General features: G+C 42.3%; 2 protein-coding genes and 1 non-coding gene across 4 annotated transcripts; 1 reads left to right on the top strand and 2 right to left on the bottom strand.

Moving 5' to 3' along the window:
- Nucleotides 1-7,267: 7,267 nt before the first annotated feature.
- On the bottom strand, nt 7,268-16,541 carry MIS18A (MIS18 kinetochore protein A). Of its 2 annotated transcripts, XM_077807265.1 has the most exons (6): nt 16,295-16,541; nt 16,125-16,191; nt 15,270-15,392; nt 9,028-9,121; nt 8,195-8,284; nt 7,268-7,730 (listed from the first exon to the last, which is right to left on the bottom strand). In XM_077807265.1, exons 1-5 carry the CDS (start codon nt 16,509-16,511, stop codon nt 8,207-8,209), a joined length of 579 nt encoding a protein of 192 aa, XP_077663391.1. In that variant the 5' UTR covers nt 16,512-16,541; the 3' UTR covers nt 7,268-7,730; nt 8,195-8,206. The 2 variants fall into 2 exon arrangements, with proteins under 2 accessions (XP_077663391.1, XP_077663390.1); XM_077807264.1 differs by having other exon boundaries at nt 7,268-8,284.
- Nucleotides 16,542-34,306: 17,765 nt separating this feature from the next.
- Nucleotides 34,307-34,379, top strand: TRNAF-GAA (transfer RNA phenylalanine (anticodon GAA)). Its single transcript has one exon. It is a non-coding gene; the product is annotated as a tRNA-Phe (tRNA).
- An 11,614-nt stretch (nt 34,380-45,993) lies between these two features.
- URB1 (URB1 ribosome biogenesis factor) lies at nt 45,994-116,282 on the bottom strand. The gene is made up of 39 exons (XM_077819347.1): nt 116,121-116,282; nt 114,353-114,492; nt 112,436-112,587; nt 109,080-109,212; nt 106,823-106,919; nt 105,562-105,647; nt 103,498-103,623; nt 101,478-101,608; nt 99,833-100,028; nt 98,265-98,402; nt 97,671-97,844; nt 96,841-96,985; nt 94,873-94,995; nt 91,214-91,326; nt 89,937-90,056; nt 87,089-87,205; nt 86,453-86,591; nt 85,013-85,183; nt 82,921-83,117; nt 81,288-81,512; nt 80,548-80,727; nt 77,508-78,363; nt 73,807-74,011; nt 72,699-72,882; nt 69,719-69,777; nt 68,785-68,978; nt 67,071-67,181; nt 66,925-66,988; nt 65,029-65,200; nt 64,302-64,404; nt 60,177-60,337; nt 59,519-59,630; nt 57,369-57,475; nt 56,644-56,787; nt 54,767-54,876; nt 52,159-52,356; nt 50,223-50,464; nt 47,950-48,555; nt 45,994-47,296 (listed from the first exon to the last, which is right to left on the bottom strand). Exons 1-39 carry the CDS (start codon nt 116,248-116,250, stop codon nt 47,091-47,093), a joined length of 6,867 nt encoding a protein of 2,288 aa, XP_077675473.1. The 5' UTR covers nt 116,251-116,282; the 3' UTR covers nt 45,994-47,090.
- Between the last annotated feature and the right edge of the window lie 27,897 nt (nt 116,283-144,179).

Genomic DNA, 144,179 nt, shown 5'->3' with positions numbered 1-144,179 from the left:
AGGCTTTAGGGCAGAGGTCCCCAAACTGTGGAGTGCGCCCCCCAAGGGGGAGCATGGAGGAACATTCGGGGGGCGGGCGGGAGAAAGACAGCAGGGCCCAGGCCAGCGGGGGCAAAGAGGGTGTGCCACTCAGACCTGCTCCGTTCCCAGGCCTGCTCCGGCCCTGCTTCCAGCCACAGCCCCAGCTCCATTCCTGGTCCCAGGCCCAAACCTGCCCCTGCCTTGGCCCTCTTACCACTATCTGTGTCTCCCACCCACGCCCTGGAGCTCTGGGCCCACTCCTGGCCTGGCTTTGAGGGGGGGTGCGGACAGAGGTAAGGGGGGCACACACAACCCTGAAAAGTTTGGGGACCACTACTGTAGGGCGTTACTTGCTCAACTCTTATTGGAATTCAAAAGGATTTAGGTGCCTACCTCCTTTACACGTCTTTCAGAATTCCAGCCTGTATTTTCTCCTATTGTTCCCACAGTGTTTTTCCCCTCTTGTTCTTCTCTTTTCGTATACCGTTTACTAATTTCCTTTCCTTTCCTTTATGCTGCTTTGTCCCCTCTGTTCTGGCAAACTTCTTGCAGTGCAGGCCTTTCCCTTTCACGACAGGCTATATAAGTCTTGTTAGAAAAACAATGCCCACCCCTTGGGACCCTCTAGGCTAATGTCACCAAGGGTTCAGTGAAACTGCTGGGCATCAGTGGGAATTTTTTCTCCAAACTTCCTTAGTGTAAATGCAGCCTTAGAGGTGCCCCTTTTTTCATCCCAATTTTCACCTCGCCCCTCTTTTTTCCTACTCTCTCTGGGTGTAGCCCTAGCCCCACAGAAGTCAGTGGGAGTTGTGCCATTGACTTCAAGGGGGCCAGGATTCACCCTGCCTCTTTTCTTATTTTATTCCTCTCCTGTCCCCTCAATTTATTTCCTTGAACCCAGGATTCCTGCCCTCCCCTTAATCTTGGCATCAACAGTTACACTGGTAGGGCCACTACTATTGCTGGCTCCTGGAGGTCTATTCTGGGGCATCTCCACTACCTGCTAATTCTAGAGCTCTTATTGCACAACCAGCTGTGACTGTGTTCTTTCTGATCCTATTCACATCAGAACACATATCCACGAATGCTTGTTACTTGCTTGTATCCAGCTCAATCTCTTTCTTGCTGTTAATATGCTGAAAAAGGTCTATTCCAGACAGGAGAGTTTACATCTAATGTTGAGAAGGTCAACTTTTAAATCTTTCATGCCTGAAGCCAAGAGCTAAAACTATTTCAATTATTAGCCAAGAACCACTTTTTTGGGTACTGCCTATTTTGGACAGACCTTCAAAGGGTAGGTTATGAGGCTGTAGCAAAAATAACTTTGGCAGTTTAAAAAACAATGAGTTTGACAGTGAGGTCAATGTGAAGGAGCCCCATTAGGGTGACCCTGAAATTTTTATGCGAACAAAAAGATTCAGCCCTAATTGTGTGTTCCATGACAATTAATTATGACCCCAGCTACATCACAGTCAAAGCTACCAGCTGTTGCTACTATTCTTCAGGATATTTAGCTATACTTGGCAGATAGTTTGAATTTGTCCTAATGCCTTTTGAAGCGAGATTCATACAGGCACTTAGGTCAAAGTACAACATGGGCTACAGGAAGGTTAATCATTCATTTTAAAAACACTGCTCCAATGGTTACCTTGACTTTGTCTACACTAGTGTTTTTCTAAAAATTTCTTCATGGTGGTAGGCCAATTAGACAGCTTAGCCAGAGCCATCCTCCAGACCTTCTCTGCACAGAAGTAAATACCATGGTGGTTAATATGCCAGCAGGCACTCCATACTAATTCTCCTATTGGCACACCACCATTGGAGTCGTAATGGGGGCAGGGTAATAGTGAGAATTAAAAAAACCAACCAACCAACCAGAGCTTTAAAGATACCAACACTGCAGTCAACACTTGGGGAATAGTGGCAGCTAATCGAATAAGGAACAAATCAGGAAGGCAATGATAGGACAAACCTGAGAACCTCAGAGTAAAATAGCATTTGCTATGGATCTGAGCAAATCAGTATTTCTTTACCACAAAACTGCTGCTCCAAAATTTGTTAAAGTATGGTGATAAGAAAATGTTCAAGATCTGCTTCAGGAATCATCTGCTTGGTAATTGCACTTTTTATTGAAATACAAATTCGCCATTCTATTCCCCACCCTCCTCCAAGGTGTTTAGACTAGAGCATCAACCTCATCTAAGTTAATGTATGCTTCTCTTTCTTGTGTAAGCGCATTAAGGACTTTTAAGCAGGTGATATCATGCTACGCATCTGTCACTATTTCCTAGTGAATATTCAAAGCTCTATTTATTCAAAAACAATGAAGATGTATAATCTACCCTTACTTATCTTCTTTATGCAGTTAACATCATTGGTATAGTTTGGGGAGAAAGTGTGTGGGAGGTGTTCCCCCCTGTCCCCCGACAGGGCTAACCTTATGGGTGGGTGCTGTGGTCAGGGAGGCGAGGCTCAGTGCACTTATCTTAATGCACCAGGACAGGCTCCTGCCAGGAGCCCACCTGACCCCCAACTTCCTCCTCTTTTCCCCCCAGCAGCTTGGGGTGCTGCCTGTTGGGTGGCACTTAGAGCTTTCCAGGAGGGAGGCAGGAGGAGTGGGGAAGCCACGTGCTTAGGGGAGGAGGCAGGGATTTGGGGAAGGGAGGGGGGCAGAGTTGAGGTGGGAACTTTGGGGAAGGGGCGGGAAAGGGCCAGGGCCAGGGCCAGAGTCAGAGGGGGGGTGGCTTTTGTATCTTTGTATGAAAAGGTATCAGCGATGTGGCCCTCAGGCCAATGTACCAGTCCTCATGTGGCCCTCGTGGTGATTTGAGTTTGAGATCACTGGTTTAAAGACTTCAAGTTACAGAGAACTCACCATTTACGGTAGTTTAAACTTGCAAGTGACCTGTACCCCATGCTGCAAAGGAAGGGAAAAGACTCCCGTGGTCTCAGCTAATCTGACCGGGGGAAAACTCCTACCCAACTCCACATATGGCAATCAGTTAGACCAGGGGTTCTCAAACTGGGGGTTGGAACTCCTCAGGGACTCATGAGATTATTACATGGTGGGGGGTCGTGAGCTGTCAGCCTCAAACCCAAACCCCACTTTGCCTCCAGCCTTTATAATAGTGTTGAATATATTAAAATATGTTTTTAATTTATAAGGGGGAGTCGCACTCAGAGGCTTGCTATGTGAAAGGGGTCACCAATACAAAAGTTTGAGAACCACTGAGTTAGATGCTGAACACATGGGCAAGAAATGAGGCTAGGGGAAGCTCTTGACCAGAGGTATAGTGTGACTTCTATATTTGGGAGGGCAGCTCCAGCCAGGCCAATGGGGCCATGTGTGGGGTTCAAATTTGGTGCCTGTCTGAGGCTTGCAGTGCTGGGCCTGCTGTGGAGTCATCGCTGGCCTACAGAGCCAGGCGCCTGTCCCAAAGTTTGTTGGGATCTTGCACAGGGACCCTGAGGGCTCAGCCTCTGTTCCCTTTTGGTCATGTGGGTGCAACTTGCTAGGCCAAGACAGGCGGGAATGGAATTGTGTGTGTGTGTCTAATGCATGTGCATGTATTTGTGTGTCCCTGTGGGAACAAGAAATGCAAAAGGTGATCGAGGGGCTGACCCAGCGACATGTGTCTAAGTATCTGTACACACAGACACGACACATCTTGGACATGCTGAAGCCAGTTCCTGGGGCTTGCTGGCTTTCTCCTCCGTGGCTGGAGTGGCAGGTGCTCCCATGTCTGTGATGGGCTGTGCATTACTTGGGGCTGCCGGGGGACAGGCTGGTTTAGCCGGGGAGCCCCTGCTGTTGCTGTCCACTGTGGCTATAAACCTCAAGTTTAGGCTTGCAATTAGACAAAGGTTTCTAACCATCAGAGGAGTGAAGTTCTGGAACAGCCTTCCAAGGGGGGGGGGCAAAAAAAATCTAACTGGCTTCAAAACTGAGCTTGAAGTTTTTGAAGGGGATGGTATGATGGCAAGTGGCCTATCTGCGACTGCCTCTAGCAAGAATCCCCTACTGCTGGAGATGGGACACTAGATGGGGAGTGCTCTCAGTTACTACAGAGAACTCTTTCCCAGGTAACTGCCCGGTGGGTCTTGCCCATGTGTTTGGCATCTAACTCAGTGGTTCTCAAACTTTCATACTGATGACCCCTTTCACATAGCAAGCCTCTGAGTGCGACCGCTCCTTATAAATTAAAAACATATTTTAATATATTCAACACTATTATAAAGCTTGGAGGCAAAGTGGGGTTTGGGTTTGAGGCTGACAGCTCATGATGCCCCCATGTAATAATCTCATGAGTCCCTGAGGAGTTCCAACCCCCAGTTTGAGAACCCCTGGTCTAACTGATTGCCATATGTGGAGTTGGGTAGGAATTTTCCCCCTGCTCAGATTAGCTGAGACCACGGGAGTCTTTTCCCTTCCTTTGCAGCATGGGGTACAGGTCACTTGCAGGTTTGAACTACTGTAAATGGTGAGTTCTCTGTAACTTGAAGTCTTTAAACCAGTGATCTCAAACTCAAATCACCACGAGGGCCACATGAGGACTAGTACATTGGCCTGAGGGCCACATCACTGATACCTTAAGTGTCTATTATTGATTACTACTTTTATCACTTTTCCTCCCCAGAATATATCATTCACTACCTGTATTCCAGACCAGATCACTTTCTGAGACTGAGATCTCAATATGTAATCCTTAGATCCTGTAAAGAAGTTTTTCTATTGACATATCTGTTTAGATGCATATACTCAAGATGAACTACAAAATAAAACATGCCTAAGCTGAATCACGGCTCTGTCAACTGTACACTATTTTCTGGGCTGATCAAGGATAAATGACAATCATAGAAATGTAAGTCTGGAAGGACCTCAGGAGATCATCAAGTCCAGCCCACTGGAGAGACAGGACCAAGTATACCTAGGCCATCCCTGACATGTTCTCATGAGCACATAGGACAAGTGCAAGAAATTTAGAGTAGTAAATTTTGAATATGACCCACTTCATAAAGCTGAGCTTACTGTTTATCCTGAGTTCAGGGAGAGAAACTGAGGAGGCAGGAGAGAACTAAAACAATGCAGGAACAATTGCCCAACACACATACTGCCTATCAAGCAATGAGCAATACCATAACTTCAGAGAGACAACATAGCATGGTTCACAGTATACTGAAAGTGATAGCTGTAAGTTTTAAATAGAGACATACGTGGATCTTAACTCACAACTACAATGTTTAAGATTTTGAGTGTTCATATGTACTAAAACAGTTGTTTTACACCTAAACAGAAAAATGTCTTTAGTCATTACCTTTAACCTGGCTGTTGCATTGACTACTAATTAACTGAAGATGGAGTTACTAGTTGATCACCGATAAAATATGTAATTTCAACTACAGGGGATAGTATACATACACATCCATATGCAAGTCTGAATCTAGGCTGTTAGTTGTACACTTCAGCAGAACAGCAGCTGGCAACACTGACTGACTGGAAAACGCTACCTCAATAAAGTCTGATTAAGTTAGTGGGTCTAGATCTCTTGCTTTTTGAGTCTGTGCTCATTCTTCTGACCTTAGTATCTATGAATCTAGGTGAAATTCTCTAGCCTTTTGGGTTCCTTTTGAGGACACTTTACAGAAGTGTCCCTCACCAAAACAAAAACTGGCTAAACTTCTGAAGGCCTTACATTCAACTTGTGGCATTTCTTCTGTCTGTATATAATGTGATAAACCTTGAATGGCCAAATCTGGTTAATTCCAACATTTTAGGGAATGTACTAGTCTAAGCATCAATGGCTGGAATCTTGATGATTTGGGGGGGGGTCAGAAAACCTGTAGAAAAATGGGGGACACCTGAAGCTCCTGCTATCTATTTAGCACACCTATAGCTTCAAGCACCTCTGCAACTGTCTATAGATCAAACTGACTGATGGCACCCATTAATGCCTTCCAGCATAACAATACTCCATCTCACCTCTGCTCATCCTCTCAATAATTAAGTTTGTGAGGGTGTCACCATACTAATCTCCCACATAAATAATTGTGGGGAGGGCATAGGGAGAAAATGCTGGTCCCCGTTATATGGGGAATAAGTACACAGAACCCTTGGCAGGAGGACAACCGGAGGGTGGTACACAGGGCATTTGTGGGGTGGAATTGAGGAATGCAAGGAGCCCCTGGTGTATAATAAACTCAGCCTACAGAAGCTAAAAAGTGTGTAGCCCCCTCACAAGCAGCTGGTATGTCCATCATTAAGAGGCATTGCTGCCTTGCATGAAGGGCAATTTTTGAAGTCTAGAGATTTGTGAAGTCTCACAGGCAAAGAGAAAAAGTCTTCTTAAAAGTAGAAAGCAAACACTTGAAATATCAAAAGCTAGCAGTTAGTTAATCATTAACATTAGGTATTTAGGTTTAAAACTATTTAGAATACAATGAATAGACCAGAGAGAGAGAGAAACACTCATACACTGCAAGTTCTGACTCATAACCACTGGCAGTGAGAAGGAACTGAGGGGCAGTTGGGGTGGCCCAGCTTTTTATGCCATTAGGTAGGAGGGAAAAAGACACTCAGGCCACGCTGGCCTGAAGAATCCAGAGTGCATTGGGCACATGCCCTCCAACAGTGTAACAAACAGAAAAGCAGTTGAAGCAGCATCTAAAAGATTATCTGATCACAAGACACAAAGTTCAACTTCAGTAAAATAACACTGAGGAGGGACAAAAATAATCACTATGGGGCCATGACAGTTAATAACTCAAGAAGAGTATTTAAAAGGGTAAGGGAAAAATAAAACTGTTGTGATCAGAAGAAAAAAATCTTACATGGCTAATGCTGAAGGAAAATAAATTTCACTCGAGTCTGGAGAAGTTGTACAGCAATTCCTACTAGGAAATAATTTCAGTGAAGCAGTTAATTTGAGTTGTACATTACACAATGCAGCCACAAATTAGTTATAGCCTAATTATAATCTATATACTCAATTTATCAGAGAGCCTTTTGCAGATAAAATGGTGTTCGTTTATTTGAAAGAGAAACAGAAAAATAGAGATAAACAGCATGATTTGCTTTCACTGATTGGTTATGAATAGAGTGTGTCGCTGCCTGCTGACAAATCTGTGTTAACTACCACAGCTTAGGTTATACTTGAAACAAAAATGTTGTAGTTTGACAATTTGCACAAAGTTTCAAGGGACAGAAAGTGCATCTAGTCTTGAAGTAAGAAAGCCAGCAAATCATTGATCTAGTTTCTTTATTTTTATTAGAAATGTATTTACAAGACTTTAAACATTTTACATTGATTGTCCAAGTATCTGTTTCATAAACAAATTTATAAACTAATTCTAAGTTTTGCAAGATATTAGAACACAACCCTTTAAATAAAAATCAAACAATTACAAAACTGATATCAGAACCAGTTAACACTCAGACTAGAGCACTTAACTATATGTACTGAGTTTAGCTTATATTTAAGCATACATTTTAAACTTGTTCTTCATCTCAAACAAGGTTGAAGGGCTATTCACAATATTTTTTTAAGCTCCACAATAACTGCATTTTTCCCCCAAGATGTTCTATGCAAAGTTGTTTTGTTTTTAAAGTCTCCAGTAAAGAAAGTTAATAAATTCTGGCCAGCCCAAGGCTAGAATGCAGAACCTGCTACATTTAAATCCTACTGCTCAATGCCTCAATGGTCAAGGGAAGGCTGTAAAAATAAAACAAAATGATGAACAATTCAATCATCATTTAAGAAAGTTCAGGGTTAGCTTGTTACTTTAGTTTTAGAAAATTTAATAGATGTCAGTTCAGCAGACAATTCTGGATGACTCTCTCAGATACTGGCAAAAGTCCTACCCAAATTATACCATGATACGAGTCATGCCAGCTGAAATCCAAACAGCACTAGTCTGCTTCAGGAGAATCTATTTAACTACCCTTTTAGGTAGAAGTTGCCCAGAGCATGGGCCGGGAGACAGGAAAAAAAACCCATACATAAAGGTAGCATGGATGTCAGCAGAAGGGAATATTTCAATTTCACATACATCATCCCACAAGTCAGTGATGCAGTTTTTGCGCTATTCACTGGAAGGCTTTTGCAGCACTCCAACAGATTCTGGAGATTATAAAAGCAAGCTTTCCATGAAGTGTTCCCACTAATAAGCTACATACATGAAGTTTCTTTCAGCTGTTATGACGTAATGCAAAACTTGATTCAACTACAGACAGTCTTGCCTCCAGTGCTTTCAGTATAGTTTCTGCCTGTTAAATAAATTGGAAAAAATAGTTTCCCAGAAATATGAATTTACAAGACAAAACAAATCAACACCATAATGCTAGCTCAATGATAGCTACATAACTAGTATTGACCACAGGAGATCCATTACATTTCTGTTTTCAATCTTTACTCACCATCCTCTCTAAAAGTAAGAGGATACATAATGTTTGGAGCTTCAGTTACTTCTGACAACTACTATAGCAACGTAGCCACCACAACTATCCTAGAGTTATCTGACACTTGGCTGAAAGTTTCACTGTGTTCATCTTTTGTAACACAAGTTTAGCTTCTCTCAGAAGTTTTGTTCATGTGTTCTCTTCAGTACTGTCCTGGCTGCAAGATTATGGAATGATAGGAGCCCAGACTACAGGCTCAAAAGAAGGCATTTCCATAGTTAAAAATATTTTGTATTTCTGTTGTGTAACACTGGAAAAATATTTCAAGTACAATTATTTTACGCTATGGCTTCAAACCAAGCTGGTCAGAAATCCAAAAATGCATCAGTGAAAAGTTTTTTGTTTGTAAAAACTGTATCTAGAGGGAAATTCTCAACTACATACACACAATAGGCTATAGTTAACTGTCTAAAAATGAAACATGATAATATGCATAAAAATTAAGATCACTCTGGCTGAACTCATAGGTGATTAAGTGGGATTATTATTGATTTGGCTGTAAATCTTTCTCAACTGTAGTTAACCCTGAATTACTTAAAATGAAATCTTACCCTTTCTATTGCCTCTTCTAAGCCAGCTCGACTTTCAAGAGTTAAAGGTTCATCATCAGTTACAGCTTGTTTTTCTGACGATCCTAGGATGTAACTAATATAGTAGAGTTACAGTTCACATGATTGTCAGTCATAATGCAAAACAAGGAAGCCAACTTAAAGGACCATTTAGCAATAAAAGTAGCTCTCTATGACAGTGACAGAGTGAAGTGCTGCACTGATCAAAAAAACTCATGCTATTAATCACAGAGTAAAATATTGATTTTTTTAAAATAAAAACAGAATTAAGTCATATACTGGTTTATTTTAACTAAAAAATGTAAAATGTTTAATTATGACTACTTAAAATCATAGAATATCAGGGTTGGAAGAGTCATCTAGTCCAACCCCCTGCTCAAAGCAGGGCCAATCCCCAATTTTTGCCCCAGATCCCTAAATGGCCCCTTCAAGGATTGAACTCACAAACCTGGGTTTAGCAGGGCAATGCTCAAACCACTGAGCTATCTCTCCCTCCCTCCCTGCCTTAACTTATGTTAAGGCCTCAACTTACTATGATCTATTAAAGTAATAGTAAGCTGTGAAGTTCTAAAGAATTTCAAACCACTGAACTAGTGGAAGTCACTGGATAAGTATATTGGAACAGGTTTCAGAGTAGCAGCCGTATTAGTCTGTAGCCGCAAAAAGAACAGGAGTTCTTGTGGCACCTTAGAGAGACTAACAAATTGGTGCCACAAGTACTCCTGTTCTTTATATTGGAACAGTCTGCTGAAGTGCTAAACCACCTTTAACAGCTGTAGCCTCTTCTGCAGGTGCAGAGAACATTTTCTTCATTTCAGTTTATCAATCTAATTCAGTTCAATGACTGACTCGTTCAAAGTTAAGAAACTAGTTGGGAGTTGGAAAAAAAACCCAAAAAACACAAGGACACTGTTTCCTCTTCCAACCTATGAATAAAAAACTAGGTATAAGAGAATGAGAAAATGGCTACTAACCTTTCTGTAACTGCTGTTCTTCGAGATGCATTGCACGTGTCATTCCCATGTAGGTACATGCGCACCCTGAGTACAATTGCTTGAAATTTCTCCCCTACTGGTATCAGGTCAGCTCTAGTGCCCTCTGGTACTGCATGCACAGGGCACTGGTATAAAGGGCACTGCCTACCTCGCTCCCTTTCAGGTTCTTCTTGATGACCGCCTCCAAAGAGGGGACAGAGGATGGGTCTTGCAATGGGCATGTGCAACATCTTGAAAAACAACTTACGGAAAGTTAAGTAACTGTTTTTTCTTCTTTGCATGCTTGCACATGTCCATTCCCACATAGGTGACTCAAAAGCAGTTATACAGGAGGCGGATTTGGTGTTTAAGGACAGGCTGACTGCAGAACTGCCTGGCCAAAGCCAGCATCCTCTGTAGCCTGTTGAATAATGGCATAGTGCATCATTACTGCATGACTGGACGACCAGGTCGCTGCCGTGCAGATGACCTAAATCAGAACTTGCACTAGGAAAGCCACGGAGGCAGCTTGGGATCTTGTAGAGTGAGCTATAAGGATAGCCGGGGGCGGGATGTCTGTGAGCTTGTAAAATTCCTGGATACACAAGGTAATCCACGAAGAAAGTCTCTGTGCAGGGATGGAGAGACCTTTCTTTCTTTCTGCTATCATTATGAATAGTTGAGAAGACATGCGGAACGGCTTGCTCCTTTACACATAGAAAGCTAAGACCCTCCAGGCGTCCAGCGAGTAGAGACGCTGTTCTTCTCTATTTGCATGCAGTTTAGGGTAGAATACCAGCGATTGTCTCACAGTTCCACTGTAGTCAAGCAACTTTTGGAAGGAACAACTGGTGTGGCCACAGCTGTACCTTGTCCTTAACAATGAATGTGTATGGGGACTCCAGTATGAGGGCCCAGATCTCCACAACTCTTCTGGCCAAAGTGATGGCCACCAGGAAGGCCAGTTTCCAGGAAAGGTGTAACAATGAGCATGATGCTAATAGTTCAAACAGGGGCCCAGTGAGCTTTGATAGGATGAGGCTCAAGCCCCAGGCAGGATGGGATCTCTGGAGCAGGCCTTGATTAACCGGTTGTAGAGATATAGAAAGACGTTGACTCCCCCCCCCCACCCCACCCCATTTTTTTTAAAAAGCTGCTACCACTGCCACACATTTGGTGAAGACTCATTAGCCAACAGGCCTCATGGGAGCACGGGAACTGGTAATAGGCTTGATTCGCTACAAAACTTAGGAAGCATCTGTGGCAGTGGAAGATTGAAATGTGGAAGTAAGTGTTCTTTAGATCGAGGACGGCATATCAGTCCCCTGGATCCAGCGAGGGGATGATGGAGGCCAAGGAGACCATGCAGAACATTAAGTTCTTGAGGTACTAGTCTAAAATGTGTCTGAGCCCACCTGTGGCTCTGGGATTAGGAAGTAATGGAGTAAGACCCCTTCCTTCTCATGTGAGCCTGAACCTCTGCTAGGGCTCCCATGCAAAGGAGGGACTGGACTTCCTGTTGCAACAGATGCTCATGAGAAGAGTCCCTGAAGAGGGACGGAATGGAGGGGAAGATAGAAATTGGATGGTGTAACCCAGTTCTATTGTTAAGGACCCAGCGGTCCAACGTGAGCTCAGTCCAGGCATCCGAGAAGTAGGAAAGGCGGTTGGAAAATAAGGGGGGGGTAGCTGGATCCGATGCAGGGGGGATAGCAGTGCCAACCTGGAACATCTCCTCAAAAGAGATCCCGAGTGCCTGGGTCCAGGTTGAATGAGGCCTGCTGACAAAGACAGGGGAGGAGGTCTGAGTCTAAACACCATATTTTTCCTCCTACGTTGGCCCTGCGTAGGAGGCTGACAGAAGTAGCAGCCTGTCTTGTAGCCTGTACTGCTTTCTCGACCCTGCTGGCATGTAAAGTCCCAAGGACGTCAAGGTTGCTTTTGAGTCCTTGAGGCTGTGCAGCCTGTGATCCATTTGCTCCAAAAAGACTGATGTTCCCTCAAATGGGAGGTCCTGAATCGTTTCTTTCACCTTTTTAGGTAGCCCTGAGGACTGCAACCACGAACTGCTCTGCATTGTCACCACAGTAGCCATTGATCTGGCTGCAGAATCAGCAGCATGCAGAAAGGTACGAGCCAGTTTTCCCTTCCTTGACAAGGGAGGAAAACGCCTGCATGGAGTCCTGTGGGAAAAGGTCCTTGAGTTTAATCATGGACTCCCACATATTAAAATCGTAGCAACCCAGCAAGGCTTGCTGGTTCGCTATGCAAAGCTGAAGACACCCTGTGGAATATGCTTTCCATTCAAACAAGTCCAGTTTCTTTGGTTCCCTTGCTTTAGGCATAGGAGCAGTCTTTCCCTGGTGGTCCTTCTTATTGGCAGTCACAACCACCAGGGATCCCATTGAGGGTGAGAAAAAAGGGAATTCAGACCTCTTGTCCAGTGCAAAATACTTGTGCTCTGTGCACTTCGCTGTCAGAGGCAGAGAGGCAGGGGTTTGCCACAGTGCCTTGATCAGTTTCATGATGGCATCATGTAGAGGTAGGGCCATCCTAGAGGGTCCCACTGGTGATAAGATGTCCAGCAGTCTATGGGCAACCTCCTCGACCACCTCTACTTGGACACTAAAGTTGGAGGCTACCCGCTTTCACAAGGAGTACGAGGATTTGTTGTTGTCTTGTGAATGGGAGGCCCCTGGTGTCACTAATGCCTTGTCTGGAGAGGTGCAGGACGACTGCATAGCCTCCGTAGTTTCCTCAGTGTCCGCCAAGGCCCAGTGGGCTTCCTCCCAAGGCTCGGTACCGGAGTCTCCCTGAACGATGCCGGGGGTGCTCTCACCTCCGAAACAATGGAGTATGAGTGCCTTGAGGGGGTGCCATGAGGAAGGAAAATCCTCAAGGGTTCCAAAAGGGCTACTGTATCGTCATGGCCCTATGGCCATGCTCCTGGTGGTACTGTGGAACATGGGACCGTGGTATAGTACTAAAAGCCCAGAGAGCCGCAATGTCAACTATGTCACAGAGGGGAATAGGATCTGACCTTCAAGCCTGACCAAGGCTCTGAGCTGTAGTATGGAGACCAGAGCAATGTCGTGCTGCTTGAAGCCAGAGACAGTCGAGGAGGCAATCTTGTGGCTGATAACAGGGGCTTCCGCCTAGACAGTGGTCACAGCACCAGGTGAGATTCAGGGGGTGGCTCCCTGCCTCTTTGTGGAACTGGTGGTACAGAGTCTTGATCCTCCGGGGATCCCAGTACCAGAAGGGTGAGATGGTCCCTGGCTGCTGTGAACGCCTCAGGAGTTGACGGCACCGCAAACTGGCTAGTATGTTGTCTGCTCCTTTGTAGGTGTCAGAGCAGCATCGGACTTGCCAACACCTGATGCTGTGGTGCCAGGGGAGACAAGCAGTCCAGAGCGGATCTTGCTCTCTCCCTGCCTCCCTTCGATTTTGACACCGGAGACCTGGTCTTCTCTTGGTGCTTGCGGTATTTCTTCTTAGGCACAGGGGGAGGGCAATAGGTGCCAAGAGTCCCAGGTCAATGGAGAAATGTTCCACGCTGAAGCTGAGGTGCTTGGTGCTGGGTCCAAGCGCAGCCCCGAAGCCAGTCTTTAAGGCTGCATCTATGAGGACCTTCAGTTGGGCCACTTGGTCCTTCTTGGCCTGCGGACTGAAGCGTTTGCAGATTTGGCAGCGGTCTTTCCTATGAACTGCCCAAAGGCACTTGAGACAGCTCTAAGTGCAGGGCTTGAAACCTGGGATGCCCCGACACTAGCAAGGCAGACAATCCTGCAAGTTAAGTCCGGACGCATCCGAGCTATCTAAAACTGTAACAACTATTTACACTAAAAGCGGCACGAAAGGCAATTTTCTCCTATTGGTTTAAGAGCAATGAAGAATTCCAGCCAACCGTCACAGGCAGTAAGAAGGAACAGAAGGGAAATGGGGTTGGCAGGGCCCTTTATACCAACATCATGTGCGCGCAGCACCAGAGTGGTCTACACCCAACTCGATCGATACTGCTAGGGGGAAAATTTCCAGCAACAGTACTCGGGGAAAACTCACACACCTATGTGGGAATGGACACGTATAAGCACTCAAAGAAGAACTGCTGGTTCTAAACTCATGAAGAACATGGTGACCAGAACAAATCAGTTCAATTCACTAACTAAAGCTAGTACTTTCTTTGTTTACTAGGTTAGTTGTAAATGCAAAACTCTTAATAAAAATTTCTTATGTATCCAGCACATTTAAGGTAGTTTTATTTAACTAAAAGAATTCAAAAAATCTATTTTGTGCATCTTAACTGAATTTCCACAGAAATAATGCTTAAATCACAAGTAAAAAATGAACTCTCAATAAATTTATATTCAGCTATAACTGGTTAAACATATAGATAGCGTATTCTCCTAGTTAGCAAAATGCACAAAATTTAGCATAAAGGCTATATTTAGTTGCAAATCAACCTGTTTTAATGGTTAGCAACCAATGAGAATGAACCGTGCCTTAGGAAAAGAATTAAAAGTACAAATGCAAAACAAGATTAAGAGAGATTTAAAATCAGTCCACACTGTTAAACAACAACTTAATCCAGGATTTAGATACTGAAGAATGTTTTAAATCAACTATTTACCACAATGAAAAACGTGTTTCAAATATTGTAACTATGTCAGCACCTGAACTTCTGGCTTTAAGCATAAGGCCAATGCATCAGCACACCTACATTTCACCACCACATTGTCATCCTGCTCACTTTGTCCTTGAGGTTAAATGGAACAAATTTTACTTAAGATCGATCTGAATCCATTCGCACTTAGTGACCAGTCACTGTGGTATCTATGTGCAGTGTCTCTGGAATGAGATTGGAAGTAGAGGTACCTTCTGGCTTTTGTGTTGGGTACCTAGTGTAATTTTATGCACTTGTGAGTTGTATTATATAAAAGAACATCCAAGATATGTAAATATCAGGTCTTAGGCAATATTATACTGTACATGGAATGTTTTCACAACTTAAGTGCTGTGATATAGGAGACATTAACAGAAAACACTGCACTTGAACAAAAGGAATTTAGAGAAGTAATCCATAACCTTCTCCAAATACCCACCCCCATCCTCACCCTAACACAAGTTTTGCACAGTTATCTGATTGCTAAAAGTGTTAGTAATGATCCCAAACTATTTGTCTCAATCTAAAAGGCAAAAACCAATTAGCATATTTATCTGATAACTTGGACCTTTAGGTCTCATCCTTACCTTTCAATAGAGTCAACATTGAAGCAAAATAAGTCTCGCTTGTAGTCAAGATGTTTTGGGGTGCATCTGTAGATGTTCCCAAGGGTCATTGAACAGCCAGAGCAGAACAAAGTTTCAATCATACTGTAAGCAAATATGTAACCACTTCTTTAGAAAACATTTAAATTGATTCTAATTCATTCACTCCCAGTCTTAGACTAGATTCATATATATCTTTGTTTCATTTGTATTCCAAATATACAACCTTTGAACCCTAACCATGATTTTAGCAAGGAACATTCCTCATCTCTATAGCAGAGCACATTAGACTACCCTAGATAAGACTGACTTCTAAACGGGTGGTCTGGTTTAGGTTATTCCTAACTCCCTGCCTCCCTCCCAAGCAGTATCTAGGTTTCATGCCATATTCGGCAAGATCCTTTGCACTTACCCTATGTGGGTTTTTACAGGCGAGTTTGCCTGTTAATCAGCTGAGATTTGTTGGGCCTTTTTGATTATGAACTAACTGAACAAAATTTTTTCCACTTTTGTTCCCGGGTTAAGATGCTTTGCAGCGGGCAATTTTGAAGTCACCGAGCCATAAACCCTTCGGATTGGGAGAGTCTCTTCAGCAGCGAGGCCAACGCCGCACCTTTACCGGCGGTTTCGAAACCAGCCCTCAGCGGACCCCGGGGCGGGTCGGGGCGGGGGGTTCCGCTTGGCGCCGGCTTAAGCGGCGCCCGTGCAGGCTGACCCGCCCGAGGGATCAGGCGGGGGCCGGGGCGGGGCTGCTCTGGGCGTACCCCAGCCCTGACTCGGGGGTGCCCGTCTCCCTGGGCGCCCCCGGCTGCCGGAGCCCGCCCCGCGGTCACTCACCATCCGCACTCGCCGGGCCGGCTGGAGAGTTTCTGCTCCTTCTCCACCGAGACGTTGGGGGAGGCGCCTGCAACAGACAGACGGGGACCAACCGTCACTAACGGCCACCGGAACAGGCTCGGGCAGCGGCGGGGCAGGGGTTGGAGCCGGGCACGCTCCGGGGGACTCACTGCGCAGCAGGACGCAGCCGGTCTCCTCGTCGTTGGCCACCCAGCCCAGCGTGTCCCCCACAGGCCGCTTGCAGCCGGCGCACAGGAACACCATGGGCAGCTCCTCCGGCTCCTCCAGGCCCCCCGCCGCCGCCGGCCCCTGGCTGCTCTCCGCCTCCAGCAACGACAGGGACGCGTTCAGCCCCGCGCCCGGCGGCACGTACTGCGCGCCCGCCATCCCCCGCCTTCAAACCGCCCGCTCGCTCCCAGCGCCGGAACCGGAAGCGACGCGCACGCGCGGAGCCCTGCCCCGGGCAAAGCCCCACCCTCCCGCGAAGGGAGGGGACAAAGAGGAAGCCCCGCCCCCTTTTCCTGTCTCCGAAGGGCGGGGACGGAGAAGAGCCCCGCCCTTTCCCGGCTCCAGCGCGTGGTGTGGGGGCGGGGCTGCCGCGGCGCGTGTCTGCTCCGCCGCCGCTGTGCCCCGGGCGGGAGTAACAGCGCGCCCCCTGGCAGCGGCCAGTCTCTGCAGTGCGGGGCGCGGGGAGGCTGCAGGGGGTGCCCAGCACGGATTGCCCGGCCAGGGCTGCTGCTCGCCTCCCGCACGTGCTTCCAGTCTGGTCGGGGCGCTGGCGGTGGCTCTCCCGAGTCCCACCCCGTGTGGGCGCAGCGCCGGGGGCTGGCTGGGGCGGCAGGCCTTACCTTTCCCACCCTCACGTCTGCCACCGGGGGAGGGGGTCTGCATCTTCTCTGTGGGACTTGGCAATTGAAACCCCGAGCGCAGCCAGTGGGAAAGCTGTGGGCGCGGTAGCCGGCCTGCCTCCCTCTGGGCCGGTTTCTGCAGGCCTGCGGGCTGAAGAGTTGCTACTGGGATAGAGCACGGGCCTCCTTCCTCCTCAGCCAGCCTAAGGAGACTATGCCCCACCTGAACTAGGGGAGCGCTGCCCACTTCAAGAGCCGAAAGGGCCCTATCACCCAGCTAAATAGCCAGAGCATGGCCAGAGGGACTTGACCCCCATCCGGCCAGATTAGCCAGCAAGACATTCCCGCATGTAATATACTGCTGCTAGCAGAGGCTGCAGCCCACCCCACCTTCTGCCACTATCAACTGGCAGCTATGGGAGCTATTGTGAAGAGGCTTCATGTAGTGCTGGAGAAGGGGAAGGCATTGCTGAAGGAGAGCTAGTGTAGGCTGGAATGATTGATGGATTTGGGAAGGAGCAGTGTGTGGGATTGTGATGAAGTTTTTTAGGAGGGATGTTGTTTCACCCAGGTAATTTGTCTCTTGTCAAATATTAACAGCACTGGACAGACAGCAGTAATCCTGTTAACAGCAGCATCTTTCCCAACCCTGCCACCTTCAGATACAAGGCTCCTAGCTCTTTCCACTACATTTGCTTCTCAGCTGTGCTCAGCAGCAGCCTTCAGGGAGGAAGTCAGTCTCCCAGGGTGGAAGGTGAATTTTGTGTGAAAAAGGTAGGAAGAATCTAAGGGCTTCTCTACACTGGTAAGTTTTGTCGATGGAACTAATGTCGACACGAAAAAAACTACAAAAGCAAAGTTGCGAAAGTGAGTCTACATTTGCTCTCTCTGTTGACAGATCGTGTCCACGTTCGGGGCACCATTGTCGACAACGTGAGCAATGCACTGTGGGTATGTATGCCACAGTATCTGGTGACACCATCTGTTGCTAAGTGTTGTGGGAAGGCAGAAACGGAGTGCAGCGCATCCTGGGATGTGCAAAATGTCCCGCCCTGTACCACTTTGTGTCCCAGCCCTCCAATGGTTTCTGGCTTCTTTTCGCACCGTTCTGGCTTTCCTTTCGTGCTGTTTTTCCATCAGTCAGTACTGCACACCAGCATCTGCAGTGAGAGAGGATGGATCCCACACTTCTCTCCTATGCCTTGTTAACTGTCATGTGGACATCGTGCATGGCAGCAGAGTTACTCACAAAGTTACTGGCAGAGGATGAATCACAGGCACCCAAATATGATAAGAACAGGAGCAACTTATTAGTGCTTTTGGCATTCACAGAGCAGCTGCATACGATAGACCGGGTTGTTTTTGGGCTAGGGAAACAAGCACTGATTGGTGGGATAGCATTGTCATACAGGTGTGGGATGACGACCAGTGGGTACAGAACTTTAGGATGCGTAAAGTAACCTTCATGGAGCTATGTGCTGAACTGGCCCCCAACCTGCAGCGCAAGGACACTAGAATGAGAGCTGCCCTTTCGGTAGAGAAGCATGTTGCAGTCACCAGAGGATGAGGTGGGCAAGGCTTTCTTCCAGCAACTAATGGAAGTTACTAGATTGCAGGCCCTGGTTCTCATGGGAGACTTCAATCACCCTGATATCTGCTGGGAGAGCAATACAGCAGTGCACAGACAATCCAGGAAGTTTTTGGAAAGTGTAGGGGTCAATTTCTTGGTGCAAGTCTGGAGGAACCAACTAGGGGCAGAGCTCTTCTTGATCTGCTGCTCACAAACCGGGAAGAATAAATAGGGGAAACAAAAGTGGATGGGAACCTGGGAGGCAGTGACCCTGAGATGGTTGAGTTCAGGATCCTAACACAAGGAATGAAGGAGAGCAGCAGAATACCAGAATACCCTGGACTTCAGAAAAGCAGACTTTGATTCCATCAGGGAACTGATGGGCAGGATCCCCTGGGAGAATAACATGAGGGGGAAAGGAGTCCAGGAGAGCTGGCTGTTTTTTAAAGAATCCTTATTGAGGTTACAGGGACAAACCATCCCGATGTGTAGAAAGAACAGTAAATATGGCAGGCGACCAGCTTGGCTTCACAGGGAAATCCTTGCTGATCTTAAACACAAAAAAGAAGCTTACAAGAAGTGGAAGATTGGACATGACCAGGGAAGAGTATAAAAATATTGGTCAGGCATGCAGGAGTGAAATCAGGAAGGCCAAATCACACTTGGAGTTGCAGCTAGCAAGAGATGTTAAGAGTAACAAGAAGGGTTTCTTCAGGTATGTTAGTAACAAGAAGAAAGTCAAGAAAAGTGTGAGCCCTTACTGAATGAGGAAGGCAGCCTAGTGACAGAGGATGTGGAAAAAGCTAATGTACTCAATGCTTTTTTGCCTCTGTCTTCAAGAACAAGATCAGCTCCCAGACTACTGCACTGGGCAGCACAGCATGAGGAGGAGGTGACCAGCCCTCTGTGGAGAAAGAAGTGGTTCGGGACTATTTAGAAAAGCTGGACAAGCACAAGTCCATGGGGTCGGTGCACTGCATCCGAGAGTGCAAAAGGAGTTGGCAGATGTGATTGCAGAGCCATTGGCCATTATCTTTGAAAACTCATGGTGATCGGGAGTCCCGGACGACTGAAAAAAGGCTAATGTAGTGCCCATCTTTAAAAAAGGGAAGAAGAAGGATCCTGGGAACTATAGGCCAGTCAGCCTCACCTCAGTCCCTGGAAAAACCATGGAGTAGATCCTCAAGGAATCAATTCTGAAGCACTTAGAGGAGAGGAAAGTGATCAGGAACAGTCAGCATGGATTCATCAAGGGCAAGTCATGCCTAACTAATCTAATTGCCTTCAATGACGAGATAACTGGCTCTGTTGATGAGGGGAAAGCAGTGGACTTGTTATTCCTTGACTTTAGCAAAGCAAAGGTCTCCCACAGTATTCTTGCCAGCAAGTTGAAGAAGTATGGGCTGGATTAATGGACTATAAGGTGGATAGAAAGTTGGCTAGATTGTCAGGCTCAACAGGTAGTGATCAATGGCTCCATGTCTAGTTGGCAGCCGGTATCAAGTGGAGTGCCTCAAGTGTCGGTCCTGGGGCCGGTTTTGTTCAATATCTTCATTAATGATCTGGAGGATGGTGTGGATTGCACCCTCAGCAAGTTTGCAGATGACACTAAACTGGGAGGAGTGGTAGATGCGCTGGAGGGTAGGGATAGGATACAGAGGGCCCTAGACAAATTGGAGGATTGGGCTGAAAGAAATCTGATGAGGTTCAGCAAGGAGAAGTGTAGAGTCCTGCACTTAGGACGGAAGAATCCCATGCACCGCTACAGACTAGGGACCGAATGGCTCGGCAGCAGTTCTGCAGAAAAGGACCTAGGGGTTACAGTGGACAAGAAGCTGGATATGAGTCAACAGTGTGCCCTTGTTGCCAAGGAGGCCAATGGCATTTTGGGATGTATAAGTAGGGGCATTGCCAGCAGATCGAGGGATGTGATCATTCCCCTCTATTTGACATTGGTGAGGCCTCATCTGGAGTACTGTGTCCAGTTTTGGGCCCCACACTACAAGAAGGATGTGAAAAAATTGGAAAACATCCAGCGCAGGGCAACAAAAATGAATCGGGCACTGGAACACATGACTTATGAGGCAAGGCTGAGGGAACTGGGATTGTTTAGTCTGCGGAAGAGAAGAATGAGGGGGGATTTGATAGCTGCTTTCAACTACCTGAAAGGGGGTTCAAAAGAGGATGGATCTAGACTGTTCTCAGTGGCAGCAGATGACAGAACAAGGAGTAATGGTCTCAAGTTGTAGTGGGGGAGGTTTAGGTTGGATGTTAGGAAAAACTTTTTCACTAGGAGGCTGGTGAAGCACTGGAATGCGTTACCTAGGGAGGTGGTGGAATCTCCTTCCTTGGAAGTTTTTAAGGTCAGGTTTGACAAAGCCCTGGCTGGGATGATTTAGTTGGGGATTGGTCCTGCTTTGAGCAGGGGGTTGGACTAGATGACCTCCTGAGGTCCCTTCCAACCCTGATATTCTATGATTCATTGTATGGAAGCTGGCAAATCCAGAGTTCTACCGGTCAGTTGCAAATAAATTTGGAGTGGGGAAGTCCACTGTTGGAACTGTATTATACCAAGTGTGCAGGGCAATAAATCACATCCTGCTGTGGAGGACTGTGACTCTGGGAAATGTTCATGATGAAATAGTGGATGGCTTTGCAGAGATGGGTTTCCCTAATTGTCGGGGTGACTGATAGCACACACATTCCAATTTTAACGCCAGACCACCTTGCCTCAGAATACATCAGTAGGAAAACATATTTCTCCATGGTGTTGCAGGTGCTTGTGGATCACCTGGGGCATTTCATGGACATCAGTGCAGGCTGGTCTGGAATGGTGCATGACACATGCATCTTCAGGAACAGTGGCCTGTACAGAAAGCTGCAGGCGGGGACTTTCTTTCCAGACCACAAGATCACAGTGGGGGATGTGGAAATGCCCATAGTAATCCTGGGAGACCCCAGCTTACCCCTTAAAGCCCTGGCTCATGAAACGTTACACAGGGCACCTGGACAGCAGCAAGGAGGGTTTTAACAACAGGCTGAGCAGGTGCCGCATGGAAGTCGAATGTGCCTTTGGCCATTTAAAAGGTCGCTGGAGGTGTCTCAATGGCAGGCTAGACCTCACAGCGGGTAATATTTCCATGGTGCCACATGCTGCACTTTGCATAATCTGTGTGAATCTAAGGGTGAAGTGTTTGCACAGGTGTGGAGCACTGAGACAGAGTGCTTGGCTGCGCAGTTTGAACAGCTAGGGCTGTCAAAGGAGCCCAGAGGGCTGCTATTAACATCAGAGAGGCTTTGAGGAACCACTTTGACAATGAGGGGCAGTAACACATGTCTGCTTTGGAGTTGCTTCCCGGGTGCATCCATGTAGAATTTTAGGGCCCTAGATCCATGCAACAAAATGCTTTAGAAGCCTGTTCCCGAGAGTGAATTAATTGCTATACGCTTTTGTAGAACACAGAATAAAAACGCTGTACCATTAAATACCTTAGCCTTTACTTATTGTTAAAAAGGGTAAAACCTCACAACGGTGTGTACCTCCAGCTATCGTTGTCCAAGCTGTGAGAGGGGGTGGAGTGATGGGGAAACTCAGGAGGGCTGTGAAGTGAAAAGGAACATGTGGGCATGGGGGGGCGGGTTGACAAAGAATTGTACATGTGCATGTGCTGCAGTGGAGGTCAACCGCTGATCTGCTCAGTCTGCAGCTGTATCAAAGACTTGAGCAGCTCTGTCTGATCCTCCATCACTTTTCTCATCTGCTCTGTCGCTTGCCTAGCAAATGCTGCATTGGCTTCCCAGCAGTCTGCGTTCCCTGGTGCGTCTGTCATCGCACTGCAGCACCTCCCTGAACAGGTCTTCTTTGCTGCATCTCGGCTTCTTCCTTATCTGCCAAAGCCAGTCGGCAGGGGTGCATGGTGTGTTCTTTAAGGTCTCAGCTGCTGAGGGCAATGCACAGAAGTTGGAATGTAACAATCCCTCAAATGATTGAAACATTTCAGTAACAAGGGCCTTTTGGAACTTAGCAATCACTTTCTCACTGACTCTAGGCACATAGCTCCGCGAGCACCCCAATCATAGTGAGTATCGGGAGTGGGGGGAAGGCGGTTGTGCATATGGACAAAACGGTCATGGCTTGCAGGGCAGCTTTGCAGGGAACTCATTCTAAAATTATCGCACACTTTTTCCACAGGCGGCCAACCTGCTTGCTGACATTTCACTGCTGCGGGTGAGCAGGGAAACCAGGGCACAACTACGGCATGCTTTCACCCCCGTCTGTATGCAGCTCAGCTGTGTGCTGCTTTGGTCCCAGCTCCAGTGATTGCTGAATGGCGTGGTACCGTTTCCTACAATGGGGGAAACTAACAAGGCTGCAATTCCTTGGAATCTGCGGCGGAGGATTAACAAGTATCTCTTGGAAACTTTCCAGAGTCTCTCTCTGGAGGATTCCCTGCAGGTCTCGATGTCCATCGACACCCTGCTTGGCCATGCAGATTAGCTACACAGGGCAATGTCCAGCTCACATAAAACACTACCTACGTTCCACTTTTCGATTCCCTACACAAGCCACAGCAACTTACCCAACATCTCATCTGCTTCTTGCTCCCCGTTGAGCACTTCTGGAGTGGAGAAAAGTTCCTGGCTGCCTGCCCCACCGAGCGACCCCACTGGGAGCTCCACATCCTCTTCTACCTCCACTTCTTCATCCAGAATTTCAGCTTCTGGGTTACCCCCTTTCAGCTGCCTCCGAAGTATCCACAGGGCTATCGGTGTTGGAGGTGGGGTCACCACCGAGGATAGCATTCAGCTCCTTATAGAAGCAGCAGGTCTTAGGTGCACCACCGGAGTGATGGTTTGCCTCCTTTGCCTTATGGTACGCCTGCCTCAGCTCCTGTATCTTCGCTCTGCACAGGAGTGGAAGTTTTTTGTTGCCAAAACTGGGCTTTTTTTTTTTTTTACAAACATCCCATTGCAGTGTGTATGCTATCGCTGTTTTGTCGCCAAAAGACAGTTTTTGGCGACAAAACTTGCCAGTGAAGACAAGCCATAAGGTTGTAGCCATTCCTTAAGTGGGTCCAGGAGCAGAATGGGAGCCACTGGAGGAAAGCAGGGAGCCGTGAAAGAGCTGTGAGCAAGCCATTGGGGGGTTGGGGGAGGGAAACATTTTTCAAGTTTTTCCTCCAAATAAGCTGGCATTTGGGGGCTGATGATGCAATGTAAATTTTAGGTTATTTTCTCTGTTTTCCCTTCTAAGCGGAGTGTAAGCTAACATGCACTAAAATGCACATAGAAATAGTGACCTCTGACTTATTTGAAGAATGGTCTGTGCACACTTTCGCATGGTCGTAACTGCTTAGTGGGGCAAGAGCCTTACTATTGGGTGGGGAAAAACAGGCCTGCCAGAAGAAAACCAAGTTAAAAGGAACACACAACTTCAGAATCAAACTTTTGAATTTTGATTTTGCCTTCTCTTGTATGAACTACTTTACTGTAACTAAAGATGTTAGCGGGAAAATAATTCTGTTTTACTTTTTTGCATACTTCAAGCATTTGATACAGCTTTGTTGAAAGTCACTTTCACTACTTCTCCTCAGTCAGTTCCCCCTGTTTATGTGGGTCTTTCACAAAGCAGCAGGAGAGAGAAAACATCTTAAAGATAGGACAGTTATGACTGTAAACTCACAAAAACTGGTAGGGAGAATCTCAGGGAGGAAGAATGGATCAGTGGTTAGAGTTCTAGCCTGGGCTGTGGGAGGTGTGCATTCAATTCTTGCTCTGCCACAGACTTCCTGTGTGACTCTGGGCAAGACACACACGGAATGCCTATGCTACAGCACACAGCTGAGGCACTGTGGTTGTGACGCTGTAGTGTCGACTCTTCCTACATCAAGAGAAGGAGGTTTTCCATCAATGTAATTAATCCAACTCTCCAAGATGTGGTAGTAAGATCAATGGAAGAATTTCTCCCTCGACCTACTCCTGTCATCAGGGTTTATGCTGACCAAACTAGGAGTGCTCAAGGCATGAAATTTTTCACAGCCCCAAGTAACTTAGCGAGGTTGATCTAAGTATAGACCAGGCCTTAGTCTTTCTAGCCCAGATCCTCAAAGGTATTTAGGCATCTAACTCCCATTGATTTCAATTGAAGTTAGGAACCTAAATATCTTTATGAATCTGGGCTTCAGTTATCCATCTGCAATATGCAGATAATGTTATTTGTCTACCTCTCAGGGTGTGTTGTGAAGATGAATGCATTAAAGATTGTGAGGTGCTCAACTACTGTGGTGATGGGGACTATATAAGTACATAAGATAAACAAGTAGCTGTAATACTTTTGAAACTGACAGATTTAATTTGAACTAATCTGCCTCCTACTGCTGTATTTGTGATTCCTGCTTCAGGCTGACAACAAATGCTCCTCTGCAGTCAGTCTGTTTTAGAGATAATGGTAGAGACCCTATGCTACACAGATATCAAAAGGAGAAATCTGGCACTATTCAGAAATCACATTTAGTCTCTATCAAACTCCTATCACCAAATATTGTGTCTTTTGAGATGAAGTTTTCTGGGACCTTAGCCTGAATAAACAGCCATCTCTGATTAGGATAACCATGATGTACGGTGTAGTTCTCAGGAATACATTTAAAAACTGATGGAGGATCTGTCTTCCTGTTAATGTTGGTAATTTCTCTTCTGATAAAATGTTTTGCATATGCATATATGTGTTTGTGTAGGCATTTCAAAGATTACTGTTTTGAATCTCTTCTACTTACATCCTGCCAGGGGCCTATTTTTACATCATTTGTTGGGGGTGGCTGGTGTTAAGGCAAATCATTTAAAATATTTGATACACGATGTCCAGCTGTTCCAATACTGGCTTTTTTTTAAGGAGTAATTTATCGGGCCCTCTAGGGTATATGTGTCATAGAGTCATGATTAATTTTTAGGAAAGCTCTTTTCAGGGGTCAAGAATCTGTTTCATGCTGAGGGCTTCACCGATGCTAGTTACTCATTGGGAATAGTTTATAAGTCATTTTGGCTTTTGTCCATTCTGTTACTGTTTATTGGACATCCATGTCAATACAAAGCAGGGTGCAAAATAGCTAGTACATAATTGCCCACCAGCCCCAGATGTTGCTATTAGGTGTCTGTCATAGTCTGACATTCATTTCTACTAAATGGTATCTAAGCAGTCCTTGAGTTGCAGGATCTGAGGACTTCCAGAATGATTTACACAGGCATCAGTTATGCAATCTCTATATGAGGAAACTGAAGTGTGGTGGAAAATAAAAGAGTATTAGATTGGAGTTCTGAGCTGATTGAAATGCGCTACTGAAATGGCTATCAGAACAAACTCATCTGAGTATTATTGGTCTTATGAATATTACTGGGACTATTTGGATCCAGTTCCTGTAGATGAAAGGAAGTTGAAGGCTAATAAATGTAAGTATTGCATAGTAACAGCTGCTGATCTAGTACGTTAAGAGTTAGATAAGAACAAAATATGTTGAATAAGCTCCCTTTATATCTTCACTATCATGTTTCTCTTTGTAACATAGACTATAGTGGGTTATATATATGCATAATTTGTATAGATGACCCTCTGTATTTCCGAATGCTCACAACACTTATTAGGTTCTAATGGTAGTTGATACTAATACTGCAATATTATTTCATTTACTGTACAGTATATATATTTGAGAAAGATTTTGATATTAACCCATCTAATTGGAAAGAAATTTTTTTTAAAACAATTTACTAAGTGGAAGCCTATTCTGAGATGTTAATCAGTAGTTTGTTGTACTCCTAACTGTTTGCATAATAGAGTAACAAAATAATCTTTTGTTACTCCATATAGATTTTTTTTTTTTGTCAGTAGTAGTGGTTTTCTTCATGGAATGCCAGGCTTGCATTAAAATTTATATAAGTTTTTAGATCTTAATGGAGAAACAAGTTAAATTTTGGTTAATCAGTAACAAGAAGCTGAACACACACAGTTTATCTGACATTCATCTCTAACTAATCATATTGATGTTTATTACCATAACAAAAATAATGCATTATAATGGGCATCATTGGGTGCTGTGCAAACCTAAGACCAAGTGCTTGTATGAATCATATATACAGTATGGCCATGGAAGTAGATTCCTTTAGCCTTTGATATTTATTTTCAATTGATGAAGAAATAAGATGTCACTCATTTCATCCAATTATAATAACTCCACTTACAGAAAATTAGAATTTCCATTTTGAGTGTAATAAATATTAATGAAATCTTAAATTATTACTTAACATGATAGGTCAAATTCATTCCTAGTGTAACTCCATGTCTTCATCCTATGGAAGCCAAAAGGATAAATTCACCAGAGATGAATTAAAAACCGATATGTATCAGACAGGTGGAATTTATGGTTGAGTGACAAAAGACAAATATATTATTGCATTATTGGTTCCTGTTTAACTTACTGTTACCAAAGAAATGTTAGAATATATACAAGTACAATATTAAAGGTTCAAAAAACTTCATATTGTCATCAATGATCTAGTCTACAAAGAATAAATTATAGTCTTGAAAGACTTCTGCTTATTTGTATAACAGCCATACAAGAAACATTCTCTGTAGTGCAAAGGTTTCAGAGTAACAGCCGTGTTAGTCTGTATTCGCAAAAAGAAAAGGAGTACTTGTGGCACCTTAGAGACTAACCAATTTATTTGAGCATGAGCAAAGTAATTGATAATATTGAAACTGTAACATCTGAAAAATCCTGGGGTTAACCTCCAGGTGGAGCAGAGCAATGTTTGGTGCACCTGGGAAGGGCTGGGGAATAGGTGGCTTTACATCTGTTTTCAGCCTCTTCTGAAGACTTTAGGGACTGCTGGAGGCTGAACCACCCTTGCACAGGATAGAGAACTGCTGTGACAGACTGCCAGTATCTTGCTATATCCTAAGTAAACTGTATTGAATTAATTTAAACCTTAATGAATTAGGTTTAATACCTTTGTGTACATTGTATTAAAAATGCAATAGTGTAAGATTCTTGTGGAATTATATGGTACCTTCTCTAGTAGGAAGGGGGATGCCAATGTATTTCCTCTGTTATCAGCCCTTTGAAACCACCCCTCTGGAGAGGTTTGCATAGACCTTGAGGGGCTAACAGACAAAGAAAGGCTATTTGGATAAATAGCCTAGTTTTAAACTGGCTCAGGCCTTTCATCCTGCTCTAGCAAATGGACAAGACCCCTGGTCCTCAAAGGACCCCAATCCTTAGGGTAGGGTTGGATGGTCTGGGTGCTTGTTCTGAGCTGGAGCTGTGATGAACTTGTAACCACAAGGAATCTCCTTGGGTGAGGAAACTAAAGGAGTGCTCCTGCCAGAATCCCTGTTAGAGTGAACTGTGGTAAACATATTAGCATGTATGTAGGGTCTTTTATGGTTTTTAATATTTTCTCTGAAATGCTTTTTACCTTAAGAATAAAGTAGGCTTGCATAGGAAGTGCTGTGGGGTAACTTATAAGTGTAGCAATTACACCTGTTAACAATCTATAAAGAGAAAGAAAACAAGTGTGTGAGCAACTCTGTGCTGGGAATAACACAGTGAAGGCAGGGATGCATGTATCCACTCAAGAGAGGCAAGAGCTTGGGAGCTGAAAGCCTGAGAGTGGATGCCCTTGCTGGACCACTGGGGCAGTTGCCCTGGTCTGACACAGCTACTAACTTGTTGGCAGATAATGGTCCTCAAGGCCCCATTGTGCTCTGGCCCTGCCTTGGAAAGGTCACTCTGCTCGTGCTGGAGGGATGGGCAAAGTTGAGGATTACCTTAGACTAAAGGAACCCTCAACTGCTGCCATAAACCAGCTGTAAGTCCTCTTTGCACAGCTGGATCAGCAAAAATGGGACAGTAGAGCACCCAATTTGAAGCCAATGGGCCTCGTATGCAGGATTATATTAAGCACAGGCTTAAGTGCATTGCTGCATCTGAGCTTCAGTCTCTTGTGAGATGTCATAATATCACTAGTTTTCTATTCGCCAATGTTCTAGAGTGGACTAAACCTGAATTTTCAACTTCAAACAAAGCAAAAAAGGAAATAAGCAATTTTTTTCTCCTGTGCGGGTCAATTTTAATGCCAGCTTTTGTTCCTTTGGTCCAATATGAACATTACAGGGCTGAGTTTCTCTTGCTGATGAATCTGAAGCCAGCCATGAGGACAAGAGGAATGATGCATCACTTCAGAGAATTACTCAAAGATTTTTCTTTCTATTAATAGCATTGGGCAGTTTTACCCATTTTTTACTAAAATAATAATAAATTAAGTGGACCCTGTAATGGAGTTGTAAAAAGGCAGGTGAAAAATATAGTCATGTAAAAATCTTTTATCAACTGTTAGAATAAAATCTGTTAAAGAAAAGAAGAAAATGCCAATTGGTGAAAGGCTGAAAACAGGAAACGTCTACTGTTTATCTCCCAAGTTCAAATACCACCCTGAGATCCAGAGTGATGTTATCCTCCATTACATATGTAAATAGTTGTACCTTGATTGGTTCCAGTGAGCTCCATGAATAACACTATTTCTTATTAAAGCTGGACAATCCCCTCTAGTTCTGGTTTGTGTTGAGTTTTATGACTCCAAACCACCAGATGCAGTTCACACTGTTTTTCATCATTTCAAGCCCTTGAGGTTTGCTTGGAGTATGAACACTCTGTCTCCTCCCAATACAAGAGCCTCCCTCCTTACTTTAAAGACTTACTGGGGAGACAGGTCAGGCCAGTGCTCTATAATCCCCGCTTTGCAGTCTAATATTTCTGGGGCACTGTCTGGCTTGTTTATCACATGTCTGGCATCTTCAGGTGCTGTAGATGGCTGCTTCCCCAGCTTTAGTCTTCAGGGGGCTGCATTATAGGTGTTCTATACCTCCTCAGAGCCTGGCAAGGGTCTTTTGAAGGAGCAGTACAGCATCCTGAATCTGAGTCAAAACTCTGAGCCTTGACTCCACTTGGCAATTCCTTCTTTAAACCTGGGTTGAATTTTGCTTTCAAAATTCAAACCAAAATGAGTTGAAACTCTAGTAGGCTTGGAATTTTCTTGCCATCATTTTGCACCATCCTGTTAGTCAGTGATGCAAATCTAGTTAGTGTGGCCAAATCTCAACTGCCTGATAAGAATCCTAAATAGGTGAGCTCTAACTTTAGATAGATAGTTTAATAGGGAATAAAATGAGTACCCCATGTAAAATTAATTTATGGCTCTAATTGCTGATACATTCCAGGTGTTTTCAGTAGAAGCACGTAATCCTACATATTGAGTTTATTTCAATGAACGTCAGTTTTTTGTTCTTTGAGATAAACATTTATTTTATCTTAGTAAACATTTGCCTGTTGAGTCAATGACCCTTGTTTTTCACCTCAACAGAAGTTAACGTCTGCTTATAAATTCATTACGCTTCACAGATGTTCTGCCCCTGGCACCTCACGATATTAAGGCTGGGTAGCACAGTTCCACACTGACCCCAGAAGAGAGCAGCCAGTCCTAGAAATGCCATCTAAATATTAAAAACACACTTCTGACAGTCAAGCACGTGCTAAAGCTCAAGCTACGGTACAGAATTTTCCATTGGACTGACACATTGATGTCGCTTGTGAGCCTAGCACTTTTCAACAAGCTGTTCCCTCCATCCTTAGGCTCTGAAAGGTCAATTTTAAAATTCCTGGCTGGCAAGAGTTTCTTAAGGATCACATTCCATCCAAAGCTCATGCTCAAATAAATTGGTTAGTCTCTAAGGTGCCACAAGTACTCCTTTTCTTATTCCATCCTTTGAATGCATTCACAGAGCTCCTATTGAGTTCAATAGGAACTCATGCATCTAAGGGCAGAATTTGCTTCATAGACTGTTAGGCTGAGCAATATGGGTGCAGTTTTCCTTTAAAATAACAGGTGCATACACTGGAGTTCCAAGATTCTGTGATAGGAACTGAGTTGTGTAATCTGCAAATGGATAAAATTCTCAAAACCTTCTTATGTGTAATATATTGCTTTTCCAAAGATATATGTAGTGCTGTCACATTAGTGATTAGGATTGCTTTATTTCAGGGATCAGCAACCTTTGGCCCGCGGCCCACCAGGGTAAGCCCCCTAGCTGGCTGGGCCGGTTTGTTTACCTGCCACATCCACAGGTTCGGCCAATCACAGCTCCCACGGGCCACGGTTCGCCGCTTCAGGCCAATGGGGGCTGCGGGAAGCAGCGACCAGCACATGCCTCAGCCCGCGCCGCTTCCCGCAGCCCCCATTGGCCTGGAGCGGCGAACTGCGGCCAGTGGGAGCTGCGAATGGCCGAACCCGCGGACGTGGCAGGTAAACAAACCGGCCCAGCCCACTAGGGGGCTTACCCTGGCGAGCTGTGTGCCAAAGGTTGCCGATCCCTGCTTTATTTCATTCCCAGATACACTATATAGTGGCTTGCAATATGACTTTGGGCAGTCACTTAATCAAGGTGTGCCTCAATTTCCCCATCATGAATAGCAAGAATAATACCATTCAGTGGTAATGTAAAATTTAATTAATTAAATGGTATAAAATGCTTTGAGATCAGTTTTCTCTGCACATTTTTTATTTGATACTCTATTGTTTATGCTGCATGCTTCTTTTTCTTTTTTAACAGATTCAATTGTCATAGCCTTTTGGGTTGGGCTTGCTGCATTTGTGGGGTTTCTGTTCCTTATATTGCTCTACATGTCCCGATCTGGGTCAACACCAGTCAAGTAAGTAAGGCTGTTATACTGCAGATGATATGTTTAATTCACGTTATAATCAGAATGTAACACTTGTTCAGTTTCAGAGTAATTGCACTTGTATCCCACCTCTGTCGCACTTCAGGGGTGCCCAATGAGGTCTCAGGTTTCCAGCTGTCACTAGTCTCTGAGCAGGGACCCTTGTCCCACTTCCTTCAGACTGGGATGTAAAGACTGTACAGCCCCCTGACATACTCTGTGGTATCCTCAGCAAGTCAGTCTACCTAAATGCCAGCACCTGGTCTGTGCTCTCTCTTGGAGAACAATGCCCAGTGTGTACCAGCAGTTACAAGTAGCATGCAGATCTTCCAAAGCAAAATACATTTATTCACACGGCAAAACCATTACAGAGACAACACAACAAATATAAAAAAACCACAAGTTCTACATGCTTACTAAACATACCAGAAATCACCCACCTTCCACATGGTGAGTCTGGTAGGCCAACATCCCTTCCAACCCTTCAGCCAGGTTTGGGGTCTGCTTAGGACCAAAGGTCCTGTCCATTTGCTGAATCAGAAGGAAGACAGTGATTCCATTTAACCTCAGCCTTTATATATTCTTAGTCTCTGAAAACCCACTTTGAGCAAGTATATGCAAGAACCACCCCTAGGGGATGGTACATCGGGGGCTGTTTACAGTTTAAGTGGCTCACCTTAATCACTCCCCACTGGAGACCTGTGGTAACCCTCCACCATAGAGCAGAACACTATCATACTAAACCATTCATAAATTTAATCAAATGGTCCCCAGAGATACTGCATGGGTTGCAATATCTGTCACAACCCTGACTCACCTTGAAATGACAGAATGACTACATTCTTAATTTTATATATATCAGTGCATAAAGCATGACATGTTTTTCTATTAGCTGGCCTATGGAAGGGATCAGTTCTCAGCCCAATGTTATTCAATATTTTTATCAATGGTCTGGAAGAAAATATAAAAGCACAACTGATAGTTTGCAGACAAGACAAAGATTTGGAAATAATGAAGAGAATAGGCCACTTGTTCTGAGCCATCTGGATTGCTTGATGAGCTGGTGCAATCGTATAATTTGCATTTTAATAAAACCAAATGCAAAGTCATATATCATGCAAACAAAGAATGTAGGTCATATGTACAGGGTGGAGGACTATATCTTGAAAAGCAGCATCTGAGAAGGAGTTAGGAGTCATGGTGAACAAGCAACTAAACAAGGGTTCCCAGTGTGATGCTGTGGTTAAGAGTTTGTGATAACGGAGTGGATAAACAGGGAAATATTGAGTAGGACTATGAGGGTGATATTACCTCTGCATACAGCATTTCTTAGACCATGTTGCAGGTTGAGCCCACGGTCACACCTGCGCACCCCCAGCCATGGCTGCGCAGTCTAGTGGTTGGAATCAATCACTGCCCCCAGGCTCAGGGCTATGCGACCTACCAGCCAGAGTCAGTCACCGTCAGGATGGACCTCATGGTGGGCGACAGCCAGGATAGCAGGACCCAGACCCTCCCTCTTCTCCGAGTCCCAATCTAGGGCCCCGTCAGTGGCAGGGTTGCCTGCCACCAGCTCAGCAGGGATTTGGCTGAAACACACCATGCAAGCCTCCAGTTGTCCAACCAACTCCACACAAAGACTCCCTGGGTTACTTCCTACCCGCTTCTCTGCATCTTGTGGCTTCATAGTTCCCCCTCCCTCAGTCATGTCCAGACCCTGGGGGGTTGAGGTTTGCTGTCAGCTAGCTGGTCTCTGCGTCATGAAGTGCCCGCAGCCCTTCAGCAGGAGCCAGCAACACACCTCCTTCCCCTCCAGTCCACCCAGACTGAGCCAGGCTGCTCCCTCTTATCCTGGTGTTGCACTTTGAGCATGCCCAGTAGGGCCATGGGACATGGCTTCCTCAGCCCACAGTGAGGGGTTAACCCCCGCAGTCCCAGTGCAGGGTATGCACACCCCATCACACACACCCCTTTTAAGAGGGTGTCTGGTGGTGGCCCCTCCTCCTCATCTGCCCCTCCTACGCGGGAAAAGAAGTCTGCATTTGCGTGGGCCTTTCAGGGTTGGTGAATGACCTGAAAGTCATATGGCTGGAGTGAAAGGTACCACCTCATGACTCTGGCATTGGTGTCCTTCATACCATTAAGCCATCGAAGTGGCATGTGGTCGGTGACCCGCTGGATGGTCCGTAATAAGTTGGACAGGTTGCTGTGAAATTACTTGAATCACTTGCCCACCATAATCTTTGTTTTCCAGAAGCTGGGAATGGGTGACAGGGAATGGATCACTTGATGGTTACCTGTTCTGTTCATTCCCTCTGGGGCACCTGGCACTGGCCACTGTTGGAAGACAGGATACTGGGCTAGATGGACCTTTGGTCTGACCCAGTACGGCCATTCTTATGTTCTTATAACTGGAGCTGAGTATGTTGCCTCTGTAGTATTCACAGTCCTGGTCAGCCTGGAAGTGAAAGGCTGCATCTTAAATTGGGTTTACTCATTCGTAGCCTCTGATGCTCAAAGGCCTGATTTTGTCACCCTTACTCACTTTGGGTAATTCCTTATGTATGAGATGTCCCATTTCAAAGGGACTGCTTGCAGAACAAGGTACTACTTGGTGTTAGAGTCAGGCTCTGAGTTAGTGACACAGCAGAGCATAATAGCTTTCTCCGTCTCATGGGCCTGTGTGACATACCAGGATACACTGAGAGAGATCACAAATGGACTCATGTTAGCATTATGCAGTTCATCATTTGAGTAATTTAAAGCTAGACTTGACAAAGTAGGGGACAATTGCCTCCCTGGTGGGCTAGTGGTCAGGATTTGGCGCTGCCGCAGCCTGGGTTCAGTTCCCAGTCAGTGAAAAGTGACTTTACATCAAAAAAACATAAGTTTTAGTGGACAGGGTACTGGACTCAGATTCAGAAAACCTGGTTTGTATTCCCAGCTGTGTCACTAACCTGTTGTGTGACCAGGGGCAAGTCACCTTACCTTTCTGTAGTTGCTAAGGTAGCTCAGTTGGGAGAGCATTAGACTGAAGATCTAAAGGTCCCTGGTTCAATCCTAGGCTTTTGCATGCCCTTTCATCCCTCTTCGTGCAGTGGTGGCTTGTTTTCCAGGAGTGTAGTGGTTCCTTTAGTGGGGGAAGTTTAGGTTGGATATTAGGGAAAAAAATTCACTAGGAGGGTGGTGAAGCACTGGAATGGGTTACCTAGGGATGTGGTGGAATCTCCTTCCTTCGAGGTTTTTAAGGTCAGGCTTGACAAAGCCCTGGCTGGGATGATTTAGTTGGGGATTGGTCCTGCTTTGAGCAGGGGGTTGGACTAGATGACCTCCTGAGGTCCCTTCCAACCCTGATATTCTATGATTCTATGAACTCTCCAGGAAAAGTAGGAGAACTAGGTGATCTAGCCATTCATTTCCATCTCTAACCTCTGTGACTGTGACACAGACCAAACGAAAGCGATGCCCATTGACACATAGCACTGATTTGTTTAGTGGGGTTGTAGACCTAACATTACTGGAGATTTTGAACTTTGCTTAAGTAAGGTTTTTATTTGATGCAGTCCATGTTTAGTTTACTTTGCTTGCTGCTGGTTTCTTTGAGCAAACAACTTTGTGTAAACATGGATGAATCTGGAAGGCTGTGCCCACTGCTTTTCATAAGCTGATCAGGAGGCAAAAAATTCAGCTCAGCCGTTAGGCAGAGAGAAGTTCCAGATTAGATCACAAACAAGCAGACACAAACAATAGTGTAATATAATAGTACAAGGGAGTAATAATACAGTCTAACATATCAGCATGCTAAGGCCTTTGGGACGTTAACAAAAGGTAACAACAATACAAAAAGGCAGCTTTCCCAAAGAAACTGCAAAGCAGGAGGCAAACTAATTTCCAAATAAGATATACTGAATACAAGAAACACATCCAACATAAAATTACATGGTTACAGAGGCAAATTCCCTTTAATTTACTGTCCCTAAAGAACTGGCGGGAGAAATTGTACACAAGTAATATTCTCCCAGGAAAGAGAGAGTCCTCGTTGTAAACAGAGTACTTGCAAGACTGACACAGAAAAGACTAAACATTAGGTGAGCTTTTATACTGTGCCATTGAGAGAGAACACGTAGGACATGTATTGTGCAGTATTACAATATTGCCATATTAATCTCTAGTGTAACTAGTATTTCCGATGTAACCCATTGAAAAGTGCTATGGTAACCAATTAAACCCTAGGGGCATTTTATACAAACTATAGGTGTCAATAACTGAAAGGAACACTGGATGATGGATTGTTTATTTAGAGTTTGAAGTTCATCTTGTGTATTGTTTTTCTAGATGTTAAAACATACTGTAAGAAATTTTAGGAACAGGAGAGGCTATCCAGCCCAACACACCTGCCCTTTTTTGATTTACTTTCTACCTGTTTTCATTCTGTTTCACCATATACTCCAGTTCTTTCCAACTATCGCAAGAGTTGGTAACGCTAAGGACAAAGATCTTCCTGCTGCCACTGCTAGATCGTTAGGGTAAGGTTAAAAAAATAGCCACTAGGTAGGAGAAAAGGTAGCAGAAAACATTCTTTAGGGCCCAAGTCCAGCAATTGGATGGGTGTGACATACCCCTTTGCCTGAGTGGGGCTCTGTTGAAGTCAGCAGATATCTCCACATAGGTGTAGGGTTTGCCTGCATGCTGTCAGTTGCAAGATCAGGGCCTAAAGCTTCTAATTAATACAGAAATGTTCTCTCTCTGTGAGCAAAAGCAGATATCCAGGGCCTTGCAGGCTGGTTTCCCAGTGGAGATGAAATCAGTGATATGGCACCTCGGTATGCATTAAGAGTAACTTGTTTTATTTGCACATATACATCAATCCTGGAACAGAGGTGGTCAGACAGTTTTCAGGGCAATCTCTTCTTTCAGGAATCTCAGCCAACACCAAAGCCAAGTTCTCGGGGCAACCCTGCCTCAAGAATTTACTGTAATCGGAGATGACTTGCACAGCTCCCTCTACCCAAAACAAAAGTTAACAGCAGCACAGCATGTCTTCCCGAGACCAAAGGTTTACTTGCACACTAAGGAAAACAGTCTTATAAGACAGCGCTACCTGCAATAACAATGTTTTTAAAGAGGGGTAAAGTCCTGAAAGGGAATTGTGTAGGAGGAAAGTGATACTGGGGAACATCAAAAGGTGACATAATGTTCCATTAATGTTAACCACAAAACACCATTGATTTTATTACTAAAGTGTCGTGAACAATTTCACTGTTTTTAAATATTAAGAGCCTGATGCTGCAATTGCCAGCCCGTGTGCAGTCTGACTTCAGTTGGATTCAGCAGGTGCGGCAGCACACCCTTGGTTGTCAGTTTCGGGATCGCAGCCTGCAAAGACTTTTGAAAACTCTTGCCAGGATTCATATAAAGGTTCCCCTAAAATCTACGAAAATAAAAATACAGCTCTCACTATAATACTTCCCCTTCTTCCTCTAAACCAATGCATTTTCCTTCCCTGGTATTTCAAGATATTGTTGAAACTTATTAGTGTGTAATCGGTGCTTCAGACTTTGCAACAAGGTATAGAGGGTAGAAAGGAAGGGTTTGGATTTCCTAGGGAAGTGCACTAAGTTTCAAGGCCTAATAAGGATATAATACTTGGTTTCTAATATTTTCAGTCCTTTCCTCACCATCTTTCAGAACAAGACAGCAATGGTAACTAAAATATGAATATACTTCTGGGTAGAAACATACTTTGAATCCGGATCCCTTTCTTTAATTTTTTCTGTTTTATTTTTTTCACAGGGAAGGCAGGCTAAGAAAAATGTTTCTGTAGAATTATGCATAATATATCCAGTAACACTGAAATCCCATAGCCAGCCATACCAGCCCAGGGTTTCATAGAATTTGTGGCCAGAAGGGACTATTAGATAATCTAGTCTGACCTCCTGTATATTACAGGCCATTACTAAGGCTATGTTTTAGTCACAGGTATTTTTAGTAAAAGTCATGAACAGGTCACAGGCAGTAAACAAACATTCATGGCCCATGACTAGTCGATGACTTGTATTATATACCCCTGACCGAATCTTGGGGTGGCCTGGGAGACGCCGCTGGTGCTCTGTGGGAAACAGCCCATGGAGCACTGCAGGTTCTCTGGGGAGGGTGCAGTGTGCGGCCCAGGACCCCTGCTATTGCTGGAGGGGGCAGTTGGTAGGGCTGGCAGGCTCCCTACCTGGCTCCTCGCGGCTCCCCCCAGGTGAAGGTGCGGCCAGAGGGCTCCGTGCACTGCCTCCACCCCGAGCACCGGCTCCACAGCTCCCATTGGCTGCGAACTGCAGTCAGTGGGAGCTGCAGGGGAGGCAAGGCGCGGAGCCATCTGCTAGGAGCTGAGGGAGGGACATGTTGCCACTTCCAGGGAGCCCCCCGACGTAAGCACCACTCAGCACGCTCACCCCCCTCCCACTGCTGGGAGGGAAAAAGGGGGTCGCCCAAGCCTTCCCTACCAGTGGCTGGTGTGGCTGGCCTGGGGGCTGCCTGAGCTGCTCAGGCTGCCCCCGGGCCAGCCGTAGTGGCCACTGCAGAAGTCATGGAAAGTCACAGAATCCATGACCTCCGTGACAAACTCACAGCCATAGCCATTACATCTCATCCAGCTAGCCCTGTTTTGAGTACAATAAGATTTGTTTGACTAAAGCATAATTAGTATTTGGCCCAAATATATCTTCCGGAAAGGCATTAGTCTTGATCTGAAGACATCAAAAGAAGGACAATGTATCACTTCCCTTGGTAGTTTGTTCCAATGGGTGATCACCCTCACCATTAAGAATTTATTTAAATTTAAAAATTGCTAATTTGAATGTGTCTGGCTTCAGCTTTCAGCCAGCTTCTTGTTATGCCTTTCTCTGCTAGATTAAAACGTCCTTTAGTAGTAGTGGTATTTTCTCCTTGTAAAGATATTTATACACTGTAATTAAGTCACCTCTCAATCTTCTTGTTGATAAGCAGATGGAGCTGATAGTCTTTAAGTCTCTCACTGTAAAGCATTTTTTCCAGCATTTGAATAATGTTTTGTCTCTCTTTTTTGCACCCTTTCCAATTTTTCAACATTTTTTTGTATGTGGATACCGGAACTGTATGCACTATTTCAGTATCAGACTTATCAATGCCATATACAGAGGTAAAATCATCTACACTCTCTCTCCCCTATTCACTACCCCCGTTTATACACCTAAGGATCACATTAGCCCTTTTTGCCACAGCATCACAGTGGGAGCTCCTGTTGAGTTACTTTCCCACTATGCCCCCTAAACCTGTTTCACAGGCATTGCTATAGTCTCCCATTCTGTAAGTGTAGTCTGCAGTCTTTGTTCCTAAACTGTATAGCTTTGCATTTACTTGTATTAAAAAAGCATTTTGTTTGAATGGACCCAGTTTACTAAGTAACCAGATTCCACTGTATGACTGCCTTGTCCTCATGATTTACCATTCATCCACTCTTTGTGTCATCCACAGATTCTACCAGTAATGGTTTTATATTTACTTCCAGATCATTGATGAAAATGTTTAATAGAAGGCCCACTACCTTTCTCTGTGGAACCCCAGTAGAAACACTGCCATTCCATGAGGATTCCCCATTGACAACTACTTTTTGAGATCTAGCAATTAGCTAGGTTTTAATCCATTTAATGTATGCTTTATTGTCTAATGCTAATTTTTTAATCAAAATGTTGTGTGGTAAAAATCAAAGTATATTACATCTGCACAGTTACCTTTTTCGGCCACATTCATAATCTCATGAAATAATGAAATCAAGTTTGTTCCTTTTTGAATACTGGCAGATCAGCACTCTGCCAGTCTTCTGGAATTTCCCCAATATTCCAAGATTTATTTAACATCAGCAAGCCGTAGTTCTCTTTAGCCAACTCTTTTAGGACTCTTGGGTGCAAGTTATCTACACTACTGATTTAAAAATGTTTATCCCAACTAGATGTTGTTTAACATCATCCTTAGTCACTAATAGATTGGAAAATACTTAATCAACCTCATGTGATATGAATACATCATCCTGCTTCTTTCCAAATATAGAACTGAAATATTTATTGAAAACTTCTGCCTTTTCTGCATCATCATTAACAATCACACTGTATTTACCTAGTAATGGGCCTATGCCATTGCTCGAATTTCTTTTGTTCCTAACTAATTTACTTAGCTCTGACTGCCATGGACTTTTCGCTGCTGTCTTTAACTTCTTATTGTTTTTTTTACATGTCATAACTTCTAGCTTATATAGATTGATATTAATTTTCCCTTTTTACATTTGTTATATGTTCTTTTTTTATTTCTTATTGCTGCCTTTGCTTTGCCACTGAAGTCAGAGGATCTTTTAGCCAAAGTCGTCCTCTTGATTGTGGAATCATGGCTTTTGGGCATCTAAAACTCTTCTTAAAGAGCTCCCAGTTTTCAAACACATTTGTCTAAAATTTTCCTCTCAATCAATTTTTCTCATAATTTCCCTCAGTTTGGGGGAAATTAGCCCTTTTGAAGCACCAAGAGTATATAGATTAGTGGTTGGGACTGTCCTCTGTGCACCCATATTGAATGTAATCAGGTCATGATCGCGAGTGCCTAGACAACCAACTAGCTTCCAGTCCAGTAATTAACTCATCTTTATCCATCATCATGAGGTCCAAAACAGTTATCTCATGTTGGATGCAATACCTTTTGTGTTAGAATATAATAATCTATAATGTTTATAAACTCTAATTATATTTACATGAGATCTGGAGCATGTCTCCAAAACTGAAGTCCTCTCTAACAACACTTTTTTTTCCCTTTCCACACATTACAGACAAGTGCTTGTAGGGAACCGGATAGAACATCTGGAAGAAAGTAGCTCCAATGTTGAGCGGCTGCATTGTGATCATCTCAGCAGCCCGAACTCAGACTTGATCGCTACTGAACTACGTAATTCTTTTTCAGATGAAATTGGAAGTATCATGGAAATTCACGGAAGTCTCTCGGCTTGAGTGACAGCTGGAAATGGATTCCTTAAAAAACCAATCAGAGTGGGAAGACACAAGAATGCTCTTGATACCTATTAGTAGCTGTGTAAAATTAAACTAAATTAGCCCTGAAAAAGAGAACAAAAATAATTTTAAAAACTAAGGCTAAAATTCAAAATATTCAAACCTCGATGCCTAATGAGTTAGGCTTCTCAAGCCGTTTAGGCACCTAGCTAGACTTGCTGATTATTAGAGGTGCTGAATAATCCCAGATCTTGCAAATGTTGACCATTGTCAAGTTACTAATGTACTGGATGTAAGAAAAACTTAAAAAAATAATCAGGGACAGATTCTGCTCTCAGTTACATGGTTGTAAATCTGAAGCAACTCTTGTGTTGTCAAGTATATTACTCTGATTTACTCCAGTGTGGCTGTGAGCAGGGGCTGTTCCGGCAAGCAGAGGTATATAAAAGTGGTTCTCAACCTTTCCAGCCTACTGGAACTTGACAGCCTTTCAGGAGTCTGATTTGTCTTGTGTACCCCAAGTCTCACCTCACTTAAAAACTATTTGCTTACAAAAATCAGACATAGAAATACAAAAGTGTCACAACACTCCATTACTGAAAAATTGCTTACTTTCTCAATTTTTACCAAATAAAATAAATTGATTGGACTATAAATATTGTACTTCACTGTATAGTATATAGAGCAGTGTAAACAAGTCATTGTTCGTATGAAATTTCAGTTTGTACTGACTACACTAGTGCTTTTCATGTAGCCTGTTGTAAAATGAGGCAAATGTTTAGATGAGTTGATGTACCCCCTGGAAGACCTCTGCCTACCCCCTGGGGGTCACATACCCTGGTTGAGAACCACTGGTGTAGAATACCAAAGTAGATTCCAATCCTGCAAACTGTTATGTATTGGGCTTGCCTTTATGCACTAGATATCATCTTCAGCTAAGCTGTTCACGTACATGGAGATAAGTGTAAATTTTTGCAGGATTAAAGGTTTTATTAATTTGAAGAGAACCCTTTGATGGTATTGGACAGCTTAGATTTAAATATTTTTCCTGCAATACTTATTCCTTATGAACTGCATCATGACCATAGTCATCAATCTTATTTCCTCAGGCGCCTGTCCTCAGCTCATCTTCTCATTGCCAACCTCATCTTAGCACATTGCATTATCTGGCCACTTTTAGAGCAATATCAAATTTAAAAGCCTTGTGACTGTAGAGCAGAGAATTGCACCTGGCTCCACCAGCTTCAAATTCAGCTATTCTTTTAAGTATAACAGAATGTGTTTTATTTACTTTGTTTTATATTTAAAAATATCTGGTTACTTTAAAAAAAGTTTACCTGCTCTGTTTAGAATAAATGGTCAAAAGCAGCATTTCTTACCATAAACAAACTGAAGTGTATTTGTAAATAAAGCTGGCAAGTGATGCTAATCATGACCCGGTAGCTCTCTGTAAGACTGTATAAACCAATTTCTAGTCTGCTTTAATACCAAAGTAATGACCAGAAGGAAAATGTTAACACAAACTCTGCCATTATTTGATTGCGACCTTGGTGTCAGATGAAAACTTTGTAGTCTTTTACTTCTGACTGTTTTATTATTAGCGCAACAACTTGCAGTGTTACCAACTCTTGGGATTTCTTCACAATCAAAGTGATTTTGGCCAGGGCTGGAGCCAGTCTGGTGATGATATGAGAAACTCCAACCCTCTGTCTGGAGGAAAAGTAAAACCCCCTCCAACTTTCCTGCTTCCTGGGGAAGAGCAGCCAATCAGATCTGATGCAGAAGATAGGCATAACTTTCACTCCTCCTGCTCTCAGGAGCCAGATAGGTTTTTGGGTCAGGTAGGAGTGAGAGGGAGCAGCCGACACCATTCTTACAGGACAGGATTAAGAAGGAGGGAATTTCCTCTTTCCTCCTGTGAACAATGGGTCAGTTTAGTCTTCGCCCCTCCTCCTCCCATTCCAACAACAGCAGGCCTGGGAAGGAAAAGGTGGGTGAAGACCACTGGAGCTTCCCCACCCCCAGGCCTGGGAAGGGCCTAGGGGAGAGGGGTGAAGAACTCTTAAGGCTGTAGGATGAGCAGAGGCGAGGTTGGCAAGAACAAGATGATGTGGGGGCTAGGGAGCAGTACTGATATAAGGGTTGCATAAATAATTGCTGGGCTGAGTGGGACACAGAATTAATTAATTAGAAAAGGAGTACTTGTGGCACCTTAGAGACTAACCAATTTATTTGAGCTGTAGCTCACGAAAGCTTATGCTCAAATAAATTGGTTAGTCTCTAAGGTGCCACAAGTACTCCTTTTCTTTTTGCGAATACAGACTAACACAGCTGTTACTCTGAAACCTGTCAATTAATTAATTAGAACTGTGGGGTTTGGAGAGAAGCTGGAAGCTCCGTACCATCAAGCAGGCCATGGAATCACCATATGCTACAAATCTGGGAATTGGCAATTCTAATTGTCTCACACACACTGGGGACGGACAAGGGCAGTTCAAAAATCAGAGAGACCAGACAACATAACCTTTAAAAAAAAAATCTCGTCATGATTTAATGTTGGGGGTTGGTGATACTGCAAATAGTACTGTAGAATATTTTTAAAGCAAGTCTATCTATCAGCAATAGACTCAGAAACACCAGGGGTTAAAGTGGCTTGAGTCACACTGAGTCATGGACCAGGTGGGTGAATGTGGAAATGATTGCAGGAATTGAAGGCAGGTTATTAGCAAGGAAATGTCAAAGCACCTCACTTTCTAATAGGCAAATAGATATGGCCACTCCAGCCTTCCCCCTTTTTTCCTCAAACGTGCTCCTCTTTTATTACATTGGAGAGTACTGCATGAGATACTTGGCAGGGTTCATGGCTGACATAAATAAATATTTGGGATGAAATCCTGGCAAAATTCCATTGTCTTCAATAGGGCCAAGATTTCACCCTGGATGTTTTTCTGCTTAAGTGGTGCTAACAGATCATTGCACCAATTGACCTGCTCAGGCCTTCAGTCTGAACTGGTGGATATCCTCCTCACTGACTAATGATAGCCTGTGACAGAGATCTACTTGGTATCAAGAACTATTCGCAATGGATGGATTCTAAGGGGATTGCTGAAGTATGTTAATCACTCAATCAACTGGTGTTCTCTTTTTTAGTTACAAATGTGGCATGATTCAAGCACAGACCCACTGAAGTTACTTATACTCTATTATTTCTTTGACATTATATGTAACAGTTCAGCGTGATATGGAAACCTAAGATGGATTATTATTTTTTATACAAAGTCCAAAGAACAAGGAAATAAAATATGTTTTTAAATTATTTTAAGAAAACAATAGCATTATATACAGAATAAACCTAACCTGGAAAACAAACTAATATTAAATATACTAAAATGCAATCCACCCCTTAAAAAATGCTAAATACTTCTGGGGAAGAATAGCTTCCCTTCTGGTGACATTCCTACCTACACCAATTTCTGGGCATCTCAAGTTTACCAATCCTCTCAGTGTGGACTTTTCTTCACATACTTTTCTGAAGGTGAATGCTCCTCCTCGTGGTTTGCCAGGTTTCATGGTTTGCTAGAGTTCTACCCCCTTCTGTAGGCTACAAACTCCACAGCAGTGGGACTCAAGTCCAGTCCCTTTATATGCTTCAAAATCAAGCTGAGCTCCTTAAAAAAAAAAATCTTAATGCCAAATGACTCTCAAAGGATCCTAATTTCTACTGAATCAGCCTATTAAGAAACCTCCACTCTAAAGGCCTAAAATTCTTTTCTCTTGTTACTTCAGCAACCCCTTGCTGAACCAGTCAGAATGCCCCAGGGCTGAAGTACTACCATTGAGCCACATCTTTCCTGGTCTACTTTAAATCCTGAGAAATACCAACTGCTGCTAAAAACTAGAAATCCATTTCACACACGGTACACAAAGGGAAGTACTTTTAGACCCAATTCAAAGTCCACAGAATCCATCAATGGACAATGGGATCACATCTTTACTGAACTTTAAAGGCTTTGACCCCTACAATGAGAACTAAGGGTGACCCTCTCATGAAAAGCCCCATTGACCGTCGACACAGTTCTCATTGTAGGACCAGGGCCAAAATTGGCGACTTACTTTATTTAAAGTAGTGCAGCTCCTTGGTTCAAAATGTAGATTAGTTTTCTTGGGTATATTCATTGCATTTGGTTTTTATTGACATTGCTGTTATATCTTTTTAATATCAGAGGGGTAGCCATGTTAGTCTGCATCCACAAAAACAACGAGGAGTCCGATGACACCTTAAAGACTAACAGATTTATTTAGGTTTCAGAGTAGCAGCCGCGTTAGTCTGTATTCGCAAAAAGAAAAGGAGTACTTATGGCATAAATTGGTTAGTCTCTAAGGTGCCACAAGTACTCCTTTAGATTTATTTAGGCATAAGCTTTTGTGGGTAAAAACTCCACATCTGAAGAAGTGGGGGTTTTTACCCATGAAAGTTTATGCCCAAATAAATTTGTTAGTCTTTAAGGTGCCACCGGACTCCTCATTGTTTTTATCTTTTTAATATATTTTTAAATGTTAAATTAAGTGCCCACATAAACCGTTTACTCAGAAAGCATTTATAGTGGGGCAGTAAAACAAATCATTCAACAGATCATATGAACTTTTAAAGATGTTTGGCCACTTACCCAGTATTTTTAAAAGTACCTAATTACCACATTTGTAGAACAGATTGCAGCTCACCAGTTGGAAATCAACCCTTATTTTTAAAAGTGCCCAAATGAAGATTTGGATAAGCCCCACTGATAAAAGTCTATGTGAACTGTATGTCCTTCACAGGCCAAACTGTAATAATTTTAACTTGTCAGCTCATTTACATGATAAGGAGTTTCCTTCTGGTTAATGTTTTTGACAGTACCATTTAAAAAAGAAATGTGTCTCTGTACCAGCATAAGCAACAGAAATGTGTTAGCACAGGGATTGGCAACCTTTGGCACACGGCCCGTCAGGGAAATCTGCTGGCGGGCCAGGACGGTTTGTTTACCGGTCGCATCCGCAGGTTCCGCTGATTTCACCTCCCACTGGCCACGGTTCGCCGTTCCAGGCCAATGGAGGCTGCGGGAAGCAGCGGCCAGCACATACCTCAGCCCTTGCCGATTCCCGCAGCCCCCATCGGCCTGGAACGGCAAACTGCGGCCAGTGGGAGCTGCCATCGGCCGAACCTGTGGGTGTGGCAGGTAAACAAACCATCCCGGCCTGCCAGCAGATTTCCCTGACGGGCCACATACCAAAGGTTGCTGATCCCTGTGTTAGCACTACATAAAGGTCTGAGAATAAAGTTTTCTCTTGGTTGCTGGGTGCAGCTCACACGTTATTTTTGGTATGTCACACCAAAATGGCAGCTATGGCTTTAATATCCTACTTCTTGGCAACAGTGAACTTTCTTTTTCAAAAAAAAAAAAAAAAATGCTTTTTTTTTTTAAATTGAAAAGAACATTCCCATCATTTTAAATGGTTGTCAAATTTTAGGCCTAAGTTATATGACTGCACAACCCCTGATGGGCCCTTTGGAATAAAATATATTTTCACTGAACAAGCAAAGAGAATGGTTTTATATTTTTTAAAAATCATCTTCAAATAGACTGATACTATGAATAAAAACTACAAGAAAATAAATTATATTTCAGAATATATTAACATATAAAATATAATGCCATACTATGATGTGAACATGAAATGTTACACTTGTATTAAAAACAGATTCTATAAACATTAAATGGAGTGTGTATATCTGATTTCACTTTGAGTTAGAAATCTGTACAAATCTATACCTATGCATAGCACATATGAGGCATTATAAAAAAACCTGTTTTACATTTCAAAGCTTGAAATGCAGTACCTCCATGTTTGCATATCTGAAATGGTACATTAAATTGCCCCTTCCAGGTCTTGTTCAAGAAATCTTTAATTAGATTTCATGAACAATGTGCAGCAGAATACAATTTGAATTGATGAGGAACAATTCATTTAGGTCTTGTTTTGGTCAATTATACTATTTTTTTTTGTCTTAATTTGAAGAAAGCAACACTTGGATTTAACATAAGTGAAGCAGTACCAAAGCCTTATGCTTTTACTGAGAAAACAGGCAGAAGGACCAATCATTATCCGATTGAAATCTGAGTCTTTAGACTGTCCTAGTCAGGAGTAACCTAGTGCATGTCACTGTTACACAGGAGACTCAGGTTCACATTTTTCTCTCTCTATGATGCAGAAGTTGGCTCTGCTTCAGAAACACTCATCACCACTCTCTGGAAAAGCAGCGGTTAGGACACAGATAAGCACATAGAAGACCACCCCTCATCTCTTCAGAAGTGTGAGAACATAGGTCTTTGCCATAGTAATGTCTCCTACTTGGTTCTGATGGCTAGGACTTGTGTTCTCTGGCCAGTGGGGAAATGAAAATGAGTTTGGAGGCACTGCAGTAATCAGCAATTTTTCTTTTTAGTATTTTAGAAAGTAAAAAATGTTTGCAGTATACGTTACATCATAGCTCCAGCATCCCACCTTGCCCTTGTCTGCGAAAGAAAGAGCAAACACTGCTTGAATATTCTACTGCTAGATTCTCCATGTACAGAATTCTTTTAAGTCTTGCTCTCTTTTTCTGGGCTTGTAGAAGTGTATGGAAAAAACAAGTTAGATTTGTACACAGTACAATTCAAAGAGGATTACATGGTTACCAGCAGTGATGACATAGGTTTGACATTTTGAGTACGAGTCAGTATAGAGAATTAATGCCCCAAAATAGCTAAATAAATGTCTTTGCAAAGAGATACCATGGCTTCTTCCGCTTGTCTGTGCATTTTCTTGTCATCACCATTTAATTTACCATCTGTACCACCACAGATCAATTTGACATGGCTTATAAACATATCTGGTTCCTGTGCTCCAAGCCAAATGTCCCCAATGTAAACAGAAGCCAGGAATACACAAGAAGCTGTGAAACAAAAGTGAGGAAAAAAGGAATCAGAATAGATACTCTTCAGTTTCAAAACAGTAACATGGAAAATCTATTTTACCAAACTTTCCCTTTCAAAACAGTTTTTAAAGCTAGAGTTCGCTAATCCTTTCCTTTAAGGTGATATTAATTTTTTGTGCTCATCTTGGACCATCCGCTTCCCACCTCTAATAGAAAATACCCTCTTTTTAGTGGAAACCTCGGACATCTTTGAATATAGCTAATTATACCCTTAGCAACCACTTTTGTCAACAAATGGACAGAACTGGTGTCATGCAAATCAGAACCTCTAATGTGACTTTTGGTGCAAGAATATTTTCCCAATACAACTTCAGATATTCATGTATATAATTCAGCAAGGCAAATTTAATCCAAGACAACAGCTTCTTTTGGGGACTGGGACTAATGTTATATCAAATATTCTTGTGAGGTGAAGACCATATTCTATATTAATTAATGACCAATAAGCCAAATCTTTCCCAAAAAGATAGCCTTCTGAAGTGATGATCCTCCATCTTAGCGAAGACAGATTTCAAAAACATTTGATGAATGAAAAAGACTTAAGTTCACAACTACTGTTATCTACTCCTCTGCCTCGTTACTGAGTGTAAACAAAAAAAAGGACAAATTACCTTTCTTGATCTCGTCCTTCTCTTTCATTGCTGACAGGCAGAACGTTTTCACCACCTTATGACAACTGGCGTTAGTCAAGCCCTGAGTATCCAGAAAGTGAAGCATGATTGTACTAAACAAACAGAGCTCTTCAATGTTTGATGACTTCTCTTTGTTGGCTTCACAGATTCTGTTGTAAAGCTTAAAGATACTACTTTTCAATGTGGCATCCCTAAGAATCTCCCGCACTACCGGAGAGTGTGGCAAAATGCTACTGTTTAGCCACTTGAGAGTGAAAAATACATTTTGTATATTGAGGCTATGATCCACCATGGACTTCACTAGCCATTTGGTTACTATGTAAGCAATTGCACATGTAAGACTGATAGTTTCATTCTCTGGATCAGTAGATTCAAGCCGTTCCTCTGGAAGTTTAGCAAACGGGGCTGGATAAACAGGCTCCCAATGAACCAATATGGACTCCAGATGGTCTCTGCATTTCTCTAAGTTTGAGACCTTCAGGTCTGAGTCAGTTTCTTCCTCTATTTCTACCACATCCATTTTTCGAACATGGCGAGATGAAGGGCGAAATGGGACTTGACCTTTGTTCTTTTCTTTAATATTTTCTGTAAATGGGAAAAATAAAAACAAGTCTCAAGCCCTCCAAAAACCTCTCTTGTCACTATAATGCAGGGAGGATGGCCTTGTGTCATTACAGCTGCTGGGAGGTTGCAAAGAACATGCTTCTGGCCTGATTCAACAACCCAACCTAAGTGAATGGAAGTATTTGTATACCTAAAAAGTTAAGTTACATGCTTAGGTACCTTGCTGAATTAAAGCCTCTAATTGCAAAGGGTGAAATTATTTCACTAGGGCCCTGATTCAAAGCTCAGTGAAGCCAATGGGTGTCTTTCCATTGACTTCACTGGGCCCCACATCCACAGGATGTAGTTTGGCCCTGATCTCGCGAAAGCTTAGACTTTCATGTAAGGTTATGTGAAACTTTCAGTTCAATTCATTGCTAGTTATATTATCAAAGCAGTAAAGCTTGTAAACAGCAGCAATGCATTTATTCTACTGCATCAGTATTGAATGGGGTATTGTCAGAGATCCTAATTCTGAAAAAGCTGGAAAGTCATCAGAAATCGCTATTTTGCAATAAATGAAATGGTTTTAAACCAATTTTGATTACTAAAAAAAAAATTAGTATCAACCCCAGCAGGTGATTTTAACAGCAACATTTCATGTCAAAGGGAATTTTTGTGACTGTCTTATAAACTGCTGAGGGCTGGAGAATGAAACTGGACACAATAATTGATCTTTAACTATAGAAATGGTAACAAATGCAAACATAATTCACTAAACTAAAATTTTATATATGTGTGTGTGTACGTTAATAATATGGCACAGGCAAATATACAGAATCCCTAGAAATACCTAAAAAAAAATATTTTGACATCTTTTTAAATTTGATGGGCTTTTAATATATTGTACACACTTTGTTAAGTGACAACACATTCTGTAAAAACTACAGTATCGCTGATCCTGCTGTACTGGATTAAAAAAAAAATATACACCTCTTCCCGCTCTCGCCCCAATATCTTTATATATTACTGAAATAGCGGTAAAAAGTTTAATTTGCCTTTCATTCATTGTGCTGTTCCTTTACTTTTTGTATTTCTCTCAGCAGGGACAATGAAAATTGACTAGTCTATTTCCCTATACCCAGTTTCAAATCAATTTTGTTTTTAGGTTCTCATGCACTCTCAGAACACTGCAAGGCTTTGGCTGCAAATGCTGCAACTTTATTAAATGGAGGAGACCACCCAGCAAAACTGTTTGGGTCAGAATTTCATCATTCCAGCTGATTAACCAGTTGGCTTCTTGATCAGATATTTCTGTTGCAAGGCTTATACTCACTAACAGAACAGGCAACAGATACAAACAGGCTGCCAAAACTCCAGAAAATATTGTCCACACAATCTGCCACAGTCATTATGTCATTTTGTCAGACAGAATATTTTGAACACTTTGAGTTTATTATGGCAAGCTGATGACTAAGCCTCCACACGATTTTTTAAAAACGGCATTTACTTTCATGTGAAAATATAATACAATATATTTTTACAAACCACAATACTTGATTTATTACTGATTTTTTTCTTACTTTAAAAGTGGTTTCCTTTGGAAATCTGGGTTCCTAAAAGCTCTCAGAATCCACTTTTATTTGTTTAAACAATGTTAAAAATCACTGCAACCGATGTGCTTTTAAACCAACATTTTTAATACTTACTAAGCAGCTCTTTGACTTGATATTTTTGAGCAATTGTTTGCACATCTTCTTGGAGCTGCAGATTTCTTTCAATGATGCTCCACTTATGCAAGAGCATGAGGACATCTTTGTTTGAAAAGACACTCTCATTTACAGTAAATCTGCCCATTTGTCTGAAGGCCTCAACAACGGTAGCTCGGTATCCTAGCACAGAACTGAACGTACTGAAAAACTGAGTGACCGTGGCAAAATCCAAGTTGGTCCTATTTCAAAAAGGAAACGGAGATTTTAAAAAAATTCACAAAATATATTTTTCTACATGTTAACCAAAAGAAAAAAGCTAAATACACGGCTATTTAAAGTCCTCTGATTTTTTAAATTTAGTTTCTTAGAATGCAAGAGACATTTAATCTCACTCTGACTGAATGTCTGCTGCTTCTCTCCATTCGTGTCTGATGGGACAGACAGACAAAAAACCCCACATACACCAAAAATCTGATCTGCAGATTACCTGCAGCCTGGAAAAGGTAACAGTAGAAGCCAAAGAGCACACAGTAGTGTGGGAAATGCTCTGGTGCTTCATCTAAAAGTATTTATTTTACATTAGTTTTCAAACTTCAAGAGGGAAGAACAAAAAATTTATTTTTCATGATGTGACAAACACCCATCTGAATGAATGGTTATGGTGAAATTACACCACTGCTTATTGTTCCAAACATCACCAGTTTCCTTGTCATCTCTCCTTGCTCACCGTGACCTGGTTTGTCTGTTCTCTCAGCATAAATGTCAAAGGACATCGGGGAAGACTGTAAATCCTTTGAGAAAGGGACTGTCTTTTTATTACATCTGTATTCTATATCTCGCACAACTACTATTATTGGCTAGGATTTTTCAAAGCCAACTATGTGAGTCAGCCACATACTCACGAGTATGGAGCTAACTCCCTAGTGTCAGCTTTAAAAAGCTTAACAATGTCTATAACTATTTATTATTTGTATGGTAGCAACTAGAGGCTGAGCTCAGTGACCCACTGTGTTAGATGCTGTACAAACAGACACACTCCCTGCCCCTAAGGGCTTATGATCTAAACAGAGAAGACAAGTGATAAATAATAGTAATAAATCCTCTTTCTCTGTCAGTCGGGCAGCTGGTAGTCAGTCCAGATCCAAGGAAATTTGCACCCAACCCCCTTCCAGCTGCCAGCACACAGACAGGCTTCCCCAGGGGAAGAACTGCCAGAGCTGGAGAAAAATTTTTCTGGGTAACATTTTCAAAAGTGACTCAGGCACCTGAAACACTTTGTCATTTTTGAAAATTTTGCATTGTTAGCCTATACCTCCCTATACCACTTTGCCCAAGCCTGATTCTCCCACACAGACCACTCGCTAACCAAGGCTGCATCAGGTAATGCATGCAAACCCAGTCAGTGGGGTCTTCAGAAGGTATGGACCAACCCTCAGTTCCTCAGGGGTATTTAGGCACCTAGCTCTCATTGATTTCAGTGGGAGTTTGGAGTCTAAATATCTTTGAGGATGTCGCCCAAACATCAAGTAGGGGCCCAGCAGAACCCATCCATGGAGACTGCGCCACTCGCTGTCCAGACTGTGGCCACTGCTCAGGCAGAGTGAGCTTGAAGCTTTTCAGGGAGTTGAAGTGCTGGATTTAGGCTCTGATCTAGCAGGAAAAGGACAAATTACATAATGCTGCCCTTTTAAAAACTACATATCCAGTACTTAGAACATGAGTCACCTTACAGTCACCACTTCATTGTTAATATTTTTAAAAGCAAAATCTTTCTGCAGAAGTTTCTCCCCCCGGATTCATTTATCACCATTTAAAATTAAGGGGAAAGGGCTAATTTATCAGAGATTAAGTGAATTCATGTTGGCCTAATATATTTCAAACTGAATAACAACGTGATCACATAAGCCTGGAAACCTGATTGGAAAAGACTTACCGAATGTGTTTAACAAGCATGATCAAAACATACAGAAACTCATTTATAAACTGAAGAGGAAGGAACTTCTGGTTCTCCTGCGGCTTTTTTTTGCAAGGAGTTTGAAGTGGCATCGCCCTTCCTTTGTTTCCTAAATTTGTTATCCACAGAGTGTGGACTAAGGAAATTACACTGGTTAGCACCTTGTTTTCTAGAAACCTGAAAGACAAACAAAAATGCTTTTGTGAAAGGCAGAAACTGACCCGATCACCATCCAATCCATCTCCTAGAAGGAGCTGCATGTTGGCATTTGGGGCCCTGAACATGCAGGCAGACCTGGATTCAATGGAGCTCCAAGTGGGTTGAGGATTCTACCCAGGTAGAACTCATTGCAGGATTGAGACCTTGGTTGCCAGGCTTCACCCATACATTGAGAATGCCCAACATTTCCTGTTTGGATGGCATATAATAAAAAACACTTCTATGGGTGGCAGTGTAGCCTAGTGGATACAGCATTGCTCTGGAATTCTGGAGACCTAGGTTCTATTCCCCACTCTGCCAGTGGCCTACCGAGTGACCTCAGACAAGTCACCTCTTTTGTAACGCTTTATAAGAGCTACATATTAATTATTATTATTATGAGGAATTGACAGAGCTTTCTGGCAAAGGTCCATAAATAGAACTAGTGATTTTTGACTCAACTATATCTTTCATTAAATCTGAATAATTTTCCAAAGCAATCCATAAAACTGAAAACTACGCAACGGCCACCATCTGTTTTAAATCAATTAGTGTTTAAAACAAGAGTTTCTCTTATGGTTTGTATTAAGGATTTTTCATTTGCAGATTACACCAAACTGGAGGGGTTGCAAGCACTTTGGAGGACAGGATTAGAATTCCGAATGACCTTGACAAATTGGAGAATTGGTCTGAATTCAACAAGATGAAATTCAATAAAGACAATTGCGAAGTACTTCACTTAGGAATGGAAAAATCAAATGCACAACTACAAAATGGGGAATAACTGCCTAGGCAGTAGTACTGCTGAAAAAGGATCTGGGGGTTACAGTGGACCACAGATTAAATATGAGTCGTCAGTGTGATGCAGCTGCAAAAAGGCTAATATGATGCTGGGGTGTATTAACAGGAATGTTGTATGTAAGACACAGGAGATCATTTTCCCATACTGCGTGGCACTGGTGAGGCCTGAGCTGGAGTACTATGTCCAGTTCTGGGTGCCACAATTTAGGAGAGAGTCCAGAGGAGAGCAACAAAAATGATAAAAGGTTTAAAAAACCTGACCTATCAGGAAAAGTTAAACAACAACTGGGCATGTTTAGTCTTGAAAAACATAATACTCTTTCAATATGTTAAGGGCTGTTATAAAAAGCACTGTAATCAATGCTCTCCATGTCCACCGAAGGCAGGACAAGAAGCAATGGGCTTAATCTGCAGCAAGGGAGTTTTAGGCCTGATGGTAGGAAAAACTTCCTAACTATAAAGACAGTTAAGCTCTGGAATAGGCTTCCAGGGGAGGGAGTAGAGTCACCATCCTTGGAAGCTTTTAAAAACAAATTGGACAAATTGGCCCAAGCCGCTTCCCGCAGCTCCCATTGGCCAGGAACGGTGAACCACGGCCACTGGGAGCTGCAGGCGGCCATGCCTGCCGTCAGGCAATGTAAACGAACTGTCTCACAGCCGGCCAGCAGATTACGCTGACAGGCCGCATGCAGCCTGCAGGCCACGGGTTGCCCACCACTGCTTTAGAAGGACAGGTCAATCAATCTTTCTTTTTCCATTAAAAGATCTATTATAGGAGTCTGCACCGTTGATCATCAATCAATTGTCTGCATTTTATTAACACAACAAAAGCTATTCTGATGTCAATTATTCATTACCTTGGAGGTCAGTGACCCATCCCACATAATTAGAAACAATACCCCTATTGCTTGATCATAGGCAAGCAAGAGGCTTTCTAATCTAATCACAAAATAAGTATTGTGCATATTGGGCCAAATCCATGCTTCCACTTCTAGACAGGTGTGAAGAAAGGTGCCTAAAAGGGATATAAATAGTTGTGCCCTGCTCTGGGCACTTGAAAAACCTACAGGGTTTATGCTCTGCAAATCTATCTGGAGGTGGGGGCTGGGAGCATGCTCAGTCTGTTTTTAGCACAGATTCTCCTGATCCTGTAGCTGGTAAAAATTGTGTGTGAGAGAGAGAGAGAGAGAGATTGAGATTACAGCCAGTTCAGGATAGAGGATCAAATTAACAGCCATGAAGAGGTCATTGCAGGATTGGGTGCCTAAGGCAACATTTGAAGAAGTAAACGGCTAATGCGCTATCCTAATATGTCATCTTGATAGTACCTTTGTGAGAATTCCTAAAAAAACAACCCCCAAAATTTAAACAACACGAGATAACATTTTAGGGTTCAACAAGTTCTTTCACCCTAAGGATAGCATTTATGTGTGGAAGTACCACGAGTACTCACGGGATACCTCTATGTAAGTCTCTTTCACACATACAGATGGGTGAATAATCCCTTTTATATTCATTTTCAATTGCACAAATACTCGACAAAGAGTACAATTATTTCTCATTACAACAACATCCCCCTTTTATGTACCTCTTCTCCAGAATATATAATATCCAGGTTAAGAGGCTATGGTCTCGTATCAGTTGATAGGCAGCATTAGTGATACATGCAGCATTTTGCAGTATTTCCAGAATGTGACTCTGAAACGGAAAACAAAATATACTTTTATTTCAATATAGCTGTGGGCTAGTTCACTAGTATAAACATTTAGGAATGATAGAATAGGAATCTAATTGTTTGGTAAGCTTTTATTCAAAGGAAAACAATGACAAGACAGGGAGAATGCCAGATTGCACCCTATAACCTTCCACACAGACACTAGTTTTGATGATATATCGCAGAGACATAGGCACTCGTTCCTCACTGAACTTAAACAGATAAGCAGCATCAAAGCAAAAGTCAATGGGACTACTGAAGGCTAGGTACATGCTTAAGTACTTTGCTGAATAGGGCCATAGAAAGGAAGTCTGTCTAGAAGTTAAAACACAGAACTGGTAGTCAGGAGACATGGCTTCTATGTTTAGCTTTTGCTATGTAACCAGAGGCAAGCTATTTAATTTCAGTACATCTCATGTTTCCCCATCTATAAAATGGCAATAATGATACCTACCTTCCAGGAGTGTTGTGAGGCATAATGAGTTAATTTTTATATAGTGTTTTGAGATTTTGTAAAGTGCCTGGATTGCACTGTTATTAGGAGTTCAAGGTATTTGTTATTGTTGCATCACTTATGACATTCCTCTACTTGGACCGCCAATCATTATGCATTTTGTGATATAAGTAAACAAAAATGTTTGTAAAATGTATTTTTGGAGGGATAGCTAATAGAGGCAGCTATTAAAATACCCACTCATCCAGAAGTAAATATAATACTGAAATAAAAAACGTGAACTATTTGAAAAATTGGTGGACAGTATCTAATCTAATAAAGGCAAACACTGTAACAAACCATTTCAAGTTCTTCAGAACAGCCAAAGGACAGCAGACTTTCTAATTTTTAGGCAGATATATTAGAATCATTAAAGAGAAGCAGTGCCCAGGCAACAAGATACTTTTTTATTTTTAGGTCAAGATTTTCAAAGGCAACTAGTGATTTTGGATACCTCCATTTCTGAGCACCCAACTTGAGACACCATAAAGGACCTGATTTTCCAAGGGTGGATGCTCCATATTTTCTGAAAGTTAGGCTTCTTTAAGATGACTCAAGTTGGGTGTCCAAAAATTGAGGAAACAGAATCACTCAGTTTTAAAAATACTGACATAAGCCTCCACTTTTCTCCATTGAAGGATGGCCCCTATGTTATTGGACCAGATGCTCATCACAGAAAGTATGTCGCCAATATGCTTCTATTTGGAGATAGGTAAAATTAATGAAGGAATTAGACTGACCTCATTAAATTCTGTTTGGCTGCTTCCCCAGGATATAAAACTAGTGCATTAGCTCACTGTGTCAGCTGGCCACTCCGTATCTACCCATGTCTTGGAGGAACAATTCAATCACCTATAGGACTGAGCCCTTTATTTCTGACAAACTTATAAACAGGTTGCATTTCAGGTATAATGACTCAATAACAAAGCAAGCTATTAATATTATAACTTTAGGGTACAGTGAAGGTGGAATTGATGATTATGAACCATCCTAAAAAGGACAAAGGCCCAACTACGCAACTGAAAGTGCACAAATTAAGAGTTCTGAATGTTAGTGTCACTGGTGTAGATGAGGCCATTGACCATTACTGTCAGCTGCTGAAAAATGGTGCAGGTCCATGATGAGACTGTGGCACATAGTCTTGATGTAAGTGGGTATTTCCCCCCATAGAATTGAATAATAGTAAGTCTGAAAGAAGAGCATCTACATGTCCCTTCTTAATTTGCTTGAAGTTTTACATTTTTCTTCTTTTAATTACCTGGGAGGCTTCATCACACAGTGGACTGTTGAAGAAGCACAAAATGACATGGAAAATCCTCTGATAGTCATACAGCTCATAGCAGTGCTCGTCTCGCAGTCCTTCTCCAAGAAGCCCAAGAACCCACTCACGTTCCGTTTTGTGCTGGAAACCACACAGAAGAAGTACCATAGTCACCGATTTTAAAGCATGCTGGGAAAAGCCTCAGCACAAACAATATGGTTTCCTACAAGTGGCAACATCAACTTTTCCTGACTTCCTCTTTTCAGTTTTTACCACCACAAAATGTAACCAACAGACAGATTTCTGCAGGAATAATGGGTCAACGGGGCAAATGTGATCAGACACAAAACTTACAAGGTTGCTATTTCTAAAATATCTTCACTGAATTCAGCATTAATAACTAGGTTAGACGATCACTGTAGGCTCTTCAGGGCAGGGATTAGATATTCATTCTGTGTTTGCACAGTGCCTGGCACCATGGAGCCTTGATTCCTAATTGGGCCCACTAGGCCCTACCACAATAGAGATAATAAATATTTATATGAAAATAAAAATGAAACAAAAATGCCAGTAAATAATTACAAATGTTGAGTAGAAAATTTCTGGGATTTTTTGGTTGATTGCTAGACATTAACACCCTCAAGTCATAATACTAGCTAGGCCAGGCAATATATTGCTCTCTGAAGGTTTATGAAACATACAGGACATGAATCTCACATTACCTCAAAATCAAAGCTGTAGAAAAGCTGATAAAATCCCGGTACTTTCTTCAAGTCCAAATACTGATGTGACAGAAGGAATTTATTTATCTTTATGTACATGTGCTCCTCTGTGAACAGATTTCAGTGGTTACTGCTGAGGAGGAAAATTTAAGTGTGCACATTCACAACCTCACTGATGAAGTGGGATCTACACCTTGTATTGCCTCCGTAGATGTCAGAAATATTTCACTTGTGGCAAGTATGATGTTCTCATACTGTAACAGTAAAGGTATTGTTGATCACCCTTAATTTTCCTTAAAACAAAAATACACAACCAGAGAATACCCCAAGCAGATGATCATATGAATATTTAACGTTGGTCAATTCTCAATACTTCCAAAGTTACCCTTCACTCAGAAATAAAAATCTACTACAGAGTTAAAAGCAAACCCCACAGTGATATTCACAGAGAAGCCCCAGGGAATCTCATAAAAAATACAGGATTCTAAGCACAGTGAAGAGTGTCAAAGGAAAAGCAAACTCAGAATCATGGACAAATTCCAGACCATGCAATCATTGGTTTTAACTTACAGGAAAACATCAGTACCGAAGAAACACTTCACTGAAACATTATGCAGCTATTCCACATTTTATATATTTGATAAAAATAGCCATTTAGGGCAGGGATTCTCCAACATTTTCCACAGTGTGAACCACAGCCTAGAAGAGATTGTCTAGTGGACACCTCTGATCCTACTTGCAATACTATAGACCAGCTCTCCTCCCATATATGATCCTATAAACATTCTTGTGTCAATTACAGTAACTAACCAAATGGAAAAGTAATACAAGGAAAGTATTTTCCTATATTTTTAGATGTAAACACAGAGGAGAGCCAGCATCATGCAAATTACCAGGTCTCCACAGACCACATTTTTTAACTTTTGTATTATGACCAAATCTGGAGATGCACGCATTAATGCCTGGATTTAAGCATGCAAATATCCCACATGGCTTGCACAGAGATCAGGCTATTCACATGACTAAGTCAGGCATACACACATAGATTCTAAATCCCGAAAGGACCGTTAGATCATCTTGTCTAATCTCCTGTATAACACAAGCCATTCATTTTCACCCCATTATTCCTGAATTGAGCCCAAAATTTGTGAAGAGAATATCCATCTCCTCTGCAACAGATTAGACGGGATCTGAACTGGCAACCACTTGCACACAAGGCACGACACTTTCCACTCCTCCAGTAAGTCAGTGCATAAGATTTAGATTCTAATGAAGGTTTTTCCTCAAAACATTTGAAGGCCTGCGTGATAGGGTGCATAAACTCTGTCCCTGACTGGAAAGGATTAAGCAGCAATTTGAGGCTTAATTAGTCAAACTCTGCTACATCAGGGTTGGCTGTTAAGCCTGAAAGAGAAGTTTAAAGAGGGAAGTCTAGCAGCTGGAGGCTGGTGTGGAGGGAGTACAGCAGACAGGCTGTCCTGTGGATGACAAGAAGCCTGACTGAAGACAGGAACTGTGATGACCTGCATGCTTGAACCCCTGAGCAGAGCTGGTGCTAGGCATTAGCAGACTAAGCAATTGCTTAGGGCCCCAAGCAGCTCAAGGGGACCCCCATCTGCTTTTTTAGCATGTGTTGGGGAGAGGAGAATATTCCTGTTTAGGGCTCCCAAATGCCTAGCACCACCTCTGTCCCTGAGTGAGGCAAGAAGAGCGCCAGCCCCTGGACAGTGGCTGTTTGGGACTCAGGAGCCTGTCCCTCAAAATCTATAGCAGATGAGGTGTGCCTGTGAGGAAGAGGTGGCCTGTTGAGCTTGGCTGGGCTATACAGTTGTGTTGGCATTTCTGTAAGTGTCTCTAAGGCACTGCACGGAGCTGAACTCTGTAAAGTGGTCAGGCCAGGCCATGCCCACAGCTGGAGCCGGTAAAAGGACAGTGGAGGAACCTGCGGTAGAGTTGCAGCATCACTACATCTGGCTTCCAGGGGAAACGCTGGAGTGGCAACTGTGCTATAGCATGTCTCATGGTTTCTATGTTTATCCGTATGCTTTGATTCTACAGTGTCACTGAAGCTAATCGTTCTATGCAGTGTTGTTTTCCCTGCTTTAGCCCCAGAAGCTAAGCCACAGAACACACAATTTAATCTACAATACCTGGCTTCAGCATTTGCTGCACCACTCTAGCAACGAAGAGGGTCAAAGAGAAAGTAAACCTGAGATTCGGTTGTCTGATTCCATTTTGCACAACATCCATAACATAGAGCAGCTGTAGCACAAGAAAAAGGAAAAGAAAGCTCTAGTATTACTCATCACCAGCTAATACAGCAGGACGTTCCTCAATGGGAGCGTGAGAAAATAGGCCTTAACTGTATTTTACAAGTAAAAAAATCAAGCCACAATCCCAGCAGAATGACTGTTCTAAGAATTCCAAATGGTTTTTGGTTTTTTTTAAAGCTCACTAATCATAATAAACATAGAACGAAGAAAATAGAATAGGAAAGCAGATAACAGATCTTTTAAAAAACCATTATATGAATTCAGTCAACTCTGAAGTACACATTTCTATAGATGGCAATTGCTGACTCTGGGACAAGTGAAAGTGTGCGAGAAACACAATCCCATCTTTGAGGACAGACTAATAATAATACTACACACTGAATCAGGGCTTGAGAAACCAGTTTACTCACCCACCCAAGGGCAAGTGGAAAGTAGAGGCTGGTGAATGGGTCCCTTCGAGGAATGAATTTGCCCTAGTGTGCCTACCACGGCAGGTTCTAATATCATGGATAAATTAAATCTAGAACATTTGTACCTGTCTCTGTTCTCGAAAGCGAGCTCCTTCCAGGTGAGAACGAAAGGAACCCAGAATATAATACGCTGCTGCTCGCATATTGGAATCATAGCTGCTAAGGGCAGCTACTGTTAGGCCCAAAGCATTCACTTCCACAAATGTATGGCATGCCACTACACACTCTGTGGAAAGGAAATAAGTTAACATTTGTAAAAGCAACACTACAAAGGACATGTGGCAATGCAATTCTTCACATTAACTTCATTTAAAAACATAATTTCTGAAAGATGAACTAGAAACTGTACATTTAATTGACTGTAGCAATGCATGGTGAACAATCCACTCCGCAAGTTAGGAAGGGGCATTCTGCACACACACATCCATCTAAACAGGAACATTTTAGTTTCCCTGAAGTCATGTTGGCCAGTTCCTGGTGTGCAGTGATGCACCAGAGCTCATCTTCAAAGACAACTCAAAGAATTCTGCCTGGTGCATGAAGCTGGCCGAGCCTGGGATCAGGTAGAGTGGCTTGTTCAGCTCACGATTCTTAGCTTGCCAAACAGCAACTGTAAGGAAGACCAGGCTATAGAATAATTCAAAGAACAGGGGCAGAATTTAACTAATAAACCAACTCTTGCCCACCCCTTTTCTATCTCTTGCTATCTTTTCTCTTCTCTTGATCACCATTGATTTCAGTGGGTCTTGAATTGGGCTTCAACTCTGTAGCTAGGAATTGTAGCCTTGTGCAACAAGTATATAACAGTGTTTCAGTGTTTATGGGCACCGATCCATAAGAGTGCACCCCCAAAATCAAGAGGTATTACATTTTCAAATTGCCTTATTTAGATTTCAATTCTTGCAATCTGCTGTACCTCTGTAGATTTTGTCATTTTTGGAATGATGTACTCACTGTAGCACGTTCAGGGCAGTTGTCCCTTTATGGCACTGCTTCGAGTTAGAGTTAGCACGGAGCTGGCTTGCTCAAGGGGGAATTTCAGGAAGTTTTTCTGACATGGGGCGCGGGGCGGGAAAGGGGGCAGTTTGGGCCATGGCCCTGCTCATTTCGGAGTGTCATGTATCTCAGAGCATGCAGACAGAGCAGTCCAGCAGTTCCTACATGCAGGGACACAATCTGTGCCCCAAGGCTGCACGAGGAGATGGAGGCTCCTTGTGCCAAGCCCCTCTTGCACACATAGAGCAGCAGGACACAATCCAGTGCTCATTATTTGGGAAGGACATTGCTGTAAGTGGAAGACCATGTAAAGTTATGAGTAAGTTCTGGGAAGACTCTATGGAGCTCAATGTTTGATTAATGTTAACTGTAGGGAAAAAGCAAACCTCTTGGGCACGCCCCATATCCTGCGTCTGAATGAAGAAACAGTGGGGTGAGTAAAAGCACCTCCAAGAAAAGCATCCTTTTACTGAAAAGGATACCAGAATAAGACATGGATCCTCCCTCTTAAGCTACTAGCCGTGGGCACAGAATCTAGTTTACTAGTTTGAATTACAATATAGGCCCATTAGTGATTTTAACATGTAGGGCACTTTCTAATTTAAAACCCAATTTACGCCCCCTTTAACTTTCTGAATAAACCTACCTTCTGCATAAAATTTCTCTTGTGTAGTTCCGCCCCACCTGGGGCTGAATTTTTTTAAGGGATTTTTGAGGTTAATCAAGACGTTTTTAATGAGGTTTTGAAAAAGTGGTGGCATTTCTATCCACTCATAACTCCACATCAACTTGATGTAAACACTCCAGGCTTGTTGTCTACGCTAATCTTCGAGGAGAAACAGAGGCATAGGAGTATTTTTTTCCCAGCTGAATAACAAATGTTTTTTTACTTAGTGGCAACATCCACATAGGTTATAACCCCTATGAAACCTTTAGTGAATGTGTACCAGCTCTGCTCTCCCTCTAAACCAAGTACGTTCCTAGCCCTTTGATCACTAAAGGTTTATATTTGCCATGGTAATTCCTCCTCCTCGCCCCCAAAAATCACAGATTATCTATGTCCCCATCCCAACAGCTGTGCTCATTCCCTCCTCAGCTGCCAGAACACCTTATCTCTGCCTCTCGGCTGGCATGTCTCTCGGCTCACATAGCTCTGCTGAAGGTGGGACAGCCAATGGTAGAATCTTCCCCGCCCCACTCTGCACCCTGGCCAGCTCTATTCCACATGACAGGGTAACAACCTGTGCAACAGCACCACTGGAAACGCATTTCAAAACCATCTGCTGGAGAGAGTCAACAGCTGTTCTCAGCACTAACAATTCCTGTACATTTCCCCACGAGCCTCCTGGCTAAGTTAGATCCATCATATTGGATTGGCAGTACTCAAAATGCCTCAGTCTTCCCCCTCATAAGGGGCTCAGTCATGAGCCTGGATGCACAGCTGTGCAAAGGGGGCTCTTCATGCTCCCAACTCCTCCGCATGGGATGTCCACATCGTCAGAGTCTGTGCAGGGCAGGAACAGCAGCTGCGGCCAGGTTGCTCTCACAGAGGTTCTGAGGAAATTGGAGGACCTTTGGCTCTTCCCCCCTCTCCCTCAGCACCAGGGGCGCCAGAAGATAGCTGGCAGCACTTCCTTCCCTGCTCGATTCTCACTCACAGTCTGTTCTCTGCCCTCTTCCTGGGGTACAGTGGCTATGTGCTGCGCTTACTCGGGCTGGGTTGCAGGGTGCCTGTGGAGCCCAAGGAAAGGAACTTTTCCTGGTGCGTTTAACACACACTTCAGAAGAATGATCTGAAGCCAACCAGTCTGTGAAGGGTTCTCTATCCACCCCTTAGCAGTGGCTGATCCAGAGTTCTTGCCTGAAGTGCAAATGCGAGGCCAGAAGCTCTTTAGAGTAGGGACTGCACCTCACTATATGCCTGTGCATAGTCTAGCACAATGGGGCTCCAATTCAGAGTGGAGTCTCTGGGCACTTCTGTCATATATGAACAACAAATGATAATTTCCCATGTTCACGTCCCACAATAAAACCTTATTTCAAGGGTATAATCTATGTAACTCATATAAGGATTTATCTAGAAACTCCTCTTCCACTGCATGCATGGCATGGAAATATTTTCAACCAAGCTGCCCTTGGAAAAGGCAATCAACAAATTGATGTGAAATAACAAGCTATTGAAAAAAAAAAAAAGTTAAATGTATGTTTGACATCCAGTTTGTTTAAAGAACCTTGGGAACCACAGTCGGAAAGCTTTTGATAAGATGTTTATCAGATCTGAAGTTAGAAAGAACTGAGTACTTGCACAATTCAAGGCCTTTACTCAGCAAGCAGTAATCATTTGTAGGTTTATAAATATGTACCGATACACTACATAACATCTGTGCACATGATGCTGTACAGCAAGTGCAGGGAGCAGGCACAAAACAGTAGGGGTGATATTTTCAAAAATGGCTCAAGTGACATAGGAATATATTGGGACTTGGGATCCTAAGTCACACAAGCATTTTTCAAATCCCGCCTGTTAGTCAATAACAACCAAAAATACGAGGCCATCTAACACTGATCCTGTTAGAACACAAGGAGCATCCTGAATTTCTATAGCTTAATTTTTTTTTTAAATATACACAGGATGACACTCTATATTTTTATTACTGTCAAAAGCATATTGGTCAATTTGCAACACCAACTTAAAACAGCAACCCCTCCCTCGTTTCCACCTACACAGATACTGTACTCCTCAGGTTTATATTTCCTCTCTCTTCATCTGCACTTTTTATTCTACCTTTCAAAGCAATTATATTATCAGATTGCCTTTTGTTTGAGAAGATGTTATTGCTACAGCAAACAAAAGCCAGCTATAGCAATCCAAAGTTTACCCAGAAAAGAACATCATGATGGACATAGGAGAGAAGTGGTTGGTAAATTCACTGTGATAAATGTCTCACTTTGATCTTTAAACATTTTATAAACAGACACAAAGCCCTTTCTGCAGTATAGCAGTTGGGTGTACAGGGAAATTGTGTCATATTAAATTAGAAAAGCAATATTGAGCAAGTGCAAATATCATAATCTCTCTCCTCTCAAATATGGTGTAAACTCTTTCTTTGTAATAATATTGAATTCTTCCTTCAGATGTATGTTTGCAGTTCCTGACAGTTGGGCCTAAAATGTGAGATGAATATATACTTTACCTGGTCTGGTCAATTCACTGAAGAGCTGAAGTAGAAAACAGGGGTCGTAGAAATCATCAAGATCCTTCTCACTTTTATCTCTATACAATGGTACTTGTCCTTCCTGAAACAAAATCCAAAATAGAGAGCTACTACTTGAATTTAAACCAGCTTGATTTCAAACTGCCCTGACAATATCATCATGGCAGCTCACATTAAAGCCCTGCAAATACAAAGCATGGAATCATGCTTAACCACTGCTGTGTTTAAATATGGCTATTGCTGCCACGGTTCCAGTATGTTTGTCCTTGACCAATATGAGCAGAGCTAGCAAACTATGCGAGAGACTAAACGAGAGAACCCAGTGCAACTGTGCCGATGCACAGATGTGGTTTAGACAGTCAAATGTGGTGAGACACTAAATGCCAAATTCTGATCTTGGTTATACTTTGGCAGCCTCATTAAATTCAGTGGTGTTGCATAGCTTTAATTACAGGCAAGATGTGGTCCTACACTGAAATTAATCTGAAAAAAAAAAAAAAAAAATACTGGCACAGTTGGAAACAGAACAGTAAAAACATGTTCTGTGAAATGATACCAGCTAACTAATCTTAGCCACCTTGTTACATATTTCTCAATGCAAAACAGTGGACTACATCACATTAACAACAGCACGATTAATAAATTACTAAAAGGAAAGGGGTTTTTCCACATCAAAAGAGAATAATCAATAGTTGATCCAAAGCACCTCTGGTGGCAGGAGACGGCGATGTTGAGGGAAATGTAAGATAGTCTTCATCATCTTCTCTTTATCTAGCAGACACAAAGTTTCCTCCATGCTTGGCTGCTGCCATAGTGACTTCCCCAGACTCTTGCAAGTCTTGTGATGTTCCACAGCTGCTGGTCCCCACAACAGTATCCTTAAATATTGTTAAAAGTAAGCCCTTAGTTAACAGATAATTAGCATGGAGAGAAAGGCAATTATGGAGATGGATTCAATTTATAAAGGATATAACTTAGTATTTAAATTTTCCCCTCACTTGTACTTATTATCCTGTGGAAACTTGAAACTAGAATCTGTTTCCCTGGCAACACCTTTCTCATCCATCCAAAGGCTTTCAAAATTCAGCCTGATGGTGTCCCTTTAGCCACTTCCCAGCCTACAAATCAAAGTCTGTACATGCCTCAGGAGACTGATTTATTGACTGTGTCAGTGCCTACCACCACCACCTCCTCACACACTGACCGAGACTTGATCAAACTATACAAACCCCAGAATGTCTTGGAGTTCAATTAGTTTTTTCAAGCCAGCACCAAAATGCCTCCATGACCCCCTTAACCAAGCCCTTCCACCCTCTCCTTAGAAATCCACTTATTGTGCTGTGGCTTATTGTTTATTATTTAGATAGGGCCTACAATGCGCTAGGCACTTTATGAAGTCATAAGACGACAAAGACAATGCCACTAATCGCTTACAAGCTATTCAGGCTCCCATCAATGATTGACTATGACTCTGCTGAGTCCCACTCTCAAGCATGTTCCTTGCATTGGTCTGTATTCCCTGCATGCCGGGGCAGGGACCATGTCTATCTAAGTGTCTGACTACCAATTTACTTCAGAGTGCAATATTAAAGTGTTGTTTCTCACCTATAATGATCTAGATGGTTTACAGTACTAGGTACCTCAGAGGCCACTCTTTCTTTGCCCCTGTGATAACACAGCAGCTGACAGGCAGGAGACTAGTGGCAGGGTCCTTGACTCTAGAACTTCTGTCCTTACTTCACCTGAGTTCAAATATGCTGACCCTCAGGACAGGTGACAAGACTTATCTGTTCCCACAGGCTTTTCCATGGGTGGGATGGGGTAGAGTAGGTGAGAAAAAGGAGAGTCTTTGACTTGGTCTACACTAAAATGTTAGGCTGACCCAGATACATCGCTCAGGGGTGTGAAAAATCCACAAACGTGAGCGACGTAGTTAAACCAACCTAACCCCTCTGTGTAGACAGTGCTAGGTTGACAGAAGAATTCTTCCCATCGATGTAGCTACCACCCCTCCCAGGGAGACGGAGTAGCCACAGCGACAGGAGAGCCCCTCTTGTCAGCATAGGTAGCGTCTACACTGAAGAGTTGCAGCTGTGCCGCTGTAGCATTTCAAGTATAGACAAGCCCTTAGTTTGTTGGAGATGGGAGGCGAGGGGGCTGGACATAGGTTGAATCTGTACTTTGTATGCACTTTGTTAGCAATGCTTATGCAGGTGAAATGATGGAAAGGTGCATTTAAAATAAACAGAATGAATAAGCAGCAAAATGCTAAAGGCAGCAGAGCCATTATAACTGCAAAGTGGGCTGGCTGAGCAGCAGACCAAGGACTAAAAGAACTGGGAGACAAAGCAATCCTTTCACCCCCCAATGTGGTCCTCTCTACACCAGTGTAGTGGCACGAGGGGGAGCTGAAATGCTGTTCTGCACCTGCTCTGTGAATAGTGCCCAGGTTCTATTAATCCAGCACCGTGCACCAACATCAATTTATTCCCATCCTGAGTTTTGGTCCTCAATTAAAAAAAAAGGTACCAAGTGTATATTAACTTTCAGATTGCTTATATAGCACATATGCTAGCAAAACAAAAGGCGGCAATCAACTTACCTAAAGTTGATAAGACTTAGATCATTCTTCTCATATAACTGAAGAAGCAGTAATATTTTCTGATCTAAAAAAATCAGTATGACATACGTTAAGAATTTTAAAAAAAGATCCAATAGAAAATATCTTTAACAGTCCAATACACTTACCGACACCACTCAGTGTTGCACCATAGGATCCTAGTAACACAGCAAAGTGGCTGCTCTCACAGACGGAGGGATCGAGTTTCACTATAGTTGACAATACATCCACTAATGCCTCTGAAACAAATACGAAATTTTATTTTTAGTTTTTGCATTCTCTATCAGATGGTAGCCAGAGAGAGAACATTTAAACAAACACCTTAAGACTTTGCATTAATATTTACACTTGTGACACAACATAGGCAAAACATTTCTCTATCAGTGCTGTAGGCCACATAGGATACAGTAGCTTCAACTTGAACAACCTCTGTAGAAGCCAGCCTGGTATTTACCATCCTATCTAGGTATTTACAAAGACTCCATCACTGCAAGATCTGATTGGATAACAAATTTTAGTGAATTTATCCTGTGACATACAGAAGTGTGACCATCCCCGTTTTACAGATGAGAAGCTAATGCCCAAATAAATTAAGGACAAACTTGCCCAAGGACAAACAGGAAGTCAGAGGCAAAGCTGGGAATTGGACCCACATGTTTTGAGTTGTAGTCCATTGCCTGAGCCAAAAGCCCATCCTTTCTCCCCTACCTGCCATCCACATCATAAATCAAAGCAAAACAGTAACAACCTCTTCATGAGAGTTAGAGAAAGATAGAGGTATAGATGAATGAACTCATGACAGTAAACTTCTGAATTATTGAGGCTAGCTTTTTTGAAAGAGCCAGTCTCCTTGTCCTATGGAAATACTGTCTAACTGACAAATGCATGGAATAACGGATATACTTTCATGAAAAATATAGGCAATCCCTTCCTCCTACTGCATCACTGGAGCTTTCTCATCTTGTCAGGCATTTAAAAGCCTTGAAGTTTGTCTAGATTTTGCTCATGACTATCAGTGTTGGCAGTACACATTTGTCATCAACCTGTTCTACTTAGAATTTCATCATCATCTCATACATAGCAATTTTTATCAATTTATCTCAAAGTTCTTTACAAAGGGCAGCTAAATGTTACTCCCATTTTACAGTTGGAGAAACTGAAGGGCAGAGCAGGTAAGTGATTTGCCCAAGGTCACAGAGCAACTCAGCTGCAATGCCAAGGATAGAACCCAGGACTCCTGACTCCGACTCCCAGCCCAATACTCTATCCATTAGACCTTGCTACCTCTTTCAGGTTAGGACTGAACTAGATTCCTCATAGGAGGATTGTTCTATCAAATACACAAGCTAAGAAATTAAAAATTGAAATACAACCAGCAAAGAGCAATATTAAATCCTCTATATCAACACAGATACCTATTTTAAAATTAACGTCTCTTATGTAAGCAATTGCTTAAATAAATACTTAGCCAAATAATATTTCTACCTCCTTGATCTAATCTACATCAAGGTCAAAATTCTGGTCCTACTGAAATCAATGGCAAACTTCCAATGACTCCAGTGAAGCCAGGATTTCACCCCAAGTCTTCATCAGTAAGAAATAATACCGAAGAATGCTTTTAAAAGATATTAATGTTTAAAACTGGCATTCATGAGGAAAAATACAACATTTAAATTCAAGCAGAGGAGAGCAGGCAGGCTTTGAAATGAAATGCTAATAACAATTTGGGAGTTATTTTAGTAGCTTGGTAAATATGTAGATGAGTAGGTAACTGGATGGATGGAAAACAACACTGACAAGACACTATTACTATATATAGCTGAAGAAAAGAAAGAGAGATACCTCTTGTCTGAATCTTCGTGTTATCTTCTTCTCTTGACCTCAGCATGATTGACAAAAATAAAGAGTGCTGCGTGATCATCATGTAAAGCCTGGAGAGCTTGACTAATCTCTGACTAAGCGGGCTCTCTTTTGTGTACAACAATTGCACAGCAGCATTAAGAGTTTTCAGAAATCCATGATCTCTGTAGCGATACCTTCAAAAACAACGATCAGAGGAAACTCAGATTTCAACCAAAGGCAAATTTGCTATTCAAAATAGTGAAACACAGCATAGAAAGCAAATAAAAAAACATAGCCCAATATTTCATTCAGTTTGTGAACTAGCCACATCTTAAACTTCAGAAGAAAGGACTATTTACAGCCAGAACAGCAATCTGCTGTACAGGCTTTACTACAGGTTAGCATTTCACAAATTTTATATTAAAACCTTCATTTGATAGTAATCCCTCAGCCCTACATTTCTATTTCCACATAAGGTAAGAAGACTCCCCCAAACTATTTATTTCTTCTCACCTCTCTTTTTCATTGGTAAAGGGAAAGTGCCTAATCCTGACTTCATACCAGAGTAAACAAGGAATATTTTAAATTAAAAATTATAGGTTACACTAGTTTAACTAAGAAAGTAGGAGCAGTTCCAGTAATTTGCTACCCCACACTAACTGAAGGCCAAGTCTGGCCTCAGTTGTACATGAAGTCAATGGAGTTGTACTGAAGTGAATGGAGATTGTGCCTATCAATGGGGCTAATCCTAAAAAGTGACTGTCATCCTCAAGTCCCACTGATTTCTGTAGAAGTTGAGGGCACTTAGTACTTTTTAGGATGTGCTTAGTACACTGTAGGATTAGGCCATAACTGATAGGATGTGGCCCAGCAAACATTACAGAGTGCCTATTCCATCTTTGCTCCATCTCAACAGCAATACAAAATTACTTACTTAAGTCCCATTTTCACAAGACTGTGCCAGTCAGCCGGAACCACTTCATTAACAAAATGCTGTATGGGTAGTAAACAACAAGTAGTGATATGTAACATTCAATATGAAGCAGAGCAAAGTTTCCATAGAACATCAAGACCTCAATTTTCTGTTGAACACTTTGGAGCCATGATAGCAGAGTCCAACCAGTTTCAAGGGTTTAAAAAGTACCAAAAGCAAAATACAACTGTTCTGCTTATGTCAAGCCTTAATGCCTTTTTTACTATCTGGTACTCGCTAGTCTTCCCATGTTTCTCAAGCAATGGTCTAAGGCTATATCTACACTACGGACCTTGCAGCAGCATAGTTGAGCCACTGTAAGGTCTCCCATGTAGCCGCTATGTGCCGGTGGGAGAGAGCTCTACTGCTGGCATAATTAAACCACTCCTAAGGAGTGGCGGTAGCTATGTCAGCAGGAGAGCGTTTCCTGCCAACATAGTGCTGTCCACACCAGCACAGGGGTGGGTTTTTTTTTCACACCCTTGACCAACAGAAGTTTTACCGACAAAAGTGCCAGTGTAGACATAGCCTATGCTGTTACTTTAGATCAGGGATCGGCAACCTTTGGCACGCAGCCCATCAGGGAAACCCGCTGGTGGGCTGGGATGGGTTGTTTACCTGCAGCATCCGCAGGTTCAGCCGATCGTAGCTCCCATTGGCCGTGGTTCGCCGTTTCAGGCCAATGGGGACTACAGGAAGCTGCGTGGGCCAAGGGATGTGCTGGCTGCCACTTCCCGCAGCCCCCATTGGCCTGGAACAGTGAATAGCAGCCAGTGGGAGCTGCAATCGGCCAAACCTGCGGACGCTGCAGGTAAACAAACCGTCCTGGCCCGCCAGTGGATTTCCCTGATGGGCCACGTGCCAAAAGTTGCCGATCCCTGCTTTAGATAAACACAAAATTTCAAAGACTCAGAACTATTTCCCTGAGAAATGTAATAATGTAAAAGCAAAACATTTTTAGAGCAAAATTACAGATATGAAGTTGGGACAACATGGCATCTGCAGCCAACTTCTTCCAGAAAGAAACTCCGTGTCAGGGGTGGAGGGGGAAGACTACAGGGTATTCTATCTTCAGCTGCAAAGGAATTTTTCATACCACAGCACTTCAAATATTAATCACACCTTTCGTTTTAAGTTATATGTTCCCTTGCCTAATTACACTGCAAGTATCAGAACCTCCTCTCACCTATTCCTTCTCCCTGGGACCCAAAAGAATAAAGGGCTAATGCTGTGAGGTGCGAGGTGCTCTCCTTTCCCGCTGATGCGTGGGATTTGAGGGTGTTCATCACCTCTTAGAACTGGGCCCTTATTTTTTTTTTTTTACAGCTCAGCAAGAAGGAATAGGTGAGATGTTACAATACGTGCAATATAACCGGGCCCTACAAACAGAAGCATAATCCAAATCACATTGGCTAATATATGAGACAGCAGCAATTCTGACTTCCTTAGAACAGAAGTTTCTAGCTTGTGTTAATGTAGCAGCCCACCACTGTAATGCAGTACCCATAATTACTACTGTTATGAACTAACACTTCATTTTGCAGGGGGAGGAGGGATCTTTAGTCAATTTAGGTAACAGAACATTACAAAGATACAGTACATTTGAGTTTATCTGTAGATCAGTTGTGGAAAACCTTTAGGTGGGATCTACAGTGGACATGGAGCAGCTATGTAATAATTTTAATGAATACCATGTGTGACAGTCATACAGATACAGTTTAGAACTATGCTGGGTTAGTGGAATGTTTATTATATGCCTGTATTGCTTTAAGTCAATGGGAGCTGTCTCCAGGAAGAAGACAATAGCTCCTGGATAAGAACATTCCAGCACACACTTGAAAGACAATGGGGAAAGCTATTAGTTTCCCGGAGGCTACATTCAACTAAGTTGCAAGTCTTGTTTTGCCAGTGCTGGTAGCTAACAGTTAAAAAGTTACATGTTGCCTGCAAAGGGCAGGAGGACAAAAATGTAACAGGATTTCAAGACTTTGTCCCTGAAGTAGAGAGAAGAACTAGTTTGGGGGTTAAGAGAACAGATTATGCCACTTGCCCCGAGGGCTCTGGGGGTGTCTGTAGGAAGTTTAGGCCTACCAGGATCCCAAGTGGAAGTTGGATTGACACCTGGTAAGCTAGATATGCATGTTTTAAGATCTTTTTCTCTGAAATGCTGTAGTTCTAAATAAACAATACTTTGCTTGATAAAGCTGTCCAATCACAAGGTAGCATGGGTCATAGCTCCTAGAGAGAAGTGCACTGCAGGTGCCCACCACAAGTCAGACCTGCTGAGGTAATCATCGTTAGTACCAGAGCCCTGTCTGAGAGTGGGAGAATTGTGTATTTACACCTCAAGAGAAAGGTGATGGCCTGAGAGGAAGTGCACACAAAGAGACCAAAGGGATAACAGGGGCAGTTAGCCCAGTATCTGTAAAAGCATCCTTTCCTTTTACTATTTAGGACCTGATCCTGTATTCCTTACACACCTAAAGAAAATCTGAGGTGCCCAAGGAATACATAATTAGGAACTTAACAGGCTGCCACTGAAGTCAACTGGATGATTGTCGTTGACTTCAGTGGGAGCAGATTCATGCACTTTGTAAGAACACTTCTACTTTTACAGCATTTTCTCTCTCTCTCTCTCTCTCTTTTTAAATACCATCAGGGACTGATCTTGAGAGGTACTGAGCATCTCAAAATCCCACTAACTTCAATGGTAATTGCAAGTGTCCAGCACTTCTCCCAACAAGACCCAAAATTCTTTTGCATTAGGATCTTGCAAGGCCAGTTACATACTGTACAAGCTGCACATAAAATACCAAAGAAACCAAGTGCAACAACTTCATTTACATAATATAAAATATAAAAGCACAATAAATGTTCTACTGCAGTAAGAAAAGTCCATACAATCAAGGTTTAGATTAAAGCAAATGGAAAGGAATCTCACCAATAACTCTTCTAGCCTCAACAGCATGGAACTCTCTGTTCCTTGGTTGTTTTCTTGTTCTTTACTGATGTTATATGTGGTGATTAACCACTTTATACAGGCTGCCAAGAGGCTTTTCTTCCAGGAGTGCAACTCCTCAGCAGAGTTCTCCAGCACTCTCGATATGGAATCTGCCACAATCCAACTGCAGAAAATTCAAATGTTAGAAGAATGTTTTTGTTTGTGTTAATTTTACCCTGATTTTCTCCACATATTTGTAATCATTTGATTTTATGCATAGGGACACCTAAGCCCCAGATGACCAAAGAATCACTCTCTTCTAAAGCTCATGATAACCATGTAATAAGTTAGTCACCTAGGAATTTACATGGCCAGTTCTTCCCTCATGTTCCCCCAGAGAGGAGTACTGTCACATCTGTTATAAACCCAGCCATCAGCTTAAGCAGGGATAGAAAATGTTTCGATCACTTGCCCAAGAACAGAGCTTGTGGAAGTGTACTGGTCAGGAAAGTATTTTTACTGGTCCCAGCTAAGTACTACCAGACCTTAACGCATAAGTCCTTACAATATTTTTTGTCACTATGTTTATTATGCTATTGAATGTTAACTTTAAAAATGGCTCCAAAGTTCCCCAAAGTTTAAATAAAACTTAATATGAATATCTGTGCTGTGGCTCCCTTTCCCAGCAAGATATGTGAGGCTGTTGTAGCTTTATTCTGCTGTGCTATAAACAGTTTATTTCTAAAGCACACCAATTAAATTAAAATGGAGAAAACACCAGGCTTTGAATTCCTGATATTTCCCCACACACATTTAATATCACTGAACCATTGTACATCTTCATGAATGAGGAATGTTTTATTTAAAGTTTTGGGGGACTTTTGAGATTTTTAAAAATATTTTTAAATGATCTACATAAATTGAAGGATACCTAGGCTTAAAAATACTATCACACTTAGACAGTAGGTTCTTTGAAGCAGGGACTATCATTGTAGATCATGTGTGTGTGTTCATGTACAGTGTCTATAACAATGTTTTATGCAACAAAATGACAATTCCAGGCATTACATTACTTAAAATGCAAAATCTGGAAATAGAACTTGCCTACCTCTCGTAATTTTCTGCTCTCTCAAGAGTTCCAGGTAACTGGTCAATTAGATGAGTTAGCGCTTCAATTTCTGAAGACTGTACCAGCTTGGAAAAAACTTGCAACTTCATGGCTTTGAGTTCTTGCGATGGCTCTGTATCTAGAATTATTTTTGACAGTTCTTTCCACAAAGCTACTCTCAAGACAGGTACAACAGCTGAGGAGACTGTAGGAAGAAAGAGTGCAAAGAGATACAGGGATGTCATTGTGAGCTCTTTGGCAGCGCTCTCAACTCAAACTGCTTTATGTGTTCAACGGAATGATAGAACACAGACTGTGGGCCCATTGTGAGAAAGCGCACACAGTTTGAGACAGTAACAGATCTATGAAGTGTTTGAAAGACAAACGTTCTGTAAAGTGTCTGGTATCTCTTTCAAACACCCACTAGGCAGAGAAAGCGTTCTCTTCCTCCTCCGGCCCTTCACCAAGCAACACCTCTCTTGAACCTCCTGTAAGCTGGGTCTGCTACTCTACCCCGCCCAGACTCTGTTGGCTGCTGCTGAGGATTCTCCACTATTTTATACCTTTTCCAGAGACAAGCATCCTTCCCCATCGACAGCTACAGCATGTCTGCCTCTGCTGTTGCCTGTAACCTTCCTTATCAGGAGGAGAATGAAACAGGTATGATCCTGGTTAGTTTAATTGCAGCACCTAATTTTCTGAAATGCCACTGTGACACTGACCAGATTTGTGTCAGTTAATTCTGCTGCTGATTGGGAAAACTCAGAGCAGCAGCAGAGCTACTGGAACTGTCTGAGGTTCAGGAAGGCATCACTGTATTGATTTATATTTGGAAATTTATTTTTCCACCCCCAGGGCTAGAATTTTTTTTTTTTTTTTTTTTTAATATGACAGATAAAATTCTGCTGAAATGGATAGTTTCCAACATTTCACACCCAACCACTAGATCAATAGGGTTTATTCTAAACTGGATAAGTATCTAGACAGATTTTAAGATGTGTTATGCTTTGAACAGCTGTACAGGGCTCAAGAAGAGCCCGGGGCAACTGCAACTAGCAGTGTTCTATTTGAGTCTACGTGGCCCAACCTGGTTGTGGCCCTTTAAGCACTACTGCAATAATAGTCTAAAGAATAATCATAAAATGTCTCTGATTTTCATTATCTGCTGTTCCATTCACGGTGCAGACAGACTGATTCATAGATTTTTAAGTCCAGAAGGTATCACTGTGATCACCCAGTTCAATGTCCTGCATAAACACAGACCACAGAATGTCACTAAAAAGCTCCTGCATGAAGTCCATACTCTGGCTGAGCTTGAGCAATGGTTCTCAAACTGTGGGTTGGCATCCCAAAGTGGGTTGCAATGGGTCTCCAGGGCTGCCGTTAGACTTGTTGGGGCCCAGGACTGAAGCCTGAGCCCCACCACCCGGGGCCAAAGCCTGAGGGCTTCAGCCCTGGGTGGCGGGGGCTCAGGTTACAGGCTTCAGCCCCAGGTGGGGGGGGGCCTTTGGGCTTCTGCTTTGTCCCCTTCCCCCCTGCCTGGGGCGATGGGGCTTGGGCCCCCCCCCACCCGGGCAGTGGGGCTCAGGCTTCAGTCCCCCCTCTTGGGGTCGTGTAGTAATTTTTGTGTCAGAAGGGGGTCGCAGTGCAATGAAGTGTGAGAACCCCGAAGCCAGAGCATATTCAGTGTTATGGGTCACGTTACGGCATTCGGGATGTAGGTAAATGACTCAACTGTTGCTGGGATTCCTGCTGATTGATGGTACTCATCAGCATGCCTATTAATTTTTGTACTATGCTTTCAATTAACTTATTAGGTTGCCTTTGGGAAATTACTGCTACTATATGATGGAGAGTTACGAGGTTAACTCTGCCAGGCAATGAGAACACAAAGAGGAGCAGGGCCACTTTGCCATCAAAAAGAACAGCAGAAAGCCACAAAATGACCAGAGTGATCAATGTCATTGCACTGCCTTGTCATGAAACACATTTCTCACATACTGAAGCAACACCACAATGCAAAAATGACAATGAAACCTCATGGCTAGGGTGGACTGATTTATTCAAAGTGATTTAAATCACTGATTTTAATCATTATTTAAATCAGCAAGCAGGAAACCTTGATTTAAATCATTTTAAGTGTGTTTTGCATTTGTACTTTTTAGTTATTTTCCCAAAGAAAAGTTGGTTCTCATTAGTTAGTGACCATTAATACATGCTGATTTGCAACTAAAATTAGTTTTTACAATAAATTTGGTACTACTTTTTGCTAACCAGGGCAAAACACATGTATTTAAGCAACTATATAGCTTAACATACATTTATTTATATTATTAATTTATTATATTAGAACCTGATGAATGATGCATTTCATATGTACTAGACGATTAATTTTTTACTTGCGATTTTTGTCAAGCTCTGTTCAAGAAACAAAACTGGAATTCTATAAATGCCAAAAACAGAGTTTTCATTTTTATTTTATCAGTTAAATAAAATGACCCTAACTGTGCTGGATATACTGAGAAAAAGTAAAGTTTATCAAAACAAGTTTTTCATTTAAAACTACCTGGTTTATTAAACAAAGGAATAGTTTTAATATTAAACTATTATCTGTAGTTTGGGAATTGAAGAGACTGCTTCTGGTCACCATATTATTCAAGATTTTAGAACTAATAGACCTCATCCTCTCACACCTAGTTTTTATTCATAAATTGGAAGAGGAGAACAAGCTTTCCATATTTTTCAACGCCCAATCTGTTTTTTAACTTTGAATGAACTAGTCATTGAACTGAACTAGATGAACACAATGAAGGAAATATTCTCTCTGCACCTGCAGCGCAGGCTACTGCTGTCAAAAGCTGGTTTAGCTCTTCAACACCGCTGGTTCCAGGTGCTCAGCCAATGGCTTCTACCAGTTCAGTGGTTTGATTTTCTTTAAAACTTTGACAGCAAACATGCATTGCTTCTTTTTCTTTAAATTTAATTTAAATTATTTTTAATAGATGATATAGTAAGTTTAGACCTTAACATAGACTGTCCATTTCAAATTCCATTTTAAGGAGGTTTATTTTTAAAAACAAAAATGCATTTAATTTAAATTTAAAAGAAAATAAGTAATTTTTTAAAATTTCTTTTTAAAAAAGTCATTGATTTTTATCCACCCAGCATATGACACTACACCAAGATTACTTTCTAGCGTTCTACTACTCCATTCAGCACAGTATTTCCTCCCCATCTCACTCTCTGATCAGACAGAGAGTGCTTCTTTCTTGTCCACCCATTCCTGCGAGATAGGAGCAATGAAAGGTTTCTCCTCTCTGTCTCCCACCTGTCATCTTGAAGAAACAGGGAGCGAGCTCTGGGTCATCTGATTAGAATACCATGTCTATGCTGCCTCTTGTGTCCAGACAGGGAGAGGCCTGCTCCTGTTTATCCATACTTTACTTGCTCTTCATGAGATCAAGCAGAACAAGAAGTGCGCCAATCATATCTTTGGATTCAGTGAGAGCCACAGCGGTGCTCTAAAGAGCCACATGGAACTCACCCAGACCTTAGGCCAGTGAAAGTTTCATTCCCTGAAAATGCTCTTCCCAATGCACCCAATGACAGACACGTCATTTTATCTGAACACTCTGATGAGAACAGTTAAAAATCCCCAGATAATATTTACATCATTAATATTGATCAGTTGTTGGTTTTACCTTTTGATGGCCGTGTAAAGTCATACTGCTCTCTACTCTGCAAATACACGTTGATGAGTGGAAGAAAGATGTCCATATTTTTCTTTAGGTACTTTCCAGTTGCACAATTCAGACACCACAGCTCAAACTGCAGCAGATGAGTCCTACAATGCCGGATCAGCAAAGCCACAATGGCAAGGGAAGTTTCAGTCATGTGATTAAGGCAGTAAACGTGTACATCTACACCAACCGCATGGGCAAAGAGGGGCTCTTGAGAGAGAGCCTGCAGGAAGACTTTTTCCAGATCCTCACTGTTTGACGTTGACAGCAGAGTCCCCACCCCTTTAATGTGCTCTGTTGATAACAGCAGCTCTCCCTGAATGGTCTGTCTTTGGTAGCTTTCTGTGAGGAGCTGCAGCAGAGTCTTCCCATAGAAGCTTAAATGTTTCTCTTTTTTAGGGGAATTTTCAGATTTTTGAATGGTCAGGCTTGCCTCAGGAAGCTGGAGCATGGTTAGTGTGACTTCTTTTAACTGAGCCGCATACATATAAACATGTAACTGCTGCAGAGCCTCCAGCTGCTGGGACTTTTTGGGAGATACCTTGTTCTTTTCTTTTCTTCTGGCCCGTAACTCTTCCAAGACGCTTTTAGTGATGGCTTCAAAATACTTAGATAGCGTGTCTATGTGCTTCATATTTTGCAACATTGGAGCACTCACCTTCAGTAACTGAAGGATGCCATTATTTACATGAGCTGACAGAAGCTTCACCATGACAGGGTTTAAGTTGTGTTGGGGAAGAGAATGCTGCTCTAAAGCCAAGAACCAGGTCTCCAATATAGGATGTTTGAAGATCAACATAAGCATATCTTCTAGCACCTACAACATACACAGTTATGAAGAGATCACAAAAAAGATAATTTAAAATAATTTATCTGCTTCTACTTATAATGCATGTTTACTGAAACCTAATAACCTGTAGTTTTGGACATTAATTGCCCATTACTGGTCAAAAGAATTAATGAAATACAGGTACATACAATTATGTTTATCTCAATGTTTATGGTACGGTAAAAAAAAAAAGCCTTTGTTCTGTGGTTAAAAAAAAAGATTCTAAACATTAAACAATAGCTCAAAAAGTTATTCATCTCAATTTCTATTCTGCTGCTTCTGGGATAAAGCCAAATGCCTTCTCCATTTGTTCACTCAGACAAGCATGATTGAATCTTTCAAAGTCTGTGGCAAAATTTTACACAGACATCAGAATGTCTTAGTCCTAAGTCAAGAGTTTCTCATGTGAGGGAAAAGACACCACTTTACCTATCACAGAACATAACTTTGTACATTTCCATAAGTTTAACTATGTTCCCAGGGGAGGTATCACAGGTTTCATCAACTAGATACACGACATTCTAATCTTCTCAAATCCAGGAATCAGATAAAACTAACACTATGGGGAAAATTCACCCCCCCTCCACAAAATGTGGGCAATGAAACTTTGTGCCAGGGTCCAAAAGGAAAGGATAAACAGCATTCACTCACTCAATATACAAGTGAGCTGTAGATCTGCAGTGCAGCCCCTTCCACAGCCACTATTCTAGCCTGTGGGTTAGAATAGTAGAGGCTGCTGCCCAGCCACCCACCTGTGTGGTAGTTTAGAGCAGTGGCTCTCAACCTTTCCAGACTACTGTACCCCTTTCAGGAGTCTGATCAGTCTTGCTTACCCCAAGTTTCACCTCCCCAAAAATCTATCTGCTTACAAAATCAGACATAAAAATACAAAAGCATCACAGAATACTATTACTGAAAAATTGCTGACATACTCATTTTTACCATATAATTATCAAATAAATCAATTGGAATATAAATATTGTACTTACTCTACATACTATACACTAAAATGTATCTAAATCAGTCATTGTCTGAATAAAATTTTAGTGTCTACTGACTTTGCTTTTTATGTAGCCTGTTGTAAAACTAGGCAAATATCTAGAGGAGTTGATGTACCACCTGAAAGACCTCTGCATACCCCCGGTTGAGAGCCACTGGTTTAGGGACTCTGGATGCATGTTCTCATAGATCCATTGGTCCCCCTCCCAGACCTCCTTCAATGGCACACCTCTGCATTAATCTATCTGTGCCTGACGCAAAGACCCTTCTGTGGAACACTGTGTATGAAGCCCACTATTCATGTGGCGACAACCCACCTGCATCCCGCCCGTCACCCTGCAGAAAGCTACAGTAGTGCTTCCACTAGTGTGCAGATCTTGCACAGCCCTTCAGCAAGTGATTGCATGTTTCCCTATCAGACAGGCATCACCTTTAATCTTAATTGAACAACCTAACACGAATAAATACCAGAAAGAGTCAAACCCTCACATTCCACATTAGACTGTAGCATTCACTGAAGCCCCCCTTCTTTCTTCAGCTTCTATCACACTGTGTGTCTCACTAAGAATACAGGTCAGCTCTATGCTAAAAGTTTCAGCTACCAATGACAATTAGTTAATATAGTTTGCACCCGAGAGCCATTTGTCTGTTTTGCCTCAGTAAACAGTTCTCCAAAACTGATGAAAGACTTACTAGAGTCCAATTTAATTGTGCTGACTAATATGGCAGCATTCATTATGAGTATACCAAGGGATTTATACCTACGCTTGGAAGGATTAGATTTTTATCGGTAATTCCTGCTAAAAGTTGATTTCACCATACACACAGAAACTGACAAAAAATATATTTCCATTGATAATAACTGAAATTTACAGATAGGCAAAGTAAAAACGGAGCTGCTTGAGGTTTGACAATATTTACTTTGTGTACTTTGGCATGTGATATTAACAATTTGTATTTTAAGGGTTATAAAGCTTTAATCTTTTTAATCTCAATGTCTACTGTCATTAAATAATTCTTGTATGACCCTCCCCCTCCATAATTTTGCACATTTGTGAAAATTTAAATCAATAAACATTGAAAAAAAATTGCTTAAAAATAAACATTGATATTATCTCTCAAAATTATACAAAAAAATAAATAAAAATTGAATTCTGCCAAGCCTATTTATACCTTGTCATTTGCAGACTCCACTGTGGCCACAGACTCTAAATCCATAAAGAGATCCGATTCAGTTTGGGCCCCTTCTTGTGTCTGCTGGTTGCACAACTTCATCTGATCACATCGGCACAGCAAGCTGCTCAGCAGGTCCACGTAGAGACCGAGAAGGCGAGGACCAGAACTTTTACTGAGCTGTGAAAGTAAACACACTGGAGGATGAGGAGAAAAGTGTAGGAGGCTGGAAGAAAACTGTGCACGAAACAACAGGTTTAAATTAATATCTTCTTAAATTGTAAACTCTTTGGGGCAGGGACCATATACAATGGCTCCCAAAATAGCGGCCGGATCCTGATCGAAGCCTCCGGGGGGCTAAACACAATATTCATGTATTTTAAGGGAAGAAGGAATCATCAGATCATCTAGTGTGCTTCCAACATAATACAGGTCAAAGAATTTAATCACAACTAAAGCATATCCTCCAAACAGGCAACTAGTCTTGATATAAAGACAACAAGAGACGGAAAGAAAGCTGCAATTCATTTGCAGTATATACAACACACCACATTTGTAAAGAATCCTATTGTACAGGCAGCCAGTCTCAACAACAAGGGATACAATGGTTTACAATCTGGGCCAGATTCCTGAGTTGCTCCCTCCCTTCAGTGGGGCTTGTGCACATGGAGAGGCTACTCAACCAAAGTACATTTGCACCACTTCAGCATGCCATCCTTAGAACCCAAAGTATTCCTTACGCTGCCAAAGTTCTCCACCGTGGTTTTTAGGTATAGCAACACGTGCTTGACTGCTAGCAAAAGCTGCTGAAGTTGGAGCTGGGAAGCTGCCACTCTCAGCTTTGCCTGGACACCATCTTCCAGCAGGACAGTGCCACCTCTCTCAAAGGCATTCTTCAGCAAGGAGGAGAACGAAGAACCTGGTGGTAGGATGGGCTCCCTGCTTATGCATTCAGTTTGTTTCAACTGTTGAAAATAGAAGTAATACGGAGAGGAAAAAAAGTCAGAATGTGTATGTCAAACTCTTAGGGCCAAATTGTGCTCTGCATTTAGGCTGGGACGATTCCCATTGCAATAAGGCACATAACCAAGCTCTCAGGGCCCAACCCTGCAACCACAGTGCAATACTGCTGTACTGTTATCAGAGCATACAGATCAATGCTAGCCGAAGGCTTCTATCCAAGTGTCCCTCGTAGGCTCTCTGGCTGGCTGAGGGAGCAACACCACAGCTTCTATCATGGATGGCCTGCGTACTCCTAACCCCCGCTCCTATCTAGCCCTGCATCTCAATCACTGTCACACCAGCTGCTCCTGTTTGGAGGAGACGGGAAGCACCCACAACCATTCTCCTCCTTGCCCTTGCAGGGATGCTCCTCATCCACCTGCCTCCCCATTTGGGGAAGGGACACTCACACTACTACTGCCTGCTCCGAAAGGAATCTGAAATAATTAAACTTAATTACATATTAGAGTTATAAACATTATTTATTCACACCAGTATGACACCTGCAATAGTTCTAACTAACACAGAACAAATAAATAACAAATCCATTTAAAAAGCAAAAATGCAAAAATCTGTTTTTAGCAGGATCTGAACTCGCAGCAGCCTAGCACTCCTGGCGGGCACCACAGGGCTGCCTGGAATTGCAGGCACTCCCTTCACAGGGTCTTGGCTGATCTGCTCATGCCATGACAGGAGCTGCGGTGATGCTCTCACTGGGGAAGAAAGATTGCCCAATGGTTAGGGCACTAGCCTTGGACTCTGGAGACCGACTTTACATCCTTGCTCCACCAAAGACTTCCTGTGTAACCTCTGGCAACTCCCTTAGTTTCTCTGTGCCTCAGCTCCCCATCTGTAAAATGGACAGTTCCCTTCCTTCCAGGGGCCTTATGAGGATAAATACATTAAAGATTGTGACATGCTCAGATACGACTGCAGTGAGGGCCACAAGTGCCATAGATAGATAATAAGATGGCCATTGTCAAGGTATTACAGCTATTTCCCTGCTTTTTTTTGACACCCAGGCCACTGGTGCATGTAAGTAACTTTCCTGCCACTTGCTAAACATGATTCTGCATATAAATTATTGTTGCAATTCGATAAGAAGTTGCTGCTAATGTAAAAGTAATTAAGGATTCAATTAACAGTTCGACCCTGCACTAGCTAAAACGTATTTGCACTTCATTTAAAAGTCTCCAACACCCTTCAATCCAGCAAGGTTCTGCAACACGCTAGAAAACGAGGATGCCTAAACTTGGGTTTGGAAGATAAAAGCCTAGATGTACTGCAGAGTGGAAATGAAAGCCTTCTACAATCTACTGGTCTTTTAGCAACCCTAAAGCTAGCAATCAAATGATTTTATGCATCCCTTACCAAGATTTCCTTAGCTTGCTGTGGTATCCAGAGACTATAGTATTGGTTAAACTGGTAGAGCTGAGGATACTGAGATGCATTCAGTGACTGGAGTTCTTTATCGAAGAGCTGAAACATCAGACAGAGGGCCAGGGGATCTCTCTGTGTGTGCAGGAGATCAGTAAAAACAGCAACAAGATACTCCACTATACTTCCTCCTACAAAAGCAAACAACAGGTTTGAGACAGAGGTTCTCTCACTGGTAACAATCTGGGTAAGTATACAGAGTAACTCTAGCCACAACACCATTCTCACCCACCTAAACTGAGCCGTATTTAGATAGCAATCACTTTGAGACCACAGGGTGGGATTTTCACAAGTGCATGCCTAAGGAGTACAAATCCCACTGAATGTCAAATGGATTTATGCTCCTAATTTCTTGAGGTACTAGTGAAAATCCTACATACTATAGTTTTTAGTAAGGTAAATGGTGCCAGATTACACTCAGGCTTGCTACTGGGTTCAACCCCCAACCTGGCACAAAACTAAGTGCTTTTTGCAGTGTTATATTATACCTGTGTTCTGGCTGATCATAGGCCCCAGCACAGCTGCACATAGAAGCAGGCATAATCTACATACACGAGTGCAGTTCAGAGGGGAAGCTGTGCACAAATACGCAGATCTTGGCCCGTAAATCACTCTGGACACCCCATCCTTCAGGCTACTCACCAGTTCACCATGTGCAGGACCTGGAGAAGGCCAGCTTTGCGGATGGGGCATGGGGAGAGAATTCTGATCTGTGCACAACAATTATACCAATAACTACCCATCGTGGCTACCTCACGTATATAGCAGGGTCAGTAAGAATTTATACCTAAAATTTCTAACTCTTTGAAGTTGTATACAAACAAAAGCACTTCCACCTTAAGTCTACCATTTAACCACATATTGCCAAGTTCTATCCTAAAGTTATACCCAGTGCAACCTTAATAAATTCAGGTCTGAGCAGAGTTTAGCCCATTTTGTCATTTATGCTCCCAATGAACCCCAAAAAATAATGTTGTCAGTCAAGGATTAAAATGGAAGTTTTCTTTAAAAAAAAAAAAAAAAAAGTTAATTCCCTCCCCCATGGGTCCAATTCTCCAGTCCCAACTAACTGGTTTCAATGGGAGAGTTTCCCACTATTTGTTAAACCAAACACAATCCTTTAAAACCATTCAGCTCTATTTCACTTAAGCACTTCCTTTTCCCAGTCATGGCTATTGTAACATAGTCGTCATTAAGTATCAACAGGGTGCTTTTAGAATATGAACTTGCATCATTCTTCCCCCAAATGAACTTTTTTGGGGGGTGAGGGTGGGGGAGGGGAGGTTTGGTTTTCTACATTTTCCATAAGGCCACAAATTAACGTGAGCAATATTGCTTCCTACATGGCTACACTGCATAAAAAGGACAGGAACTCCAGGAAGTTCCTTTGGGTGACTTTTTTATATGTTCTTACCTCAGGAGCAAGGGAGGAAGGCACGCACTCCTCTCTCACAAAAGAAACAGGAAGTAAAGGTTTATGCTGCAAGAATCTTGGGGGCCTCTCAAGACAGGGCTGTCTATGCTGAGACACTTTGCCTCTGCCCTGGTTCCCAGCCCCTTGTCAGCAGAGTTGTGCTTACAGGGGCTCCCTTCTCTGGCTCTCTCCTCAGCCACTGATGTGGGTTCCACAGCATCAGAGGATAGGTGGGCTCTTTACTTCTGATATGACCAATGTAGCTTTCTCACAAGAGTACCACAGAGTCGGTGGTGGTGGGACTAATGTTGTAAAGAGCAGTCATCACCTTCATACTGCCCTCATGGATCAGATTCTGTACCCTGTGCATCTTCCTTGGGGTCAGAAGAGGGTAGAGGCACCTTGCACCCTTTAATGCTTCTCGGAGCTAGGATTCGTTGGATCTGTTTTTTCTCCATTTGTAGAAGCAGAGAGTACAATATGGTTCATTGATTTTCATACACAATAACTAGAGTAACCACTGCATGAAAATGATAAACTATTCCCCCCCTTCCACATACAGTGTGAATCTTTTTAGCCACTCTCAGGGACATATATAAACACAGTAAGTACCCATTTCATTTTCAGTGTGAAGCAACAACTTATTCCTGGCTTCTAACGCAGCAGGGACAACAGCACTGAATGGAAAAGTGTGTAGAATCATGTCTTCGTTTAAACTGAATCCAATTTCTTCATCTAGGCCTTCGCTGCCCTCCACAAGGACATCAACCATATCCAGGACATCTAGTTACCAATGAAAAAATGTTAGGGTTCTGAGTTCAAGGAGACACTACTTTTAGGATACAAGTACACAGGAAATAAAAGGACATTTAAAGGCATGGGTAATTCAGGAGAAAATAAAGGGAGCATCCAATGTTAGTGCTGTATGCAAGTGAAAGGGAACAATATAATACAGCTTGGGGGTCCAACAACCCAGGGATAATAAGATGTCTCTTTGAATATACATTAACGGTACAAATCAGACAAAGGGTGAAAGACAGGTATATCTGGCTCCTAATGATGGTAAAATTGATGGCACTCATAGCATGTTTACATTGTGGGTGGCTTTCAAAGCTGATGCCCCATTAAGAGAAGTATGGAGAAAGGGGAAATAGCACAAGCAGAAGTGGATGAAGGCATCGCACCAAAACATCTGCGGTCAGAGCACCTCTGGAGGAGACGGGAGCGCATACAGGGGAGGCAGCTGCTATACTCTTTTAAAAAAAAAAAAAAAAAGGGGGGGGGGGGGGATGTGTGTGAGCCATGTTCATTCTCCTGAGCCCTGAATTCCCAAAGTGGAACTAACATTCCCACGTCTGTATTCTCAGCTAGCCAAATCCTAGTCCCTGAAGGGGGAGGGATAGCTCAGTGGTTTGAGCATTGGCCTGCTAAACCCAGGGTTGTGAGTTCAATCCTTGAGGGGGCCATTTAGGGATCAGGGGGCAAAAATTGGGAATCGGTCCTGTTTTGAGCAGGGGGTTGGACTAGATGACCTCCTGAGGTACCTTCCAAACCTGATATTCTATGAAATAAGTCAATAAGAATTTTGATGCTGCAGTCAATGGGACCAGGATTTAGCCTAAAGAGCGCAAGCAGCAAGATTCCAGCTGCCTACTGAGTGTGAACACAAGAAGTGGGAGGGGCTCTGGTACGATCCTTGCCCCTTGCTCGTATATGCAGGGGGAGCTGGCCCTGTGGTTTAAAAGAAAGCATGAATGCAATGGATTTGACTTTGATTAAAAACTGGTACTGTGGGACACTGAACTGAAAGCAGATCAAAAGTAAGATTTTATTTGCATTTTTAAAACTGCAAAGCTGTGTCACAGATTACCTTCTGGTCTGAGGAGACGCCCTGGCCATTTAGTTTTTACTTTTAGAGCTGAATACAATTAAAAGGCCTAATCCTGTAGTTCCTTACTCAGGCAAGATTTCCACGGGCATCAGTAGCAGGTTTGCCTGATTAAGGACTGCAAGATTAGAGGGAGCAGACATCACTTTGGGATCATTACATACCATCAATGTGAGAGATGGGTATGCTAACGCTGTCCACGTCTTGTTTAAATAAGTTGACTTGGAGCATACTGGCTTCCTGGACAAGGTCGGCGGCTTTATCTGTGTATGGATAGGGGTTTGTCACCAACTTCATTAAAATCTGCGAACCAAGATAAAAGTCAGTCATAGACCCATGAACAAGCATGCTCATTGCAATTCTATACAGAAAATGCTAGTTATAGGGATATTAAGTGAAACAAATGGAAGGGCTTGGGAATTTAACATCTGGAAAAGGTGAGCTGGAAAAGAAATGTTTTCTTTTAAAGATTAGATTTTATTGGAATTAGTTAATTTTATCTGGGAGTTTCAAAGGAGCCTAGCGGGTGGGATGCCCAATAACCTTAGCCTCTTTTCTCCTCATGCCAGCACTGCTCTGGTAACAATACATCCTACGGGAAGTCAATTCCCCCCAAGCCTTTTCATCCACCCCTTCACCAAGGACAACAGATATGAGTTCTGTGTAAAGGATTTAGTCACAGCCTTTCTCAGAATTCATTCACAAGCCTTTGAAAGGATTTTCCTCAATAACAGCAAAGTAATTAGCGTCCCATTAATGTTATTCTTGACATTGTTTATCTAAGTAATTTGAACAATTACCCTCTCCAAAAACTGAATCACGGCTTCCTTTTTGTCTTCTATTGTATTATCCAAGTGTTCCAGCCACAGTACAAGTTCCTTCCACGTGTGCTCAAATACTCCACTGTCATGCAAAACCTAGCCGGAAAAACAGCATGAAAGAGAAAAGAAATAGTGTCTATTTATAGCTTTTTGTACAGCAGCTTTCATTTTTATTTCTTTTACTAAAGACAGAGTAGCAGCAGATTGCTGAACACCAACACTGTCCCCCTCTCTAACTTCTGACAGAAGGGGCCTGATTCTTACATATACCAGTGTTGCTTCAGACCACCCCAGTTCCACAAAAGGGCCCCGAAGTGGATGTAAATATTATTTACTGCCACTTTACATTGCCAAAGCTGTGTAAAGTGGCCTTGATGTAAATGAAAATCAGGCCCCATGTCTATATTCATGCTGCCCCCTTTGCTGAAAGCAGCTGTCTTCTCCTCCAAAACTTTTCCCAACACATACTTTTTTTTTTTTGCCCAGCTTTATACAGCACTCAGATACAACTCCAATTTGTTCTTAATCTTGCAGTTATTGTCTTGGATCTATGCATTTTAAGCCCTGATTCTGCAAACAGCTACACACACAATTAATATCATGCACACGAGTAATCCAGTTGAACAACATGAAGCTACTCATACATGTAAAGTTATTCATAAGGGCAACTGTCTGCAGGACTAAAGTGTTTGTAACATTGGGGAAGCAAGGATCTGGCTAAACTACAGCCTGACTGCAATCTCACAGCAGTATAAATCAAAAGCAACTCAGGCCTGATCTAAACACAGTTTTTGTACTGATTAAACTATTTCAGTTATGGGTGTTTTTTTTAATCAAAATGATTAAATCAGTAAACCCCTAATGGGGACAAAGTTTTACCACTGAAAAGGTGCCATATAGGTTATTCCCAGAAATGGTGGGTAACAAGCTATAGGGACGAGGTCCTTTTTACAACTGCATCCACGCTGGTGATCAGTTGCCAGCCAATATAGTGAAAGCAGTACAAAAACTGTGTAGGCAAGTTCTAACTCCACTGAAGTCAAAAAAGTTAAACCAGAGTTAAGTGAAATCAAAATCAGATCTTTTGTGTTTAAAATAGTAGCACAGGTAATCATGTAATAATTAAACTAACTGAGGTTACTGAAAGAGAGAGGACACTATTGTACCAAAAATCAAATAACAAGCTTCTATACAGTTTTATGAGCTTTGTCTTTTGCAAAAGATATACTGAAAACAGTTCTCTTTCAGGGCTCAGTTTGTTCAGCTTTCACTCTGTGTGCTATACCGGCAGATACAAAAATAGCATCTCTGATTACACGAATCTGACACGACAATTCATCCAAAAAAATGATTCACTCTTAAATAATTAACTACTTCTGGCAGATTCTCAAAAAAGAACAGTGCTTTCAGCCCTCATGAAAACAGGCAGGAACAGAATGCAAAATTTGAAAACATTCCTGCAATTTATATTCCATTATGTTAAAAAATAAAGCAAAAAAGACTCATTAAAAGCTTTTTTTTTTAAGTTAAGAATTTTTAAAAGCCCATTGGAACTGATACAACTGTCCTGACCTCGCCACTTATGTCTCCCTTTCAAAGAAAATAGAACGAACTGAAAGGAGAAAGTGAATCAGGCAGCCCAAATCTCTGCTCATCAACCAAATATACTACCAAAAAAACCCACGTTATTGCTTTTAAATGTAAATATGTTTAAGCACCAGAGGCTCACACAAGAGGAGCTTACCCACCACCATTAAGGACTCCATGTTTTCGAACCAGGCTTTTCCTATGCAGCTGCCAAGAGTAACTGTAACAGAAATTCTACTGGGTCTCAAATTTCTGGCTCTGATCCTGAACCCTATAACATCTGTGGGAGTTCTCTCACTGTCCTCGCTGGGAGCAGGTTCACTGTCTTTAAACCTTTGTACTGAACCCCACTGCCCCAGACGTGGTGTTACCATGCAAGCATTAAAATCCAGAGGCCGCTGAACTCAGTGTGAAGACCCTCACTAGCTCCAATGGGCTTTGGATTGTAGCTTAAGTCCTTAAAAATTCATCTGTGATCTGGCACCTTGCTTTGCTGACAGTGGCAGCCAATGCTAGTACCATGGGCAGGAGGAGCACACTAGTGGGTAACAGACTCATGTGCATCTCAGTGGCTGCCATGAACTATACAACAGAACTCCTTATGTAATTTCTCTGATAAAAGCAGCTGTTTCTAGCTTTCAGAATGCAACCTGTGATTAAACCTGATAACAGTAATCACATGCCATATCAGTTTGGTTTGGGGCAAGTTCCTGGACCTGTGCAGAAGTCCCGAGAGTTGCTGGGGCTATGCACAGCCACAATGATCCACCTGCATGGACCTGATTGCAGAGTCATGGCCTAAGAATGCCTAGGACAGATTTTTTTAGTTTAGGCTCCTAAATCCATATTGAGGCATCTAACTAGAACTGACCTGATTTTCAGAGGCACCAAGCTCCTGCAGCTGCCATTGACTTCAATGGGATTTGTGGGCCCTCAGCACTTCTGAAAATCAGGCATCTTCTATTTAGGTGCCAAAATTTGTTTTTAAAGGGTAAATAATATTTACTGCTACCCAGAAAAGACTGTGGCCAATGGGACTATTTCATGTGAGCAGAACAGGCTGGCTGTGTGCCATGCTCCACACAGGAAGGAGTGAATAATTACAGTCAAATTAAATTAGAGACACTTTAAAACCAAAGTGCTAGAAAAACAACCTTTGCGTGATCAACATCAAAACCCTGCTGTTGGCACAAGCTATATAAATGTGTTTAATTATCTGAGGCCAACAAAAAACACTTACCTTGATGATCAGTTGTTTTGTTGATGTTTTCAGTTGTGAATGGTTACTTGTTACAAACATTTTCATCAGTAAATAAAATACTGATCTTTCACCATGAACCTTTTCTGCTTCCGAGACATCCTAAAAGAGTAACGGGTTTAAAACTCCCTTGTGTGGTAACACGGACAGGAATAAGTTACACTGAGGCAGCAGAATAGCAAAAACTCCTTTGCAGGCCATAGCTTTTTTGGGCTGGCCAAGTGGAAGTAGCGTGATTTGAACAAATTCTGCAACTAGTGGGTGAGCAAGAGGAGTGTAATAGCTTTTGAGCAGTGGAAAGAGTGTGTCTAATAGGAAAACCAACTAACAAAAGGGTCTAAATAGAGCAGTCTCTTCACCACACTGTTTAACTTTCACTCATCACCAATAATCCTGACATCACACTAATACTGACTCAAGGGGAAATAAATCCTTTTATCCCAGGGCTGAATTTAGCTCCTGAAGAAAGGGAAACCAGTGTAAGTGGCTTCTGTTCTGACAGGTGCCAAATTATTACAAATGTGCACTACTTTACTGCTTATTCTATTTTTCTGACCAACTCAATGTGAAAAATACAAAAACCCCGTGCATCACTGTTGAATGGGGCCTTCTAACTTTTCCTTTAAGCACTTGCCTAACACTAGTAGCGTGGAAAACAGAAAAATTACATTGCTGTTGAAACTGGCAAGAAGTAAAGGGTTTTTGGGTTTTTTTTTGCCCGTTTCAAACATCTTTCCTGCTCCTTCTTAAGTCTCTTCCCTATTCTCTATGACTGGCTGAATATGATGGAGACTCTGTTATCATGGGGGGTTCCAACCAGGGCAGCATTGAGTCACTTCTTTCCCCCACTGCCAACTCTCACAAGGCAGGTTCAAATCCTTTCTCCAGCCAGCTGTAGGAGGCTCTCTTCCTATATGTGCCTGGAGTAAATGAGAAGAGAGGGGAGTTTGTGAAAGCCTCTACTTGCATAAGCAAGGAGCCACCTAGGGTAAGGTTCTTCTTCAGCAGGTATTTAGAAGCAGCACCCTAGCATCCTGCTCATCTCCTTGATTTCTATTCCCATGGACAAAAGGCCCTAGGCTGGGACTCTGCATATCTGATGTTGAGCCAATGATTCCTGTTTGCAATAAAGAGGGGATCCTGCCTAATAGAAACAGATGCTGAAATGATAGGACTGGCATTAAAGACATGCAGCATCAGAGACAAAGACATGAGGGCAACTGGCAAAAGAAACAGATAAACATCTGCAATTCTCCTACCTGTACTCTGAACCAAGCAAATTTATTTGCCGGCAGTTCCAGGGCCACCTTCAGTATATGGTGCTGTAGAACAGGAGGGATCGCCTCTCGCAACCCTTTTTCAGTGACAATACCTGGGGTTGGAAAACAGTTAGTAATAATATTATTTCGCATTTCTAGAGGAACTGTCATGCAAGGACCTCAGAGAGCTTCACAAACATCCATTATTTAAGCCTCAAAGCACTCTTATGAAATGAGCAAGCAAGAAATTCATAGATTTTAAGGCCAGAAGGGACCATGATTAATATCTAGCCTGACCTCCTGAGTAACACAATCCAAACGACCTCACCCAGTTCACACTGTAGGGATCATTAGGCCCACCCCTGAAAACACAGCCCGTCGGATTATCACGTAGTAACTGCAAACAGTAGTTTTCCACAGCAAGTGAAAAAGAAAACCCAGGTGCATTTCAGACTGCAGTGGGAAATTTAGCAAAGACTCTGACATGGAATTTGACTGAGGAATTATACCCGTACTGTTACAAAATGTGCTGTGGCATATTTAGTAACCACAAGTGAACTTTGGGCTTACATCTCACCAAAAGTAGCTTTTAATCATTTGTTTGCAACAAGTTGTATTTTTCACCTAAAGCAAAAAACAGACTGAGACAGGATACTTAATTTTCCTAAATTAACCAGAGATCAAATTCTACCCATATAATTCACAAAACTAGTGATGCTACCATTGGTTCACTGAGCACAGACGTACTGGCGATACATTCCGCACTGTGGCAGCTGCCTCATATTTTAACTCCACTCTGGTATGGGGTGAGCTCAGTGTTCTCTTTTCTTGTATTGTGTAATTTGTATATGGGACAGCACATTTAAAAAAGATAGCAGAACTAATAAAACTCCAAAGTTCCACCAGCGGCAAAACCAAATAATAAAGTGGGATCAGCTGTTAAACATACAGATTGTTACAAGTCAAAAATAGACTGCCTGTCTTCAGTCTCACGGGCAGACTGCTCAATTCTGTGCAGGAAGATGGGAGTTTTGTGACTAATTTTTAAATGTACATTGCTGCCACGAAATGTGAAGTGCTAAAATTTTATTCCTTCTGTCACATTATAACTAAACACAATACCAAGGGGTCATTGCCTTATCAAGATACATGTCCCTCCTTTAGTTTTTTGGAAAAATCAATCCATTATGATGCAAAAAATACTGGGACACACAGGGCACGTGATTTTGTGAGGCAGCCACAGAATACACTGACCATTGCAGTGCGCTCTGATTGGGGGAAGAGGGGAATAGCAAGCCCATGCATTAGTGTGTTTATTTTAAAGACTTTTGGCTCTTCTTTTCTTGACAAACTTCTAATTTATGTAACTCTTTCTCTTATATACCTAACAAGGGACTGTACATAGTAAAGATAATTATTCTAGCTCTATGGAGTACAGAAAATTTACATACTTCTCTATTCAGTTTTGCTGCACAAAGAAACACTCCTTGGGCAACTGTTACATAGGAGACAAACTCAAACCATCTCATATTACTGTTAATAATCTCCTATTATGATCTTCCCTCAGAAGCAACACCATGTAGAATTCCATCCCTCTTTTCTTGGACTGAAGGAAGCATGATTGAAAAAACAGAGCAGTAGAAGAAGAAAGGGTTACTTTTGACACTTCCAGAAGAGACCACTGCATTGATAAGTGATTTTTTTAAACCTCTAATGAATTACCCTGTCCCTTTAAGAGATTGCAATGTTGTTACAAATATGAAGAGTTCTAAAATAATTTATTTAGGTTGGGATTGTCATAGGGGCCTGCGGGAGTTAGACACCCATATCCCATTGAAAGTCACTGGGAATTAATAAACAGCAAGTTTAAAACAAACAAAACGAAGTATTTCTTCACAGAACATACAGTCAACTTGTGGAACTCTTTGCCAGAGGATGTTGTGAAGGCTGAGACTATAATAGCGTTCAAAAAAGAGCTAGATAGACTCATGGAGGATAGGTCCAATGAATCTATCAATGGCTATTAGCCAGGGTGGGCAAGGATGGTGTCCCTAGCCTCTGTTTGCCAGAAGCTGGGAATGGGCGACAGGGAATGGATCACTTGATGATTACCAGTTCTGTTCATTCCCTCTGGGGCACCTCGCATTGGCCACTGTCAGAAGACAGGATACTGGGCTAGATGGATCTTTGGTCTGATCCAGTATGGCCATTCTTATGTTATGTTCTTATGAGTTAGGCACCTAGAAATTCCAGATTTTTGAAAGTAAATTTTCTGTAAACAACATCAAGAAGTAGATTAGAAGATTATTTTTAAAATTTAAAAATAGGAGTGGATGTGACAAAATATATATATGGAATTTAAGAAAAAAATATCTTTTTCCTGTTGTGATGCTGGCAGACCAGGTGCCAGCATTTGCCAAGTCTGAAGGCATCAGCTGAGCACTGACAAATTCATATCTGGAAACCAGACCTATATATTAGTATTGTTCAAGATAGGTGTTAGACTTGTAAGAATCTGTTTAGACTCTATAAAATCTTTATAAATTGCTCCGCGCATTGATCTTACTTCTAATGTCTGTAACCCATGCTGTAAGGTAATATGAAAGTTTTGTTCTATAAATTTTAAAAATGCCTGCTATGAACTTGTGAGCCTCAAGAGGAAGAGTGGTTCCCCCACCCACCAAGAAAGATTATCCAGGCCATTGTAGGACAGAAACTTTGTGGATTGCCCAATCCACCCATGAAGAAGTTATATGCAGGAGCTCTTGTCCCATCAGTTTAAACTCTGGGGGAAGGGCACATAAAGATGCTCTCAAGAGGAAATGGTTAGTTCTTTGCTGTTTGGACTCTTACAAGGGCTGGAGCTAAGAAACAAAAGCAGAGATTCCCCAGAGTCAACCTAGGTTAGCCCTAAAAGACATAAATGGACAGATTACTACATCTCTGTCACCTTCTGGAACCACAGACTGTAACTCATTTGTGCTTATAAGTTGCCTGCTTTAAAGTGTAAATAACCCTCTCTTTTTTCCCCCTAGTTAATAAATCCTTAGTTTATTACAGGATTGGCTACCAGGGTTGTCTTTGGTGTTAGATCTAAGGTACAAACTGATCTGGGGTAAGTGACTGGTCTCTTGAGACTGGGAGCAACCTGAATAGTTTTGATTTTTGATGTAAGTGACCATCCATCACTAAATCCAGCTTGCCTGGGTGGCAAGATAGACTGGAGTGCCCCAGGGGACTGCCTGTGACTCCATGGTAGCACTCTTACAGTGAAACAGGAGTTCACATTTGTTACAGGGTTGGAGAAATCTAATTATAGAACATAGCACCAGCTTGCCCTGCTTTTCTGACAGTCTGGCTGTCACTTACAATCGTTAACCACTCCAGACAGCGACACCCCTGTAACCCTTAATATGTATAGTTTTAAAGCTAAATCCTTGGAGCAGCGATCTTGCCATTTTACATTTGTTTGTGAAGTGCCATGCCCTGCATAAACAGCAAAACGAAATGGTAATGTAATGGAGAGTCTAAAACAGGTTACTCTTTTGAGAACACTCCTGTTCCTTTTTACTAAGTAGAAAAGCAATCAACCTCTCCTGCTAGAGGCTTTTAATGCTTTCATTAGCCAGCTGAAGAACATTTAAATACCCTTAACATACCTTTTAGCAGTTTGCTGAAATCAAAGTTGCTCTGAGCTACCAAATGGGGAACAACCTTTTGACAAAGGCATATGACCTGAAGTAACACAGCTTTCAGAAGAGTGGTCTCTGCATCATCTGAGCCTGAACACAGATAGAATTAATATATTTAGAATTAGTTTATTTTTCCTTCAGACAAAGGAAACCCACAATCTCGCAATGTTTTAACACCGTGATACTTCAACTGAGGCTCTCAAGCCACAAGTGGCTCTTTAATGTGTCTCCTGTTTGCAGCACACAATATTAAAACACTGTGCGATTTACTTATTAACCAGTCAGGAGGTTTTTACTATGTTATCAACTAATTAAATTATCAACTTGCGCTAAGTTATTAACATATTTGCTGTGAGAATAATATATTATGGTATATTTCAATATACACACATACTAAATATTTCCCGTCATTCATACTACTGTGGCTTTTTTGGGTAATGTTGATTGCTAATTTGGCTCCTGAACCACAGAGGTCCGAGTATCACTGCTCTAACCCACACTGTGAATTATTATTTGTATTATCAGTAGCATCCACTACGAGCTAGGCTCTGTCCAGCTGACTAATAAAAAGAAGCAGAACTAGGTGCATACCTCTTTTTCTGTATAAATATTTACACTTTTAAATCTGGATTAGTTTATCAAATTCTTACATGGGGAACTGTGATTTTTGATGCTGCCTGTAAAGTGCCCCACATATATGAAGATACAACCTCTTCCCTTAAAAAGCATACACTCTATACCATCCATCAATCTCTAAAGTTGAATGTCAGAAAGAAATAGGAAAACAAAGAATCCAGCTAACCAATATAAATGCTTTTTGTCATTGACATTGGGTACATTGGTGTTGGATATGCAGTATATACTGGAAATGTATCACTATTTATTTCAGCTAAGGTTTCTCTCTCCCTGCTGTTGTTTTTTAAAAAATAATCTCCAAAGATGAAGCCTTAGAAGGAGACCACTGAGTGTCTGTAAGATGTGCAGCAGGTACAACAAACACCATCATTCACATACAGCAGCCATCCACTTAAAAGCAAAAGGCATTTCAGCAGCCTAAACTATTTTTCTGGTTTATTGACAGCTGAATTGATGTGAGGCTGCATAAAGGCAAATTGTTGTACAGCTACTAGTGGAAGTAAATAAATACAGAGTAGAAATAGCTGACCAATTCTTTACAACATTTTTTTCCCCGTCGGCCAGCATTTCCCAAAATGTGGAACATCCCCTCGCCCCCCCCTCCCCAAGCAGGTGTGAAAGACTAGATGGGAAGATGAGGACACATCTCTCAACTGTTATCTACACTCTCAATTTACAGTTTTTTAAAAATGAAATCTCTAGCTGTAATGGCTGCAAAGAAAACCTTGAAAACATGACCTGCGAGTAACTGATGCAGCAGAGCCTGTCTGAGTTTGCAGAGAGCCTGAAACAAATGCTTTTTAGATGTGAACTGCCCAGTTTGTTATGATAGGTGCTAAATCAGAGGCCAGTCATGATACTTTAAGTGTCAATATTATTAACTGTTTTGCTGCTCACAAAACTGCTATGAAAGGAGAGGAAGTTTCATATTGTGAAGAGCTACACAAGCGTTTCTCTCATCATGGGACATGCCACCCTGGGAGGGCACAAAATAAGAATGGGTGCACAGAAGACATATCAATTAAGACATGTAGGCCATTAGCAATATTTGGCTAGGCTACAGAGGGCACGACTGGTTTCATTTTCCTGTAGAGGGACTCAGTTTTAAAAAATGTTGGAACACAGCTATAGACAAAGGTCCTTGCGAAAAGACCCAACTGACTGCATACCAAATACCAAGGATAAAATCCAGGCTCCAATGAAATGGTGGCAAAACTTCCATTGACTTCAATGGGGCCAGGATTTCACCACAACTGTTTATATACATATAGGATGTTATGCCTACAAATATTTTCCTACCGTGCTGTTCATTGGTTTCTGTGATCTCAGTCATTTCCTCCTCAATGGAAATGGTGTCTTCCCTTCTCTCCCCATCATGTTGTTCTCTCTCTTGTTTTAGAAGTGACTGCCAGACCGCCACTATGCTGTTCATGTCAGGTAAAAGCTAAAGGCAATATATATATATATATATATGAGAAAAAAATCAAAAGCTCTTCAGTGCTGCACAATGCTGTAATGTTGCAAATATTCCTAACACTGAGGAGGAGAATTGCTTATACGATGCAATCTGAATACAGACTGAAATCAGATTTTTATTTTCAGCTCTGCAGAGAACATACATATGAAAGAAGAACACTGTATTAAAACAGATATGAAAAGTTTACCAAGTGCTTAGCATTTTTTGGCTGTCGGTTTGAAAATGTTTATTACATTGAAATCCAAAGGACCAGTTTCTGCTATAGATCACCAGGGTGTAAATCTGGATGAACTCCACTGACTACAATTTACTTAAAGGGAGTGTAGAATTTGGCCCCAAATTATTAAAAAGCTGCTCTTAATTTTAATAGTTTTCCTCAGTACTAGCACACCAGCTGCCAATGTTATTAATTCATTTTAGAACAGAATTTTTTTGGCATTTCCACTGACCAGATTTATTAGCTACCATGCTGTACTACAGCACTGGTTATTAACACTTAATAAAAATGTCTATAAAATACCAAGGAACTTTTATGTGCTTGGATCCCAGTATACAATAAATCAGGGGCAGAGTACCCCAGTGCACTGGAGCAGTTATCTGCTGCAGATGTGTAATTCTAGGCCCCTTGTTGTTAATACTTTCTATTTTGTACCTTGCTAAGGGCTTCTCTGTACAGTTGGACAAATTCCTGCATCATCAATGGAGTGTAGATTTCTGACTTTTGCCATATTTCCTCATTCAAACAGTGCTCAATATTTTTCAGGGCTCTTCTCAAAATAGTTGACATAAGGGACAAGATGGTGTGTTGCACTGTTTTGCTGGGTAACTAAAAGAAAGAGAAGCTGAATTAACAAAGTTACAGTGCTTCTTCCCTATGCATTGTATTCAAACTACTTATTTTGGCGTATATGTCGAAATTTGTAAACAAAATAATTTTTTCTTAAAGCGTGGGTTGGGTTCTTTTACCGCATGCATTCTCACTGTACGCAGTAGAAGAAAAAACACCAGCCCTTACAACCAGTAAGCATTTGCACAGCTGTAGCTTACAAGAAGTTAACAGAAGCAACGATCAGTGCGACTTAAATACATGTTTAAGTGCTTTCCTGAATTGGGGTCACTATTTGGAGCATTCGGCATAAAAACTGATAATTACTTGATTTTAAGTTACTTGGATGATCACCTTTCACACTCTTAACCCCAGGGAGGTTGTTTGGGAAAAGCCACCCGGAGACAATAAAACGCTTACATTTAATCCCTGGGTGAACATAGTTTTATTGCACACCACAGGAACTGTTGTTACCATCACCATAGAAAGCAATCTAGGGAGTGGAATAAACTCTGCAGTTTTAAAAGAGTTGGAAATCTCTGGTTGAGCCTCATAGATCTGAAATAAAAATGAGAGAGTTTAACCAAGACTGATGTAATCGTGCAGATTTGCAGCCAATTCTATAGAACACATTACAAACACAACATTTTTTGTCAAATGTTACTAACAACAGTACTAAATGTCAGGTTCCACACAAAGAGAAGGGCACTCGAAAGTTAACCACAGAGCATACATACTTAAAACACAGTCATTCTGCAATGAGGATTACTAAGGAGTAGTAGTATATCCTGCAGAGAATACATCAACTTTATGTTCGGTTATACAGGAAACCTGCAAAAAATTTGCCTATTATCCTTGGAAGCCCTGCTCTATTCAACAGATGGCACTGTATACCCCACTCAGCTATTTTAAGATAAAAAAATACAAAGGAGTATACAGCAAGTACAAAAGGATTCTCTAGCCATTTGTTGTTGTGTCTTGAAAACCAAAATCCTCACTGGGATTTTTCTCACAGACTGTAATGCCAACTCCTTCTCGTTCCCAATTTAGCTAAAAGTTTGTACCTCTTTCTACTCCCAGAATGGCCTTTTACCAAACGACCTTCTCACTCACTTTACAGCTACACCTCTCAGAGCTGCCATGGCTCCGGCCATGGTTCACTTTCCTCAGCGTTCCCAGAAAACAGGGTGTGACTTTTTTCTTTACCATCTTCAACATTTATTTTACAGCACCCTGCCTCTTCTTTCCTCACAGAACATCAATCTCTGAAGGTATTTCAGAACCCTCCTGTCCTTCCTGTTTAGGTCATTTAAACCACAAAAGTTTACCTTCTCTGTAACTGGGTCTTCGGATCTGGTTTGATTTTTAAAATAAATGAATTATTTAAGGTAAGTGCCTTGCTGCCTTTTTGGTGAGGGAACATCACTAACCAGGGTGTGTACACAGCTGGGAACACACTACACCTTCATCCACTAGAGCCTCACTTTAGGCACATTCTCCTCTGACACCAAATTACTGTTTCTTTCAAATAAGAGGCTAGATCCTCAGCTGGTGCAAATCAGTTTAGCTTTACTGAAGTCAACAGAGCATCTTCAATTTACACCAGCTCAGGCCAAGATCTTCAATCTGAAGTCACACACAAAAAATTATTTCCACAATATAAAACTGACTGGGCCCATGTATTGCATGGCACTCCAAGAGCAGTGAATTTTGCACCGGACTAACAGTACAGTACTTAGAATATGCTGCAAGACCCAGCTGTAACAGGTGGAGTTAAGGGCAAATTATCCAATATAGCACCGAATTTCCTTGTTAAGTGGCTTTCGGTAGGCCATGAATGTTTGAATTTTCTGTCATTTGTCTTCCACAATCATACAAAATAATAGTACTTGTTTAAACAAAAAATTTTTTATCTTTTAAAAAAAAAAAAGCCTCAAAACCAGGCTTTTCCATATACAGAAAGCACACATTTTTCATCTCTCTCTTACCTTTTTTAGCAATTTGATATTGTCTAACCAGGTGGACTTCAGTCTGGGAATGAAGGAATACTGGGTTTCCTTAAAGTATTTATTCAGTAAATCTGGGCACACTTTAAGAATATTCACCATAAGATCAGCAACCATCTCATCCTCTGTAGCAGTTTTTAAATTCAGCAGAAAGCGCAGAAGCACCAAATTTCCTCCTCTACAAAGACAAATTTTGGTGGGGGGCGGGAGGGGTCACAATTTTAATATTTTTAAGTACTCCACTAGTTCGGTAACTCCAGTATTAATAATGTTAAAATGCAAGAGGTCAAATTCTGCTCTCCTCTCATTTTTGCTGGTGTAAATCCAAAGTGACTCCACTGACATTAATAGAGTCACTCTAGATTTATATTGGTGTAACTAAGAACAGAATATAGCTGAAGGTCTCTTACATAATGTACTGTAGCTAAAACAGAACCCTCATCAACACAGTATCACTGAGACATTCCAAAAAATATTCCAACCAAATTTCATAAACTTGAAAACATAGAATTATATTAAATTGGAAAATATTTTTCTGTAGCCCCCCCCTTATGAAGATAGGTTCTTTTAAAATCTGGTTTTCATTTTAAAATCTGTTCAGTCGTGGCATTGCAGATGGCTTCTTCTAAATGAACCCGAGCCAAGTGAGAATGTTGTAAATGCCAAGGGAACAGCTCTTCAAATTTTGCTCCTCCAAAGCAAGAAAACAATTTGCGTGAATATAAGAGTTATAAATGGACTTCAGCCACTGGTTTGTCTAACAATGAAGCACTACATCACTGTACCCGCCTCCCTCCATGGAAACACAGAAGTTTAGATTATTTTCCCTGTTGTTCATAAACTGGATGTATAAGTATTTTATCCAGTAAACCAACAGTGACTGTGAGACCAATGAAAAACCTGGTCAGGTGTTATGAACCAAATGCCGGTGCCACCGAAGTCCATAGCAAAACTCACATTACATTTAGGGGGACAAGGATATGTATATGTAGTTCTACAAGCAGTAAGTTAAAACAGATACTTCGGCATGGCAAGGTCTACATTAACAATTTCATCTTTGTTACTTTATGCTAACAAATGATCTGAGGTCTGGAAAAAACACCTTACAATGAAAGACTTAAGGTATTTAATCTATTTAGCTTCTCAAATACCTGATGGTTAAGAGGCAACTTAATCAGAGTCTATAAGAACCCTTGCAGTCTATATAAATCACAGTCTATACTTACCTGATCCTAGAGGGATCTCTAATTTAGCAGACAAAAGTATAATGAGATCCAATGGCTGGAAATTGAAGCTTAAAAAATTCCAATGGAAAACATTTTTAAACAGGGAGGGTAATTATTAGAACAGATAGCTAAGGGATGTGGTGGATTCTCCATTACTTGAAATCTTTTAATTGAAATTGGATGTCATTCTAAAACATATGCCTTAGTTCCACCCCGTTATTGAGCTCAATCCAGGAATTACTGAAAATTTATGGCCTGTGTTATCATGTGGTCAGACTAGACGACTAGAATGGCCTTAAAAATCTGGCCATTCTAAAAATCTATGAAATACAGACTGGAAACCCAATACCAACACCCCCCAAATATATATATATATAGACAAAAAAGCACTGGTAATTCACCTGCCAGACGTGCCAAGGCTCCGATCATAGAAATTAATGCCATGTTTCAGAGAACAACACAGGTCCATTAAGAAATTATGAACCAGTTCTCTTACCATGACCTTTCCTGCCTCTTCAGGATCTTGAGTAACCTACAAAGTACACGAGAATTGTGAAAAACAAACATTTTAATTGTTAGTTTAATGAAAAGAAAATCTTAAAACAAATTCACTTTTATCTGTATTTTATACAGCTTGATTTATACACAGACAACTCCTACTTCACTCATTTTATATTTTGGTTACGTTAACAAGGCAAGTTTTAACCTGTGTATTAAACACATTCAATAATATAGGATTCCTTCTATTCATAGGACTCAAATTGCATATCTTGGGAATGTTTTTATTAATTACAGGGCATTTCTTGGGCTTTCTGGCAAGAAATAGGGACAGTAAAAAGAACCAGGCCAGATGAACAAAGAGAAAAATGAAGCTAAATAGAGATGTAAGTATCTCACTTTTATAAAGGGATTATGGCCAAACAATATGCTGGCACCATAAAAATTAAGATTTCAAAATTAATTTGAAACGTCTACTTTCAGCCTTACTACTAAGAATCAGTGCAAGAAAGCTGTCATAGAAATCACAGATGCTATCAGCATGAAGCATACAAAACAAAGAACATGTTCCTTGGACCAATTCTGAGTCAAGATGTTGGCCACACCAAGAACAATTTTAATACAGCACATGAAAGATGGATAGCTACCAATGTCCTGCACATGCTAACTCTCTAGGGATGAAAAAAGCATGAATTCCATTACAGATACAGCAAAAAAATGAGAGACCAGACCAGGTCAATGACTTATTACTTTAACTCTTTTGATATGGCAGAGTTTAAGACTTCTGCAAATGCAAAATTCATTGTCAAGTTATTGTTGGGAAATCACTGACGAAGTAGCAGTTTGATCCACACAGCAACAGTGTGAATAATTCACAGCTGAAACGCATGTAGAGTCATAGGTGTGCATGGCTCTGTACTAAACACTTAATGGAAACAGGTCCTTGCCAGGAGTTTACAGGCTTCTTATAACCTGAACTAAATATACAGTAAGTACCAGGATAAGAGCTGACAAAGCGACAGCCCATTAATGGTAGAAGTTTTCATGGAGAGAGTTGGTCTTTTAAAATCTATGGATACTGATCTAAAGGCCTGATACAAAGTCCATCAAAAGCAATGGGAGTCTTTCATTCCATTCCATAAGCTTCCCATAAGGCACTAAGACAATTTAGACACCCCACATCTCAGATATTTCCATTACACAAAAGTGGAACTAAAAGATAACAACAGGTGCAATTCTTGTTATGCAGAGTAAAAACAAAGCGACGTACGCAGCAGCAATGCAGTGCTAGCAGGTATTAGGTTTGAGAAGAATGACTCTTAACTCCTTAAAGACAGTTTTATACAAGCGTGACTTCATTTGCTGACGGAAGCAAGAGCAGAGTCGGGCCGAGAGACGAGACTGCTCTTTATTCTGGGGCATTATTTCAGAGTCAGCCCAGTCTGATGTATGGAGACTGGGTACGTGGAAAGGGTATCGAGAGAGGCACTGCACATTCCAGCCTTTGCTCTCTCCTACTCCATCTTGCCCTAATGCAGGGAGCAAATTCTTCCTGACAGCCAAGCAGAGAAGAACGCTGAAGTATCAACATGCCCCAAAGGCAGCACTTCTGCTCTGGAGCTCCAGAAATTGGGAGACAGAAAAGAGAGCCCCCAAAGCAGCATGAAGGTAATCAGAAAAAAGGTGCAGCCCTACTGCCACTCGTCCTAGAACTGAAGCACTAGTAGTCCAGCCCAGGGAAGTCATTTGTTGGTTTCTTTAAAGCAGCGTATAGCCTGGTTCGCTCTCCTCTTCTTGGGATCATAAACAGGGGGAGCCCTAGCCCACCTGTCTATTTCTCCTGTTTGTGAGCTGCACAGATTCAAGCAAGGAGAGTGAGGAAAGAGAGTCAGGAGAAACATCTCACAAAAGAAATTACCAGACCTTGACATCCTCAGTCCTGACATCGGTAATCCCATTCCAACGGTAAAGAGACGCAATGTGACCTAACACTTCCACAGTAAAAAAGCGCACCTTCTGCGTCTTACTGATACTTTTATTTTGAACCACCTGAAAACAATAAAAAGAAAGTCTTTCGTGTATTGCAAATTACAACAAAATGGAAAATAATCATCTCCATCACATCTTGCACTCGTATTGCTTTTGCGCAGCTCCCTCTCCTCTACTAGAGCAAAAGTGTTTCCCCTTTTCTCCTTGGCTTGGGGAAGCAGCCCTCTCCCACTGCTCCTCTTCCTTCTTGGCTAGTGTACCGCGAGCAGCCTCTCCTGTTTCAATCTACTTTAAGTCAGAGCATATTAAGGAACTGCCTTAACCATTGGAATGCCAAAACCCCATTAGCTCCAGACAAGGAACTGGAAAGCTGTTAGAAAAACTGGCAGAGCTTGCTAGCTATGGAACCTGAAGAGGAGGGAGTGTTAGCTATACATGGAGTTTGTGTATGTTGGAAGCTCTACTCTGAACACAGGACCTGACAAAATCCACTGGGGGAAGCTGGCAAGAGTTGTTACCAGAGTAATCCACTGAATGCACCAAGCAGATGTTAGCAATGGCGACTGGTTTGTTCCAGGCTAAGACATAAGCTTTGCAGAATCAGACTCTTCTGCAGCTCTACAGGACCTGAGCTTCAATCACACCTTCAGGGACACGTCTGACTTTTGGAGAACCAAGAGTTTTGGTTAAGCAAGATTTGGATAGCTGAGGCTTGTTTGTAGCTTCATTTTTTATTCCTGTTTTCCTTGTTAAATTGTAAACCTCACGTATGATGTTATTAACACAACCATGATACATACCAGAATAAGATATGCAACACAGATAAGCTAACAATGCAGGAGAAAAATTCATTTCTGGAACTCCCTGATTTCTAAGGTCCTGATTTTGCAATCATGATGCTAGCTTTTTTAAAGTTTAATTTAATGTAAGCAAAAGCACAGTTTTCATTTATATGGTCAGTTACCCTTTCCTGTTAGGTTTCTTCCATATGGAAAAGGGACAGACGGGGCAATAGAGCTCAAAATGTGGAAAATGCTGATACACAAGGGGATGTGGCCAAAGCAGCTGAAGACAACTGATTCTACAGCAATTCTCAATTACTTCTGTTATCAGGCTTCCATAGCAGCCTTGATGTAACTTAAATCTGCTTTCCCCACCCCATGATAGAACCAGACAACATGACACCCCATCACAGAACCAACTTCTCCCTTCTCTTTCAATGGGTTTACGTTGCACATGGAAAGTAGTTCTCCCTGCAGCAGCTTTCCTGGATGCAGCCCTGGGTTTTTACTGGAAACCTTCATTATAAAAACCACCATTTTCCTCTTTCCATCAAAAAACAGCTTTGCCTGGCAGACAACATCACTAGCCCCATATCAGGAGACTCCCCGCGTCAACAGCAAGCAGATCCAGACCACAACAGTTATCTCTAGTCAGAAGGTCCGGATGAGGGATGCTACAGAACCACATCAAGACTATGTCTTTAATTGGAACCTATGGGTAAAGGTGCTTCACCCACCAGACAAGGACAATTCTCTGCACCCCATTTGCCCCAACAGCTCCCAATATGAAAGCAACATAAAATCTCTACTCCTTCTGGAAGTGAAGCAGTGTGTTCAATAGCTAGATTTTCAAAGTAAGAGTAATAACTTATTGTGGATATGCCACCCCACTTCTCCAGGACGTAAATGAGATGGGATGTGTGAGAAACGTTACATACAAGCAGTAATTAGCTCTTAAATTCAGCAGCTTGGCTATTTCATTTAAAATTCTACTTAAAAAATATCACATTACAAACTTGAGCCCTGAGACAATTTTATGGCCAACATATAAACCCCCGATGAACAAGCTCAGCAACAGAACTGCTGATGATCCTTTGCAGCACAGTGCCAGAGCAATAAATAGGTGTATATTCTTTGGGATTGCATTGTAAAGCTGTCTTCAGTAGTAAGCGAAGCAGAAAGCAAGTGACAAAGCCATTTCAAGGGCATATCAGACCTTTGTTCTCAGCGTGGAAAGCAGAAGATTGATAGCAGAAACTTTATCTTCCTTTAATCCAGTCCTAAGAATATCTGGAATGAAATCTAAGAACATATTTCAAATGTTAGAGTCGTGATCTGAAGACAAGCAGCATTTGAATATGAAATTAATTTCAGGGGATTTGTACTTGTTTGTCTACGTCATGTCACTCATCTCTGTGTTGTATTTAAAGATGAACAAAAATACCAGTATTAGCATGCATACTGAATAGATAATACAGTGATAAACAAACTGCTGTGACATTGCCTTTCATGAAATACTTATTGTAAGAATTATTAGCTAGTTAGCTCAGTTATTATTATTTAATATTTATATTGAGCTAGCGCCTAGAGACCTCAACCAGGTCAGAGCCCCACTGTGCTAGGCTCTGTGTAAATATATAATTAATGACAGCCCCAGCCCTGAAGGACCTACAATCATTGAAGTCAATGGGATTAATTATAGGGTCTGATCCAAGGCCCACTGAAATCAACAGGAGTATTCCCTTTAGCTTCAATGAGCACTGGATCCAGTTCTTAGTATGTTAAGTCAAGTGCGTAGATAAGTCTTTTCAGATGTAGACCCTGAATTAGCTAAAAACCCTGATTTCGTCTCTATTGCAGTTCTGTGAGCTATTCTACGTGGGGCTAGTACAACCACCCCTTCCTCAACATCTGGGGGTTGTACAAACACCCTCTGATGGCACTTCCCTGCAGAAGCCAAATGAAGGGCTTAAGGGGTCCAGTGGCCAGAGACAGTGGCCACTTGACCCAAGAACAATCCATTCAGAGGGCTTACATGGGCCTTGCACAGGCTGCCTACACAGGAATTAATTTCACTGTGTTCAAAAACTAGATCTTGCCTGATTTTTAAATATTTAACCTTAAAAGAAGGCAGCACATCCAATGTTATTACATTATGAACAACTTTTAAAGCCATAAAGTCTCCTCTGTCTTCTGATCTTTGTGGTTCTGAAGGTAGTATAAGTTTATTTATCATTAACTGGGTCATCTAGGCCTTCTTATTTATCCTGCAGTCTCTTTGCAGTCAGCAAATAAGCAATACCATCACCATTATTTTCAGCCAGTACAGCCAAGTGTTTTGGAAAGCATAAGCTTATTTAAAGTCAATTTTTAAAAATGAATTTCCTTTGTCTTGTCAATGCTATGTAATTGGTTCATATTTTCAAACATCACCTTTAAAAGATACTCCTTTAACAAAAGCAGTAACTGTGAAGTACCTTTTAACTCTAGCACTTGTACTAGGATTGTGTTGTCACCAGCAATTAAAAAGGAGAGAGCAAACTGAATATATGCCATACGGACATCTGGTTTCCCCTAAAAGAAAATTAAAAGACACTTTTAGCATATAGCTTGTACACAATTGCAAAATTATTACAGCAGCAGTTGGTTATCATAAAATATGTAATAAGTTGTATAGATATGTTTTATATAAACACATCCGCAGTACATTAATCTGAAAAACGATATGAGTTTGTCAATCACAGGCTATTAACCTTTCATATCTTAGCATCTAGTTAGAAAGGCTGGTTGATTCACTAATTTTTCAATTTTGAATACCTGGCCTAGGTCACAAATGATAAGTGGTTTGGTGGTCACACCCTAATCCCCATTTGCGCATATCACCAAACCACCACAGATTGTTGCGCTATTCAAGACAACTAGCTGTCTCATAAGACAACCCAAGGACCAGACTAATAGGGTGCTGTTGCTCAGGACCAATTTGTATTGGCAATGCTACTGAAACCGACAGGAGTTCTGTCTCCATAAAGGCCACAGGATCTGACTGTAAATTATGATTGTTTTTAAGGATTAATTATTTAACTTCCACCTGGAAAATGAAATCCCTAGCCTGTTAGTGCAGTGTTTCTCAACCAGGGGTACATGTACCCCTGGGGGTACTCAGAGGTCTTCCAGGGGGTACATCAACTCATCTAGATATTTGCCTAATTTTACAGCAGGCTAAATAAAAAGCACTAATGAAGTCAGTACAAACTAAAATTTCATAGACAATGGTTTGTTTATACTGCTCTGTATACTATACACTGAAATATAAGTACAAAATTTATATTCCAATTGATTTTTTTCATAATTAAATGGTAAAAAAGGAGAAAGTAAGCAATTTTTCTGTAACAGTGTGCTGTGACATTTTTGTATTTTGATGTCTGATTTTGAAAGCTTTTAAGTGAGGTGAAACTTGGGGGTACACAAGACAAATCAGACTCTTGAGAGGGGTACAGTAGTCTGGAACGGTTGAGAGCCACTGCGTTAGTGTATGTCATTTAAACTATATGTAAAAATCCCCAAATAAAATATAATTACTGGAGTACAATGAGAAAGAACTTCCCCTTTAAAAGTGATTTGCAAAAAGGGGGAAAGAAAAGAAATAGCAGTGGGGACATGAAAGATTTTGGGAGTTTGTTGGTTTTCTGCCTGATTTTTACATTAGAAATTCAGGTCTGGTCTACGCTGAGACACTATTACAACTAGAGAACTAGTGAAATGAGGACATCACAATGGAGTGAAATCTGAACAACTGAGACGAGGAGGAATTTTCAGGCATGTCTGAAACTCTGTTTTGGTTAATAATATCTAATTTACTCCCATGACTAATGAACACATTGTTAAATGAATATCCTGGATAAAGATTTAACACCCAAGTCCTTCAATTAAGATGTGAGAGTTCACAAAGACAGCAAAACCAGGGAACACCAGACTTGACACTCCTGATAATTTAACATAAAAAAAACCCAACCTATTTTCCCCTAAAACCATTAGTTACAATTTCCAAAGCAGAGTGTAGCTTTTTCATAAATATTGGGTGAAATCCTGGCCTCCCTGAAACTGATGGCAAAACTCCCACTGACTTCTACAGAGCCAGGATTTAACCTGCTAATTTTAGAACTGGACAATTTCCACCCCTCTGAAACATAAATTAAAAGCATTAAAACATTGCCTTTGCCTTCATTCCATTCTAGCCTTAAAAGGTCTTGTCTAATGGCAGTTCAGTCCTATGGCCACCAAACCACATAATAAGCCATGATGCAGTTTCATAACAAACTAAGCCACCCAATACTATGGCAGCAAAACTCAACCTGTTTTCCCCATGGCATTATAATCTTCAGGCGCTCCACTTCACCAGGGTAGCAGAGATCAAGCAGGCATGGAAATGAAATGAGCAACTCCCAGGTGCCAGGACTATGTTATACAAGATCTCCCATAATGACAGACACTTATAAACATCCATGACCCCTGGGTGTTTCCCATTTAAGTGAATGGGAAACTCTTCAGAGATCAGCGCTAGTACCTATTATAAACAATCAGACAGAAAAGGGGAAGGAAGAGGTGGAGAAGCAGTAGTGCATGAAAATACAGTGGAGTCGCATTAGCAAGTTTATTTTAAAAATTCGCAAAAGTAAACTGAAGATACCTCCATGCCAGAACATCTGACCCCTGCAGAAACTTTGCTCACTTTACCTTCTTATCTCTTTTCTTCACTAATCCAGGCAGGAATTTATTATTAAAATCAAAATGGCTATAGACATCCCTTGCAGAGTCTGGCCCCTGTGCCACCATGGCCGACAGCAAGGTGAGGCATACTCGAGTCATCCTACATGAATAAATAGGGGGGAAATGCATGTTATTGAAGGAATGATGGTTACACAGACGTTATAATGTGAGAATTTATACCTCTCAAATCATCCAGCCACAACTTCCACCAAAGTCAGTGGGAAATGCAGGCACAGAGCAGCACTCTGAGTCTGTCCCAATGTGAGTAAGCAAACACAGTGAGGAAAGCTAAGCTCTAACCACATTGAACCTGATCCTGTATTTTGCTGCATGCAAAGCTCTCACAGTCCATGGGAGCTGCGGCTCAATAAGGAATGCAAGATCCAGCATCTTTACAAAGCAACCACTGTTATTAATTTAGGCAAAATGCACGTGACTTTTTCCTAATTCACACAGAATTCTGGCCAATCTTATTTTCATATTGCCTGTTTTAAAATGTGTGTTTCTCAGATCAAGGCCTTGAGCCTGCAAATTCTTATGCATGTGCTTAACTTTAGTCTGGGGAGCAATGTCACTGGAATTACCCCTGGCAGGAAAGTTAAGCACCAGCATAACTGTTTATAAGATCAGGGCCTTAATTCATTCCTACAGAATTGCTTGTATTATTATTTTCTGTTAAAGAATGCAGAAAAAGAGCTGTGTTCCTGTCACTGGATCAAACCCTGAGGTCCTTACTCAGTTTTCATTTAAATTTTATATTCAGTCCTTACTCACTCACTAGAGTGGAAGTCTGAGTAACGAAAGGAAAAAGTCAGAGGTACTGATGTAGAGGGAGTAGGCACAAAGGAATTTACATCTACATTGTTCCTATCTACTCAGCTTACACACACAAATATACTGGGAGGCTGGATGTTGATTTTCCAGAACAAGGGGGAGAGCGCAAGAAATGAAGGCTCCAATCCCTGCATCCACTGATGTCAACGGGATTTTGCTGTTAACTTCAAAACTGGGGCCATAAGGGCCTGATTCTGCAGACCTTACTGATGTGCGAAGACATGTCATTATTAATGGCTGCAGGATCAAGCCCTAAAGTTCCAATATTGAAACGTTATCATTCATAAAAAATCTTGAGGAGGAGATGCATATGAAGCAGAGATCCTGCCTTCATATGCCACAACAACATGACCTCTTTATGCTTCAGCCGGACAACACATGTTCTCAGCAAATTATTCTAATCATTATATTCTATGCCCGTTTGGTGCAACGGGCACATGAAAATAATTGTTTTGTGACTGCCAACCCCCTGGGCCTTTCCATTTGGCCAATGTAGCTACTAAAAGTCAAAACACCCTATCTGAAATTCAACAGAGCAGTTTCCCTTAGGCAAGCTCTGGAAGAATTTCTCCAGTAGCTGTATTTTGGGGTCATTACTATGAGGGTACATTATTTTGTTGGTACTGTTATTGGAGCCATGTTGATCCCAGGATATTGGAGAGACAAGGTGGGTGAGGTAATATCTTTTATTGGATCAACTTGGGTTGGTGAGAGAGACAAGCTTTCATGCTTACACAGAGCTGACAAAGAGCTCTGAATGCCACAGACAGGGTCCCGGAACCAATAAGCACCTTCCCTCATCCAAATGACATACTGGGATGTAAAGCAAGAACCACCCTCCAAACCTCAACTGCCATGGAGGGACAAGGCAGAAGAAATGGTTGTTGAAGTACCTCCTGTGGACTTAGGTTATAAATAAATTAAGAAATAAATTCAATCAAAAAAATTAGTTGTCACATTTAAGAGACAGGAAAAGGTATCTAAGAAAAGTTGGGCTGATGGAGAAATTCTATTACAAATGTGACAATATTTTGTGAAAAGACTAGGAAAAAGAAGCAACAATCAAACTCAACATTTCTTGCCATCAGCATGGTACAGTAACTCCTCACTTAAAGTCATCCCGGTTAACGTTGTTTCATTGTTATGTTGCTGATCAATTAGAGAACATGGTCGTTTAAAGTTGCCCAATGCTCCCTTATAATGTTGTTTGGCAGCTGCCTGCTTTGTCCACTGCTTGCAGAAAGAGCAGCCCGTTGGAGCTAGAATCAGGTGGGGGCTTGGAATCAGGGTGGACCAGCAGCCCCCCTATTATCTCCCCGCTCCCCTAAGTTCCCTGTGCGGCAGCCACCCAGCAGGCTATCAATTGCTGGCAGTTCAGCTGTCCCTCCCCACTGCCATGTGCTGCTCCCAGGAGCCTCCTGCTTGCTGCACAGGGGCTGGGGAAGAGGGGAGCTAATGTCAGGGTGTTCCACTCCCCCCTGTTCCTGCCCCTCGCTTACCCCATCTTCCATAGGGTGGGGGGGGGGGGACACGACAGGGCTCAGGATGGAGGGAGCATGCTGGCAGCAGGGGCTGTGGGTTAGGGTTAGGGTCAGGGTCAGGGTCACTTGCTTATCTACTTAAAAAGGCAATGTAGAGTGGAGTCAGCGTACTTAAAGGGGCAATGTGCATCTCTCTCTCTCACACAAACAGGGTGTGTGTCTCTACCTGCCATGCTGGCTCCCCTCCCTCCATTTGTGCTGCCTTGCAGAGTGTGAGGTTACATTAACAATGTGTTAACCCTTGAGGGCTCAGCTGTTCTAGTTCATCATTTAGCAGTAAGACATTCCCTGGGAAATATCCCACACTCTGACTTCACCACCTCAACCAAGCTTCACAATCATCATTGCTGCGTACAGTATTAAATTGTTTGTTTAAAACTTATAGTGTGTGTGTGTGTGTGTGTGTGTGTGTGTGTGTGTGTGTGTGTCTTCTATCTGGTGAAAAAAATTTCCCTGGAACCTAACCCCCCCCATTTACATTAATTCTTATGGGGAAATTGGATTCGCTTAACATTATTTTGCTTAAAGTCACATTTTTCAGGAACATAACTACAATGTTAAGCGAGGAGTTACAGTAGTCTGCTCAGCTTCGGTGAGCAATAGAAAAGGAAACCTCTCTCTGCGCCTCCCTGGCACCTAAAGCAGTTTCATACCACAAATGACGTAGTTAGGGTAAACAAAGCAAGCAGAGGAAGAGAATGGAAAATTACAGACTCAGCTAAAGTCAAGCGCAGCACTACTCCCTGCAGCATTCCTGCAAACACTTATATGTATGTGCCTAAGTTTATACACTGTGAGCAGTCCTCCTAAAGTCAGTGCGACTCTGCACATTGCAAATAGTTCAGCACACGCTTAGGTCTTTTTGCAGGATGGTGGCCCAAGGCAGCATATTGCGACTGTGTCAGAGCAACCAACACAGGTTCTCCCTCTGGTATGCAGTAGGCTTACCGGTGACTTTCAGAATACAAAGCAGCATAGATTAATCTCATGTAGCTATTAATCAACTTCTTTACTATGTTCATCCCCACAACAGAAAAATGGGACAGGTCACTTGCTGTTCTCAACAAGATGGCTTCCAAAGCTTGAAAAATTAACAGCATCTGCAAAGTTCAGAGATATTTTAAAACATTGTTGCCATTACTTTCCTCCAATATCCCTATACAAGCAAATATAAATTAGAACAGTAAACATAATAAATAATAAGTAACTGTGCAACAAGAGGAAATGCTTCCAAATGTGAAACTCAAGGTAACACACACTGATTCTCTTCCAGATGGTTAACACTGAAATAATATGCTTGGACAGAAGCTTCCATACTATAGTCTATGGGTCACTACTGAGCAGCAGAGACGTGGCTGGTCACATGGTACCAACTCTTCTCCTTGTTTCCAGCTGCAAAAGTCATGAAATTTAGTGTTGACAACAGCAAGACAAAGTACATCAGAGAGAATCATTTGAACTACTCACACACTTACTGTATTCTAAAGTAGTTGTAACCAGTAAAGATTAAGACCTAGGCCTCAATATGGACAGCACAATTAAAACATCTGCTCATAGTGCAGCAGCATTCAATAAAGGAAACAAGATACTAGGATGCACACATGGACAGAATGGAAAATAATACTCAAATATACAGTAGAACCTCAGAGTTACGAACACCAGAGTTACAAACTCACTAGTCAACCACACACCTTGTTTGAAATTGGAAGTACACGATCAGGCAGCAGAGACCAAAAAAAAAGGCAAATACCATACAACACAGTACTATGTTAAATGTAAACTACTAAAAACTAAAGGGAAAGTTTAAAAAAAAAATTTGACAAGGGAAGGAAACTCTGGGCTTGTTTCATTTAAATTAAGATGGTTACAAGCAGCATTTTTCCTCTACATAGTAAAGTTTCAAAGCTATATTAAGTCAACGGTCAGTTGTAAACTGTTGAAAGAACAACCATAACGTTTTGTTCAGTTACAAACAACCTCAACTCCCGAGGTGTTCGTAACTCTGAGGTACTACTGTAATGCCATTATATACAGAGCTCAAAAACGATACCTAAGCCCAATACTGCACTGAGCTCCTCACAGTGAAACCCTACATACACACACAACCCTGCTGCATCAGGGCCTTACAAATCTCAAACTCTGTGTTTTATTAGTAAGTGGAAGAATATCTACACAGCAAGCAGCTAACAAAGCAAGATATGATGTATACATAGTTTTGCTGTTATGCAGACAGAGAGGATACTTTAATAAAGAGATTGTTTATTGAAAGTTAAAAGGGGCTCTATCAACTTTAATCAGTTGTAAACAAACTCTTCTTTACCTAAATTACTAATAATGCCTCAGATAATTAGCGGAAAGAGAGCTCTATAAATCCAGTTTATTGGTCACTATTTACACTCTTGTTTATGTTTTGCATTTCTCTCAGCTCAGACAATAAGTTTTACCTTCTGGTTCTTAATGCTGCAATAGCTGGATATCAAACTCTACAAAGGAAAGCTTATTTATCTAACAACAAATGCTTTTATTAGATTTGTGTGTGTGCAAGTGTGCATAAAATTTTTCTGTTGGTCTTGAGTTTTATAAACGATTTTCTTAACAAAATTCAAAGGCCCCAATACTACAGAGCTTGACTTCAATGGGACTATTCAGAATACATTAGGTTTAGCACATGTAAGAGGCTTTGCAGGACGCCTTTACGTTTTATGACAAAGTTATAACGCCACTGCCAACTTAACAACCGATTTTTCTGCTCCTCAGATCTCCAAATAAATGCTTTTATTCTGTGTTTATACTACAATTATTAAATGTTCTATTCAATGCACACTCTGCTGTCCATTACAAATGCAATGCATGTGGACAACTTACTTCACTTTCAGGCCTTCTTTCACCATCCAAAAGTCTGAAAATTTCAGCACACTCCACAGAAATTTTTATATATCCCTCTACTACATCATATAGTTCAGTAGATGATAATGTCTTAGCTGTGGAGATGAAGTTTTCTAAACCTGAAAGAAAATAAGCATTTACATCTGTAATCAAAAGCATGCTTTTCAAATGACAGATATAACCTTTATTCCAGCTTCACAAACTCTACACATTGCATTATAATTTGCCCAGGTTCATGGGAGAAGTGTCTGATACGGAGTAAGAAAAGAAGTACTTGTGGCACCTTAGAGACTAACCAATTTATTTGAGCATAAGCTTTTGTGAGCTACAGCTCACTTCATCGGATGCATACTGTGGAAAGTGTAGATGATCTTTTTATACACATAAAGCATGAAAAAATACCTCCCCCCACCCTACTATCCTGCTGGTAATAGCTCATCCAAAGTGATCACTCTCCTTACAATGTGTATGATAATCAAGTTGGGCCATTTTCAGCACAAATCCAGGTTTTCTCACAGCCCCCCCCCCACACACACACACAAACCCACTCTCCTGCTGGATTTGTGCTGGAAATGGCCCAACTTGATTATCATACACATTGTAAGGAGAGTGATCACTTGGATAAGCTATTACCAGCAGGATAGTGGGGTGGGGGGAGGTATTTTTTCATGCTTTATGTGTACAAAAAGATCTTCTACACTTTCCACAGTATGCATCCAATGAAGTGAGCTGTAGCTCACAAAAGCTTATGCTCAAATAAATTGGTTAGTCTCTAAGGTGCCACAAGTACTCCTTTTCTTTTTGTGAAAACAGACTAACACGGCTGTTACTCTGAAACCTGATACGGAGTATGTGACATTCAGTGTGGGAAGAAACTTAGACCAATATCATCTACTTGTTAACGTTTTCTTTCTTCCTGTATATTCACCTGAGTGCTAGGCATATTACTACCAATCCAAAGATACATCCACTAATACAGAATGGGAAAGTTACAAACGCACAATGCAACCAACTACACTTCACTGAATAAATCCCCACCAAGGACAGAATTTATCCAAGAATATTTCTACCCTGAACACTGAATTACTTCATATCATTTCAAGCTCATTTAAACATGCAAAAACTGCAAAATAGTTTTAGAGAGCAATAAAAGGCCCCCCCTTTTCTTTCCTTTCTCTCTTTTTTTTTTTTTTTGCATTAATTACAGGAATACTTGTATACTATAGAAAATACATATAATGCACCCAATTACATCCAAGACTGCCTAGTGAAAAAGTAATATATAGAGAGAAAATGCAAAATCTTTGTGAACAGTAACAGCGAGCGATCCACAGTACAAATACAACAATAATTCATGTATCACTGGGGCACCAGCACTAAACAAGCTCCTAGGTGTGGGTCTCAATCCCCCCTCCCCGCAGGGACGGCCCATCATGCATAAAAGCGACATGAATGGGAACAGTGAGGCGCTTGGAGCAGCACGGGGAGCGGAGCAGGGCAGGGTGCGCGGACACAGTAGCGATGCCCGGGAAATAACGCGGGGCAGGGGGCGAGCGCAGCAGGACCTCAGCACAGAGTGCCAAGGCAGCAGCACGAGGGGGCGATGGCCGGGGACAACTCAAAGAGCAGCCTGGGGGCGCCCCACGCTGGAGCCCAGCCAGTGCCAGTTCAAGGGCGGCGGCGGCGGCGGCAGGCTCCCCCTGGGGAAGCACGTGTAAGCCCAAGCCCCGCTCCCGCCCCGGCTCACCCTGGATCGCGGTCTCGGGGTCCCGCAGCAGCGATTTGAAGTGGGTGCCCGTGAATTCCCCCTCCGCGCCGCGGGCTCGCTTGGCCTCCGCCGGGCCGGGCGCGGGGCTCTTTCGCTTGGGGGCGCCCATCGCGGCCGCCTCCAGGCTGCGCACAGCGGCTACACGCGGCGGGCTGGCCCGGCCTGTGCTCTCCCGGAAGCGGCCCGCGTCCGCTTCCCTGCTCGGTCCTCTGGAAACTGCAGCCCGGCAGCGCCCGGGCCCCAAGCCGCCCAGCGCTGGCTGAAGAAGCCCCCGGCTGTCTCCCAGCCCCAGGGGGGCCCGCGCCCCTGCCCTCCCTACACCCCCTTGGACATCCAGCCCCATGCCCCTGTTGCACGCCCAAGCCGCCTCTAGGCCACCCACCTCCCGTCCAAGCACATCTACCTAGGCCCGGGGGGAGGCAGGGAATTAGGCCCCCACTGCAGCGTTAGGCCTTCAGTGCCTAGCCCTCTGATTGGGGGTCGGGGGGAGGGATAGCTCAGTGGTTTGAGCATTGGCCTGCTAAACCGAGGGTTGTGAGCTCAATCCTTGAGGGGGCCCTTTAGGGATCTGGGGTAAAAATTGGGGATTGGTCCTGCTTTGATCCAGGGGGTTGGACTAGATGACCTCCTCAGGTCCCTTCCGACCCTGATATTCTATGATTCCAGCAGGAGCCCAACGTGTGCTCGCAGTCAGAGCAGTTCTGGTATGATGTTAAAACACCAGCGGGCTGGCCCCGCCAGGGCTCACCTCCCACCAGGGTAAGCAATTGCAGGGAAGTTTTAGGAAACGTTCCTCACAAGCCTCTGAGAGCACAAGGGAAATTCCCCTAAAGATCCTGCTTTCTGGGTATTGGCTAATCCAACAACAGCAGTAAAAAATCAGTGGAATCCAGTGGGTGTCTGTTTGTTTCATTCTTCTTCAGTGAGACATGCAGGGCCATCCTTGCAGGAAAGGTTATCACAAAAATGTGTGTCTGGTATTTCATCAGAGAGACATTTTGTACAGGCTGCTTTAATCTTAATCCCTAAAGGCAGGGTTGATACTGAGTACTGCCTTATTCCTCAAGGAATCCTGCTAATTTCAGTTGGACAACTCAGCAAGAGAAGGGCAGCAGAATTGGGCCCTAAATCAGGGAGATGGAACATCTCTTTCTCTTAAGTACAACCATACGAGAAGGGCGGGGGGCATATTCCATCTGTCATCACTACTTCACTGGCATGTAAATATCTATCTGTTTTAATAACCCTCATCACTGTAGTATGTGAGCCTCTAAAGAAACCTGAAGAATGTAGGCACTTCTACTCCTGTTTTCCCCATCCCAATTTATAGTACATAGCTGCATCTTTACTAGTCTCTCTCCCTCCTGGGATTTCCCTCTTTTATACTGTTGTTTCTCTGGGACTCCTCTCCCCCAACCTTTGGTTCTCCATTTTCATTATCCCTCTTCCCTGTGGTCTCCTAAACCAGTAGCTGTTAACCTTTCCAGACTACTGTACTCCTTTAAGGAATCTGATTTGTCTTACGTACCCCAAGTTTCACTCACTTAAAAACTACTTGCTTACAAAGTCAGACATAAAAATACAAAAGTGTCACTGCCCACTGTTACTGAAAAGTTGCTTACTCTTGTTTTTACCATATAATTATATAATACATCAACTGGCATATGAATACTGTACTTCCATTTCAGTAAGTACATTTGCATATAGAGTAGTATAAACAGGTCATTGCTGTATGAAATTTTAGTTTGTACTAACTTTGCTAGTGCTTTTTGAGTAACCTGTTGTAAAACTAGGCAAATATCTAGATGAGTTGATGTACCCCCTGGAAGACCTCTGCGTACCCCCAAGGATACGCAGTACTCCTGGTTGAGAACCACTGTAAACTCCACTCTCACTTCCCTTTCCTCCCAAATTCTCTATCCCTTTGGTCTTCTCTCTCCTGGTATTTCCCATATCCCTGGATCTCCAACCCCCTTTCCTATCTTTTGAGGATTCCCCCCACCCTGGAATTCCCCCATCTCAGAGTCGTTCTCCCACCTCCCAGTTAGGTGTCCACCACTGGTGATGCTGCTGCTGTTCCTAACATTCCCCCTGCAGCTCAGTTAGATATACTGTTTACTTCCTGTCATGGACTATTGTATATAGTTACTGCTTGGTGTCAGTCAGTCACCACATTCAATCCCAGAGATCAACCATATCAGTGCTGCTTGCAGTGATCTCTTTGCATAGTATGCATATCAGTTTGTTAATGTCTGTAACACACTTTCAGATCTTTCTGCGTAGAAGCCATTATAAAAATGAAAATGATTACAAATGTAAGATGTTATTCTAATAATAAGTCAGTTATGCCAGTTGTGTTCTTAGAACCTGTCTAACATGGGAAACACCATAATTAGAGTGACTTGATTTCGTTGTTTCCCAGAATTATACTGAAACCAGGGTTTTGTCTTGGTTTCATCAAGAACGGTAGTTCTCAAACTTTTGTGTTGGTGATCCCTTTCACTTAGGAAGTCTCTGAGTGTGACCACCCTTATAAATTAAAAACACTTTTTAATATATTTAACGACATTATAAATGTTGGATGTAAAGTGGGGTTTGGGGTGGAGGCTGACAGCTCACGACCCCCAAGGGGTCCCAACCCCCAGTTTGAGAACCCCTGATCAAGAACATGGGACTACAGGTTATGCCAGCATGAATCAGAGCAGTCTGAAGGAATGTGAGTCTGGAATAATAATTTTGCAAGATAAATGTAGAATACTTACATTTCTCTTCTTTACAGGATAATTAAGTTAAACAACATTATCAGCACAAATTAGATTCTTCCAAACAATGATTTCCCCCCAGGGTTATACACTATACAAGAGTATATGGTAGCATGCTGCCCTTGGCAAAAAAAAAAAGACTTCTGACTCATAAGTAAGGGCTTCACTTTTGTCTGCAGATAACTTTTGTTCAGGCTCTGTTCATACAACCTGTTCGTATACACACTGCATCCATACATACACCAACTGTTACTTTAAGGCAGAGGTTCTCAACGAGCTCCATTCAGGTGGTCCATGGATAGTTCCCTCTAAGATATGCACCTGGGAGGCCGCACACGAGAGACTGAAGAGCCACCCACTTAATTAGTGGAGCTGTGCAGGCGTGGCTCCACTAATTAGGTGCCTGGGCACTGGAGAAGACACACATGTTAGGTGAGGTGGTGGCCTTGAGGGGAATAGAGGGTAGGTGGGAGGGGGCAGTGGGATGAGAAGAAATTTTAGATGTTCAGGGCTGCACTGGCCAGAGAAAGAGGCAACTTTCCCCAGCTCCAGGGCTGCGGCTGTCAGGGAGAGATGGCTCTCCTTCCCAGTCCCAGCTCAGGGGCTGCTGTGGCAGGGGAGAGAGGGCACATCCATCGCGTTAGAAAGGTAAGACTACTGATATTAAAATATGAGTTGTGTGCTTTTTTTTTTTTTTTGTAGAACAAAAAAATGTTAATTATTATTAAGTTTTTTTTATATAGCGCTTTTATCCAAAGCACTTTACAATAGTTAGCTAATGGTACAAACAACATTTGGAAAGATCATTGAGGGGTCCGCTGAGACCCTCAGCAAATTTCAAGTGGTCTGTGGGGGAAAAAAAAGTTTGAGAACCACTGCTTTAAGGAATATAAAAGCTACTGAGCAACCTATTAAAATGGATGATCTATTTCTATTCCAATACACCTTCTCTTTCCCCTTACGCTCTACTTTTTTCGAGGGGGTAGAGGGGTGCAAGGGCAGCACCTGAAATTTCCAGTGCTGGGTTATCACCCAAAGATTATTTTTGAGCTGCTAGGGTTGGGAGCTTGGGAGCTCTGCAGGGGAGAGAACAAAAATGCCAGTGAGTCATCAGCATATGTCCAGGATCAAGAAACATACAAGATCTGATGGCAAAAAAATGTACTATTGTCTGTTTATGAAGAAATACAGGTGAGGATACTCCCTTAAAACATTGTTACAATTCCAGGACGTCTTCTAGATTCAGATACCGCTTCTGATCATGTTGACTAATATCGTCTCATTGTTTCCTTGTACTCCCGTATCAGTCTGTATCAATCTGTTATCTATGGTCTTATACTGAGACTGTAAACTCTTTGGGACAGGGATCACTTTTTTGTTCTATATTTGTCCAGCACCAAACACTATCGGGTGCTGGCCTATGACTGGGGCTCCTGGACACTACGGTAATAATAATAATAATTGGAATGTTAATTTTTTAAAATAATCCACATCTAGTCAGAAAACAAAGAAACATTTTTACAGCATGTGTCCTAGGCATTTTATAAAAGCAGAGACTGGCAGAACTACACAGTTCCCAGAATATAACACTGCAAGGCCATAAGTGCTCATTGCTTAAAAATAGCCACCATATCACATTAAAAGTTTGGGCTATTGCACCCAACTTTAGAAACCTGTGCTAAAACATATGATTTTATAATCCTGAAAAGTCTGTGAAGGACTATTTGGTTCATTCATACTGTGAATCAATTAGGAATATACCCCTTTCAACATTCCTTCTTCTACAGTTAATCTAAAAAATGGGTTATGTGTGCTTGGTAGAAATGCTCTGATAAACTTTATTATTGAAGTATTCTATTAAGAATTTTAACACGTGTAAAGAACACATGGCTATATACACATTGTCATATACACAATACATGCCCTTATAGTTCCCTCCACAGTACATCAGCAGGACTAAAATACAATTAAAAGCAATGGATTACTCCAAGAAATACATCTAGGAGGGCCTTTTGCCATTTTGGCACAAATTTTAATCTCTTTAATGGCAAACCTGTTTCTTTGAAATTTATTAAGGTTGAAAAGGTTAAATTATCATGCCTGCATGGTGTTCTGAACACAAAATTACTTCAAAGGGAGGCTTTGTAAATTCCTACTATGGCCACAATACATTAGAATGTAGAAATATAGACCATGAACTTATCTATAAACAAGAGTCAACTCACTCTTTGCTTCTCTACTCTGTTTCCCCTCCCCATGCTGACTCGGTTATCCATATATATTTGCTTCAGGAATACCTCAAGCAAAATGACAGTATTTTTATTCCTCTGTTCCAGATAGATCCCAACCTTGCTCCAAAACTGAGGTTGGTTGAAGTCCCATTGTCTTCAGTGGGTACAGGACTGCAACGGAGATCCTCAATGGGTGTAAATTGCCATAACTCCATTGGCTTCAATAAAACAACATTTTACACAAGTAGAGACTGTTTGTTTGATGTGCCAAGTTACACATGACTGTTTGACGTGCCAAGATTTTGACTAAAATAATTGTAACCTTCTTCCAGTGTTCTGGCTTTTGAGTGATGATTAAGAGCCAGATCTTGTAGTGCTGAGGTAGTCAAAACACCTGTTTAAGGCCCCACCCCTGCAAATACTTAGGCTTGTGGTTAACTCCAGTCATGTCAGTAAATCTCACTCACTTCTAGTGCTTAAAGTTAAGCATATTTTTGTTTAAAGGTTCTGTGGCTTAGTCAGTAGGAGTTATGACTGTCCAAGGACTGCAGGAGTAGGCCCAAAGGGTTTATTATAGATACTGGGATGCAGTGTAGGGGGAAAAAATTATCCCTTCATTGAAACAATAAAAAAAAATAAGAAAGAGCTTCCTATTTCTTCAGTCTTAAAGAAGGTGGAAATAGTGAGAGTTTGGTGCATGGTATAAGTGACATAATACATGCTAGATTTATAACTATGTGGCTTTGGTCTTCTTTTTATAAGACATTTGTTCTTAGGTAATTTTTAATTTTCTAGTTCTAGGCATTTATTATTTTTGATCATACCACTTGTAGGGATATATTTCTATTTCTCTTACATTGACACTCCCTCTCAGTTGCTCTCACTTCTTCTGCTGAGAGAGCTATTGCTTTTGCTCTCCCATTTTACAGAAAGATCTGGTTCAGTATACTGTCGATATAAAACATAGGGAGCTAAACCAAGGGTGAGATATATAGAAGACGTGATGTTGCATTATGACTGTAGCGAATACAAAAATTAAGTTACATTTCTGTCCAAAATGGGGGGATTTATATTTAAAAGTAACTAATAAAAACCAAAAGCACTAATATTTTTTTATTTCTGTGCCAGTCGTGTCATCCTTAGATAATCCCATAAAAACAAAATATTTGGTCACAAAGAGAGCAATGTCAACAGCTACTTAAGTGAAATTTAATTTTAGGATGGAGATATGGGTTAATTTCCATAGAGGACAGCCTGGTAACATTTTGAAAAATGGTTGGTGGGGCAAAATAAGAAGGAACAAGGTGGAATAAGAAAAGGAGAAAAGAAAAGAGGAGGAAAAAGGAAAGGTTTGGGATGCGAAAAGAAGGGGAAATATGTAGGGTAATAAATTAAAATGTTAGGTCTATGTACTTAAAAAAAGGAACTTTGCAAAACAAGGCTAAAGTGGCATCCTGTGGCTTATGCTTACCTTCATTCTCCATTCAAACTCTACTGTCATAATGTTACCAAAAACCCCCGAGTTGCAGCTCTGAAGCTCTTGCGGTCCTCCCTTTCTGTTTGTTTTTTATAAAATATTTAGCAGTTTTATTCAGGATTTGAAGCAGCAGAGCAAATATTTACTCAAAGGTATATTGTTCAGTTCTTCAGTAAAACAGCTGGTGCTAATACTCTCTTTTGGGTGGCAACAACCTTAATGCCACCTTAAAGTTTTGTTGTAAGTAAATTGAAAGTATATTTTCAAAAAAATATTTTAACTCAAAAAAGCTTTAGCGGTGTACAATGTGGAAATAGATAATATTCTTTTAAGGTGTTTTGGATGAGATGAGAGACACTTTCAACTTTAAGTTAACAATTGTCTTAGGATGGCTCAAACCCCACCTCATTACAGTATCTCCGAGAAAAGCTCATGTTACGTCACAACTATAAGCCCCCATCACCTTGCCACTAGATCAGTGCACAATTCTACAAAATTTCTGCTACTAAATGTGCCATTTTATAAAATATATTATTCAAAATAGTTTTTAATTAGCTAATCTTTCCCCTGAGTGCCTGAGCAGCTGCTGCAGTCATTGAGAACGGGGGCAAGGCAGATGCTGTTAACTGTAAGAGTTGTTTTCAACCCAGACTTCCTTTTCCTTTGCTGCTCTCTTGTTCCTCTGTTACTGGTTTTCTCCACTCACACCTACACTATCCTCTTTTTCCACCACTCCCATCTGTACTTTGGGGTAAGCTCTCCAGCTCCTGTAGCATACAGGGTGAAATTCACCCCCATGAAGAGGCCCTACACAGGCATCGGATAAGCCCTATGTTAAAGCTGACATTTTTTTAAGTGCCCACCAATTCTGGATGCCCACATCAGTCACCTAGGTGCAGATTTTCAGAGGTACTGAGCACCTTCATTTCCAAGAAGAACTGTAGGTGCTCAGCACTTCTGAGCATCATGCCTGAGATGATTTTAGCCCTGCCCTGCACCCAGTTAGAAGTCATTTCTGAAAACATTGGCTTTGACACAGAGCTTAAGAAGTGGGCCCAGGAACTGGGGTAAATTTCACCCTTTGGGAGTGCCAGCCTGTGATTACATTCTTAATGTGTCTCCACTGCTGAGCCAATGCAGCCAAGCTGGGTTTTCTGTTATTGACAAGGATTAGCAGCTGCAGCAATGTAGGTAAACCACCACTTGTTATAATCTTAAATATAATATAATCAGTCTTTTAGCTGTTTCAAATGGAGCAGCGCTTTTCTAAATAGCTAAAGAACTGCATTTTAAAATATGACTTATGGGGGTTTATCTTCCTCACTGTCACACTTGAACCATATCAATATCAAAGCAACCAACCTGGCTGTAGTGTCAGCAGCAGTGGACATGCTAGGATTTCAAGCCAGGACTCAGAATGGTTTGGGAATTGGGCTGCTTGCCCAGAAAACAAAAACTGGGGGGAAGATCAGGACAGCAGAGGAAGATGACAGGGGACCAGCAAACGAAGTGAGCAAACCTGGAAGAGCAGGGAGCAGTATAAGATGAAGCAATTGTAATCACTTGTAATTAATAGAATAAGCCCCTCTGCCCACTGGCATCTTCCGCACAGTAGTTGAGTTACAAAGGAAAAGGAGAAAGGGTAGCTTACACAAATACCAAAATCTAACCCACTTTATTTTAATAGAATAATATTAAATTACCATGAAGCCTTAGCCACTTTGACTTTGTAAACTGATTATCTCCTCAAAATTCATCATTGAACCCTTGCAGTCCAGAGGAAAAGAGCATCAGTGCACATACAAGCAATGACACAATGAGCACCAACGAGTAGGCAGATTTTCAAATGTGCTGGGTCCCAGCAGCTCCTACTGATGTCCTTCCGAGCTGGTCTGCAAGGCACATACTTTCCCTGCATTCTGATCCCTCCTGAACGCACACTGCTACGGTGGCACAAGAGATGCTTTGACTAATAATAGCTAGAATGAGGAGCAATTGGGGATGATCTACACCATCAATGCTCTGAATTATTGAGATATGGACAATCAAAACTTTGACCTCTCTATATCTATGTTTTACCCCTTTCTTTCTTCCTTTTTGTTTTGTTCTTTTAGATTGTAAGCTCTTTGGGACAGTGGTTGTGCCTTTCTTTCTGTTTGTATAGTGCCTTGCATGCTGTGGGTGCTATCAGAAAAAAAAATCCGATTACAGGAGAGGTGCGAGTGATGGTGGCAGTGTGATGGGAGGGTGGGGAAGTTCCCTACAATGAGGGAGTAAAGATGGTATTTAGAGGGAACCAAAGAGAAGGTGATTGGTTTAACTAACTGATATGAACGCACACCCTGTTCTGTCTTACTGCTTTCTTACAGAGTGGGCATGGTCATTAGAAAGTTATGATTAGCTGGGCAAAAAGCTGACAGTGCAGGGAACTGCTTTAACCACAAAGCACAGAACTTTTTAGATCAGTGGTTTTCAGTCTTTTTTTTTTTCACTTGTGGGCACCTAAAATTTTTTGAATAAAGGTGCAGACCCCTTTGATATCTTAGACATAGATTGCAGACCCCCATGAGTCTGTGGATCACAGGTTGAAAACCACTGTGTTAGATAACTTTGTCTTCTCTGTCACATCGGAGATCATTTCTTCTGTGAAGGAGGTGTGGCGGGGGGATGCTAAGATGTTTCCCCTACTTTTAAAAAAACCCCTGGGTCAAGATTCACTGAAGTCAATAAGAATTTTTCTTGACTAGAGCATGCAGGATTTGGCCTGTTGTTTTCAAAGTCAAACTATTGCAGACTTGAAGACCTTGTTAGATCCTACAGTCTTTAGTACTATATGAAAAGTAGAACTTGCAGCATTCAGAAAACAGCCACAGCTGAAATATACAAAAGAGTTCTCTGTTACTGGTTACCTTTTTTATTCTTGTTTCCATAGAAATGGAGGATGAATCAGTAAATATGGGACACGTTATTTTAAATAACCACCATATAGTAATTATTTTAAAGCACTTACTTTATTTTAACTGGTCTGACATTCATTGCCATAGAAACCCAACGGACTATGGCAGTCCAGTTGTTAGAACTCTCTTGTAGATTTCATCTGTGTCAGAGTGCAAGAAAACAAAGTGTTTAAAAATGTCCTAAGTGGTGGGGAAAATCTTTTTTTAATTTTTCATGCTCAGAATTTTCTAAAATAACAGAATTTTACTAAGCATTTCAAAAACCTCACTTTTGCAGCTGAGAATGAGCATGAAAAGATTCAGCTCTAAGACAATTGTTTTGAGGGGAAGAGTTGTATGTGCCTGAAAATAGGGATTTTAGAACTAAAATATCTCCAGTGCAGTAACTGTAGTGTCATGGTGCTATAAATCTGCCTGGTTGTGAACTTTTTACTAATAGTCTAATATTTACTAACCGACTCAAGATTCTTCTATTATTCCACACTGCTAGCTTATTTTCTAACTGACAACACTAATTTTATTTGAGTTTCCATACAGTAAACTGTGATATGAGTTTCAAACTGGCAGACTGGCAGAGGTTCAGAGAAAATGAATAAAGCGTAGACATGGTTTGGTATGTTTCTTGCCTTGCTATTCTGAGACTTCCAATGGTAACTTCATACAAACAGCAAGTTTTCCACATTTCTGACATATGAAATTATTTCTGTTCTCCCCAGAGCAAAAGAGAGTAAACTGATTTGAGCAGTCAGAGTACCCAGCTCAGAAGATGCTAACTTCTGTCCTCAGGAATAAATGGACTCAAGTGTGGCTGCTCCTAAGGAATCACTTAGGAGAGCAAAAGATAATGTCATTCCACTTGTATGGGTCTGAATTACAGCATCATGGGTTTGGGAAGTGTGTAAACAAACACATAAGCTGTGTTCTCCCTCTGACTAGTGGATGTTGTCAGCTGGCAAAAACTGCTTTCATAGGCAAAGCATTTACCAGAAGTGAAAGGAGAAAATACATTCTGTAAATGTTACTTTCTAACTATCTATGTTAGGGTTTTATATTGTCACCAATCAATGTAGGATCTGAACTCCTTCAACATAAAATCAATAGCAATAATGAAGTCCCACTAAAAAGATTAGAGAGAAACTCTAACAAACTATAGCCCTGATTCAGGAAAGACACTTAAATACATGCTTAACTTTTTAAGCATGTGCTTAAGTCCCATTGACTTCAAGTCCTAAAATGCTTTCTAGAATAGGGATGCTTTCCTGACCTGGGGCTGATATATGTATATGTCTGTCTATCCAGACAGATAGATAGGCAGATAGATTTCCCCCAAACACATCTGGTGGTGATATGCATATGATAACTTGCACAGCCATAACATAGATCTGAAGTTGTACATCTTTGACTACTTCACCTTGCCCTCTGCCCACTCATCCATCTTCTCTGAGATTACTTGCAATATTCGAAACCTCTTAGCAGTTCAAACAGCTGCCATATTTAAAAAGCAACTTTTCAGAGAAGTGTTTCCTTCTCCCCTCATACATGAGGATCTTCTCCCCAAAATTTTGTCTGCCTGAGGGCTAGTGTGCACCAGATTCAATCCTGAACCACTGATGGATTTAAGGTCCTTTTTCTCATAACTTTATAGGCAGGGCTTACATTCTCAAAGTATTTCCTGGAGCCCCCCATGGTTCCCCCCCAACATGATATAAAAACTCAAGGAGGGTTGAAAATATTTACTCAAGCTCTGCTCCAGGCACCGCCAGCTGAATTTAAGCCCTGCTTATAGGGCTAGAATGTGAGTTTTATCTCAAAGGAAAGGGAAGATTCACAGTTTCCCAATGGGACATACAGCCCAGGAAGGTCCCTACATTTTAAACCATAAAAATGTAAATTGTTAAATATAGAAAAGCTATTTTAGGTTATTTTAGACATTTTAATGTCTCCCTCTGAGTCTAGTACATTGGACTCATGCTTGCTGAAGCACCTGGCTTAACAGGTGGAGGGATAAAAAAAATGGTACTTAAAACATCAATGTCCACCCATGCCTCGCCTATCTTATCACTCCCTTCATTGCTAACAGCAGCAGAGCTGAAGCAGTGCTATCCACGGTGCAAAATTGTAGGAAAAAATCCCAGTGTAGACAAGGTTGTTGAGTCAGTCAGTCAACTGAAAGAAAGGTAGGGAGTCAGGCAAATTCCAAAACGCACTGGTTCAGTTACAGGTAGTTGCTTCAGAACCAACCAACCACCATTAACGCTTTTCATGCAAGGCTAGCACTAACATATTTTTATCTTTTTTTATCTGAATTCAGTAAAAATTAGTGGAGTGCTTCCAACCACAGGCAGGTTACTGCAAAATTTAATTTGCTTTTATCTGCCCAAGACCAGGGAAGCATGAATATTATGTATGTGGTAATCAGCTGGTGTACTCTATATGTGTGTGCGAGAAAGAAAGAAAGAAAGAAAGAAAGAAAGAAAAATTTCTGTTAGAGATGGGCCTGAAATTAGGATATGTATGCAGAGCCAAATACAAACTCTTACAAAGTTCAAACTGATCAGATATGATGTTCCAGTCTGGCCCACTTCAGAGATATGCCAGAGCTGAGAAATTCAATCTGGATCTGGTCTAAACCCCTGCAAAGATTGAGGTGTGGGATTGGAATATGATCTGCAGCGCTAGTTTGGTCCCATCTCCTATTACATACTCACCAATGTCATCTAACAAATAAGTTGTAGAAAGTGACTGTGCATACTAAGCTACAAACTGTTAAATGCTCATGCTTTCCCACTTTCACATTTATCTCTGAACACAGCCCCAGTGCAGGGAATTGATTGCAGATCCGTCCTTATATTTCCAATATTGCTTCTATCCTCCTTCATGGTGACAAGCCTTAAAGGGACTGGAGAACTAGTGCCCTCACTTAATTATTACTTAATTAGTTCCATTAATGTCAAAAGGAGATGCACACAGGCTAAGCCATTTTCAGCAATTCCCTACTGATGGGCTTAAAAGAACTGGAAAGAACATCTGAAGGCAGTATAGAACTGTAAGGGCAGTTTTTGGATCCTTTACTTTCCACTAGTTTTTTTTATTCCTGCAAAAGAGACTGCAGTCCCCCTAATATGTCCCCAACGCACATTTAAAACTTTAATGGGACAAAAAGCGTGGGGAGGGGGCTCTATCTGCGAAACTGGACGTTAAATGAAGCAATAAAATATTTGCTAAGAGAAGGATCTCTAAATTAGGAGAGAAATCAGGGAAACAAGATTGTTTTGATACATGTGTTGGTATTGTTTCTTTAAACAGATACACTTCAGCTGACATCCTCCCATCCTGAGTTTTGAGCCTGGGAGGAAATCTGTAGATTGGTTGGGTTTTCCTCAGAGACCCATAAAACAGGCTGAAAAGCCGTGATCTGCTGGGTGAGACCAACGGACTTGGCGGCTTCTGCTTTGCTAATGACCGTGTCAAAAAGTCTGAAGGAGAGAAGGAAGAAAAGTGTGGCGCTCACTCCGGTGCCACGGGGGGCTCGGGGAAGGCGTGACTGATCGCGGTGAAGACACCAGCGGGGCATGTACCCACGCCAGGTAAAGCGTGGGCGGGTGAGGGAAGGGGCTGTCCTGTCAGACAGGCGGGGACGCGGGGCACGGGTGGGTTAGCCGGCCCGCCACAGCGTGACTAGGAAGCAGCGCTGAGGAAGAAGCGATGTGTGTGGATCAGGAGGGAGGTGCCGGGCCCTAGAAATGCCCAGCCGGGGGTGGAGAGAAGGGCGGGGGGGGCACTTCGGGATTGACTCCCGCAGGCTCTCACGGTAGCCGTGCCTTGGGGAAAGGCTCTTCCCTTCCCCTCACACACACACGCAGGCAAAGCGCTGTGCCAGGGACCAGTAATCGCTGGGACTTCCTCTTGGGGGAAACTGCGCGGAGGCGCGGGCTCGGTCGCGGCGGCTCTCGGCTCCCTCCGGCCCGCTGGCGCTGGGGGCAGCGCGCTCTGGTCCCGGGAAGGACGGCGGAGCTCGCAGGGGAGGTGGCCGCTGGGGAGGATGCGCTGCCAGCTGGGGGCCGGGTTCATCATGTGACTCTCCCGGGCTGCCGAGACCGACCACCCCCCTCTCCCCCCCCCCCCCCGCCCGCTCCTCTCCGCACCATGAGTGAACTGGATGCTGGGCAGCATCCAAGCCGGAGACAGGTAGAGCCCGGGCTGCTTCTCAATCTCCTGTACTGCGTGTTCCTGGTGGGGACCAAAGAAATCGAAGCTCTGACAGACTTCTCAGGTAAGGCAGCATGGCCATGGCCAGGGCTGGGAGGAGACAGGGACACTCGGTAACAGGTGGGCACCTCACTAGCCTGCACTGGGGGGGGGGGGAGGGGGTAGCGTGCCTGCCCGCCCAACAAGCAGGGTGCATGGCCAGGATCAGGGGGTGTGCCTAGGAGGGGCTCCTCAATACAGTGCGTGCCCAGCACTGGCTCATCAGCAGGGTGCCCGGCCAGGATTAGGGTGCCCAGCTTTCAGCTCAGTGGGATATGTGCACAGGGCTAGGGCAGGGTGTGTGCCCAGCGAGGATGTGTGTGTCTAGGAGTAGTTAGGGGAATGTCTGGGAGGGGTTCATGAGTAGAACATATGCCCAGGGGCAGGGTTATGGTGCATCCTGGAGTGGTTCCTCACTAGAGTGCATGCTGGGGATTAGGGTGCATGCTCTGGTATAATGATAGATAGATAGATGAAAAGACTGGGACATTTTACTTTGGCTAAATTGTCTGACTTACATTTTTCCATTTGAGCGATTCAGGTCATAAAGGATGATTTTGGAATCAGTGAAACTTCTAACTGGTACCATTGCTTTGGAAATCACAATTAGGGGTTTAGTTTTAGCATTTGGGCCTGCATTGGGCATAGGTTTTAGCTGTACAAAGCCCAAATTTAGACCCAGGGCAAAGATTAGTCAAAGGGAGAACACTGGCTACCTCTCCAACACAGATCAGTTAAAAGGAGAGCCCCATTAACTCTATAGCATCAAGCAAGATCATGCCAGTCCTGACAGGTTGTTAGGCCTACACCACAAAAGTTAATAAGAGCATGATTCAGACCTTCTGGTGCTGTAGAATTACTTAAAGAGGAGGACATAGGAAGAGGGGGTTAAGGGTTCCAGGGAAGTGGCATGGGAAGCAGTGTGACAACTTTAACCATTCAGTACTATCAATCTCTTTTCAAATAAAACCATGAGAACACAATTTTGGTAGTAAGTAAGAGCCTGTGCCAAAGTCTATGGGAGTCAATGGAAAGAGTCTCACTGACTTCGAATCAGGCCCTAAGTGGAGAGATCATACAAGGTCAGTTCTGAGACCAGTGGACATACCAGTCCCCCATCAAAATGGCATGTGGCTGATAATGCAAGGGAACTATTTCATAATGCAAAATTTAAATAGCTTTGGAAATTGTACAGATGCTGCTGCTTATTTTCAGCAGAAAGAAGGGACAACATTTCTATTGAAGATTACTATTTCTGTTTGTTACATGACATAGGTCATTTCTTTGTTGTTATGAAAGTACTTAGAAGATCAGCTGTTTGCCTTTGTGTATTTAATAATATGCTTAGTATTCCCCTCATAGTTGCAACCTTACCAAACTGTAAGCCAATGTTTTCTCCTATGGCAAAAGGTAAACCTCACAAGTAAAAAGCAGAGTGTAACTTTCCAAATCCTAATCAAGTGCACTGGGGCAAAGTTAATACCTCATAAATAATATTAATACATTATTATAAATATTAACATAGTTAATATTAATACTCTTTAAAATGTTGGTGGGTGGTTGTGCAGACAGGTTTATTTTCTCAAATGTAGAAAAAATTGTTTGTGCTATTGTTTCAAATTTCAAAATCCTATTCCTGAACAAGCATACCTAAATTGTAGAGAACAAAAGTACAGATGTGTATATTACATTACTACCCTTAGATTCCTTTTCACATGTAAAAGGCTTTTAAATACTTTATCTTACTCTTAGGTGTTTTGTGGCTTGACTCCCAGTTATTGGTAGTAGTATTGGAGTTACTAATGTAACTGTCTACAAGTAAGAAAAAATAAGAGTTCATATTTTCATTTCTAATAGCAACTGAATTAAAAATATTCAAGATCCTCTCACAAAAGACTATTCAAAGTTGAAATTAAGTTTAGATAAGAAAATCCAAGATAAATTTCAAAAGTACTTATGTATTCAGTATTTCATTGTTCATAGAGCTATCCAAATAAATTAAATGAATCAAGACTGTTCCTCCCCTCCCAACCCAGAATCCAGCATTAAAAATATGCCATACAGACAACTGCGTAAGTAAAATGTAGAAGAGCCTCTTAAATTCCAATCTATTGCCAGCAGGAACTGGTGACATTTGTAGGCATTACAATCTGCTCACATTTTTTCTTAATGCAGGGATGTAATCCGTAGTGATAAAGAAAAAAATCAAAATGTTACTGATCCCTTTAGGGAAAAAAGAATGCTATCCAGAACAATCCAAGCAGGTTTTTCACTAGTTCCGAATTAGTGAAACTTACAACAGGTAGTGCAGGCCAAAAGCTGTCAGAAAATTCTCAAGAAGTAAGATGAAACCTGTAAATGCCATCTTGAGTCTGCTTAAAACTAATATACCTGTTAAGGGCTACAGGCTATGCAACAGCAAAAATGAGTACTGAGCTTCTAAAGTTGCTGACTTTCCTTATACTTTCCCTTCCTTCCTCAACAAAAGCACACAATTGATTTTCTTAAGCCTTGTTGAGTTTGTGAAAACAAATCTGCCTCTTTTAAAGAGACAGTACACTATTGGCACAAAGACTCGTAATAAACAAAACAATCTCTCTCTGGCAGAGGTGACCTGTACTTGCTGATGCCCCCCCCCACCCCGCCCACGTATCCCCTCTGCTCTCAAGGACAGATGTTAAAAGAAACTGTGCTGATTTACATCAGCTGAGGAGCTGGCTCTCCGTGTTTTGTAATCCACATGCATGTTCACTTTTTGGAGAAGGTGAATCTAACAGCAAAATCTCCATATGGCCTGGTGTGCATTTCCTTTTGAAAACCATGTCACAGCAAAAGAAATGGAAAGAGTCAACGGGTCATTTAAGTGTTACGTACAGTTGGATCCAGTAGTGAGAGATTAGTGATGCACACGGAGTTGGAAGGAAAGTTGCTTAAGCTTTTTCTCCTCTTCACAGATCTTGAGCTTTTATATTAAGATTATCAGGTGGCATACTTTCTTGGGTCACTGATCCTTTTGCTCTACGTGATTCTAGCATCAGATCTCTACCTCAGCAGCCCCAAACTGGGCTGTGTCTCTCTCCTCCTTCTCCTGGCATTCTGGTGACTTCCTCTAATCACTTCCCAGCCTGCTGTGAAAGCCTGCATGAAACAACAGTACATTTACCCTTTCCCTTTTTAAATACATTAAATTGTGCTGTCAATACTAACCTGGAAATTGTTCAGTACTTTGTTAGTCACAGGACCTAATTCTCCCTGCATATGCAAAGGTTTGGAGCACAGAATTGGGCTTATACAATGGAAAGATGCACAAAAGAACAATGACATTTTAGGTAGAACAGGGAGGGTAGGGTTTGTTTGTGGTTTTTTTTTTTTTGTTTTTTTTTTTTAAAAGTGTTCCTGGTCATTTTTGAGAGGGTCCCTACCTTAGCTCAATGGCCTCCAGAACACTGGGCTATCCTGCTCTCTCCGTACCTTACAGGGCCCGCCCAAGCTGCTTACCACAGCCTTGACGCGGTGGAGGCCCAAGACTTACACCAAGGTCAAGGCAGCCATCTCACATGTTTTTGATATCACAACCGAAATCCACTGGCAATGCTTCTTCTGGGAAAGATTTTTCCCAGGGTGCCCAGCTGCAGGCTCTGGCCCAGCATCTTAAGGAACACTGCTGGAGGTGGCTTCAACTCAAAGAGCAAACCAGGAAGCAGATCGCAGAACCAGTAGAGTTGGAGCAATTTACACAGATTCTCCCCCCCAGCAGCTTGGAATGGGTGTTAAGACACCAGCGGGGCCTTGGCCAATGCAATTAGGTAGGTGGAAAACTTTCTGGGGGCAGGTGGCACCACAAGAACTGGGTGGTGATCAGAAGGCCCTAGACACAAGGTGTCCCTGTCCCGGAAACCCAGAGACTACTGAGGGCAGTATGCCCCCGTGAAGGCGGGATTCTACCCTGACCTGCAACCCAGCCGCAGCTTGGATGGGACCCTGGGAGTCCGGGCCCAGGGAGCCAAGCACCCCAAGGAGAAACCCAGCCCTGATGGGGGAACCCCCGGGGACACCCCACGGCCACTGCTGGGAAGGGATAGAGTGAGCCCCCTGACCAAACCCTGCTTCTCATGCGAACGGCCAGCCCATTTCTGTCAAGAGTTCCCCTACATGGACTACTCCTACGGGCAGGTCTGGATGGCGGATACCCAGGCCAGAAAGAAAGGACCAGACAAAATGCAGGTTAATGGGGTGGCCATGCTGGCATTGATAGGTTCTAGGTGTAGCCAGACAATGGTCCGAGTATACCTAGCCAGGCTGGGAGACCACCTATACACCATCTGTCTATAGTATGTCCATGAAGATGAAAGTCTTTCATTACCCCCATGCCCCACTAGGGAAGTGCAGCTCACAATAAGTGAACACTCGAGGAAAGTGTGGGTCAGGGTAGTCCCTGCACTGGCTTACCTGGTGATTCTGGGTCAAGACCTGGAAGATTTTAAGGAGATTATAAAATCTTGGGCTAATAACCTGCTGAGGGAAGAATACCCCCAGGGAGGGACCTGGGGTCAGGAAACCTAGCTTGAGTCAGGGATGAAGAGGACTCCAAAGAGAGCCTGTCCCAACAGGAACGACCACCAGGGAGGCAGAAGGCCCCCCAAACTGAAGACTGGGATTTGCTGATGGCCAAAATAGATTTTATAAGTGCTCAGAAGGAGGACCTGATTCTGAGCCGGGCATATGAGCACCTCACAGGCGTGAACCGGAAAGTGGCAGACCCATGGCTGCTGCAACTATGCCCTCACTTTGAGCTATGGGAGGAGAGAATGTACTGGATGGCCAAGGATGCCCAAACAGGAGAAATACGGGTGCTAGAGCCATCACATACAATACTCTGTGGGGGTCCGACTGGGCAAGAGAAAACCTTCAACTGGGTAACCCTTAGGTTTTACTGGGGATGCATGGAGATGTCAAAGATTATTGTGTGTCATGCCCCGAGTGCCACCTGACCAGGTCCACGATACCCCTGAAAGCCCCGCTCATCACCCTCCTGGTGGTTGGGACCAACTTCAAAAGAATCGGCATGGGTCTGGTGGGGCCACTGGAGAAGACGACAAGCGGGTACCAGTGCATTCAAGTGCTAGTGGCCTATGCCAAGGCCACCCCCCTTTGAGCTAGCACAGCCACTCACATCAGCCCTGAGCTACGGAAGCTATTCACCCGGGTCGAGATACCAAAGGAGATCTTAACCAATCAGGGGAGCAACATGACATCAAAAATAGATGAAAGAGCTATGTAATCTCTTAAAGATTAAGGCCCTAAAGATGTCAGTCTATCACCCTCAGACAGACAGGCTAGTGGAGTGCTTCAATAAAGCCCTAAAAGGAATGCTGAGGAAGTTCATCGCCCAGGACCCACGGCATTGGGATCAGTTACTCCCACCCCTCCTTTTTACTATCCGTGAGGTGCTTCAAGCTTCCATGGGGTCCTCCTTATTTGAGCTTCTGTATGGGAGACTACCCCATGGGGTGCTAGACCTCCTCTAGGGGATGTAGGATAGCAGCCACCACTTAAACCCAGTGTGGTCCAACACATAATCTGCCTGTGAGAGGATTTGGAGAGGTTAGGGGCATTTTCCCTGGGAAAACCTGCTGCAGGACCATGAGGACCAAAAATGAGCCTAAAAGAGAGGGGCCTGGATGAGAGAGTTCAGGCCCATGGATAGGGTCCTGCTGCTCCTTCTGACCTCAGAGTCAAAACTGATGGCTCAATAGCAAAGCCCATTTGAGGTGCTGAGGAAGGTAGGGGCAGTTAATTATGAGCTACGTCAGCCCAAAAAATGACAGGTGATACAAATTTACCATGTCAACCTGCTAAAAGCCTGGTGTGAGTGGGAGAGCCTCCTCATAGCACCATCTCTGCCCGAGCTGGAACTCGGTTCACAGAGGCCCCCAGGACAGGACGCTGGACTGATTCCACCAGGAGAAGACTTTCAGCCAGAGCAAGAGTGCCACCAATTGCTGCAGCTGGAAGCCTTTCCCGTGGTGTTCACCATGCTGCCAGGGCGTATGCACCTGGCACGTCACATGGACACCAGCCAGGGAAAAAGGTCCGGGAGAACCCCTGGCTCCTGCCAAGAAAGATATGGGAGGTAGTCCACTAGGAACTGCAGACAATGTTGAAGCTGAGGTAGTCGAGGAGTCCCATATGAGTGGAGGAACCCCATTGTGCTGGTACTGAAGACCAACTGGTCAATCTGCTTCTGCGTAGATTTCTGGAGCATGAATGCTATATCAAAGTATGATGCGTACTCTATGGCCCAGGTCAATGAGCTACTAAACAGACTGCGGACCCCCAAGTATATATGACAGGTTTCAGAGTAGCAGCCGTATTAGTCTGTATCTGCAAAAAGAAAAGGAGTACTTGTGGCACCTTAGAGACTAACAAATTTATTAGAGCATAAGCTTTCGTGGGCTACAGCCCACTTCATCGGATGCATAGAATGGAACATATAGTAAGAAGATATGTATGTATGTGTGTGTGTATATATATATATACACACACACACACACACACATACACACACAGAGAAGGTGGAAGTTGCCATGCAAACTGTAAGAGGCTAATTAATTAAGATGAGCTATTATCAGCAGGAGAAAAAAAACTTTTGTAGTGATAATCAAGATGGCCCATTTAGACAGTTGACAAGAACGTGTGAGGATACTTCACTTAAGGAAATAGATTCAATACGTGTAATGACCCAGCCACTCCCAGTCCCTATTCAAACCCAAGTTAATGGTATCTAGTTTGCGTACTAATTCAAGCTCAGCAGTTTCTTGTTGGAGTCTGTTTTCAAAGCTTTTCTGTTGCAAAATTGCCACCCTTAAATCTTTTACTGAGTGGCCAGAGAGGTTGAAGTGTTCTCCTACCAGTTTTTGAATGGTATGATTCCTGATGTCAGATTTGTGTCCATTTATTCTTTTGTGTAGAGACTGTCCGTTTGGCCAAGGTACATGGTAGAGGGGCATTGCTGGCACATGATGGCATATATCACATCGGTAGATGTGCAGGTGAATGAGCCCCTGATGGCGTGGCTAATGGGATTTAGGTCCTATGATGATGTCACTTGAATAAATATGTGGATAGAGTTGGCATCGGGCATATTTTACCCTTCACCAAAAAAGGGTTACTGGCAGATTCCCCTAACTGCCAAGTCACAAGAGAAGGCCACCTTCTCCAAACTGTTTGGATTATACCAATTTAAGATCATGCCCTTCAGCCTACGTGGGCTGCGGCCACCTTTCAGTGCCTAATGGATCACGGGCAGTACGCTACTGCACACATTGACGAAATCAACATTTATAGTCAGGACTGGAATGACCAACTAAGGCATGTGATGGTGATATTGCAGGCCCTCCAGGAGGCAGGGTTAATGTCTAACCCAGCCAAGTGCAAGCTGGCCAGCTGGGAGATGACATATCAGAGCTACCTTGTTGGGGGCAGGCGTCTAAGGCAGCTAGTCAGCAAAATGCAGGCCCTAGAGCAATGTGCAATACCATTCACACAAAAAAGCAGGTGCATCGCTTCCTAGGCTGAGTACTTGCTGAGTACTACAGATTCTTTGTGCCCAATTTTGCCACCATTGCAGCACCCCAACCGATCTAATAAAGGACACCAGCCTGAAGATGAGATGGTCCACAGCCTGAAATAAGGCATTCTGTGAGCTAAAAGAGCAGCTGAGCCAAGAGCCAGTGCTCGCACACCCTGACTTCATCAAGAGCTTTATGCTACAAATGGATGCCTCCGAGGTAGGGCTAGGAGCAGTTCTTTCCCAGGACATTGATGGAGAGGAGCACCCCATACTGTACCTCAGCCACAAACTGTTCCTACAAAAAACATCCTACTCGGTCACTGAGGAGGAAGCCCTGGCAGTCAAATGGACTGTGGACACCTTAAGATATTATTTGTGGGGGAACCCCTGTCTCCTAGTGATGGACCATGCACTGCTGTGGTGGCTACACTATGCGAGGGTTGCCAACCCCAGGATCATGCATCGGTACCTCTCCTTTCAACCTTACAGCTTCCAGATATGTTGCAGGGCTAGGAAGGGCCATAAAAACAGACTTTTTTTTCAAGAGGTGAGGGCGGGTGGGGGAGATGTGCAAGGTCTGCAAGACAATACCCCAACACTGGATCTGAGGGGGGAGGCTGTGTGATAGTGTGTATAAACCCCTCTCTGGACAGAAAAGGGTTAAAGAGCAGCTCTGAGCTCAGGAGGTGCTGCCCCTCCACCTTTGCTGAGAATGCTCCCCTGGAGGTGGGGTTTAAAAGGGAGCCAGACAGCTCAACTGGGCGTAGACAGGGCAGGGAGAAGGACCCACTCTGTGAGTTGTGGAGGAGGACAACGTAGCCAGATCCAGACCGGGAGAAGGCATGCTGATGAGCAGCAGCTTTTATGGGTCGGAGGCGGGTAGGCAAGCCTCGAGGTAGCACTTGCAGAGACAAACTGCCACATGCCCTGGGAAAGAGGGAGGTGGGAGGTGGCCCAGGAAGGCTAACTTAAGGCACCTCAGGGTGAAAGACGCTGGACAGGCCTCACAGGGTCCTGAGTTGACAGTTGGTGGAGCAGGAGGGAGTGGGTTCCCTGACCCATCCTATTGCAACCACTAAGTGGAGTGGCTGCAAGCGGCGGCAACCCCCAGGTGGCGGACAGTGAACCCATTCACAATCCTCTTCTCCCAAATTCCGTTCATGTAATATTTTTGCTGGATCACCTCACAGTATAAAGGCAATAAAATGTACACAGGATTTGTCCCTTTCCTTTTCATAAGAGTTACATTGTCATCTATGGCTGTGGGTGGAATTTTCAATCTCCACACACTTTGTTACCACAAATCAAGTTTAGACATGTTTTTGCCTTTTCTGTAAGCCCTCTAGGGTTATGTAGTCACATATGCTTCTTCCCACAGTATTCCTTAGTCTGGCTTTCAAATACAGAAATAGAGTTTTTCTAGGTATCTCTTAATTTTGTGAACAGTGTTATCTGAACAATATATGTCATGAAAATCCATGCCGGGTTCTAAACCACTTAATTGGGTAGAGAAGGCTGAGTATCAAAAAATTTAATGTCGCAAATTGTTGAAACAGGACATATCTCATGTAGAAATTGTTCACATGGAGATGTAAGATACATTGGTTTAAAGATGTACATAGTCTGTACTTCTTTAACAATTGTTTGATGCAAACATGCTGCATCCTATATGTACCGTGAACTGCAGAAGAGAGAATATTTGTTCTGATGTCTGCTATCCTAATGCCATTTTTTTAGTGAAATCCCATCCATATATTTAAACACTGGGAACTGAATGCCAAGGGCTTGAGAAACAAATGTAGGGTCTGATCCAATGCTCAGTAAAGTTAATGGGACTCTTCCTTTCCATTGACTTCCATGGGAACCAGATTGGGCCCATGGCTAGAGAGCTCTTTTCTTCCCTCTTAGCTATTCACCAGAGGAAGTCTAAGGCCCCAGTTCTGCAAAGCATTTAAGCACATACACAAATTCATCCCTATTCAGCAAAACACTTAAGCATGGGTTTATCTTTAAGCCTATGCTTAAATGCTTTGCTGAATAGGGATGGTTTGCTGAATCAGGGCCTAAATCAGAGGTTCCCAAACTGTGGGGCACACCCCCCTAGAGGGACACAGAGCAATATTTGAGGGCATGGCAGGACCTGGGCCAGCCCCCATGAGGGGAGGGAGCACCACCCAGCCCCACTCTAACCCCAGCCCTGCTCCAGCCCTACATCCAGTCGCAGCCATGCTCCCAGCCCCAGCCCCACCCCACATCTGTAGCCCCAGCCTCAGCCCGCTTACCCCTGTCCCCCCCGATCAGGAGCTACGGCCCTGCTCCCTGCCCGGCTCCCTGTGGGGGGCGCAGACAGGGATAAGGGGAGCATGACTGTGAAGAGTTTGGGGACCATTGGCCTAAATGCATATTATTTCTTCAGTGGTAACTTGCAACTTTCATATCTGAGAATGGGTCAAAATCCACGTAAAAAAGCGAAGACTTTCTATTATGCTAAATCATCCCATTTTTGAGAGCCACCATCACAAATACTTAGTTCTTTGCTCATTACAGAATGCTGGAATTGTGGTTGGTCACAAGGGTTTCATGGAGGTTGTGGTCATCTGACCCTTATATATGGAATGACCTACTTACCCCAGTTCATCAATCAACCACACTCTTTTGATCCAGATCTCTTCTGAAAACCCATTTCTTCTGTGTAGCCTCCAAGAAGTAAGCCTGTAATAGAAAACCAAAAGAATCTTAATGGAACCTCAAGATGTGTACACATCAAAAGGGAGTAATCATGGGATCTTATACCTGGGTTGGAGAATTATTTTGGAGGTTGAAGAGGCAAAAGAAGCAGTCCATAGTTTTGATAGCTCCAACCCTTTTTGTCTTAGTCCACTCACAAAGACATCTGTTTTTTCAAGAACAGTTCAGGCAGAAATAATCACTGCTTTAACAAATCAGGCTTGGCCTTCTACCCCAATAATAGAGAGCAAATGGAGTCAATGAAAAGTAGACAAAAACACTCAAGAAACATCAGCTGACCATGCAATCCTCCTGCACAATAAGTTTCCATTAATTTCCATTAATTAACACAATCCAGATTCTCCTAAACACAAAGAAAGCAAGTGAATGCCATTTTATTTGGGGCTTTTAATAAAGTGGTAAGAATTTTGATGGCCACAGTGATGCAGCATTTGTTTTGTCGACTTACCACGTTAGCAGGAGATTGAATCCTGTATAAATCCATTGAGTAAATTCTATTGACGTGTTGTGGTAAGTGATGGTTGGAACTCACCAAAATATTAAGAGAGATGGTAAGAGATGTAATTTCTTGATATTGTTTGAAAAGGTTAGATGCAAATGTTGGTTCCAATATTTAAAGGAAAACATTTGTTCCATGTCAATAAGAAAGGGACGCAAACTTCAGAGTTCTGGTCTGAGCTGGTCTGAGGTTAAGGATCTGGGATTTGGTTCTGTGAAATAGAGGTATACACCCAATGTGAGGGTTTAGTTAGATGTGGGTGTTTTGTGTCAGGCCCATCTCTATATTTTTTGAGTCTGCCTTTTAGATTGTTAACTCCTTGAGGCAGGAACTTGCTTTATTTTTGTATCTTCTAATGCATTGAGCATATTGTTGGCACATAACAAATTGTATATTCTGTATGTCAAAGGAAAAACAAATTTAATAAAATAAATTTGTTGATTAGGTCCTCCTGCCTTTATACTACAATTCAAGCTGATAAACTTCTCAGTGGGATAGGACTTTCAGATGACCTCAGCTTTATTAAGGAAAGTGGGTACTAATTCCAAAGAAATACTAATCCCATTTTTTATGCAATATGTTTCACATTTCTCAGTAACGTTCTCTAGGTTTATAACCAACCACTTTAATCAGTCACCAACTATCAGACTTTTTTAATCTTCCAGCCAATCAACAATTATAATTAAAATATTTTTCTTTGTCAAACATAGAAAAAATATTCTATTGTCTTAGAGAGAACTAGAGAGGCACAACTAGGCATGGTGGTGCCTTATTTGTTCAGCATTGTGAGTCACGTCATCTGAATTTCTGTGCATTTTAAGAGAGTTGTTTAAAAGATCCATTGTGCGGCTTTTGGCAACAAAAAGAATACCAGCACTGTTTGGACACTAATTTAGAATTAATTTTAAAACATAAGTTGTAACATAAGGCCTGGTGCAAAATCCATTGAAGTCAGTGGAACAATTCCCAAGGATTTCAGTGGGCTTTGGATCAGGGCCCTAAAGAACTGTAGAATATTTTTTTATTTATTTACCTCTGTTTTCTTTGTTCACATGCTGGAAGACACAAGTTAGATTTTCAGAATCACTTTGCATTTTTGGACCACAGCAGAATTTTTGGTCTTTCAGTTTATCCAATCTAAAGTTGAATTGAGTAAAAAAATGTGAAGCCAATTGCTGCGCTAATGAAAGTAATCCAGCCATGCAGATAGCTTTTTGGCCTTGATCTACTGTACTGTTAACTGACATCTCCTCTGTTGAGGGGACTGTAGGCCACCCTTGCAAGGGAATGGATTAAGTGATCCCATTCCTCATCTCTAATTCATGTGATCCTATGTCATGTGAATTTTAGATTCTATGTCATGTGAATAAACTAGGACTGTTTAAACCCCGCAGGGTTTCGGTCACAATGGTGTTTGCAAACTGAACCTTACATTGTGTTTCTTGAGCGATTGACCCCCGCAAGATTGCATGGAGATTCAAGTTCACAAACCCAAATTTTTAAAGGAATATTTTTCTCCAGACTCCAGGATCCACCTACTTAAAATCTTTGGGTGTAGTGGTTTCCTGCTATCTCCTGGGCATGGTTGGCCCCTTCCTCAATCTTCAGAAGATGATGTCACCAGCTATGTATTTCTTTCATCTTTTATTTACCAGGGTTCTAGCCAGAGCTCCTGCCCTCATATACTTGAGGGTAAGACTGAGGTCTTGAGGCAAGTTCATTCCTGATGTAACTCCATTGGATCCTCTATTTTGGCTTCAGTGGAGTCACACCCATGATTAATTTGGCCATTGAAGTTTGATATGTAATCAGAGTTATGATATGTCAGATAATTATGGTCCACAAGACATGTTCATGAAATAAAGGAAAAGAAGTGTTTTCCTTTAGGAAAATGCATGTTGATAAAATATTTTACTGTAGCTAGTCACTATAATCTTCATCACTACAGTCTACTTGGATTGCTGCACCTATGGTATTAATTCTAAATTAGTGTCCAAACAGTGCTGGTATTAAAAACACTTATTTTTAATATTTGCTTGTGAAGGGCCTGCTGCTCCAGCCCTCATTGAGGTCAATGGCAAAACACTCAGGATCTGGTCCTAACAAAGCAACACAGTCAGAACTTAAGATCTGGAACTAGCATTTGCTGGTTGCAACTTTGCTGAGTTCTGGACTAGACATCTGAGAACAGAGAATTCTAAGGTCGCCAGTTTACCATTGTGCTTTCAAAGCAAACATCTGCCCATTACAAAGGGTTAAGATAACACCAACTGCTGGCACAATGTCTAAAATTAAAAATAAGATGATTATACAAGCATTCTTTCCCTTGCATGACAGCACAGCCTCTCATGCTGCCACTGTGGGAATGGGAATCTCCAACCCACGCTGCTCTGGGGGACTCCATAGGGATTCCAGAAATGTTTACAATCCACAGTGAAAACAAAATGATAGAGTTATAGCTCCATGTTGCAAGCTGTGGAGAGGTGGGAGGGGGGGGAGGGAGAAGGGGGGAAGAATTATATCTGAAAAACTAAGGAAATGGGAAAATTTAAGTGAAGCTAATGAGTATATGCCAAAATAAAATCTAGCAAAGTGGACACTCTGGCATTATGCTCAGTGTTGTACAGAGTGTGGAGTCGGCCCAAGGTCCCTTTACAAAGAAGATTACCATTGAATAAGACTATTAGACTAAGACTTTTTAGGGTGACTTGAACTATGCATCCTGGAAAACGGCTTTGGGGAACGTGGGGGAAGAAAGAAGCAAATTATGGAACAGATGAATTGGATTGCTCTGAATTCTTTGACGTAATGTTTTTTCATGGAGGACTTCCCCCTCTGTCCTAAGATTTAATATTAAAAAGAACCCTTTATACCTACAGAAAGAGCTTAAAGACACCTGGGTGATGGACTAATAAGAGTTACATTGACTCTTTGCTAGGTGAGAGGCCCCTTTGTGAAGAATATTACCTAACTTATAGGCAATGGGAAGGACGGTCCCTCGCTGCATACATCACAATCAAAAGAGTTAATGTACACATATCGATCCTGATTCTCCTCTCACTTTTCCATGTGTACCAGTGTAAAACTGATCTACTCTGGCATAAGTGAGAGATGAATCAGGCCCTTTATGTCTGCCACTACTAATTTTTTTTCCTGGAAACAGAAGCTGATGAGAGGAGCAGTCCTATTTTACCTGCCAAACCTGTACTAGACAAAGCTTTCTTTTATCACTGGACACACTGCTGCCATCTCCAGCACTCTCTTCTTGCATAAAGCCTACTTCTATAACTGGTTCTCTTTTATTCTGGGGGGAGGTTTTACACTGCACACTCAGTTCCTCTATATGCCTGACTGTTATCATTCATTATTGTTATTAATATATATTATTTGTATTGCAGCAGTGCCTACAACATGCTAGGCTCTATCTAGACCAATATGAAGACATCACTGTCCTTAATCAGAACCTTAACTTTGCTTTGATGGGCAGAAATCTTGAAGCTGTCTCTAACCCCAAACTTTCTTTCCCTCTTGATTTTCAGACCA

The sequence above is a fragment of the Eretmochelys imbricata genome, chromosome 1 (genome assembly GCF_965152235.1).
Source record: "Eretmochelys imbricata isolate rEreImb1 chromosome 1, rEreImb1.hap1, whole genome shotgun sequence".
In the NCBI taxonomy this organism is placed as follows: domain Eukaryota; kingdom Metazoa; phylum Chordata; order Testudines; family Cheloniidae; genus Eretmochelys; species Eretmochelys imbricata.
Note: the sequence above shows the minus strand (reverse complement) of the source record. Positions and strands in the feature narration are given on the sequence as shown.

Excerpts from the sequence above, each read along its gene's own strand:
- MIS18A (XM_077807264.1), bottom strand. The coding sequence starts at position 16,511 with ATGGCGGGCGCGCAGTACGTGCCGCCGGGCGCGGGGCTGAACGCGTCC. Across the intron at positions 15,393-16,124 it reads CGGCCCGGCGAGTGCGGATG|TATGATTGAAACTTTGTTCT; the intron begins GTGAGTGACCGC and ends ATTTGCTTACAG. Across the intron at positions 8,285-9,027 it reads TAGAAGAGGCAATAGAAAGG|GCAGAAACTATACTGAAAGC; the intron begins GTAAGATTTCAT and ends TTTATTTAACAG.
- URB1 (XM_077819347.1), bottom strand. The coding sequence starts at position 116,250 with ATGGGCGCCCCCAAGCGAAAGAGCCCCGCGCCCGGCCCGGCGGAGGCC. Across the intron at positions 114,493-116,120 it reads CCCCGAGACCGCGATCCAGG|GTTTAGAAAACTTCATCTCC; the intron begins GTGAGCCGGGGC and ends ATTTTCTTTCAG. Across the intron at positions 48,556-50,222 it reads TCAAGTCAAAGAGCTGCTTA|AAAATATTAAAGAAAAGAAC; the intron begins GTAAGTATTAAA and ends TCCCATTTACAG.